This window comes from Hemiscyllium ocellatum, unplaced genomic scaffold, assembly GCF_020745735.1.
Source record: "Hemiscyllium ocellatum isolate sHemOce1 unplaced genomic scaffold, sHemOce1.pat.X.cur. scaffold_816_pat_ctg1, whole genome shotgun sequence".
NCBI classification, from domain to species: Eukaryota; Metazoa; Chordata; class Chondrichthyes; order Orectolobiformes; family Hemiscylliidae; genus Hemiscyllium; species Hemiscyllium ocellatum.
This window is the reverse complement of record NW_026869251.1, coordinates 38,250-178,221: the sequence shown is the minus strand read 5'-3', so window position 1 is coordinate 178,221 and position 139,972 is coordinate 38,250. Positions and strand designations below refer to the sequence as shown.

The 139,972-nt window shown below is 45.2% G+C and overlaps 59 non-coding genes across 59 annotated transcripts; all 59 read right to left on the bottom strand.

Moving 5' to 3' along the window:
* Positions 1-31,029: 31,029 nt before the first annotated feature.
* Positions 31,030-31,102, bottom strand: trnav-aac (transfer RNA valine (anticodon AAC)). The gene has a single exon. It is a non-coding gene; the product is annotated as a tRNA-Val (tRNA).
* A 1,482-nt stretch (positions 31,103-32,584) lies between these two features.
* On the bottom strand, positions 32,585-32,666 carry trnal-cag (transfer RNA leucine (anticodon CAG)). The gene has a single exon. It is a non-coding gene; the product is annotated as a tRNA-Leu (tRNA).
* A 1,655-nt stretch (positions 32,667-34,321) lies between these two features.
* trnav-aac (transfer RNA valine (anticodon AAC)) lies at positions 34,322-34,394 on the bottom strand. Its single transcript has one exon. It is a non-coding gene; the product is annotated as a tRNA-Val (tRNA).
* Positions 34,395-35,876: 1,482 nt separating this feature from the next.
* Positions 35,877-35,958, bottom strand: trnal-cag (transfer RNA leucine (anticodon CAG)). Its single transcript has one exon. It is a non-coding gene; the product is annotated as a tRNA-Leu (tRNA).
* A 1,655-nt stretch (positions 35,959-37,613) lies between these two features.
* Positions 37,614-37,686, bottom strand: trnav-aac (transfer RNA valine (anticodon AAC)). Its single transcript has one exon. It is a non-coding gene; the product is annotated as a tRNA-Val (tRNA).
* Positions 37,687-39,170: 1,484 nt separating this feature from the next.
* On the bottom strand, positions 39,171-39,252 carry trnal-cag (transfer RNA leucine (anticodon CAG)). Its single transcript has one exon. It is a non-coding gene; the product is annotated as a tRNA-Leu (tRNA).
* Positions 39,253-40,907: 1,655 nt separating this feature from the next.
* On the bottom strand, positions 40,908-40,980 carry trnav-aac (transfer RNA valine (anticodon AAC)). Its single transcript has one exon. It is a non-coding gene; the product is annotated as a tRNA-Val (tRNA).
* Positions 40,981-42,463: 1,483 nt separating this feature from the next.
* On the bottom strand, positions 42,464-42,545 carry trnal-cag (transfer RNA leucine (anticodon CAG)). The gene has a single exon. It is a non-coding gene; the product is annotated as a tRNA-Leu (tRNA).
* Positions 42,546-44,200: 1,655 nt separating this feature from the next.
* Positions 44,201-44,273, bottom strand: trnav-aac (transfer RNA valine (anticodon AAC)). Its single transcript has one exon. It is a non-coding gene; the product is annotated as a tRNA-Val (tRNA).
* A 1,484-nt stretch (positions 44,274-45,757) lies between these two features.
* On the bottom strand, positions 45,758-45,839 carry trnal-cag (transfer RNA leucine (anticodon CAG)). Its single transcript has one exon. It is a non-coding gene; the product is annotated as a tRNA-Leu (tRNA).
* A 1,655-nt stretch (positions 45,840-47,494) lies between these two features.
* Positions 47,495-47,567, bottom strand: trnav-aac (transfer RNA valine (anticodon AAC)). The gene has a single exon. It is a non-coding gene; the product is annotated as a tRNA-Val (tRNA).
* Positions 47,568-49,048: 1,481 nt separating this feature from the next.
* Positions 49,049-49,130, bottom strand: trnal-cag (transfer RNA leucine (anticodon CAG)). The gene has a single exon. It is a non-coding gene; the product is annotated as a tRNA-Leu (tRNA).
* A 1,586-nt stretch (positions 49,131-50,716) lies between these two features.
* trnav-aac (transfer RNA valine (anticodon AAC)) lies at positions 50,717-50,789 on the bottom strand. The gene has a single exon. It is a non-coding gene; the product is annotated as a tRNA-Val (tRNA).
* Positions 50,790-52,271: 1,482 nt separating this feature from the next.
* On the bottom strand, positions 52,272-52,353 carry trnal-cag (transfer RNA leucine (anticodon CAG)). Its single transcript has one exon. It is a non-coding gene; the product is annotated as a tRNA-Leu (tRNA).
* A 1,920-nt stretch (positions 52,354-54,273) lies between these two features.
* Positions 54,274-54,355, bottom strand: trnal-cag (transfer RNA leucine (anticodon CAG)). The gene has a single exon. It is a non-coding gene; the product is annotated as a tRNA-Leu (tRNA).
* A 1,655-nt stretch (positions 54,356-56,010) lies between these two features.
* trnav-aac (transfer RNA valine (anticodon AAC)) lies at positions 56,011-56,083 on the bottom strand. Its single transcript has one exon. It is a non-coding gene; the product is annotated as a tRNA-Val (tRNA).
* A 1,484-nt stretch (positions 56,084-57,567) lies between these two features.
* Positions 57,568-57,649, bottom strand: trnal-cag (transfer RNA leucine (anticodon CAG)). Its single transcript has one exon. It is a non-coding gene; the product is annotated as a tRNA-Leu (tRNA).
* A 1,920-nt stretch (positions 57,650-59,569) lies between these two features.
* On the bottom strand, positions 59,570-59,651 carry trnal-cag (transfer RNA leucine (anticodon CAG)). The gene has a single exon. It is a non-coding gene; the product is annotated as a tRNA-Leu (tRNA).
* Positions 59,652-61,306: 1,655 nt separating this feature from the next.
* trnav-aac (transfer RNA valine (anticodon AAC)) lies at positions 61,307-61,379 on the bottom strand. Its single transcript has one exon. It is a non-coding gene; the product is annotated as a tRNA-Val (tRNA).
* A 1,482-nt stretch (positions 61,380-62,861) lies between these two features.
* Positions 62,862-62,943, bottom strand: trnal-cag (transfer RNA leucine (anticodon CAG)). The gene has a single exon. It is a non-coding gene; the product is annotated as a tRNA-Leu (tRNA).
* Positions 62,944-64,598: 1,655 nt separating this feature from the next.
* trnav-aac (transfer RNA valine (anticodon AAC)) lies at positions 64,599-64,671 on the bottom strand. Its single transcript has one exon. It is a non-coding gene; the product is annotated as a tRNA-Val (tRNA).
* A 1,483-nt stretch (positions 64,672-66,154) lies between these two features.
* trnal-cag (transfer RNA leucine (anticodon CAG)) lies at positions 66,155-66,236 on the bottom strand. The gene has a single exon. It is a non-coding gene; the product is annotated as a tRNA-Leu (tRNA).
* Positions 66,237-67,891: 1,655 nt separating this feature from the next.
* On the bottom strand, positions 67,892-67,964 carry trnav-aac (transfer RNA valine (anticodon AAC)). The gene has a single exon. It is a non-coding gene; the product is annotated as a tRNA-Val (tRNA).
* Positions 67,965-69,447: 1,483 nt separating this feature from the next.
* Positions 69,448-69,529, bottom strand: trnal-cag (transfer RNA leucine (anticodon CAG)). Its single transcript has one exon. It is a non-coding gene; the product is annotated as a tRNA-Leu (tRNA).
* Positions 69,530-71,184: 1,655 nt separating this feature from the next.
* Positions 71,185-71,257, bottom strand: trnav-aac (transfer RNA valine (anticodon AAC)). Its single transcript has one exon. It is a non-coding gene; the product is annotated as a tRNA-Val (tRNA).
* A 1,484-nt stretch (positions 71,258-72,741) lies between these two features.
* Positions 72,742-72,823, bottom strand: trnal-cag (transfer RNA leucine (anticodon CAG)). Its single transcript has one exon. It is a non-coding gene; the product is annotated as a tRNA-Leu (tRNA).
* Positions 72,824-74,478: 1,655 nt separating this feature from the next.
* On the bottom strand, positions 74,479-74,551 carry trnav-aac (transfer RNA valine (anticodon AAC)). The gene has a single exon. It is a non-coding gene; the product is annotated as a tRNA-Val (tRNA).
* Positions 74,552-76,035: 1,484 nt separating this feature from the next.
* Positions 76,036-76,117, bottom strand: trnal-cag (transfer RNA leucine (anticodon CAG)). The gene has a single exon. It is a non-coding gene; the product is annotated as a tRNA-Leu (tRNA).
* A 1,655-nt stretch (positions 76,118-77,772) lies between these two features.
* On the bottom strand, positions 77,773-77,845 carry trnav-aac (transfer RNA valine (anticodon AAC)). The gene has a single exon. It is a non-coding gene; the product is annotated as a tRNA-Val (tRNA).
* Positions 77,846-79,329: 1,484 nt separating this feature from the next.
* On the bottom strand, positions 79,330-79,411 carry trnal-cag (transfer RNA leucine (anticodon CAG)). The gene has a single exon. It is a non-coding gene; the product is annotated as a tRNA-Leu (tRNA).
* A 1,654-nt stretch (positions 79,412-81,065) lies between these two features.
* trnav-aac (transfer RNA valine (anticodon AAC)) lies at positions 81,066-81,138 on the bottom strand. The gene has a single exon. It is a non-coding gene; the product is annotated as a tRNA-Val (tRNA).
* Positions 81,139-82,622: 1,484 nt separating this feature from the next.
* On the bottom strand, positions 82,623-82,704 carry trnal-cag (transfer RNA leucine (anticodon CAG)). The gene has a single exon. It is a non-coding gene; the product is annotated as a tRNA-Leu (tRNA).
* A 1,655-nt stretch (positions 82,705-84,359) lies between these two features.
* On the bottom strand, positions 84,360-84,432 carry trnav-aac (transfer RNA valine (anticodon AAC)). Its single transcript has one exon. It is a non-coding gene; the product is annotated as a tRNA-Val (tRNA).
* Positions 84,433-85,916: 1,484 nt separating this feature from the next.
* trnal-cag (transfer RNA leucine (anticodon CAG)) lies at positions 85,917-85,998 on the bottom strand. The gene has a single exon. It is a non-coding gene; the product is annotated as a tRNA-Leu (tRNA).
* A 1,920-nt stretch (positions 85,999-87,918) lies between these two features.
* On the bottom strand, positions 87,919-88,000 carry trnal-cag (transfer RNA leucine (anticodon CAG)). Its single transcript has one exon. It is a non-coding gene; the product is annotated as a tRNA-Leu (tRNA).
* Positions 88,001-89,655: 1,655 nt separating this feature from the next.
* On the bottom strand, positions 89,656-89,728 carry trnav-aac (transfer RNA valine (anticodon AAC)). Its single transcript has one exon. It is a non-coding gene; the product is annotated as a tRNA-Val (tRNA).
* A 1,484-nt stretch (positions 89,729-91,212) lies between these two features.
* On the bottom strand, positions 91,213-91,294 carry trnal-cag (transfer RNA leucine (anticodon CAG)). Its single transcript has one exon. It is a non-coding gene; the product is annotated as a tRNA-Leu (tRNA).
* A 1,655-nt stretch (positions 91,295-92,949) lies between these two features.
* On the bottom strand, positions 92,950-93,022 carry trnav-aac (transfer RNA valine (anticodon AAC)). Its single transcript has one exon. It is a non-coding gene; the product is annotated as a tRNA-Val (tRNA).
* Positions 93,023-94,505: 1,483 nt separating this feature from the next.
* On the bottom strand, positions 94,506-94,587 carry trnal-cag (transfer RNA leucine (anticodon CAG)). The gene has a single exon. It is a non-coding gene; the product is annotated as a tRNA-Leu (tRNA).
* A 1,655-nt stretch (positions 94,588-96,242) lies between these two features.
* On the bottom strand, positions 96,243-96,315 carry trnav-aac (transfer RNA valine (anticodon AAC)). The gene has a single exon. It is a non-coding gene; the product is annotated as a tRNA-Val (tRNA).
* A 1,483-nt stretch (positions 96,316-97,798) lies between these two features.
* On the bottom strand, positions 97,799-97,880 carry trnal-cag (transfer RNA leucine (anticodon CAG)). The gene has a single exon. It is a non-coding gene; the product is annotated as a tRNA-Leu (tRNA).
* Positions 97,881-99,535: 1,655 nt separating this feature from the next.
* On the bottom strand, positions 99,536-99,608 carry trnav-aac (transfer RNA valine (anticodon AAC)). Its single transcript has one exon. It is a non-coding gene; the product is annotated as a tRNA-Val (tRNA).
* A 1,484-nt stretch (positions 99,609-101,092) lies between these two features.
* Positions 101,093-101,174, bottom strand: trnal-cag (transfer RNA leucine (anticodon CAG)). The gene has a single exon. It is a non-coding gene; the product is annotated as a tRNA-Leu (tRNA).
* Positions 101,175-102,829: 1,655 nt separating this feature from the next.
* trnav-aac (transfer RNA valine (anticodon AAC)) lies at positions 102,830-102,902 on the bottom strand. The gene has a single exon. It is a non-coding gene; the product is annotated as a tRNA-Val (tRNA).
* A 1,483-nt stretch (positions 102,903-104,385) lies between these two features.
* On the bottom strand, positions 104,386-104,467 carry trnal-cag (transfer RNA leucine (anticodon CAG)). The gene has a single exon. It is a non-coding gene; the product is annotated as a tRNA-Leu (tRNA).
* A 1,655-nt stretch (positions 104,468-106,122) lies between these two features.
* trnav-aac (transfer RNA valine (anticodon AAC)) lies at positions 106,123-106,195 on the bottom strand. Its single transcript has one exon. It is a non-coding gene; the product is annotated as a tRNA-Val (tRNA).
* A 1,484-nt stretch (positions 106,196-107,679) lies between these two features.
* On the bottom strand, positions 107,680-107,761 carry trnal-cag (transfer RNA leucine (anticodon CAG)). The gene has a single exon. It is a non-coding gene; the product is annotated as a tRNA-Leu (tRNA).
* A 1,655-nt stretch (positions 107,762-109,416) lies between these two features.
* On the bottom strand, positions 109,417-109,489 carry trnav-aac (transfer RNA valine (anticodon AAC)). Its single transcript has one exon. It is a non-coding gene; the product is annotated as a tRNA-Val (tRNA).
* Positions 109,490-110,972: 1,483 nt separating this feature from the next.
* On the bottom strand, positions 110,973-111,054 carry trnal-cag (transfer RNA leucine (anticodon CAG)). The gene has a single exon. It is a non-coding gene; the product is annotated as a tRNA-Leu (tRNA).
* Positions 111,055-112,709: 1,655 nt separating this feature from the next.
* trnav-aac (transfer RNA valine (anticodon AAC)) lies at positions 112,710-112,782 on the bottom strand. The gene has a single exon. It is a non-coding gene; the product is annotated as a tRNA-Val (tRNA).
* Positions 112,783-114,265: 1,483 nt separating this feature from the next.
* trnal-cag (transfer RNA leucine (anticodon CAG)) lies at positions 114,266-114,347 on the bottom strand. Its single transcript has one exon. It is a non-coding gene; the product is annotated as a tRNA-Leu (tRNA).
* A 1,655-nt stretch (positions 114,348-116,002) lies between these two features.
* Positions 116,003-116,075, bottom strand: trnav-aac (transfer RNA valine (anticodon AAC)). Its single transcript has one exon. It is a non-coding gene; the product is annotated as a tRNA-Val (tRNA).
* Positions 116,076-117,558: 1,483 nt separating this feature from the next.
* Positions 117,559-117,640, bottom strand: trnal-cag (transfer RNA leucine (anticodon CAG)). The gene has a single exon. It is a non-coding gene; the product is annotated as a tRNA-Leu (tRNA).
* A 1,654-nt stretch (positions 117,641-119,294) lies between these two features.
* trnav-aac (transfer RNA valine (anticodon AAC)) lies at positions 119,295-119,367 on the bottom strand. Its single transcript has one exon. It is a non-coding gene; the product is annotated as a tRNA-Val (tRNA).
* Positions 119,368-120,851: 1,484 nt separating this feature from the next.
* Positions 120,852-120,933, bottom strand: trnal-cag (transfer RNA leucine (anticodon CAG)). The gene has a single exon. It is a non-coding gene; the product is annotated as a tRNA-Leu (tRNA).
* A 1,655-nt stretch (positions 120,934-122,588) lies between these two features.
* Positions 122,589-122,661, bottom strand: trnav-aac (transfer RNA valine (anticodon AAC)). The gene has a single exon. It is a non-coding gene; the product is annotated as a tRNA-Val (tRNA).
* A 1,484-nt stretch (positions 122,662-124,145) lies between these two features.
* On the bottom strand, positions 124,146-124,227 carry trnal-cag (transfer RNA leucine (anticodon CAG)). The gene has a single exon. It is a non-coding gene; the product is annotated as a tRNA-Leu (tRNA).
* A 1,655-nt stretch (positions 124,228-125,882) lies between these two features.
* On the bottom strand, positions 125,883-125,955 carry trnav-aac (transfer RNA valine (anticodon AAC)). Its single transcript has one exon. It is a non-coding gene; the product is annotated as a tRNA-Val (tRNA).
* A 1,483-nt stretch (positions 125,956-127,438) lies between these two features.
* trnal-cag (transfer RNA leucine (anticodon CAG)) lies at positions 127,439-127,520 on the bottom strand. The gene has a single exon. It is a non-coding gene; the product is annotated as a tRNA-Leu (tRNA).
* Between the last annotated feature and the right edge of the window lie 12,452 nt (positions 127,521-139,972).

The window sequence follows — 139,972 nt, the reverse complement described above, 5'->3', positions numbered from 1 at the left end:
AAGGTCCAATTCTTAACTATTCCATTACCCTGTCCAGTCACATTCAATGATGTGTGGAGAACCACACTCTGAGGTTCCCAGTGTGCTGCCATTCATTGAGTCCTCCCCTGCCTGGTTCCTTCTCCCAACGAGCATCACCTCATATTTATCAGGGTTACATTAAATCTGCCATTGGTCTGACCATCTGACCATTCTATCTGCATCTTCTGGTAACCTAAGGCATTCCTCCTCACTGCTAACCACTCAGCCAATCGTTATGTCAAACATGCACTTACTTATCACACCTTCCCCACTGTCCACCTAGCCCCTCCACATTTTATATATATATATATATATATATATATATATGAATAACACAAACAATAAGGGATACACCTCTGATCCCTGTAGTACACCAGGGGACACTGGTCTCCAGTCACACAAACAGCCTTCTCCCACCGCCCTCTGTCTCCTGCTACTAAGATAGTTTTCGTTGCAACTTGTCAAGTTTTCCTTCATATTGTGAGATTTTACTTTATTTGTCAGTGTCCCAGGTGGAAATTTGTCAAAGACCTTCCTACAAAACTAAACAATCGACCTCCTCAAACTAATTCAATCAAACCCATTAGATGTGATTTCCTTCTGATAAAGTCATGATGATTATCCCTGATCAAACCTTGCGACTCTGATTGGAGTTCGATTTTCTCTTCCCTATTTTCTCCAGTAGTTTCCTTAACAGTGATCTAATACTCGCTCTTCTATAGTTCCCTGGTCTATTTCTCCCACCCTTCCTGTGAAGTGGAATCGTATTAGCAGTGCTCCAGTTCTCTGGTACCTCCCCTATGGTCAGATTCTAATTAAAATATTCAGTCCGCAATGCAATCAACATGTGTATTGCTGCTTCCTCTGAAATACATGTATGAAGTACATCTGGTCTGTCAGATTTATAAATACTCAATCCAGCTTTCTTTTCAAAGAAGATCCCAACACTGATAAGAATGATCTCAGATTTTACTTACACAAGCCCCATGGTCACTTGGTATTTCTGGAAGAATTTCTGGACATTCTTCCATGAAGGTAGACACCAAAGAAACTGTTTCTTTTCCCTGCAATTTCTCTGTTCTCTGCAATAACTTATCCTGAACACACACCAACTGCACCACATTTGATCTTTTTTAAAATTTTTTTCATACATTGATAGATGCTTTTTAGCAGTCTTTATGTTTTTCTTTCGCTTGCACGCTTTTTCTCTTTTTGTTTTTCTTCTCAGTTTCTTGGTCATCCTTTGCTGGGTCCTACATTTCTCTGAATCCACTGGCTTACTGCAACACCTGGCATTTTTCTAAGCTGCCTCCTTTCATCTAGTAGGTAGATGAAGGTGGGGTTGAAAGTGATAGTCGGAGAGGAGGGGGCGCAGATTGATAGGAAGGAAGGTGAACACATAGCACCGATCAAAAGGTCGGTGCTGACTTGGAAGGTTGGAGTGGGATAAACTGGGATTAGGGGAAATGGGGATTTCCACTATGATCCCCCGTGTTGGATGGTCCCAAGGCAGAAGAGGAGGCTTTCTTCCTCCAGGCTTCTGGTGGCTCGGATTTGGCGATGGAGCAGGTATAGGATCCTCATGTCCTTGGCAGATTGGGAAGGGGAGTTAAAGTGCTCAGCTACAAGGCGATGGAGTTGTTCAATGTGGCTGTCCCAGAGATGTTCTCTGAAATGATCTACAAGTTGACCTCCTGCCTCGCCAATGTAGAGAAGACCACATGGGTTTAATAGATGCAGTAGATGAGGCGTTTTGTCTCCCTTTATCACCTATCACTTTCAACCCCACCTTCATCTACCTATCGCAATCCCAGCTACCTCCCCACTGCTGCACCCTCTTCTCATTTATCCCTCAGCCCCCTTGGCCCATAAGCTTCATTCCTGATGAAAGGCTTATGCCCAAAATATCGATTTATCTGCTCTTAGTATGCTGCCTGACTGTGCTTTTCCAGCACCACACTCTTCGACTCTGATCTCCAGCATCTGTAGTCCCCACTTCCACCTCACACCTTCATGGCTTGCAAGACTCAGATTTATTACTTCAAATATAACAAAAACTGTCGTGTACTCAAACAGCATAAAAGAAAACCAATGCGTTGTGGTCACTGTTCCCAAAATGTCCTTTCCGGCAAAATTTTCAATTAGCTCTTCTGATCACTCAACACCAATTCCTAAATAACCTGACTCGAGCTCAGTGCTCAACATAATGTTCATGTAAACCATCTCACACGTGGTCATGAAATCCATTTTCCCAGTATTAGCATTAATTGGGTTAACACAGTTTAGAGATAATTTAAATATATATCATTACTGCAGTACCCACAAATGTGTATATCTCATTTCCTGTTTTATAACATGTCCAGCATTTGTATTGCAGCTTTCACTTTGATATATAACTCCCATCAATGTTTGCTAATCCTTGCTGTTTTTTTAATCCTCACCTTACTAGATTTTGTGGAATCTGAGCGATGTGGGCTCTGGGGAGATTGATAGAGATCATCTCGCCACATCATTTATGATCTTCGCAAACTTTAATTTCTCCAGATCTCCCGTTATGCTGATGGAGTAGAGAAGGACAATGATCTTCCAACAATGCTCTGTATTCCTCCAGAGAGCTGAGACTGCTCTAACCTGGGTGGGAACTTTACAGCAGGCTGGGAAAGTGCTGCTGCTGCACAGGGAGATTACATCTGGAGTAGAGTGTACAGATCTAGCCTCTTCAATGAAGAAACGGTGTTGTTATATTGGAAGCAGCTCAGAGATGGTTCCCTCAACTGATTCCTGCAATGAAGGTGCTGGCGTATAACGAAAGGATGATCAGGTTTATCCAGTAGCCATTGGAGTTTACAAAAATAAAGAAGATCTTATTTGAACATAAATGGCAAAAGGAGTCAATGAGTGAAGTGAATTACACAGATAGTTGAGTAATCCATTCCGTTCTCCAGCCTGTTACACAGGAACAACAGGATGATATTCAGGCCTTCGACCCTGTTACACCAAAACAGGACGAAGCTATTCAGCCCCTGGAGCCTGATATACATTTACAGAAGGAGGCCAATCAGCCACTCGGGCCTATAACAGTAGGCCATGCTGCACCAGTATCCAGTTAAACAGCAACAGGATCAGTCCATTCAGCCTCCTTCAGTCTGTAACATAGGAACTGGAAGAGGCCACACAGTGACTAGAGATTGTTACACTGGGATAACAGGAGGCCATTCAGACTCACCAAGCCTATTGCAAGGGAATTGGATAATGACAGAAACTATCTGAGACTTCTTTCATGAGAAAGGAAGAGGTAATTTAGACATGCGTCTGTTATATGGGATCAGGAGAAGACCAATCACTCCCTCGGTCCCATCTCCGGGATACATGAGGAGACCATTCAGTATTTCCACCTGTTATGAGAATACCCATTAGCCCCTCAAAATGTTACACAGCAACGGGAAGATTCCATAATCTCCCAATCCTCTAAAGCATCAACAAGAGGAGGTCATTCTGGCCTTGGAGACGATAACATGGGAATACCAGAAAGACATCAGCTCATCGATTTTGATGATGAGTCCATTCAGTGACACATGGCTCTTACACAGCAATTGGAGCATATCTCTTAAAGTCTTGTGCCCATTAAACAGGAATTCAAAGAAAATGTAAAGGTTTTCGAAAGGGAAGAACTTATAATAATGGTATACATTAGGGACTAAAGTGTAACAATAAATTATGGTAATTTAAGGCAAATTCTTAGAGTCCATTGTTCAGGACATTTGCAAAGTTAAACCACAATCCATCAGAGTCAACATTGATTACGAAGGCTAAACCGTGTCTGAATTGTTTGCTTGAGCTATTTGAAGATGTCACAAACAAGGTGGGTCGTGGGAATCCTGGAGATGGAACATATCTGGTCTTCCTGAAGGCATCGGATATGTCGCTTCTCCAAAGAGTAAGTGGTAAGATCAGACAACATGGGTCTAGGAGTAATTTATTAGCTTGGGTTGAGGATTGGATAACAAATAAAATTGAGTCAGATGGAATAAATGTGTCATTTTCTTTTGGCAAATGCAATTTGTGGGGTGCCATTGATTTCAGGACTCATGCCTCAACCATTTGCGATTGATGGTATTACTGTACTCGGTTGATGGGATAGAAAATGTGATGCCACATTTTCAGATGACACAAACATTGGTAAGAAATTACTTCGGAATGATGATGCAAGAGATTTAAAACTATATGGATAGGTTGGAAGAATGGGCAACATTTGACAAGGAAAATTAAAGTGAATAAATATGGGGCTATTCAAGTTGGCCAGTATAATAGAGAGACAAATTATTATCTAAATGGGGAGAAACTTCAAAGTGCTTAGGTGCAGAGGGATCTGGGTGTCTGCTTGCATATCACAGAAAACTTGCTTGCGGGTACTGTAAGAAATGAGAACTGCAAGCATAATGCCAGTGTTTACTTATAAAAGGATAGAGTAGAAAGGGAGGGAGTGTTGCTCTAGCTATGCAAGGCATTAGTGAGGCTGCAACTGGAGTACAGTTTGGGTGTGTTGTGGTTCTGCTCGCCGAGCTGGAAGTTTTTGCTGCAAACGTTTCGTTCCCTGGCTAGGGAACATCATCAGTGTGGCGAGCAGATCCACAACAACGGATACCCGAGCTACAAATCTTCAATCAGATTTTAAAGTTTGGGTGTCCTGCAGAATGAGGTATTTCCATTGGAGGCAATTCAGAAGAGCTTCATTAGATTGATTCCATATTGGAAGTGTTTGTCTTATGAAGAGAAATTGAGCAGTTTAGGCCGATACTTTCGAGTTTATAAGAATGTAAGGAGATCTCACTGAGGTCTGTAAAATGCTAAAAGTCATTGAATGCGGAGATGTGGAGCGGATTTTTTTCATGTGTCGCAATCTACAACAAGAGACTAGAGTTTTAGGATGGAGAGATAGCAGGAAAGTGGAACAGAGGCCACGTTGACATCAGCCTCATCGAGGGTTGGATTCCTCACAAATTCTCCTTGTTCTTATTCAACTCTTTGACTGTGTTGCCCAGGAACGGGGGAGGACTGGGTATCATACAGGAAGCAGGCACTCAGGATAAATCAGTCTCAATCAGTTAGACAGAATGCAACCAGTAAGGTCACACAGTGACCAGCGCTGGGTTCTCAACTATTTAGTCTATATCAATGATCAGGAGGATGGAACAGATATACAGATGCTGAGTGTGGTGATGTCGCTGTGGTAAGCAAGAGATCAAATTATCAAGAGAAGGTGGAGAGTCTGCAAATACATTCAGAGAGGTAAAGGCAATAGATAATAGTTTGGCAGGTGGAATTTAACATGATATAACCTGTCATATCATTTACAGGAATAATGGAAGGCAGTATGTTACTGAAATGGAGAGGGATTACGGGACTTAATGATACTGTGTACTGGGGGGTTCAGTCAGATCCGTTCAGACATGAAAGGTTTTGCTACATCCCTGATCGTATGCTCCCAGACACTGCTTGCGACCCTATTGCTCTCTGTGCACATGGAATACTTTGACGTGGTTGATTGGTGGTGGGGATGATGTTTTGAAACGAGCATCGAGGGGACGTCTCTTATCCAAGATATATTTATTTCTTTCTACGTGGAGACCCGATGATGATGGGAATGGCTGACTGCTTCTGAATGAAGAGGCCGTGACTGCTGCCAGGACAGTGGGTATTCACCAACATGATGTACTGTGCATGGACACACTGTAACATTAATAGAGAGAGAGCTCCTTCAGTTCCTCTACCTCTCCCCATTGACATGGGTACTCTGCAGATGCAATGTACACTATCGGGAATCCCACTATACCACTGGATACACCCGGCAGCTCCCTGCTGTGGGAGAAACAATGCTTCTCATCCACCATATATATCCGCCATCACTGAATGGTTAACACTGATGTTGAGATACTGTGAAATGATGGATATGTCACCCAGTCCTGCCTGGAAAGTTCCAAATCATAGAAGCTGAATGAAACTGTGACCCTAACAGTCACTTGCAGCACCGTCCTCCCCCTGGTATGAAGCTACAGGTCGTGTTGAAGGAGGTGACACCGCTCTGTGACCAGCTCCTTGTTCAATCAGGATCCCCTCACACTTTGATCCTAGGTTAGGTGGAGCTTGGGAAGCTGTTCCTGGAAAACCAGGTGTGGATACAGCAGATCCCTTTCCCCAGACACACTCACTCCGTGGTTTCAGAGCTTCCCCTCTCTGCAGCCTCTGCTCCGTTTGTTGATCATATTCCAGACCCAGATGTTGTAACTACTGTCCCCATGCTCCATCCCGAGTTCGGTCACCAAATCCTCAGGTCTCCCTGAATGTCTGAGGCAGCTCACAGCACAACCTCCAGCAAACCAACTCCTCCACCAACTTTTCAATAACAGGAGTCAATCAAAAACCCCTCGGCTACAAGTGTTGTGGACCAGACCAGATCCCAGCAAAATATTTTAAGAAGGCCGCTTAGACCCAAAGCTTTCCGTATTTTGAATATAGTTGGGAAGTGTGCGTTCCAGATATGTTGTCAAACCACTCGACATTAAACAAAACATATTATAATCTATTAAAATCCAATCAAAGAAAAGAACATTTTGGGATAGCTTATGTTGGAACCCTTACACAACAATAGGTACCGTACTTTCTTGGTATACACCGCTTGACACAAAGATATATTCAAATACAGATTCTGACATGCAGTTTTCCAATCCAGGAGAAATCAACATCAACAAGAGATCTCAACTAGAAAAGCAGCTGGGGATCATGTATTGACACTCCCAACCCTTCTGGGATCCCCAACAGCTTCTGAATGCTGCAGCTAAAACCCAAACGAGTAAACCTGGTCTGTGAGAGCTGGCCACTGCCCTTCCATTGTTACCACCATTTAATTAAACCTAAAGGCCTCCTCAGTTATTTACTTAAACAGTGTTGAAACAGCAGTTCTGCACCTCTGCCTTTATAACCTCTCTTCAAAAACAACCTTAAAGAAAATACCTCTTTGCAGTGAGAGTGTACTCACAACTCCTCCTTTAATATAATCATCCATCAATGGACAAAGATGGATTAATTTTAGACCTCCTAATCGTCCTCTATTTGTAGACGGAAATGCATATATAGGTAAAAACAATGACTGCAGATGCTGGAAACCAGATTCTGGATTAGTGGTGCTGGAAGAGCACAGCAGTTCAGGCAGCATCAGAGGAGCAGTAAAGTCGACGTTTCGGGCAAAAACCCTTCATCAGGAATACAGGCAGAGAGCCTGAAGGGTGGAGAGATAAGTGAGAGAGGGGTGGGGGTGGGGAGAAAGTAGCATAGAGTACAATAGGTGAGTGGGGGAGGGGATGAAGGTGATAGGTCGGAAGGAGGGAGGAGTGGATAGGTGGAAAAGAAGATAGGCAGTCAGGACAAGTCAGGGGAAAGTGCTGAACTGGAAGTTTGGAACTGGGGTGAGGTGGGGGAAGGGGAAATGTGGAAATTTTTCAAGTCCACATTGATGCCCTGTGGTTGAGGTGAAAGATGAGGTGTTCTTCCTCCAGGCTTCTGGTGGTGAGGGAGCGACGGTGAAGAAGGCCGAGGACCTCCATGTCCTCGGCAGAGTGCGGGGGGGAGGTGAAATGTTGGGTCACAGGCGGTGTGGTTGATTGGTGCGGGTGTCCCAGAGATGTTCCCCTAAAGTGCTCTGCTAGGAGACGTCCATACTCCCCAATGTAGAGGAGACCGCATGTCGAAGGCTCCTTTAGGGCCTTGGATGGAGGTGAGGGAGGAGGTGTGGGTGCAAGCTTTGCAATTCTTGCAGTGGCAGTGGAAGGTGCCAGGATGGGAGGGTGGGTTGTAGGAGGACGTAGACCTCACCAGTTAGTCACGGAGGGAATGGTCTTTGCCGAAGGCGAAAAGGGGTGGGGAGGGACATATATCCCTGGTGGTGGGGTCCGTTGGGAGATGGCTGAAATGTTGGCGGATAATTTGGTTTATGCGAAGGTTGCTAGGGTGGCAGGTGAGCACCAGGGTCGTTCTGTCCTTGTTACGGTTGGAGGGGTGAGGTCTGGGGGCAGAGATGAGGGATTTGGACGAGATGCAATGGAGGGCATCCTTAACCACGTGGAAGGGAAATTGCGGTCTCCAAAGAAGAAGGCCATCTGGTGTATTCTGTGGTGGAACCGGTCCTCCTGGGAGCAGATAGGGTGGAGACGGAGGAATTGGGAATAATGGATGGCATTTTTGCAAGCGGTAGGGTGGGAGAGGTGTAATCCGGGTAGCTGTGGGAGTCGGTGGGTTTGTAAAAAATGTCGCTGTCAATTCGGTCATCGTTAATGGAGATGGAGAGGTCCAGGAAGGAGATGGAGGTGTCAGAGATGGTCCAGGTAAATTTAACCTCAGGGTGGAATGTGTTGGTGAAGTTGATAAATCGCTCAACCTCCTCGTGGGAGCACGAGGTGCACCAATGCAGTCATCAATGTAGCGGAGGAAGAGGTGCATATATATATTACATTGACACTGAGCATACAAATGTTCCCAACTCGATTCGATTTCAGTCATTTTACTCCGGCCACAGAGTGCCTTTGTCTTTCTTCATCCAAGTCTCCACAACGTGTCAAAACTTAGGTTTTCTCATCCTATCACCTGCATAATTTCAAATTGAATGGCAGCAATAATAAGCTCAATCGAAACAGACAGGTATTCTTCTCCCTAAACTTCTCCAAAAAACTTTAAGGGGTCACTGATTGTCAATCACTGATAAAGATTTGTCATTCGCAACTTAAATGCTGAAATGTTGTAATGCCAACGCCAAGCTGAAGGCCTCCTTCCCCATTGTGGAATAAACGTGTTGGCGTTTCCACTGGACACTCCAACCACAATTTACATAATGGAGCACTTCTTATCTCTTCAATAGTCGCTCTGAATGACATAGCTCCTCATGTCTCAGCACAAAAGAATTACATACTTCTGTACCTCTTAATGCTGTAACCTCTTTACCTGCTACTCCTGGCGTATGCCAGTAAACCTTACTCTCACAGGGATATGTTTTAAGAAGGTCTCGCACATTCTTCTCAATCCCTCACAGAAACCAAGCTTTGATTTCCGAACTCGATCATCATCATCATCAGCCATTACAGTTTCTAAGCTTGACATTGCAACTCTGCTCTTCCACTCAAGTTCTCACAACTACAGGAAGTGAATTGCTGAACTTCTCCAAAATAAGAATCTCTCTAAGAGTGCCATAACTTTGCTCCGTTTTTAATGCTCTTACCACCTTTCAAAATTACTTTGTTAGATTCTTTCAAACTCAATATGCGTTTAACCACGGACGCTATTTTAGATTCCTGAAACACTATCTGTTGGCTTCTGTCACAAGCTCATATGCACTTCAGATGGCTTTCTTTACGTCCTCCTCCTCCTCAGACACCGCGTCTGATAGGAATGCAAATACCTATCAGCTTTGTTTGAATCAAATAAGTCCACATGTTCACTGGGCACTGCATTTGTTTAGCCACTTTCTCAAATGAAATTAAAAAGGCTCCCCCATCATTCTCATCACATTTAGATAATGTCTGGATGTATTTAAATAGATCCCAATCAAGCCTTTGTCTAATATAGAGTCGCTCATCCTCACTAACCTCCTCATCCAGCCTACAGTCTACCTTCATCACCGCCTTCTATGTCCATTTTCCACTCTAATTATTAACCTTTGAAGTTAAATCTCTCTGCTTTTCTTTTTTGTTTTAATATTTCTTCTTCATTTTCTGTTCTTTTATTACTGCACTTCATCATAATTCAAACTGTTTCAATTCCTTCTCATGTTCACGGAGCCTCATTTGAAATTGAATTCTCGCCATTTCCAAAGAGTCTGATGACAGATCCTCCAAGTGTAATTGCTGAGCTATAGCTGTAATTATCTCTAATTTTCACACAGACAAACGCAACCCCAACTGCAGCTTGTCTGCCAGTTCCTACAGCTTTGCCTTCATCACCTTTTGTAAAACCCCCAACTTCACTTCTTCCACACCTAGAAAACTCTCAATGACTGAAAGAATGTTTATACACAAAACACTGTTTAAACTAACCGAATTCAACATCTGGAACAAAAGACCCTAACAGCTACCATACACGACCTTTGAACCCAATAGCCTCCTGGTGCGTACTCTCCAGTATCTGCATGAGCTTATTCTGGATTCGCTGGTTTCCTCCCACAATCCAAAAGTGTGCATGTCAGGTGAATTGGCCATGCTAAATTGTTTGCAGTTTTCAGGGATGTGTGGGTTAGGGGTAAATGAATAATAATAGGGTAGGAATGAGTCTGGGGAGATTACTCCTCGGCGGTTCGGTGTGGATTTGTTGGGTCGAATGGCCTGTTTGCAGACTGCAGGGAATGCAGTTCTAAACCAAATTTGGTATTATCGATGTCGAACCAGACAAAAGTCCCCAGTTTGCTATAGACCAACCAGACTGTCTCAAACTATTTTAAGACGATAGCTTGGATGCCAACCTTTTCTTATTTTAAAGGTAGATGTGAAGTGGATGTTCCTGATGTGATGCTACTAGTCAAACCAATCACCATTAAGTAAAACACAATATATTTAAGCACTCTAATGAAAACCCATACAAAATGAAGAGGATTTTAGAATAACTTAACTATTGGAAACCTTAACCAAATAATGGATACAGTACCTTCTACAAATGAACTGTTCCAATATACTAACATCACCTAAACACACTCCATGGTAAAAAGGAGCATTCAGACATACAGTTCTCCAATCCAGGAGGAAACAGCATCAAGTGAAGCTTGAGAGAGAATAGCAGCTCGGGATAATTTACTAAAGCTTCCAACCCTTCTGGGACACAAGCACCTGGTGACTTACAGCTGTAAGGAAATAACTAGAAAGCCTGGTCTGTGTGAGCTGGCCATTGTTACTACTATTTATTAAAAAACCTAAAAGTCTCGTAAGTTATTTACTTGAGCCATTTTCAGTAGGCAGTTGGCCTTTAAGATCTCTTGTTAAAAAAAAGAAAATAACCTTTTTTAAAAAAAAGTGACAGTATTGTCACACAATTTAGATGCCTGGTCCTTTACTCAATGTTACTGATTGTGTTACTGATCGCAACGTCACCTGAGAGGAACAAATATAGGTACAGACCAAGTCACAAGGATGTGTCTCATAACTTCTGAAACACACCTGTCCGTGGACCATCACATGGGACATACCGGGAAGTGAACAACAGCCTGACACACACCATTTCACTGTTTCTGAGCTTCACAATGTCAGCACTCGATACACTGGGGAGCCAAAACCCAAGGCCAGGGAAAGATACAGAGGGACTGAGAGATTCACATTAAAGACAGAAACAGGCAGTTAATTAACTTGGAGGAGGTTGTGGAAATATGGGGAAAATAGACAGGGCAGTGTGACTAACTGGAGAAGTGAGATCTTCGAGATTAAAATTACAAGAATGAGAACATTGACTACAGGCATTGCCAGATCAGCTGAAATGGTTTGTTAAATGAAATTCTGAATCTGCTTGACAGAACACCACAAACAACATAAACTGGGACAAGATGACAGTCCAGCATCGAGGGCTGTGCAGACCATGCTAGTGTGTTGCTCAGTAAACTGCAGTATCTGCCCAGTATGGAGAGCATTGCAAACTTTACTATCATATGCTAACTATACTCGCAACAGATTACTGCCTACAATGGGAAGGTTTGCTCTATCTGCGCGCGTGTGTGTGTGTGTGTGTGTGTGTTCATCAGAGACTGAGGGAGAGAGTGTGCACGTGCCCGATTGGCGTGGTTGAATGTGAAACTCAATGTTTGAGAAGGAACGCACATGGAGGAAACTATTTTAAATACGCACAACTGGCAGGCTTTTATTTAATCGACAGAGAGAGAGAACGACAGAATTTTCATGGACAGATGAGATAAAGTGTTTGAAAATGTTAAAATAAAGGCATTGCCATAAAAATAGCAATATATATCTGCGTGAACATGAATGACAGTTGGATGGGAGGTTGGTGTGTGTTCGAATCAGATTTGCTTCAACAAGTTTGAAGCCAGGAGCGTCAGCAGCAGATTATTAACTTCATTAAGACTGTATTTTATAACTCAAAGTTCAAACAGGAGATGGAATAAGTCAGTGGGATACATTGTGGAGTGGTGAGTATTTCAAATTAGAAGTGGTCAGGGCATGGTGTCAGGAATCAGCTCATGGTCAAAGGGATCTCCCCCAGTTGTGACTCATCTGCTTCAGCTGCAAGCATTTGCCAGGCATGGGATGGAAACACTGGAGGGAAGTGGAGTTTGTAACCAGAACAGTAGGCAGTGACCTCCATGCTCTTAATATTTAAATAACAAAGGCAAAGATACTGTATAATGCGGTTATCTGCTGAAACTGAGTCGGTCAACACAGAGACCCATAAGTAACATTGCCAGAGCAGAGGGATGCAGTAATTGAACACTTCATTGATGTAGTTAGTAGTGGTCTGTAGAGTAAATATCTGGATTCAGAGTTTCAACAGAAACAATAATAGCGGATAGAAGTGTAGAATATATGAAAGAACAGTAATACAGTCATAACTAATTTATAGATAAAAAAAGGACAATGACACTTACCAGGAACACCAACGATAGCCAGGAAGGGATAATAAAAAAATTGTATAATGCGAAGAGCGTAATAGATCCGCCATCGTAATGACAACCAATAAAATGCAGAAAGATGCCAAACAAAATAGGATAAACTCCTGCCTATTGTTGGACTATTCCAGTCTAATGTTCTCAGATTGTGATCCATTGTTGGCACATTCCGGTGTAATGTTCTCAGATTCTGTTGCATTGTAGGAACATGCCAGTCTAATGTTCTCAGATTCTGTTCCATTGTTGGTACATTCCAATCTAATGTTCTCAGATTCTGATCCCTCCTCTACCTCTCTCTGGATCTGCTGATCCCTGTCAGTGCTGTCGGTGATGGTTCCCGCTCTTGTTGTGGAATAACACATTGAACGGCGCCCAATTATCATTTAAAGATGGAAACCCTCCATTGGGATAATTAGTATCCATCGAGACTGGCATTAATCACAGTCACTGAACAAATAGGATCAGTTAACCAGTTCCATACATCACTTTTCATATCACTATAAAAGGGAACATTTACTGGTTTTGAATGGAATGGATGAGGGTTGCTGAGAGATGGACCATAAATCTTTCAATTTTTATTTCTTTTTCCTTGCATACGAGATTATTAACAGAACACTGCATGGGTCTATATGTGTTCCACTCTGTTTATGAAAGAAAGCAGTTATAAAATAACAGATCGGCTACATAAATAAAAAAAACGTCGGATGGGCAAGTTTCTAGATGTCTTAACCTACAGTATGATACTTATTGACCAGTGTGAGGCTATGCCGGGTTTTAATGCCCTGTTTTCAAATCCTTTCATAACCTTGAGACAGAGCACGGAGACTGCTGCTCAGCAACAGGCCGAAGCAATTCTGTCCCTATGGGCCTCTTACAGAGAGATAAGTGAAGGCCATTCAGCCAATATTAGCCTGTTGCTACTTGGAAAGGTGGACCTCTGGAATATTGGCACATTTTGCCAACAAAATCATTCAAAATAAAAAGAATTTCGCTGCAGCTGTGTGAGGTGTAATTGAGAGGGCACCTGGAGTTCATTGTTTCTGTAACTGAGAAGGGATGGACCTCCATTAGATACAGTTTACTGGCTGCTTATACTCCAGGGGCTGCTGTGTCATTTAATGTCTCGTGGCTGTTATAAATTGATAGGAGGATCCCATGCAGTCTTTCGAGCCTGTTACAAAGGAGCAGGAAGTGTTTATTTAACATTTCAAGTCCGTTACGCATAACTATTACGTTTAAACTAGTTATGGAATAGGAAAGACCTGACGTAAACAATAAAGTTCTAACTTTGAACAAGGCTAATTTTGAAAGTGTTAGTTGAGCCCTGTGAAAGGCTAATTGGAATAATCGATTTGCAGGTAAAGGGATGGTTGGAAAATGCAAGGCCATCATAACTTGGTTTCAGAGAGTCCAGAGCCAACGTGTTCCCATTAGTCAGAGGGGCAAGGATAGTGGGTGCAGGGAGTGCTGGGTGGGTAGACATATTGCTGCTCTGATCAAGGAGGCATATGTCAGGTAAATAGAACTGAAATCAAGTGGATCCCCAGAGGATAAGGGCAGTAAGATTACTTACAGTGTGGAAACAGGCCCTTCGGCCCAACAAGTCCACACCGACCCGCCAAAGCGCAACTTACCCCCTACCCTACATTTACCCTTACCTAACACTAAGGGCAATTTAGCATGGCCAATTCACCTGACCCGCACATTTTTGGACTGTGGGAGGAAACCGGAGCACCCGGAGGAAACCCACGCAGACACGAGGAGAACGTGCAAACTCCACACAGTCAGTCGCCTGAGTCAGGAATTGAACCCAGGTCTCAGGCGCTGTGAGGCAGCAGTGCTAACCACTGCTAAGTATATAGTCAATTGGCAAATCGGGCTAGAAAAATGTGAAAACGAGGTGGCTTTAGAAATAAGGTTAACGAGGTATCGAAGAAAGTCTACAAATCTTTTCATGGCCAAAGATTAACTAGGGAGAGAATAGGGCACCTTAAAGATCAGTAAGGCAACCTATGTGTGGAACCACAAGAGATGGGAGGGATATGAAACGAGTATTTCTCCTCAGTATTTAATGTGGAGGGAGTTACAAGAGCGAGAGAATGAGGAAATATATAGTGATATCTTGTCTATATTACAAGGACGTGTTGGACATTTTCAAACACATAAAGGTGAACAAATCCTTGGGACCTGATCAGTTGTATCTCAGACATTTGTGGGAAGCTAGGAAAGAGATTTCTCTGCATTTTGTTGATATATTTGTATCATTGATTTCCACAGGGGAGGTGCCAAAATCCTGGAGGGCTGCTAACGTAGTGTCATCATTTAAGAAAGGAAGGAAAAACCAGGTAAATATAGATCGATGAGCCTGACGTCAATGGTGACTAAATTGTTGGAGGAGATTTTGAGAGAAAGGATGTTTCCGCATTTGGACAGACAAGGACTGAAGAGGGCTTTGTACATTGGAGATCACGTCTCACTGACTCGGTGGAAGTTTTTGAGGAAGTGATGAAGATGATTGATAAAGACAGGACAGTGGATGTTGTCTTTATGGAACTCAGTAAGAAAACCAAAATGTTCTACACGGTAGACTGGTTAGCAAGGTCAGACTGCCTGGGATCCAGGGAAAGTTCAATATTTAGATCCAACATTTTCTTAAATATTGGAGACAGGGCCTAACACTGGATATTTGTTCAATGAACTTGGAGATCTGTGACCAGTGGTGTGCCACATAGGTCAATAGTGAGTTCACTGCCTTTTTTCACTTATGCAAATCATTTGCATTTGGGTATATGAAGTATGGTCAGTAAGCTTGTAGATAACTCCAAATTTGGTGGTGTAATCGACAGTGAAAAATGATATCTCCGAACAAAGGCAAATTTGATTAGGTGAGCCGAGGGGTGGCGGATGGAGTTAAAGTTAGATAAATATGAGGTGTTGCATTTTGGCAAGACAAATCAGGGCAAGATATGTAGGTAGGGTTCTGTCGAAAGTTGCCACTCAGTGAGGAAACAGGCTATTCGGCCCATCGAGGCCACACCGACCCTCTAAACAGTATCCTACTGGAGAAACCCCTACTCTGTCCCTCTGAGCCTGCATTTCCCATGGCTAATCCACCTCGCCCACACATCCCTGGGTACTTGTGGCAATTTAGCATGGCCAATCTACACTTGCCTGTATATCTTTGTACTGTGGCAGGAAAATGTAGCACGCGGAAGAAACACACACAGACACGGGGAGAATGGGCACTCATTCAAGGATGGAATTAAACCCAGATTGCTGCGCTCTGAGGTAGCAATGCTAGCCAGTGAGCTACTGTGTCACCTGGTGGTGCAGGGTCTCAGTTCCTTGAAAGTGCTGTCACAGGGAGATAGCGCAGTGAAGAAGGCACTTGGTGATCTTCCCTTTATTGGTGCGTGCTTTGAGTCTATGCGTTTGCAAGACATGTTGCATCTGTCCAGGACATTGGTTTGGCCACTTTTGTAATATTGCCTTTAATTCTGATCTCCCTGCTGTCGGAAAGATGTTGCAAAGGGGTGCAGAAGAGATTTAAAAGAATGTTGCAGGTGTTGGAGGGTTAGAGTTACAGGGAAAGTTTGAATACGCTGGGGCTATTTTCAAGTGTTGAGGCTGAGGGGTGACCTTAAAGAATTATATAAAATCATGAGGGGCACAGATAATGTAAACAGTCATCGTCTTTATCCCAGGATAGGCGAGTCAAAAATACAAGACAAAGGTTTAAGGAGCGAGGGGAAAGATTTATAAAGGGAAATGAGGTATACCACTTTCAAAGAGAGACTGCTGTGTTTATGGACTGAGCACCCAAAGGAGGTGGTGGAGCCAGGCACAGTTACACCATTTAAAAGGCATTTGAATTGGTACGTGCATGGGATGGGTTTAGAGGGATATGGGCCAAGTGCTGGCAAGGGGAACGAGATTAATTTAGGATATTTGGTCAGAATGGACGAATGGATCGAAGGGTCTTTTTCCGTGCTGTACATCACTGAGACTCTTTTGCCTCTTGAGTGTCTCACACAGGAACAGGAAGAGGCTATTCAGGTTCTGAATTCTGTCAGTCAGCTTGTTTCCTCAATTACTGACAAAAATACATCATTCAGATTTTGATGGTGTTTTACAGAAACAGGAGAAAGGCTTTTAGTCAAGAGAAGCTGTAAGGAATGAGAAGAGGCCATTCAGGCCCTCAACGCCATTCCACAGGAGCAGCAGGTGAGCACAGACCTATTGGAGCCTGTTAGTCAGTAGCAAGAGGAGGACATCTACTTTCACAAACTTGGGATTAGGAGGCATCACTCGGTTGCTCAAGACTGGGACACAGGAGTCAGTCACTCAACAGCTCGAGATTGGGACACAGGGACAGGAGGGAGTCACTCAACTGCTCGAGACTGGGACACAGGGACAGGAGGGAGTCACTCAACAGCTCGAGATTGGGACACAGGAATAGGAGGCAGTCATTCAACTGTTCGAGGCTGGGAGACAGGAACAGGAGGGAGTCACTCAACTGCTTGATACTGGGACACAGAAACAGGAGGCAGTCATTCTACAGCTCGAGACTGGGACACAGGAACAGGAGGCAGTCACTCAACTGCTCGAGACTGGGATACAGGAACAGGAGGGAGTCACTCAACTGCTCGAGACTGGGACACAGGAACAGGAGGGAGTCACTCAACTTCTCGAGACTGGGACACAGGAACAGGAGGGAGTTACTCAACTGCTCGAGACTGGGACACAGGAACAGGAGGCAGTCACTCAACTTCTCGAGACTGGGACACAGGAACAGCAGGGAGTCATTCAACTGCTCGAATCTGGGGCACAGGAACAGGACGCAGTCACAGGAGCTGTGCAGACAGCACTGGTTTATTCATATATAACCCCAGGCTTTTGCATTGTTCGGTAACACTGTGTTAGATCACAGCCCAGTTTGGGGAAACTTGCAGCCAATGTTGGAAGTGACAAGATGTGCAGCTCTCATCCATTTACAGCTTTATATCTCCACTGCATCTTGACAAGGGGTGCTGTGGGTGTGAAAATCACTGGGAGGGAGAGATGTAAATTGAAACAGTTTCAATACCAATAGTTCCAATTCAGGCACATACCACTCCAGTATTTAAAGATGAAATAACTGAGATAATGTCCAGTGAGGTTTTGTGGATGGTGCAAAGAAGTAAGAGGGCGATGGTGATGTTATAGTGGTCGCACTATAAGCCTTCAAATAATCAAGGGGAAGTAGAGAAACAAATTTGCATGGAGACTGAGGAGACTTGCAGGAGCAATAGGTTTGTCATAATATGTGTTTTAATTATACTAACATAGACTGGGACTTCCAGAGAGTTTAAGGACTAAGATGGAAAGAAATTAGTTAAGTGTGTTCAGGAAAGTTTCCACAAGCAGCATATAGAGGGTCCTACTCGGGAGGGGACAAACCCGACCTACTGTTGGCACATAGGGCAGGATAGGTGACGGAGGTAAAGTGGGAGCATTTACCACTTAAAATAGTTATGGGAGGGATAAGTTTTAAATTGGGGCGAGGTGTATTTTGCTGGAAGTAGACAGGGACTTGCAAACGTTGATTGGAGAAGCTTGTTTCCAGGCAAAAGGATCGCTGGTAAGCGGGAAGCCTTTAAAAGTGAGATAGCTCGAGTTCAAGGTCTATATGTTCCTGTGAGTATGAAGGGAAAGTGAGGCAGGAAGAGAGAACCCTGGATGACAAGAGATAATCAGGCTCTGGCCAGCAAAAAGGAGGGCTCAGTTTCAGGTAGCTGGAATCAATGGAATCTCTGGAGAGACACAAAGGATACAGGAGTTTACTGAGGAAGGAAATCAGGAGGGCGAAAAGGGTGAACACATAGCCTTGGCTGAGAAAATTAGGGTGAATCCAAAGATGTGCTTTCAGTATAGTAAAGAAAAAGAACGACTAGAGAGAAAATAGGACGTCTTAAAATCCAAAGTGGGCATTCATGTGTAAAACCACAACAGATGGGCGAAGTCCTCAATTTCCCCTCTGTGTTTACCACGAAGAAAGACATGAAAATCTTTGACCTTTGGGGTGGGGGTGGGGGTGGGGGTTAATTGTCATATCTTGGTACCGTTAATATCACAGTAGAGGTGTTGTTGGACATATTAGAATGCATAACGTCAGATAAATCTCTTGGTCCTGACCAGATATATCCAAGAGCACTGCTAGAGGCGAGAGAAGACAGGTCAGGGGCCAAGGTCCCGGACGATTGGGCAGGAGCAAATGTTTTGCCCTTATTCAAGAAGGACTGCATAGAAAAACCTGGGAAGTATGCACCAGTAAGCTTCACATCTGTTTTCGGTAAACCACTGGAGAAGGTTCTGAGTGATAAGATGTGCATGCATTTGGAAAGACAGAGTTTGACTTGGAACAGTCAGCATGGCTTTGTGCGTTGCGGATCATGCCTTACAGATTTTGTTTGAGTATTTTGAGGAAGTGACCAGAAAGGTTGACGAGGGCAGGGTGGTGGACATCGTCTGTACGGATTTCAGTCAGGCGTTTGATAAGGTTCCACATGGTAGGCCGCTCTGGAAGGTTAGATTGCATGAACTCCAAGGTGAACTGGCAAATTGGCGACACAGTTGGCTTGGCATTAGGAAGCAAATGGCTATGGTGGAGGTATGCTTGTCGGACTGGAGACCTGTGACAATTGGAGTGCCTCAAGGATCGGTGCTGGGCCCATTGCTGTTTGTTATCTATATCAATGATCTGGACGATGGTGCACAACGTAAGGTTAGTAACTTTGCGGATGACACTAAAATAGGAGGGATCCAATGAGGAACATTACCAGAAATTGCAGCAATACCTTGATCGGCAGCAGAAGTGGGCTGAGAAATAGCATATGGACTGTAACATAGATAAGGGTGACGTCATGCATTTTGGAAAGTCAAATCCAGGTAGGAGTTTAATGATGAATGAGAGGGTCTTAAGGAGTGTAGTGGAACAAAAGGACGTTGGAGATCAGGTGCAAGGTTGTCTGAAATTTGAGTCACAGTGAAGAAGGCCGTTGGCACACTGGCCTACATCAGGGCATTGAGGATAGAAGTTGGGACGTTATGTTGCAATTATACAGGATATTAGTAAGGCTGCAGTTGGAGTATGGTGTTCAGTTTTGTTCACCTTGCTCGAGAAAGGATATTATTGAACAAGGAAGAGTGTAGAAGAAATTTCAGAGATGTTTCCTGAGCTAAAGGGTTTAAGTTATGGGGAGAAATTGGACAGGTTAGAACTTGTTTCTTTACAGCCTAGGAAACCGAAGGAGGTTCTTATTGAAGTGTATATAGTTTGTGAGAAGATTTGTAGCGGGTGTTCATTGTTGTGGTTCTGTTCACCGAGCTGGGAATTGGTGTTGCAGACATTTCAGCGGACAGCTGGAACTGACAACCGGGCGTGGCAGATATAAACTACTTTAAATGCCGGAGGAAACATCACAGAAGTGCTTCACAGGAGGCTCCCAAGCACTGAGGATGTCACCTAGACATGGTCTCTCTAATGAGAGTTCTTTGGTACTCTATTCTATCAATGTTACCATTTATTTTATTTTTTAAAAAGTAATTTTATTGAAAATAGATTTTTAATATTATAGTAACCCATTAACAACACAACTCAAATAACTGAACAAAATTACACGCATGCACATGTACATACAAAACAAGTTAAAAGACTAAATGGACAGAAGAAAAACAAAAATAAACAATAGTCAGGGTAAATATAGGATGGTAGGGGAATGGGTCTGGGTGGGTCGAAGTCGACCTGTTGGGCCCAAGGGCTTGTTTCCACGCTGTAGGGATTCTATTAATTCTAAATAATGAATAAATAGTATAGCTCAGCATAACAAAACGATAGCTCTCATTCTTCAAGAACATTAACTGATACGCATTTTTATGTTCATAATTGTTCCTCGCTTAATATTAGATTCATTAGACAATATAGTCATGGCTATATAAAAGCCCTTCTTAATGTGATAGATAAACCTGCATCGTGGTAATCCAAAAAATGCTGCCATGTCTTATATAAATCTCTGTTTTTTGATGAACCAAACTGGTGAGAAAGTCCAAAGGGATATTCTCCATGAAGAACTTACGACGACCCAACAGACCCGGGGTTTTCAGCCATCCAACACAACAGAACATGTTTCCTAGCACAGAAAGTAAGGATATTTCTTTTTTCCTTATGTGCATCTGCATAAAGAACTCTGAGCAGGCACAGGAAAAGAAAAACCAGATCCATCTCCAATTCAGTCCCCAATATCTACTCTATCAGAGCTACCACAGTGCTCCAATATATATGAAGCCTGCAGCAGGGTAACAAGCAATGAGCAAGAGTGTCTGTAGTCATTCTGCATTTACGACAGGCTGAAGATAATCCAATTTTGCATTTTGAGAGTCAATCTGTGTCAGGTAGATCCTATGAAGAATTTTCAAATGCATGGAATGGGTCCTATTACAGATCAAAATCCTTCGAGCATTTTCACAAATATCCTCCCATCTCTCCGAGGTATTCTGAACCCCCAACACTCTCTCGCAGGCATCACAAAGCTGCACAGTCTCATTTGAGGGGACACACTCCAACTAGTGATAAAGAGTACTGACAGAGAGTGTATTCTAAGCAATAAGCACCCACTTCTCTCTATCTCATCTGTAAGAATCTGTTAAAGCTGTATGTTTTAAAAATAAAATCTCTGATCTGGAAAAAAAAACAGAAGATGTCTTCAGTAGGTAGTCCATACTTACGAGTTATTTGATCAAATGATGTCATTCTTTCTCCCTCAAATAACACGTGGTGGCTCAGTAATTAGCACTGCGGCCTCACAGCACCAGGATCCACAGATATGCAGGTTAGATGAATTGGCTATTGATAAATCACCCATAGTGTTCAGGGCTATGTAGGTTGGAACATTAGTCAGGGTAAATATAGGATGGTAGGGGAATGGGTCTGGGTGGGTCGAAGTCGACTTGTTGGGCCAAGGGCTTCTTTCCACACTGTAGGGATTCAATTAATTCTAAATCACTCAAGCAAGTTACACCCCTGACTTCCCACAGTTTAAACATGGAATCCATTATCCCCGGTTGACAACTCGGTGTTACCAATTGTAGGGGTAAGAAACATGGTTTTGGCTGTATTGCCCTCGATCTGACACATTGTCATTCATGTTTTAACAGGATTGATAATTATTGGGTTATGAGAATACTCCACAATGCCATTTTTTCTAAGAAAAACAGACTAATAAGGGTTCACTTTCTCTGAGAGAGTTCAATATCTAACCGCAGTGACGCTGAGTCCTCAGTGGCTCAGACACTAACATGGGATAATAAAGAGCTTAATTGATAGATTTTAATCTGGGAATCTACTCCACACACTCTGTGAGGTAGTTGCAATTTGGTTAGCTTGATAAAGAGTCGCTTATGGTGCCAAATAAAAGAGCTAAACCAGCCATTAAATCTCCTAACTATCTGTCTGGGAAACATCAAAAGAATAATTCACACAGAGTATAGCAAATAAGGAAGGACATTCATTTTAAGAACAACCATCCGACCTAGCCAGGATATTGGAAGTGCATCCCATCTTTGAAGGTCGTGTTTAATTTGGTCAAACAAATGGACATAGTGCATGCTAAATAAATTATCAAAGACCGATGTAAGGAATATACCGAAATAGGGAAACCACTCCCGTAACCAATTAAAAGGAAACCAGGATTTGCCTTCAACATCAGGTATTTCCCTGAGACCTCCCATAGGGATGGACACAAACTTTGTAAAATTAATCTTATAGCCCGAAAAGATGATAAGAGAATTAATGCATTGCATCACGTGAGCTGCCATAACTGTGGGATTTGACAAAAACATAAGAGCCTCAACTGCGTACAACATAATCTCATGTAACTTCTATCTTACTTCTGGGGCAGGTATGTTGGGGTAAGATTTCCAATTGTGGAGGATGCCACTGAATCTAAGGTTGTAGCAGGGATGGGGAAGAGATCAACCCTCGTGTACCATTTCTGCGGGTTAAAGGAGAAAATAAAATCCCTACTTGTGAGGTAGATCTGCCTCCAGACATCCACCAGCTCGAGTTCTGCCAGAGAACTAATTGCTTGCATTATAATGAGGGTATTGGGGGACCTTTGGACATTCTGTCCACCGTGGGGCCATAAGAGAGTTGAAATCTCCTTCTATGGTAATCTGCCACGATGCAAGATAACTGAATTTGGAAAATGCATCAACTAGGATTTTAAGAGGGCGCGCCGGGGGGCAATAAACATTCAAAATACTGTATTATTTCCCACAGTTCAAGATTCTGGGGATGCTGATCCTTCCGTGAATGTCTAGTACAATCCAATAATTTAAATGGAAGATTCTTCTTCACTAGTATGGATTCTCCCCTATTCCTAGTATTAAAAGATGATAAATAAATCTGATCAAACCTGCCCTGCTGTAACGTCAAATGTTCCTTGCTATCAAGGTGCATCTCCTGCAATAGGACAACATCCACCCTCTCTTTTTGAAGATTAGAAAGTACATTTTTCCTCTTGACTGGCAGATGGCTCCTCTTAATGTTCCAGGTACAACATTTAAGCACATCATTTTCCATAACACACTGTAGCAACATTTCAACTCTAGAGTTTCACATCAAATTACACATCGCTGATCATTAATGGAAAAAAAATACTCATAGAGCCTAAAAACTGTCCAAACTAAAACTAATACAACTAACAAGCTCTCAAAACGTTCCAAAGCTAAACACATAAAAAACCAAAGAACGAAATAAAATCCAAAATGCCAATGACACTCGATTGTGGAATTTACCCCCCACCGCCCACTGGGGACGCTTACATATCTCAAAACTTTATTTTGTGCTCGCTACCAATAAAGAATCCAGGGCAATTAACAACAAAAATCGGCCTTGAACTGCCCTTCAGTCGGCACTTAGTCATCACGACTACATTTGTAACTCCCTCCAGTTGGAGCTGCACCCCAGACACAAGCAAAGAAAGAAAAAAAATGTATTAATACTAATGAAGCAGTTAAAAATGAGTACTCTACCCATTCCCGGCTATAATTTAACACTGGTTAATAACAGAAAAATCCAACAAAATTTCTTTCAGAGAGAAGCATGATTACCTAAATATCCAACTTACTTTAAAATGTCCACAAACGTTTCGCTTTCTCTTGAGAGTCAGACGGGATCACGGATCCATTCAAAGCAATACGGGCACCGCTGGGAAGCGTTAGGAATACTGAATCCCGAGTTCCCTTACTCTTCTCTTGATATCATCAAAAGATTTTCTTTCCTGAGTCACCGCCGCTGAAAAGTCCTAACAGAGCATAATCCTGGAGCCCTCGTGAATTAAACCCATCGGATCTTTCCCCTGGGTTCTAAAGCTTCCATCAATCTTTGTTTGTTCCCAAAACTAAGTAATCGCGCAAGGACAGGATGAAGATGTTGGTCTGAGTCTGACTTCCACGCCATAACCCGATGAACTGTCTCAGTCTTCACCCGTCCCTCCTCAGTTTCGAAGTGAAGGAATCGCTGCAGCCAGTTCTTGAAAAAAACTCACCAGCTGACCACCTTCTGTCCGCTCCAGCAAACCGACAATGTGAATATTCTTCATCCTGTTCTCGAGCTCGTCATCTTGTTCAGTTCGTCATCTTGTTCAGTTAAGGTGCAGACCTGTTTTTCAGTGGCGAGGATCCTCTCCCGAGAGGAATCGATCACGGTCTCTGTCGCTGCAGTTCGGCCCTTGGCATCGTCTGTTCTGTTTCCAAGGCTGTGAAGTTGCTGCTCATGTTTCTGGAGCACGGCTGAGAGCGGCTCTAGCCACGGCTGAACGGTTCTTCAATCATGGCTTCAATCATTTCACGTAACTTGGTGAACTCAGTGACCAAGTTCCGGTGAGTAACTGGGTCCATGGAACGAGTGGAGTGGGTTGCAGCGGCGGTCTCAGGCATGCTCGATGCTGACGGGTGCACCGCTTGTTGGGACTTACTTGATCCTTTCCCCATGTTTTGTCATTTCCCTTTGACAAACCGGGATCAGTAATGATTCAAACACTCTTCTAGTGTTGAATTTTAAGTAAATGGCTGGGATGGGGCGGGATAGAGAAACACTTTGCCCGTGTGTTGATGCAGAGCCCAGCAAAGCAGACCTTCTGGATCGCCGCCATCTTGTATTCCCCCTTAACATTTTATCGATATTATCATTTCATTTTGCATTATATTCCTGCAGGTTCTGAAGCCATGTTATTTGATACCACTGTCTACATTTTCCCCTCACAATGCACATTGCTGCAAATTTGTCGATAATCCTTGACTCTGTTGTTATTTTTGAACCTTCCATCTGTGACTCAAAAAATTCAGTATCTCTGCCTCCAATACTCTGTGGGGAAGAGTGTTGCAAATACTCACAGCACTTTGAGAAAACAATTATAAACATTGTGATCTGAGTGTGAGATTAGTCTTTTGTGTCTCCTTATCTGAGAAAGGATATAATCACATTGGAAGCAGTTCAGAGATATTTGATTGCACTTATTCCTGGGATGAAGGGCTTATATTAGGAAGGCTTTTAAAGGTTACTCTTAGAATGAGAGAGAGAAATAAAACATATGAGACCTTGAGGAGAGAGGATTAGGTATATACCCACTGGGTGTTTGTATAGCCCAAACTTGTTGTCATTGTCATAGAAGCTCTACAGTGTAGAGGCAGGACGTTCCGTCCTTTAAGTCCACACTTACCCACCCAACAGCATCCCCACTTGGACATGCCCCCAATCTTATCCATGTAACACTGCATTTCCCATAACTAACCCACACGTCCTTGGGCACTATGGGCAATCCACTTTAAACTGTACATATTTGGACTGTGGCAGGAAACTGGATCACTGGGTGGAAACGCAGAGAGGCGTGGGGAAAATGTTCAAACTCCACAAGAGGGTCGCCCGAGGTTGGAACTGAACCCATCTGCGTGGTATGTGAGGCAGCAGTGCTATGCACAAATCCACCATACTCCTCCGCTAGTGTTGTTCGTAACTTGTGGCTGTCTAAAGAAATCTGCCTGACTTGTTCTTATCACTGAATCTGACCCAGTCTAAGATCTTTATCATCAGTCATTTCACCAACCTGGTTACATTTAACATTTGTCGTGAGCAGTGGAGGAGTGGGACGAGAAAAGGAAACAGTGACACCCTCCATCCTCAGTCACAACTGGAGTGAAAAAAAATCACAAAGTGGAAATTCATTCAGGTGGGAATTCTCCTTTCCAGAAGTTTGGGAGGGCTGAATCCTTATATTATGTCGAGGTTGGCTTCATCTGATTTTCCATAGACAGGTGAATCAGGGATAATGGTGCATGGAGAGCAAAGTGCAGGTGGGAATGCCATGAGATAAGCCACAATCTGATTTACTGGTGGAGTAGTGTCAAAGGGCCGAATGGCCCACTCGTGTCCCGGAGCCCTACATTCTGATGTTCCATTCAACCCTTCGGACCTGCTACACAGGGGCAGATCGAGCCACTCCGATGGTTAGGTATAGTTTTGGAAATGTACTTGGAGATTCCAGGCTGGGTCAGGAAGTGACACTGACCCCCAATCCCTGTTTCCAAGCTTCCCCTCCACAATTTCTGCTCCAGCTGCAAGTCATGTCCCAGATTCAATGAATACAGTCCCCAAAGGTGCTAAATCATGGTTTGGATCAGTTCGCACGTTAGTGACTCATTCAATCAGCAACAGCAATGAAAGAAATTACACTCTCAAAGGAACCTCTGGACTTGTGATTTCATAACGTCGCTAGTATTAAGGTGCGTCCCGAGATATAAGCCATGTTGGAACTGAAACGGAAGAATGGACAGAGAGGCTACAGAATGACATCGCAACCTTTTGGTTCTCTTTAAATCACTGAGCAGCAGGAAAATGTAAACGGGAGCTCGAGTGGGAAAGTGAGGCAGTTGCAGCTCTGGTGAAACTCCTTCTTTGTGAGTCACTCAGCAACAAGAGACGTGAAGGTGACTCATGCGGGAGAGCTCTTCACATCGAGAACAAAAAGCACTCAAGTGCAGTTAGCACCTCTCCCGGAGTGGGGGAGGGGTGAGTAGTAACTTCTGTTACTATGTTCAGAAACTGCCTTTTAAGTTGACGTGAACAGAAACTGCATTTCTAATAAGCACCATGGAATTTAGCAAAATTTATTGAGTCGCTTGACCAGGTTGGAGAAAACCTTTACCATGCTTTGCGCACTAACTAAATGGAATTGCATCACATTTCACAAAGAAGGCAGATTTGTTCGAGCAATTTCCAAGGCAGGTTTGCAGATGGGAAAGCAAGAAATAAAGCTCCGTTCTTGTCCGTGCAAAAGGCTGCAGTTGAAGAACAAAGCAGTTTCTACCCAGTTTCGAGCTGGGGACCTTTCGCGTGTTGAGGCAAACGTGATGACCGCTACACTACAGAAACAAGCCTCAGCCAAATGCCCTGCGGTTCAGTGGCATCCAGCACTGAAAGTTGAAGACATTCTACGTTTCACTTTTCTTTTTCTAATATCTCGTTGTTATCCAGGGTAATTGACATATTGAAAATATTTTTTTTAAAAAAAAGAGATTTTAAATTGGTGACAAAATATAGATATGGATATCGTCACCAACCTGCCCCCTGTAAAAACGCCATCCCATATTCCCAATTCGTTCTTCTCCGCCGCATCTGCTCCCAGGAGGACCAGTTCCAGTACCGTACAGCCCAGATGGCCTCCTTCTTCAAGGACCGCAGATTCCCCCCAGACGTGATCGACGATGCCCTCCACCGCATCTCCTCCACTTCCCGCTCCTCCGCCCTTGAGCCCCGCCCCTCCAACCGCCACCAAGACAGAACCCCACTGGTTCTCACCTTCCACCCCACCAACTTCCGTATACAACGTATCATCTGCCGTCATTTCCGCCACCTCCAAACGGACCCCACCACCAGGGATATATTTCCCTCCCCTCCCCTATCAGCGTTCCGCAAAGACCACTCTCCTCGTGACTCCCACGTCAGGTCCACACCGCCCCACCAATCCAACCTCCACTCCCGGCACCTTCCCCTGCAACCGCAGGAAATGTAAAACTTGCGCCCACACCTCCTCCCTTACTTCTCTCCAAGGCCCCAAGGGATGCTTCCATATCCGCCACAAATTCACCTGCACCTCCACACACATCATCTATTGCATCCGCTGCACCCGATGTGGCCTCCTCTATATTGGGGAGACGGGCCGCCTAATTGTGGAACGCTTCAGGGAGCACCTCTGGGGCGCCCGGACCAACCAACCCAACCACCCCGTGGCTCAACACTTTAACTCTCCCTCCCACTCCACCGAGGACATGCAGGTCCATGGACTCCTCCATCGGCAGAACATAACAACACGACGGTTGGAGGAAGAGCGCCTCATCTTCCGCCTGGGAACCCTCCAACCACAAGGGATGAACTCAGACTTCTCCAGTTTCCTCATTTCCCCTCCCCCCACCTTGTCTCAGTCGGTTCCCTCAACTCAGCACCGCCCTCCTAACCTGCAATCTTCTTCCTGACCTCTCTGCCCCCACCACACTCCAGCCTATCACCCTCACCTTGACCTCCTTCCATCTATCACATCTCCATCGCCCCTCCCCCAATTCCCTCCTCCCTACCTTTTATCTTAGCCTGCCTGGTACACTCTCCTCATTCCTGATGATGGGCTCTGGCCCGAAACGTCGAATTTCCTGTTCCATGGATGCTGCCTGACCTGCTGCGCTTTAACCAGCAACACATTTTCAGCAAGGATATCGTCAATGTTTGGACTGTAGAGTGAGGTGGAACAGGCTGGGACAACTTTCCCGGCAGCGTTAACGGCTGCGACATGATTTTATGGAAGGGTTGTAAACAGAGAATTTATGAGTTTTAACCAAGCTGGGGTGAGTTGGAAACTCGAGAGCACAGGTTTAAGGTGAGTGGTCTGAAATTGACAAAGGATGTGAGGCACATTTCCCACACACAAGGTTGTGCGTGTATGGAATGAGCTACCAGAGGATGTGGAGGAGGCTATTGCACTCAGAAAATTGCAATGGTAATTGGACGAGTTTCTGGACAGGATGGGTTTAGAGGGATTGGGGTCAAATGCTGGGGAATGGGACTTGTTTAATTTTGGCTATGTGGTGAGCATGGTTGAGATACAGCGAAGTATCTGTTTCCACGCAGGGTACCCCAATAACGTTGTGTTGCCTACACCGGCTTTAAAGGATTACTTTTTAGCGGAGCTTACCGTGGCAGTCTGTGGCACAATCATTTCGTCTGTTCGACTGCTCACCGGAAAGTTAGTACTGTGAAACACTGCTGAAACGAACAATTTCCTTACTTTTGCTCCGACTGACCATACTTCGTGAGATTTTCCCAGACCCTCAGTTAAGGATTTTTGCTGCTGGAAGTTACCTCAGAAACACTGTTAACTCGTAAGTTATAGAGCGAAGATCAAGCAGAAAGCATTTAACACGGAACACAAACAAAACTGGCATACCTAATGCATGTTCAGACACAGCGAAGCACGAATGATACAGTCCAAGGTCATGAGGAATAACTAACAACTGTTGTTAGTCTCACAACTAACAACAGGGCAATTCCAAACTACTCTTTCATACATAGTGCAACCTTAGTGCACCACCCCTTCCCAGACAATGCTGAAAAGAGAGAAAGAAAGAATATAATAAGTATGCGCCATAGCTTCCATTTCCAATCGTGCTACTGCAGAACAACAGATGCAAAGTCACATGAACAGGGTTCCATGGTCCCTCTCCGACTCGCACAGCTGCTGAGATGTGCCCGGCTACAATGTCAATTTCGCAGCAGATAACGAAAGCCCATCAATCCAGACAAAAATCAATGGTTACATGTGTCTACCTTCTCAGACTCTTTTCAACCAGAAATGTATCTTTGACTGCGTGAGAATATATGTTCGGTAATGATTTGGTCAAATCACCATGAGCTGCTTGACATTACTTCAATTTCGATTCTTGCTTTGCTGAATGATTTCACACATTGCTCGAAACAGGACAACTTTCACGTTTACACGGAACATGAAACACACCGGACTACAGGGAAAATGCACAAAGCTGAGCAGGCCGTGTTCCACATTATACCGTGCAGCATCGTTTCAGTCACTGTGTCTGTTTTGCAGAATAGGAGTCCCAAAGAATGTTCTCCATCCTAAAACCGGAGGTAGCATTACAATCCGAGAACGACAGATCACATTGGGAGGATGCTCTGACCTCGGGGCCAGTTCGAGATGCCACTTTCCTTGCCTTTTACCTTAACCGTGCAATTGGCTGCAGGGATGTTCATACCTGGACATGAGCCACATCGATACCAACTGACTTGGAAACCTGTGTGCGAATCGACGAGAAGCGACTCAATAAATTTTGCTAAATTCCATGGTGCTTATTAGAAATGCAGTTTCTGTTCACGTCAATTTAAAAGGCAGTTTCTGAACATAGTAACAGAAGGTCCTACTCACCCCACCCCCACTGCGGAAGAGGTGCTAACTGCCCTTGAGTGCTTTTTGTTCTCAATGTGAAGAGCTCTCCCGCATGAGTCACCTTCACGTCTCTTGTTGCTGAGTGACTCACAAAGAAGGAGATTCACCAGAGCTGCAACTGCCTCACTTTCCCACTCGCCCTCCCGTTTACATTTTCCTGCTCGTCAGTGATTTAAAGAAAACCAAAAGGTTGCGATGTCATTCTGTAGCCTCTCTGTCAATTCCTCCGTTACAGTTCCAACTTGGCTTAGATCTCGGGGCTCACCTTAATACTAGCGACGCTATGAAATCACAAGTCCAGAGGTTCCTCTGAGAGTGTAATTTCTTTCATTGCTGTTGCTGATTGAATGAGTCACTATAACGTGCGAACTGATCCAAACCATGATTCAGCACCTCTGCTGGCAATTCTCGCACGTTGAATAACGACATACAGCTTCCAAATGAGGCCTTGCAGAGACGACTTTGGGGTACATTTGTCAGACAGACCAGTTGAGGAATCCGTGGCGTACTGTGACACCAGCTCATCAGCTTCTTCGCTGTCTTTGAACCGGCCCGCCTGCGCAAGGAATGCAAATGCGGTACTGCTTTTTGTGGAAGATTCAGAACGCGGTAACTACACTCTGAAACAGAATGGCATATGATCAAACCCAGCTTGGAGAAAACCTTTACAATGCTTTGCAAACTAATTTAATGCAATTGCATTACATTTCACAAAGAGAGCAGATTTGTTCGAGCGATTTCGAAGGCAGGTTTGCAGATGGGAAAGCAAGCAAGAAAGCTGCGTTGTTGTCCGTGTAAAAGGCTGCAATTGAAGAACAAAGCAGTTTCTGCCCAGTTTCGAACTGGGGACCTTTCGCGTGTTAGGCGAATGTGATGACCACTACACTACAGAAACAAGCCTGCGCCGGCCGTGCTGCGGCTCTGTGGCATCCAGCACTGAAAGTTGAAGCCATTCTCCGTTTCACCTTTCTTTTTCCAACAGCTCGTTGTTATCCAGGGTAATTGACATCTTGAAAAAGTTAAAAAAAGAAACAGACGTGAAATTGGTGACAAAATATAGACAAGGATGTGGTCAATGTTCGGACTGTAGAGTGAGGTGGAATAGGCTGGGACAACTTTCCCGGCAGCATAACGGCTGCGACATGATTTTATGGAAGGGTTTTGAACTGAGTATTTACGTGTTTTACCCAAGCTGGGGTGAGTTGGAAACTCGGGAGCATAGGTTTAAGGTGAGTGCTCTGAAATTGACAAAGGACCTGAGGCACATTTCCCACACACAAGGTTGTGCGTGTATGGAATGAGCTACCAGAGGAAGTGGAGGAGGCTATTGCACTCAGAAAATTGCAATGGTAATCGGATCAGTTTCTGGATAGGATGGGTTTAGAGGGATGGAGGCCAAATGCTGTGGAACGGGACTTGTTTAATTTTGGATATGTGGTGAGCATGGATGAGATACACCGAAGTATCTGTTTCCACGCGGTGTACCCCAATAACGTTGTGTTTGAAAGGATTACTTTTTAGCGGAGCTTGCCGTCGCAGTCTGTAGCACAATCATTTAGACTGTTCGACTGCTCACGGGAAAGGTAGTATTGTGAAACACTGCAGAAACGAACGACTCCCTTACTTTTGCTGTGACTGACCATACTTCGTGAAATTTTTCCAGATCCTCAGTTGAGGATTTTTGCTGCTGGAAGTTACCTCAGAACCCCTGTTAACTCGTAATGTATTGAGCGAATCGCAAACAGAAAGCATTTAACACGGAACACAAACAAAACTGGCATACCTAATGCATGTTCAGACACAGCGAAGCATGAATGCTAAATGTGAGACAGTCCGAGGGCATGAGGCATAAAGTAACCTCACAACTAACAACTGGGCAATTCCAAACTACTCTTTCAAACATACTGCAGCCTTAGTGCACCACCACTTCCCGGACAATGCTGAAAAGAGAGAAAGAAAGAATATAATAAGTATGGGCCATAAAAAAAGTGAATTTCACCAATCACAGTCTCGATTAGATTACCTTTCCCTTCCGGTGTCTCCAAGACGGAAATGAAGGAAATGGGAGAAATTCAATAACACATTCAGTGGAAAGAATTTCCCATTCGCCAGAAAGCCAAATAACGATGAATCGATTCAGCGCAGGACTTTGTTTCACAACAGCGATGAAATAACAGTCTCCATTCGGTTCCAGTAAAAACTCAACTTGCATGGAACGTAAAGCAAGCGTTGAGCTGTTTGCGATTTTCGGCAGGGGAGGCGAGCACCATCATGACAGCAGAGAGACTTCACAATATTCACCACAGTTAATTCCCCTGGAATATCAACACAGCGGGGATTTTAACAACGCTGCAGCGGTGGAGTTGACCAGCTGAAATGGCAGTGGTGGGATTCGAACCCACGCCCCTTTCAGGACTAGAACCTGGATCCAGCGCCTTAGACCGCTCGGCCACACTACCAGACAGCGAGGCAGCGCATTTACTTGCATTTCGAATTGTGCTCCTGCATAACCACACATGCTAAGTCAAATGAAAAGGGTTCCATGATCCCTCTCCGACTCGCACAGCTGCTGGGATGTGCCCAGCTACAATGACAATTTCGCAGCAGATCATGAAAGCCCATCAATCCAGACAAAAATCAATGGTAAGCTGAGTCTATCTTCTCAGACTCTTTTCAACCAGAAATGTATCTTTGACTGCGTGAGAATATATGTTCGGTTATGATTTGGTCAAATCACCATGAGCTGCTTGACATTACTTCAATTTCGATTCTTGCTTTGCTGAATGATTTCACCCATTGCTCGAAACAGGACAACTTTCACGTTTACACGGAACATGAAACACACCGGACTGCAGGGAAAATGCACAAAGCTGAGCAGGCCGTGTTCCACATTATACCGTGCAGCATCGTTTCAGTCACTGTGTCTGTTTTGCAGAATAAGAGTCCCAAAGAATGTTCTCCATCCTAAAACCGGAAGTAGCATTACAATCCGAGAACGACAGATCACATTGGGAGGATGCTCTGACCTCGGGGCCAGTTCGAGATGCCACTTTCCTTGCCTTTTACCTTAACCGTGCAATTGGCTGCAGGGATGTTCATACCTGGACATGAGCCACATGGATACCAACTGAGTTGGAAACCTGTGTGCGAATCGACGAGAAGCGACTCAATAAATTTTGCTAAATTCCATGGTGCTTATTAGAAATGCAGTTTCTGTTCACGTCAATTTAAAAGGCAGTTTCTGAACATAGTAACAGAAGGTCCTACTCACCCCACCCCCACTGCGGAAGAGGTGCTAACTGCCCTTGAGTGCTTTTTGTTCTCGATGTGAAGAGCTCTCCCGCATGAGTCACCTTCACGTCTCTTGTTGCTGAGTGACTCACAAAGAAGGAGATTCACCAGAGCTGCAACTGCCTCACTTTCCCACTCGCCCTCCCGTTTACATTTTCCTGCTCGTCAGTGATTTAAAGAAAACCAAAAGGTTGCGATGTCATTCTGTAGCCTCTCTGTCAATTCCTCCGTTTCAGTTCCAACTTGGCTTAGATCTCGGGGCTCACCTTAATACTAGCGACGCTATGAAATCACAAGTCCAGAGGTTCCTCTGAGAGTGTAATTTCTTTCATTGCTGTTGCTGATTGAATGAGTCACTATAACGTGCGAACTGATCCAAACCATGATTCAGCACCTCTGCTGGCAATTCTCGCACGTTGAATAACGACATACAGCTTCCAAATGAGGCCTTGCAGAGACGACTTTGGGGTACATTTGTCAGACAGACCAGTTGAGGAATCCGTGGCGTACTGTGACACCAGCTCATCAGCTTCTTCGCTGTCTTTGAACCGGCCCGCCTGCGCAAGGAATGCAAATGCGGTACTGCTTTTTGTGGAAGATTCAGAACGCGGTAACTACACTCTGAAACAGAATGGCATATGATCAGACCCAGCTTGGAGAAAACCTTTACAATGCTTTGCAAACTAATTTAATGGAATTGCATTACATTTCACAAAGAGAGCAGATTTGTTCGAGCGATTTCGAAGGCAGGTTTGCAGATGGGAAAGCAAGCAAGAAAGCTGCGTTGTTGTCCGTGTAAAAGGCTGCAATTGAAGAACAAAGCAGTTTCTGCCCAGTTTCGAACTGGGGACCTTTCGCGTGTTAGGCGAATGTGATGACCACTACACTACAGAAACAAGCCTGCGCCGGCCGCGCTGCGGCTCTGTGGCATCCAGCACTGAAAGTTGAAGCCATTCTCCGTTTCACCTTTCTTTTTCCAACAGCTCGTTGTTATCCAGGGTAATTGACATCTTGAAAAAGTTAAAAAAAAGAAACAGACGTGAAATTGGTGACAAAATATAGACAAGGATGTGGTCAATGTTCGGACTGTAGAGTGAGGTGGAATAGGCTGGGACAACTTTCCCGGCAGCATAACGGCTGCGACATGATTTTATGGAAGGGTTTTGAACTGAGTATTTACGTGTTTTACCCAAGCTGGGGTGAGTTGGAAACTCGGGAGCATAGGTTTAAGGTGAGTGCTCTGAAATTGACAAAGGACCTGAGGCACATTTCCCACACACAAGGTTGTGCGTGTATGGAATGAGCTACCAGAGGAAGTGGAGGAGGCTATTGCACTCAGAAAATTGCAATGGTAATCGGATCAGTTTCTGGATAGGATGGGTTTAGAGGGATGGAGGCCAAATGCTGTGGAACGGGACTTGTTTAATTTTGGATATGTGGTGAGCATGGATGAGATACACCGAAGTATCTGTTTCCACGCGGTGTACCCCAATAACGTTGTGTTTGAAAGGATTACTTTTTAGCGGAGCTTGCCGTCGCAGTCTGTAGCACAATCATTTAGACTGTTCGACTGCTCACGGGAAAGGTAGTATTGTGAAACACTGCAGAAACGAACGACTCCCTTACTTTTGCTGTGACTGACCATACTTCGTGAAATTTTTCCAGATCCTCAGTTGAGGATTTTTGCTGCTGGAAGTTACCTCAGAACCCCTGTTAACTCGTAATGTATTGAGCGAATCGCAAACAGAAAGCATTTAACACGGAACACAAACAAAACTGGCATACCTAATGCATGTTCAGACACAGCGAAGCATGAATGCTAAATGTGAGACAGTCCGAGGGCATGAGGCATAAAGTAACCTCACAACTAACAACTGGGCAATTCCAAACTACTCTTTCAAACATACTGCAGCCTTAGTGCACCACCACTTCCCGGACAATGCTGAAAAGAGAGAAAGAAAGAATATAATAAGTATGGGCCATAAAAAAGTGAATTTCACCAATCACAGTCTCGATTAGATTACCTTTCCCTTCCGGTGTCTCCAAGACGGAAATGAAGGAAATGGGAGAAATTCAATAACACATTCAGTGGAAAGAATTTCCCATTCGCCAGAAAGCCAAATAACGATGAATCGATTCAGCGCAGGACTTTGTTTCACAACAGCGATGAAATAACAGTCTCCATTCGGTTCCAGTAAAAACTCAACTTGCATGGAACGTAAAGCAAGCGTTGAGCTGTTTGCGATTTTCGGCAGGGGAGGCGAGCACCATCACGACAGCAGAGAGACTTCACAATATTCACCACAGTTAATTCCCCTGGAATATCAACACAGCGGGGATTTTAACAACGCTGCAGCGGTGGAGTTGATCAGCTGAAATGGCAGTGGTGGGATTCGAACCCACGCCCCTTTCAGGACTGGAACCTGGATCCAGCGCCTTAGACCGCTCGGCCACACTACCAGACAGTGAGGCAGCGCATTTACTTGCATTTCGAATTGTGCTCCTGCATAACCACACATGCTAAGTCAAATGAAAAGGGTTCCATGATCCCTCTCCGACTCGCACAGCTGCTGGGATGTGCCCAGCTACAATGACAATTTCGCAGCAGATCATGAAAGCCCATCAATCCAGACAAAAATCAATGGTAAGCTGAGTCTATCTTCTCAGACTCTTTTCAACCAGAAATGTATCTTTGACTGCGTGAGAATATATGTTCGGTTATGATTTGGTCAAATCACCATGAGCTGCTTGACATTACTTCAATTTCGATTCTTGCTTTGCTGAATGATTTCACCCATTGCTCGAAACAGGACAACTTTCACGTTTACACGGAACATGAAACACACCGGACTGCAGGGAAAATGCACAAAGCTGAGCAGGCCGTGTTCCACATTATACCGTGCAGCATCGTTTCAGTCACTGTGTCTGTTTTGCAGAATAAGAGTCCCAAAGAATGTTCTCCATCCTAAAACCGGAAGTAGCATTGCAATCCGAGAACGACAGATCACATTGGGAGGATGCTCTGACCTCGGGGCCAGTTCGAGATGCCACTTTCCTTGCCTTTTACCTTAACCGTGCAATTGGCTGCAGGGATGTTCATACCTGGACATGAGCCACATGGATACCAACTGAGTTGGAAACCTGTGTGCGAATCGACGAGAAGCGACTCAATAAATTTTGCTAAATTCCATGGTGCTTATTAGAAATGCAGTTTCTGTTCACGTCAATTTAAAAGGCAGTTTCTGAACATAGTAACAGAAGGTCCTACTCACCCCACCCCCACTGCGGAAGAGGTGCTAACTGCCCTTGAGTGCTTTTTGTTCTCGATGTGAAGAGCTCTCCCGCATGAGTCACCTTCACGTCTCTTGTTGCTGAGTGACTCACAAAGAAGGAGATTCACCAGAGCTGCAACTGCCTCACTTTCCCACTCGCCCTCCCGTTTACATTTTCCTGCTCGTCAGTGATTTAAAGAAAACCAAAAGGTTGCGATGTCATTCTGTAGCCTCTCTGTCAATTCCTCCGTTTCAGTTCCAACTTGGCTTAGATCTCGGGGCTCACCTTAATACTAGCGACGCTATGAAATCACAAGTCCAGAGGTTCCTCTGAGAGTGTAATTTCTTTCATTGCTGTTGCTGATTGAATGAGTCACTATAACGTGCGAACTGATCCAAACCATGATTCAGCACCTCTACTGCCAATTCTCGCACGTTGAATAACGACAGACAGCTTCCAAATGAGGCCTTGCAGAGACGACTTTGGGGTACATTTGTCAGACAGACCAGTTGAGGAATCCGTGGCGTACTGTGACACCAGCTCATCAGCTTCTTCGCTGTCTTTGAACCAGCCCGCCTGCGCAAGGAATGCAAATGCGGTACTGCTTTTTGTGGAAGATTCAGAACGCGGTAACTACACTCTGAAACAGAATGGCATATGATCAGACCCAGCTTGGAGAAAACCTTTACAATGCTTTGCAAACTAATTTAATGGAATTGCATTACATTTCACAAAGAGAGCAGATTTGTTCGAGCGATTTCGAAGGCAGGTTTGCAGATGGGAAAGCAAGCAAGAAAGCTGCGTTCTTGTCCGTGTAAAAGGCTGCAATTGAAGAACAAAGCAGTTTCTGCCCAGTTTCGAACTGGGGACCTTTCGCGTGTTAGGCGAATGTGATGACCACTACACTACAGAAACAAGCCTGCGCCGGCCGCGCTGCGGCTCTGTGGCATCCAGCACTGAAAGTTGAAGCCATTCTCCGTTTCACCTTTCTTTTTCCAACAGCTCGTTGTTATCCAGGGTAATTGACATCTTGAAAAAGTTAAAAAAAAAGAAACAGACGTGAAATTGGTGACAAAATATAGACAAGGATGTGGTCAATGTTCGGACTGTAGAGTGAGGTGGAATAGGCTGGGACAACTTTCCCGGCAGCATAACGGCTGCGACATGATTTTATGGAAGGGTTTTGAACTGAGTATTTACGTGTTTTACCCAAGCTGGGGTGAGTTGGAAACTCGGGAGCATAGGTTTAAGGTGAGTGCTCTGAAATTGACAAAGGACCTGAGGCACATTTCCCACACACAAGGTTGTGCGTGTATGGAATGAGCTACCAGAGGAAGTGGAGGAGGCTATTGCACTCAGAAAATTGCAATGGTAATCGGATCAGTTTCTGGATAGGATGGGTTTAGAGGGATGGAGGCCAAATGCTGTGGAACGGGACTTGTTTAATTTTGGATATGTGGTGAGCATGGATGAGATACACCGAAGTATCTGTTTCCACGCGGTGTACCCCAATAACGTTGTGTTTGAAAGGATTACTTTTTAGCGGAGCTTGCCGTCGCAGTCTGTAGCACAATCATTTAGACTGTTCGACTGCTCACGGGAAAGGTAGTATTGTGAAACACTGCAGAAACGAACGACTCCCTTACTTTTGCTGTGACTGACCATACTTCGTGAAATTTTTCCAGATCCTCAGTTGAGGATTTTTGCTGCTGGAAGTTACCTCAGAACCCCTGTTAACTCGTAATGTATTGAGCGAATCGCAAACAGAAAGCATTTAACACGGAACACAAACAAAACTGGCATACCTAATGCATGTTCAGACACAGCGAAGCATGAATGCTAAATGTGAGACAGTCCGAGGGCATGAGGCATAAAGTAACCTCACAACTAACAACTGGGCAATTCCAAACTACTCTTTCAAACATACTGCAGCCTTAGTGCACCACCACTTCCCGGACAATGCTGAAAAGAGAGAAAGAAAGAATATAATAAGTATGGGCCATAAAAAAAGTGAATTTCACCAATCACAGTCTCGATTAGATTACCTTTCCCTTCCGGTGTCTCCAAGACGGAAATGAAGGAAATGGGAGAAATTCAATAACACATTCAGTGGAAAGAATTTCCCATTCGCCAGAAAGCCAAATAACGATGAATCGATTCAGCGCAGGACTTTGTTTCACAACAGCGATGAAATAACAGTCTCCATTCGGTTCCAGTAAAAACTCAACTTGCATGGAACGTAAAGCAAGCGTTGAGCTGTTTGCGATTTTCGGCAGGGGAGGCGAGCACCATCACGACAGCAGAGAGACTTCACAATATTCACCACAGTTAATTCCCCTGGAATATCAACGCAGCGGGGATTTTAACAACGCTGCAGCGGTGGAGTTGACCAGCTGAAATGGCAGTGGTGGGATTCGAACCCACGCCCCTTTCAGGACTGGAACCTGGATCCAGCGCCTTAGACCGCTCGGCCACACTACCAGACAGCGAGGCAGCGCATTTACTTGCATTTCGAATTGTGCTCCTGCATAACCACACATGCTAAGTCAAATGAAAAGGGTTCCATGATCCCTCTCCGACTCGCACAGCTGCTGGGATGTGCCCAGCTACAATGACAATTTCGCAGCAGATCATGAAAGCCCATCAATCCAGACAAAAATCAATGGTAAGCTGAGTCTATCTTCTCAGACTCTTTTCAACCAGAAATGTATCTTTGACTGCGTGAGAATATATGTTCGGTTATGATTTGGTCAAATCACCATGAGCTGCTTGACATTACTTCAATTTCGATTCTTGCTTTGCTGAATGATTTCACCCATTGCTCGAAACAGGACAACTTTCACGTTTACACGGAACATGAAACACACCGGACTGCAGGGAAAATGCACAAAGCTGAGCAGGCCGTGTTCCACATTATACCGTGCAGCATCGTTTCAGTCACTGTGTCTGTTTTGCAGAATAAGAGTCCCAAAGAATGTTCTCCATCCTAAAACCGGAAGTAGCATTGCAATCCGAGAACGACAGATCACATTGGGAGGATGCTCTGACCTCGGGGCCAGTTCGAGATGCCACTTTCCTTGCCTTTTACCTTAACCGTGCAATTGGCTGCAGGGATGTTCATACCTGGACATGAGCCACATGGATACCAACTGAGTTGGAAACCTGTGTGCGAATCGACGAGAAGCGACTCAATAAATTTTGCTAAATTCCATGGTGCTTATTAGAAATGCAGTTTCTGTTCACGTCAATTTAAAAGGCAGTTTCTGAACATAGTAACAGAAGGTCCTACTCACCCCACCCCCACTGCGGAAGAGGTGCTAACTGCCCTTGAGTGCTTTTTGTTCTCGATGTGAAGAGCTCTCCCGCATGAGTCACCTTCACGTCTCTTGTTGCTGAGTGACTCACAAAGAAGGAGATTCACCAGAGCTGCAACTGCCTCACTTTCCCACTCGCCCTCCCGTTTACATTTTCCTGCTCGTCAGTGATTTAAAGAAAACCAAAAGGTTGCGATGTCATTCTGTAGCCTCTCTGTCAATTCCTCCGTTTCAGTTCCAACTTGGCTTAGATCTCGGGGCTCACCTTAATACTAGCGACGCTATGAAATCACAAGTCCAGAGGTTCCTCTGAGAGTGTAATTTCTTTCATTGCTGTTGCTGATTGAATGAGTCACTATAACGTGCGAACTGATCCAAACCATGATTCAGCACCTCTACTGCCAATTCTCGCACGTTGAATAACGACAGACAGCTTCCAAATGAGGCCTTGCAGAGACGACTTTGGGGTACATTTGTCAGACAGACCAGTTGAGGAATCCGTGGCGTACTGTGACACCAGCTCATCAGCTTCTTCGCTGTCTTTGAACCAGCCCGCCTGCGCAAGGAATGCAAATGCGGTACTGCTTTTTGTGGAAGATTCAGAACGCGGTAACTACACTCTGAAACAGAATGGCATATGATCAGACCCAGCTTGGAGAAAACCTTTACAATGCTTTGCAAACTAATTTAATGGAATTGCATTACATTTCACAAAGAGAGCAGATTTGTTCGAGCGATTTCGAAGGCAGGTTTGCAGATGGGAAAGCAAGCAAGAAAGCTGCGTTCTTGTCCGTGTAAAAGGCTGCAATTGAAGAACAAAGCAGTTTCTGCCCAGTTTCGAACTGGGGACCTTTCGCGTGTTAGGCGAATGTGATGACCACTACACTACAGAAACAAGCCTGCGCCGGCCGCGCTGCGGCTCTGTGGCATCCAGCACTGAAAGTTGAAGCCATTCTCCGTTTCACCTTTCTTTTTCCAACAGCTCGTTGTTATCCAGGGTAATTGACATCTTGAAAAAGTTAAAAAAAAGAAACAGACGTGAAATTGGTGACAAAATATAGACAAGGATGTGGTCAATGTTCGGACTGTAGAGTGAGGTGGAATAGGCTGGGACAACTTTCCCGGCAGCATAACGGCTGCGACATGATTTTATGGAAGGGTTTTGAACTGAGTATTTACGTGTTTTACCCAAGCTGGGGTGAGTTGGAAACTCGGGAGCATAGGTTTAAGGTGAGTGCTCTGAAATTGACAAAGGACCTGAGGCACATTTCCCACACACAAGGTTGTGCGTGTATGGAATGAGCTACCAGAGGAAGTGGAGGAGGCTATTGCACTCAGAAAATTGCAATGGTAATCGGATCAGTTTCTGGATAGGATGGGTTTAGAGGGATGGAGGCCAAATGCTGTGGAACGGGACTTGTTTAATTTTGGATATGTGGTGAGCATGGATGAGATACACCGAAGTATCTGTTTCCACGCGGTGTACCCCAATAACGTTGTGTTTGAAAGGATTACTTTTTAGCGGAGCTTGCCGTCGCAGTCTGTAGCACAATCATTTAGACTGTTCGACTGCTCACGGGAAAGGTAGTATTGTGAAACACTGCAGAAACGAACGACTCCCTTACTTTTGCTGTGACTGACCATACTTCGTGAAATTTTTCCAGATCCTCAGTTGAGGATTTTTGCTGCTGGAAGTTACCTCAGAACCCCTGTTAACTCGTAATGTATTGAGCGAATCGCAAACAGAAAGCATTTAACACGGAACACAAACAAAACTGGCATACCTAATGCATGTTCAGACACAGCGAAGCATGAATGCTAAATGTGAGACAGTCCGAGGGCATGAGGCATAAAGTAACCTCACAACTAACAACTGGGCAATTCCAAACTACTCTTTCAAACATACTGCAGCCTTAGTGCACCACCACTTCCCGGACAATGCTGAAAAGAGAGAAAGAAAGAATATAATAAGTATGGGCCATAAAAAAAGTGAATTTCACCAATCACAGTCTCGATTAGATTACCTTTCCCTTCCGGTGTCTCCAAGACGGAAATGAAGGAAATGGGAGAAATTCAATAACACATTCAGTGGAAAGAATTTCCCATTCGCCAGAAAGCCAAATAACGATGAATCGATTCAGCGCAGGACTTTGTTTCACAACAGCGATGAAATAACAGTCTCCATTCGGTTCCAGTAAAAACTCAACTTGCATGGAACGTAAAGCAAGCGTTGAGCTGTTTGCGATTTTCGGCAGGGGAGGCGAGCACCATCACGACAGCAGAGAGACTTCACAATATTCACCACAGTTAATTCCCCTGGAATATCAACACAGCGGGGATTTTAACAACGCTGCAGCGGTGGAGTTGACCAGCTGAAATGGCAGTGGTGGGATTCGAACCCACGCCCCTTTCAGGACTGGAACCTGGATCCAGCGCCTTAGACCGCTCGGCCACACTACCAGACAGCGAGGCAGCGCATTTACTTGCATTTCGAATTGTGCTCCTGCATAACCACACATGCTAAGTCAAATGAAAAGGGTTCCATGATCCCTCTCCGACTCGCACAGCTGCTGGGATGTGCCCAGCTACAATGACAATTTCGCAGCAGATCATGAAAGCCCATCAATCCAGACAAAAATCAATGGTAAGCTGAGTCTATCTTCTCAGACTCTTTTCAACCAGAAATGTATCTTTGACTGCGTGAGAATATATGTTCGGTTATGATTTGGTCAAATCACCATGAGCTGCTTGACATTACTTCAATTTCGATTCTTGCTTTGCTGAATGATTTCACCCATTGCTCGAAACAGGACAACTTTCACGTTTACACGGAACATGAAACACACCGGACTGCAGGGAAAATGCACAAAGCTGAGCAGGCCGTGTTCCACATTATACCGTGCAGCATCGTTTCAGTCACTGTGTCTGTTTTGCAGAATAAGAGTCCCAAAGAATGTTCTCCATCCTAAAACCGGAAGTAGCATTGCAATCCGAGAACGACAGATCACATTGGGAGGATGCTCTGACCTCGGGGCCAGTTCGAGATGCCACTTTCCTTGCCTTTTACCTTAACCGTGCAATTGGCTGCAGGGATGTTCATACCTGGACATGAGCCACATGGATACCAACTGAGTTGGAAACCTGTGTGCGAATCGACGAGAAGCGACTCAATAAATTTTGCTAAATTCCATGGTGCTTATTAGAAATGCAGTTTCTGTTCACGTCAATTTAAAAGGCAGTTTCTGAACATAGTAACAGAAGGTCCTACTCACCCCACCCCCACTGCGGAAGAGGTGCTAACTGCCCTTGAGTGCTTTTTGTTCTCGATGTGAAGAGCTCTCCCGCATGAGTCACCTTCACGTCTCTTGTTGCTGAGTGACTCACAAAGAAGGAGATTCACCAGAGCTGCAACTGCCTCACTTTCCCACTCGCCCTCCCGTTTACATTTTCCTGCTCGTCAGTGATTTAAAGAAAACCAAAAGGTTGCGATGTCATTCTGTAGCCTCTCTGTCAATTCCTCCGTTTCAGTTCCAACTTGGCTTAGATCTCGGGGCTCACCTTAATACTAGCGACGCTATGAAATCACAAGTCCAGAGGTTCCTCTGAGAGTGTAATTTCTTTCATTGCTGTTGCTGATTGAATGAGTCACTATAACGTGCGAACTGATCCAAACCATGATTCAGCACCTCTGCTGCCAATTCTCGCACGTTGAATAACGACAGACAGCTTCCAAATGAGGCCTTGCAGAGACGACTTTGGGGTACATTTGTCAGACAGACCAGTTGAGGAATCCGTGGCGTACTGTGACACCAGCTCATCAGCTTCTTCGCTGTCTTTGAACCAGCCCGCCTGCGCAAGGAATGCAAATGCGGTACTGCTTTTTGTGGAAGATTCAGAACGCGGTAACTACACTCTGAAACAGAATGGCATATGATCAGACCCAGCTTGGAGAAAACCTTTACAATGCTTTGCAAACTAATTTAATGGAATTGCATTACATTTCACAAAGAGAGCAGATTTGTTCGAGCGATTTCGAAGGCAGGTTTGCAGATGGGAAAGCAAGCAAGAAAGCTGCGTTCTTGTCCGTGTAAAAGGCTGCAATTGAAGAACAAAGCAGTTTCTGCCCAGTTTCGAACTGGGGACCTTTCGCGTGTTAGGCGAATGTGATGACCACTACACTACAGAAACAAGCCTGCGCCGGCCGCGCTGCGGCTCTGTGGCATCCAGCACTGAAAGTTGAAGCCATTCTCCGTTTCACCTTTCTTTTTCCAACAGCTCGTTGTTATCCAGGGTAATTGACATCTTGAAAAAGTTAAAAAAAAAGAAACAGACGTGAAATTGGTGACAAAATATAGACAAGGATGTGGTCAATGTTCGGACTGTAGAGTGAGGTGGAATAGGCTGGGACAACTTTCCCGGCAGCATAACGGCTGCGACATGATTTTATGGAAGGGTTTTGAACTGAGTATTTACGTGTTTTACCCAAGCTGGGGTGAGTTGGAAACTCGGGAGCATAGGTTTAAGGTGAGTGCTCTGAAATTGACAAAGGACCTGAGGCACATTTCCCACACACAAGGTTGTGCGTGTATGGAATGAGCTACCAGAGGAAGTGGAGGAGGCTATTGCACTCAGAAAATTGCAATGGTAATCGGATCAGTTTCTGGATAGGATGGGTTTAGAGGGATGGAGGCCAAATGCTGTGGAACGGGACTTGTTTAATTTTGGATATGTGGTGAGCATGGATGAGATACACCGAAGTATCTGTTTCCACGCGGTGTACCCCAATAACGTTGTGTTTGAAAGGATTACTTTTTAGCGGAGCTTGCCGTCGCAGTCTGTAGCACAATCATTTAGACTGTTCGACTGCTCACGGGAAAGGTAGTATTGTGAAACACTGCAGAAACGAACGACTCCCTTACTTTTGCTGTGACTGACCATACTTCGTGAAATTTTTCCAGATCCTCAGTTGAGGATTTTTGCTGCTGGAAGTTACCTCAGAACCCCTGTTAACTCGTAATGTATTGAGCGAATCGCAAACAGAAAGCATTTAACACGGAACACAAACAAAACTGGCATACCTAATGCATGTTCAGACACAGCGAAGCATGAATGCTAAATGTGAGACAGTCCGAGGGCATGAGGCATAAAGTAACCTCACAACTAACAACTGGGCAATTCCAAACTACTCTTTCAAACATACTGCAGCCTTAGTGCACCACCACTTCCCGGACAATGCTGAAAAGAGAGAAAGAAAGAATATAATAAGTATGGGCCATAAAAAAAGTGAATTTCACCAATCACAGTCTCGATTAGATTACCTTTCCCTTCCGGTGTCTCCAAGACGGAAATGAAGGAAATGGGAGAAATTCAATAACACATTCAGTGGAAAGAATTTCCCATTCGCCAGAAAGCCAAATAACGATGAATCGATTCAGCGCAGGACTTTGTTTCACAACAGCGATGAAATAACAGTCTCCATTCGGTTCCAGTAAAAACTCAACTTGCATGGAACGTAAAGCAAGCGTTGAGCTGTTTGCGATTTTCGGCAGGGGAGGCGAGCACCACCATGACAGCAGAGAGACTTCACAATATTCACCACAGTTAATTCCCCTGGAATATCAACGCAGCGGGGATTTTAACAACGCTGCAGCGGTGGAGTTGACCAGCTGAAATGGCAGTGGTGGGATTCGAACCCACGCCCCTTTCAGGACTGGAACCTGGATCCAGCGCCTTAGACCGCTCGGCCACACTACCAGACAGCGCGGCAGCGCATTTACTTGCATTTCGAATTGTGCTCCTGCATAACCACACATGCTAAGTCAAATGAAAAGGGTTCCATGATCCCTCTCCGACTCGCACAGCTGCTGGGATGTGCCCAGCTACAATGACAATTTCGCAGCAGATCATGAAAGCCCATCAATCCAGACAAAAATCAATGGTAAGCTGAGTCTATCTTCTCAGACTCTTTTCAACCAGAAATGTATCTTTGACTGCGTGAGAATATATGTTCGGTTATGATTTGGTCAAATCACCATGAGCTGCTTGACATTACTTCAATTTCGATTCTTGCTTTGCTGAATGATTTCACCCATTGCTCGAAACAGGACAACTTTCACGTTTACACGGAACATGAAACACACCGGACTGCAGGGAAAATGCACAAAGCTGAGCAGGCCGTGTTCCACATTATACCGTGCAGCATCGTTTCAGTCACTGTGTCTGTTTTGCAGAATAAGAGTCCCAAAGAATGTTCTCCATCCTAAAACCGGAAGTAGCATTACAATCCGAGAACGACAGATCACATTGGGAGGATGCTCTGACCTCGGGGCCAGTTCGAGATGCCACTTTCCTTGCCTTTTACCTTAACCGTGCAATTGGCTGCAGGGATGTTCATACCTGGACATGAGCCACATGGATACCAACTGAGTTGGAAACCTGTGTGCGAATCGACGAGAAGCGACTCAATAAATTTTGCTAAATTCCATGGTGCTTATTAGAAATGCAGTTTCTGTTCACGTCAATTTAAAAGGCAGTTTCTGAACATAGTAACAGAAGGTCCTACTCACCCCACCCCCACTGCGGAAGAGGTGCTAACTGCCCTTGAGTGCTTTTTGTTCTCGATGTGAAGAGCTCTCCCGCATGAGTCACCTTCACGTCTCTTGTTGCTGAGTGACTCACAAAGAAGGAGATTCACCAGAGCTGCAACTGCCTCACTTTCCCACTCGCCCTCCCGTTTACATTTTCCTGCTCGTCAGTGATTTAAAGAAAACCAAAAGGTTGCGATGTCATTCTGTAGCCTCTCTGTCAATTCCTCCGTTTCAGTTCCAACTTGGCTTAGATCTCGGGGCTCACCTTAATACTAGCGACGCTATGAAATCACAAGTCCAGAGGTTCCTCTGAGAGTGTAATTTCTTTCATTGCTGTTGCTGATTGAATGAGTCACTATAACGTGCGAACTGATCCAAACCATGATTCAGCACCTCTACTGCCAATTCTCGCACGTTGAATAACGACAGACAGCTTCCAAATGAGGCCTTGCAGAGACGACTTTGGGGTACATTTGTCAGACAGACCAGTTGAGGAATCCGTGGCGTACTGTGACACCAGCTCATCAGCTTCTTCGCTGTCTTTGAACCAGCCCGCCTGCGCAAGGAATGCAAATGCGGTACTGCTTTTTGTGGAAGATTCAGAACGCGGTAACTACACTCTGAAACAGAATGGCATATGATCAGACCCAGCTTGGAGAAAACCTTTACAATGCTTTGCAAACTAATTTAATGGAATTGCATTACATTTCACAAAGAGAGCAGATTTGTTCGAGCGATTTCGAAGGCAGGTTTGCAGATGGGAAAGCAAGCAAGAAAGCTGCGTTCTTGTCCGTGTAAAAGGCTGCAATTGAAGAACAAAGCAGTTTCTGCCCAGTTTCGAACTGGGGACCTTTCGCGTGTTAGGCGAATGTGATGACCACTACACTACAGAAACAAGCCTGCGCCGGCCGCGCTGCGGCTCTGTGGCATCCAGCACTGAAAGTTGAAGCCATTCTCCGTTTCACCTTTCTTTTTCCAACAGCTCGTTGTTATCCAGGGTAATTGACATCTTGAAAAAGTTAAAAAAAAAAACAGACGTGAAATTGGTGACAAAATATAGACAAGGATGTGGTCAATGTTCGGACTGTAGAGTGAGGTGGAATAGGCTGGGACAACTTTCCCGGCAGCATAACGGCTGCGACATGATTTTATGGAAGGGTTTTGAACTGAGTATTTACGTGTTTTACCCAAGCTGGGGTGAGTTGGAAACTCGGGAGCATAGGTTTAAGGTGAGTGCTCTGAAATTGACAAAGGACCTGAGGCACATTTCCCACACACAAGGTTGTGCGTGTATGGAATGAGCTACCAGAGGAAGTGGAGGAGGCTATTGCACTCAGAAAATTGCAATGGTAATCGGATCAGTTTCTGGATAGGATGGGTTTAGAGGGATGGAGGCCAAATGCTGTGGAACGGGACTTGTTTAATTTTGGATATGTGGTGAGCATGGATGAGATACACCGAAGTATCTGTTTCCACGCGGTGTACCCCAATAACGTTGTGTTTGAAAGGATTACTTTTTAGCGGAGCTTGCCGTCGCAGTCTGTAGCACAATCATTTAGACTGTTCGACTGCTCACGGGAAAGGTAGTATTGTGAAACACTGCAGAAACGAACGACTCCCTTACTTTTGCTGTGACTGACCATACTTCGTGAAATTTTTCCAGATCCTCAGTTGAGGATTTTTGCTGCTGGAAGTTACCTCAGAACCCCTGTTAACTCGTAATGTATTGAGCGAATCGCAAACAGAAAGCATTTAACACGGAACACAAACAAAACTGGCATACCTAATGCATGTTCAGACACAGCGAAGCATGAATGCTAAATGTGAGACAGTCCGAGGGCATGAGGCATAAAGTAACCTCACAACTAACAACTGGGCAATTCCAAACTACTCTTTCAAACATACTGCAGCCTTAGTGCACCACCACTTCCCGGACAATGCTGAAAAGAGAGAAAGAAAGAATATAATAAGTATGGGCCATAAAAAAGTGAATTTCACCAATCACAGTCTCGATTAGATTACCTTTCCCTTCCGGTGTCTCCAAGACGGAAATGAAGGAAATGGGAGAAATTCAATAACACATTCAGTGGAAAGAATTTCCCATTCGCCAGAAAGCCAAATAACGATGAATCGATTCAGCGCAGGACTTTGTTTCACAACAGCGATGAAATAACAGTCTCCATTCGGTTCCAGTAAAAACTCAACTTGCATGGAACGTAAAGCAAGCGTTGAGCTGTTTGCGATTTTCGGCAGGGGAGGCGAGCACCATCATGACAGCAGAGAGACTTCACAATATTCACCACAGTTAATTCCCCTGGAATATCAACGCAGCGGGGATTTTAACAACGCTGCAGCGGTGGAGTTGACCAGCTGAAATGGCAGTGGTGGGATTCGAACCCACGCCCCTTTCAGGACTGGAACCTGGATCCAGCGCCTTAGACCGCTCGGCCACACTACCAGACAGCGAGGCAGCGCATTTACTTGCATTTCGAATTGTGCTCCTGCATAACCACACATGCTAAGTCAAATGAAAAGGGTTCCATGATCCCTCTCCGACTCGCACAGCTGCTGGGATGTGCCCAGCTACAATGACAATTTCGCAGCAGATCATGAAAGCCCATCAATCCAGACAAAAATCAATGGTAAGCTGAGTCTATCTTCTCAGACTCTTTTCAACCAGAAATGTATCTTTGACTGCGTGAGAATATATGTTCGGTTATGATTTGGTCAAATCACCATGAGCTGCTTGACATTACTTCAATTTCGATTCTTGCTTTGCTGAATGATTTCACCCATTGCTCGAAACAGGACAACTTTCACATTATACCGTGCAGCATCGTTTCAGTCACTGTGTCTGTTTTGCAGAATAAGAGTCCCAAAGAATGTTCTCCATCCTAAAACCGGAGGTAGCATTACAATCCGAGAACGACAGATCACATTGGGAGGATGCTCTGACCTCGGGGCCAGTTCGAGATGCCACTTTCCTTGCCTTTTACCTTAACCGTGCAATTGGCTGCAGGGATGTTCATACCTGGACATGAGCCACATGGATACCAACTGAGTTGGAAACCTGTGTGCGAATCGACGAGAAGCGACTCAATAAATTTTGCTAAATTCCATGGTGCTTATTAGAAATGCAGTTTCTGTTCACGTCAATTTAAAAGGCAGTTTCTGAACATAGTAACAGAAGGTCCTACTCACCCCACCCCCACTGCGGAAGAGGTGCTAACTGCCCTTGAGTGCTTTTTGTTCTCGATGTGAAGAGCTCTCCCGCATGAGTCACCTTCACGTCTCTTGTTGCTGAGTGACTCACAAAGAAGGAGATTCACCAGAGCTGCAACTGCCTCACTTTCCCACTCGCCCTCCCGTTTACATTTTCCTGCTCGTCAGTGATTTAAAGAAAACCAAAAGGTTGCGATGTCATTCTGTAGCCTCTCTGTCAATTCCTCCGTTTCAGTTCCAACTTGGCTTAGATCTCGGGGCTCACCTTAATACTAGCGACGCTATGAAATCACAAGTCCAGAGGTTCCTCTGAGAGTGTAATTTCTTTCATTGCTGTTGCTGATTGAATGAGTCACTATAACGTGCGAACTGATCCAAACCATGATTCAGCACCTCTACTGCCAATTCTCGCACGTTGAATAACGACAGACAGCTTCCAAATGAGGCCTTGCAGAGACGACTTTGGGGTACATTTGTCAGACAGACCAGTTGAGGAATCCGTGGCGCACTGTGACACCAGCTCATCAGCTTCTTCGCTGTCTTTGAACCAGCCCGCCTGCGCAAGGAATGCAAATGCGGTACTGCTTTTTGTGGAAGATTCAGAACGCGGTAACTACACTCTGAAACAGAATGGCATATGATCAGACCCAGCTTGGAGAAAACCTTTACAATGCTTTGCAAACTAATTTAATGGAATTGCATTACATTTCACAAAGAGAGCAGATTTGTTCGAGCGATTTCGAAGGCAGGTTTGCAGATGGGAAAGCAAGCAAGAAAGCTGCGTTCTTGTCCGTGTAAAAGGCTGCAATTGAAGAACAAAGCAGTTTCTGCCCAGTTTCGAACTGGGGACCTTTCGCGTGTTAGGCGAATGTGATGACCACTACACTACAGAAACAAGCCTGCGCCGGCCGCGCTGCGGCTCTGTGGCATCCAGCACTGAAAGTTGAAGCCATTCTCCGTTTCACCTTTCTTTTTCCAACAGCTCGTTGTTATCCAGGGTAATTGACATCTTGAAAAAGTTAAAAAAAAGAAACAGACGTGAAATTGGTGACAAAATATAGACAAGGATGTGGTCAATGTTCGGACTGTAGAGTGAGGTGGAATAGGCTGGGACAACTTTCCCGGCAGCATAACGGCTGCGACATGATTTTATGGAAGGGTTTTGAACTGAGTATTTACGTGTTTTACCCAAGCTGGGGTGAGTTGGAAACTCGGGAGCATAGGTTTAAGGTGAGTGCTCTGAAATTGACAAAGGACCTGAGGCACATTTCCCACACACAAGGTTGTGCGTGTATGGAATGAGCTACCAGAGGAAGTGGAGGAGGCTATTGCACTCAGAAAATTGCAATGGTAATCGGATCAGTTTCTGGATAGGATGGGTTTAGAGGGATGGAGGCCAAATGCTGTGGAACGGGACTTGTTTAATTTTGGATATGTGGTGAGCATGGATGAGATACACCGAAGTATCTGTTTCCACGCGGTGTACCCCAATAACGTTGTGTTTGAAAGGATTACTTTTTAGCGGAGCTTGCCGTCGCAGTCTGTAGCACAATCATTTAGACTGTTCGACTGCTCACGGGAAAGGTAGTATTGTGAAACACTGCAGAAACGAACGACTCCCTTACTTTTGCTGTGACTGACCATACTTCGTGAAATTTTTCCAGATCCTCAGTTGAGGATTTTTGCTGCTGGAAGTTACCTCAGAACCCCTGTTAACTCGTAATGTATTGAGCGAATCGCAAACAGAAAGCATTTAACACGGAACACAAACAAAACTGGCATACCTAATGCATGTTCAGACACAGCGAAGCATGAATGCTAAATGTGAGACAGTCCGAGGGCATGAGGCATAAAGTAACCTCACAACTAACAACTGGGCAATTCCAAACTACTCTTTCAAACATACTGCAGCCTTAGTGCACCACCACTTCCCGGACAATGCTGAAAAGAGAGAAAGAAAGAATATAATAAGTATGGGCCATAAAAAAGTGAATTTCACCAATCACAGTCTCGATTAGATTACCTTTCCCTTCCGGTGTCTCCAAGACGGAAATGAAGGAAATGGGAGAAATTCAATAACACATTCAGTGGAAAGAATTTCCCATTCGCCAGAAAGCCAAATAACGATGAATCGATTCAGCGCAGGACTTTGTTTCACAACAGCGATGAAATAACAGTCTCCATTCGGTTCCAGTAAAAACTCAACTTGCATGGAACGTAAAGCAAGCGTTGAGCTGTTTGCGATTTTCGGCAGGGGAGGCGAGCACCATCATGACAGCAGAGAGACTTCACAATATTCACCACAGTTAATTCCCCTGGAATATCAACGCAGCGGGGATTTTAACAACGCTGCAGCGGTGGAGTTGACCAGCTGAAATGGCAGTGGTGGGATTCGAACCCACGCCCCTTTCAGGACTGGAACCTGGATCCAGCGCCTTAGACCGCTCGGCCACACTACCAGACAGCGCGGCAGCGCATTTACTTGCATTTCGAATTGTGCTCCTGCATAACCACACATGCTAAGTCAAATGAAAAGGGTTCCATGATCCCTCTCCGACTCGCACAGCTGCTGGGATGTGCCCAGCTACAATGACAATTTCGCAGCAGATCATGAAAGCCCATCAATCCAGACAAAAATCAATGGTAAGCTGAGTCTATCTTCTCAGACTCTTTTCAACCAGAAATGTATCTTTGACTGCGTGAGAATATATGTTCGGTTATGATTTGGTCAAATCACCATGAGCTGCTTGACATTACTTCAATTTCGATTCTTGCTTTGCTGAATGATTTCACCCATTGCTCGAAACAGGACAACTTTCACGTTTACACGGAACATGAAACACACCGGACTGCAGGGAAAATGCACAAAGCTGAGCAGGCCGTGTTCCACATTATACCGTGCAGCATCGTTTCAGTCACTGTGTCTGTTTTGCAGAATAAGAGTCCCAAAGAATGTTCTCCATCCTAAAACCGGAAGTAGCATTACAATCCGAGAACGACAGATCACATTGGGAGGATGCTCTGACCTCGGGGCCAGTTCGAGATGCCACTTTCCTTGCCTTTTACCTTAACCGTGCAATTGGCTGCAGGGATGTTCATACCTGGACATGAGCCACATGGATACCAACTGAGTTGGAAACCTGTGTGCGAATCGACGAGAAGCGACTCAATAAATTTTGCTAAATTCCATGGTGCTTATTAGAAATGCAGTTTCTGTTCACGTCAATTTAAAAGGCAGTTTCTGAACATAGTAACAGAAGGTCCTACTCACCCCACCCCCACTGCGGAAGAGGTGCTAACTGCCCTTGAGTGCTTTTTGTTCTCGATGTGAAGAGCTCTCCCGCATGAGTCACCTTCACGTCTCTTGTTGCTGAGTGACTCACAAAGAAGGAGATTCACCAGAGCTGCAACTGCCTCACTTTCCCACTCGCCCTCCCGTTTACATTTTCCTGCTCGTCAGTGATTTAAAGAAAACCAAAAGGTTGCGATGTCATTCTGTAGCCTCTCTGTCAATTCCTCCGTTTCAGTTCCAACTTGGCTTAGATCTCGGGGCTCACCTTAATACTAGCGACGCTATGAAATCACAAGTCCAGAGGTTCCTCTGAGAGTGTAATTTCTTTCATTGCTGTTGCTGATTGAATGAGTCACTATAACGTGCGAACTGATCCAAACCATGATTCAGCACCTCTACTGCCAATTCTCGCACGTTGAATAACGACAGTAATGTATTGAGCGAATCGCAAACAGAAAGCATTTAACACGGAACACAAACAAAACTGGCATACCTAATGCATGTTCAGACACAGCGAAGCATGAATGCTAAATGTGAGACAGTCCGAGGGCATGAGGAATAAAGTAACCTCACAACTAACAACTGGGCAATTCCAAACTACTCTTTCAAACATACTGCAGCCTTAGTGCACCACCACTTCCCGGACAATGCTGAAAAGAGAGAAAGAAAGAATATAATAAGTATGGGCCATAAAAAAAGTGAATTTCACCAATCACAGTCTCGATTAGATTACCTTTCCCTTCCGGTGTCTCCAAGACGGAAATGAAGGAAATGGGAGAAATTCAATAACACATTCAGTGGAAAGAATTTCCCATTCGCCAGAAAGCCAAATAACGATGAATCGATTCAGCGCAGGACTTTGTTTCACAACAGCGATGAAATAACAGTCTCCATTCGGTTCCAGTAAAAACTCAACTTGCATGGAACGTAAAGCAAGTGTTGAGCTGTTTGCGATTTTCGGCAGGGGAGGCGAGCACCATCATGACAGCAGAGAGACTTCACAATATTCACCACAGTTAATTCCCCTGGAATATCAACACAGCGGGGATTTTAACAACGCTGCAGCGGTGGAGTTGATCAGCTGAAATGGCAGTGGTGGGATTCGAACCCACGCCCCTTTCAGGACTGGAACCTGGATCCAGCGCCTTAGACCGCTCGGCCACACTACCAGACAGCGAGGCAGCGCATTTACTTGCATTTCGAATTGTGCTCCTGCATAACCACACATGCTAAGTCAAATGAAAAGGGTTCCATGATCCCTCTCCGACTCGCACAGCTGCTGGGATGTGCCCAGCTACAATGACAATTTCGCAGCAGATCATGAAAGCCCATCAATCCAGACAAAAATCAATGGTAAGCTGAGTCTATCTTCTCAGACTCTTTTCAACCAGAAATGTATCTTTGACTGCGTGAGAATATATGTTCGGTTATGATTTGGTCAAATCACCATGAGCTGCTTGACATTACTTCAATTTCGATTCTTGCTTTGCTGAATGATTTCACCCATTGCTCGAAACAGGACAACTTTCACGTTTACACGGAACATGAAACACACCGGACTGCAGGGAAAATGCACAAAGCTGAGCAGGCCGTGTTCCACATTATACCGTGCAGCATCGTTTCAGTCACTGTGTCTGTTTTGCAGAATAAGAGTCCCAAAGAATGTTCTCCATCCTAAAACCGGAAGTAGCATTACAATCCGAGAACGACAGATCACATTGGGAGGATGCTCTGACCTCGGGGCCAGTTCGAGATGCCACTTTCCTTGCCTTTTACCTTAACCGTGCAATTGGCTGCAGGGATGTTCATACCTGGACATGAGCCACATGGATACCAACTGAGTTGGAAACCTGTGTGCGAATCGACGAGAAGCGACTCAATAAATTTTGCTAAATTCCATGGTGCTTATTAGAAATGCAGTTTCTGTTCACGTCAATTTAAAAGGCAGTTTCTGAACATAGTAACAGAAGGTCCTACTCACCCCACCCCCACTGCGGAAGAGGTGCTAACTGCCCTTGAGTGCTTTTTGTTCTCGATGTGAAGAGCTCTCCCGCATGAGTCACCTTCACGTCTCTTGTTGCTGAGTGACTCACAAAGAAGGAGATTCACCAGAGCTGCAACTGCCTCACTTTCCCACTCGCCCTCCCGTTTACATTTTCCTGCTCGTCAGTGATTTAAAGAAAACCAAAAGGTTGCGATGTCATTCTGTAGCCTCTCTGTCAATTCCTCCGTTTCAGTTCCAACTTGGCTTAGATCTCGGGGCTCACCTTAATACTAGCGACGCTATGAAATCACAAGTCCAGAGGTTCCTCTGAGAGTGTAATTTCTTTCATTGCTGTTGCTGATTGAATGAGTCACTATAACGTGCGAACTGATCCAAACCATGATTCAGCACCTCTACTGCCAATTCTCGCACGTTGAATAACGACAGACAGCTTCCAAATGAGGCCTTGCAGAGACGACTTTGGGGTACATTTGTCAGACAGACCAGTTGAGGAATCCGTGGCGTACTGTGACACCAGCTCATCAGCTTCTTCGCTGTCTTTGAACCAGCCCGCCTGCGCAAGGAATGCAAATGCGGTACTGCTTTTTGTGGAAGATTCAGAACGCGGTAACTACACTCTGAAACAGAATGGCATATGATCAGACCCAGCTTGGAGAAAACCTTTACAATGCTTTGCAAACTAATTTAATGCAATTGCATTACATTTCACAAAGAGAGCAGATTTGTTCGAGCGATTTCGAAGGCAGGTTTGCAGATGGGAAAGCAAGCAAGAAAGCTGCGTTGTTGTCCGTGTAAAAGGCTGCAATTGAAGAACAAAGCAGTTTCTGCCCAGTTTCGAACTGGGGACCTTTCGCGTGTTAGGCGAATGTGATGACCACTACACTACAGAAACAAGCCTGCGCCGGCCGTGCTGCGGCTCTGTGGCATCCAGCACTGAAAGTTGAAGCCATTCTCCGTTTCACCTTTCTTTTTCCAAGAGCTCGTTGTTATCCAGGGTAATTGACATCTTGAAAAAGTTAAAAAAAAAGAAACAGACGTGAAATTGGTGACAAAATATAGACAAGGATGTGGTCAATGTTCGGACTGTAGAGTGAGGTGGAATAGGCTGGGACAACTTTCCCGGCAGCATAACGGCTGCGACATGATTTTATGGAAGGGTTTTGAACTGAGTATTTACGTGCTTTACCCAAGCTGGGGTGAGTTGGAAACTCGGGAGCATAGGTTTAAGGTGAGTGCTCTGAAATTGACAAAGGACCTGAGGCACATTTCCCACACACAAGGTTGTGCGTGTATGGAATGAGCTACCAGAGGAAGTGGAGGAGGCTATTGCACTCAGAAAATTGCAATGGTAATCGGATCAGTTTCTGGATAGGATGGGTTTAGAGGGATGGAGGCCAAATGCTGTGGAACGGGACTTGTTTAATTTTGGATATGTGGTGAGCATGGATGAGATACACCGAAGTATCTGTTTCCACGCGGTGTACCCCAATAACGTTGTGTTTGAAAGGATTACTTTTTAGCGGAGCTTGCCGTCGCAGTCTGTAGCACAATCATTTAGACTGTTCGACTGCTCACGGGAAAGGTAGTATTGTGAAACACTGCAGAAACGAACGACTCCCTTACTTTTGCTGTGACTGACCATACTTCGTGAAATTTTTCCAGATCCTCAGTTGAGGATTTTTGCTGCTGGAAGTTACCTCAGAACCCCTGTTAACTCGTAATGTATTGAGCGAATCGCAAACAGAAAGCATTTAACACGGAACACAAACAAAACTGGCATACCTAATGCATGTTCAGACACAGCGAAGCATGAATGCTAAATGTGAGACAGTCCGAGGGCATGAGGCATAAAGTAACCTCACAACTAACAACTGGGCAATTCCAAACTACTCTTTCAAACATACTGCAGCCTTAGTGCACCACCACTTCCCGGACAATGCTGAAAAGAGAGAAAGAAAGAATATAATAAGTATGGGCCATAAAAAAAGTGAATTTCACCAATCACAGTCTCGATTAGATTACCTTTCCCTTCCGGTGTCTCCAAGACGGAAATGAAGGAAATGGGAGAAATTCAATAACACATTCAGTGGAAAGAATTTCCCATTCGCCAGAAAGCCAAATAACGATGAATCGATTCAGCGCAGGACTTTGTTTCACAACAGCGATGAAATAACAGTCTCCATTCGGTTCCAGTAAAAACTCAACTTGCATGGAACGTAAAGCAAGTGTTGAGCTGTTTGCGATTTTCGGCAGGGGAGGCGAGCACCATCATGACAGCAGAGAGACTTCACAATATTCACCACAGTTAATTCCCCTGGAATATCAACACAGCGGGGATTTTAACAACGCTGCAGCGGTGGAGTTGATCAGCTGAAATGGCAGTGGTGGGATTCGAACCCACGCCCCTTTCAGGACTGGAACCTGGATCCAGCGCCTTAGACCGCTCGGCCACACTACCAGACAGCGAGGCAGCGCATTTACTTGCATTTCGAATTGTGCTCCTGCATAACCACACATGCTAAGTCAAATGAAAAGGGTTCCATGATCCCTCTCCGACTCGCACAGCTGCTGGGATGTGCCCAGCTACAATGACAATTTCGCAGCAGATCATGAAAGCCCATCAATCCAGACAAAAATCAATGGTAAGCTGAGTCTATCTTCTCAGACTCTTTTCAACCAGAAATGTATCTTTGACTGCGTGAGAATATATGTTCGGTTATGATTTGGTCAAATCACCATGAGCTGCTTGACATTACTTCAATTTCGATTCTTGCTTTGCTGAATGATTTCACCCATTGCTCGAAACAGGACAACTTTCACGTTTACACGGAACATGAAACACACCGGACTGCAGGGAAAATGCACAAAGCTGAGCAGGCCGTGTTCCACATTATACCGTGCAGCATCGTTTCAGTCACTGTGTCTGTTTTGCAGAATAAGAGTCCCAAAGAATGTTCTCCATCCTAAAACCGGAAGTAGCATTACAATCCGAGAACGACAGATCACATTGGGAGGATGCTCTGACCTCGGGGCCAGTTCGAGATGCCACTTTCCTTGCCTTTTACCTTAACCGTGCAATTGGCTGCAGGGATGTTCATACCTGGACATGAGCCACATGGATACCAACTGAGTTGGAAACCTGTGTGCGAATCGACGAGAAGCGACTCAATAAATTTTGCTAAATTCCATGGTGCTTATTAGAAATGCAGTTTCTGTTCACGTCAATTTAAAAGGCAGTTTCTGAACATAGTAACAGAAGGTCCTACTCACCCCACCCCCACTGCGGAAGAGGTGCTAACTGCCCTTGAGTGCTTTTTGTTCTCGATGTGAAGAGCTCTCCCGCATGAGTCACCTTCACGTCTCTTGTTGCTGAGTGACTCACAAAGAAGGAGATTCACCAGAGCTGCAACTGCCTCACTTTCCCACTCGCCCTCCCGTTTACATTTTCCTGCTCGTCAGTGATTTAAAGAAAACCAAAAGGTTGCGATGTCATTCTGTAGCCTCTCTGTCAATTCCTCCGTTTCAGTTCCAACTTGGCTTAGATCTCGGGGCTCACCTTAATACTAGCGACGCTATGAAATCACAAGTCCAGAGGTTCCTCTGAGAGTGTAATTTCTTTCATTGCTGTTGCTGATTGAATGAGTCACTATAACGTGCGAACTGATCCAAACCATGATTCAGCACCTCTACTGCCAATTCTCGCACGTTGAATAACGACAGTAATGTATTGAGCGAATCGCAAACAGAAAGCATTTAACACGGAACACAAACAAAACTGGCATACCTAATGCATGTTCAGACACAGCGAAGCATGAATGCTAAATGTGAGACAGTCCGAGGGCATGAGGCATAAAGTAACCTCACAACTAACAACTGGGCAATTCCAAACTACTCTTTCAAACATACTGCAGCCTTAGTGCACCACCACTTCCCGGACAATGCTGAAAAGAGAGAAAGAAAGAATATAATAAGTATGGGCCATAAAAAAAGTGAATTTCACCAATCACAGTCTCGATTAGATTACCTTTCCCTTCCGGTGTCTCCAAGACGGAAATGAAGGAAATGGGAGAAATTCAATAACACATTCAGTGGAAAGAATTTCCCATTCGCCAGAAAGCCAAATAACGATGAATCGATTCAGCGCAGGACTTTGTTTCACAACAGCGATGAAATAACAGTCTCCATTCGGTTCCAGTAAAAACTCAACTTGCATGGAACGTAAAGCAAGTGTTGAGCTGTTTGCGATTTTCGGCAGGGGAGGCGAGCACCATCATGACAGCAGAGAGACTTCACAATATTCACCACAGTTAATTCCCCTGGAATATCAACACAGCGGGGATTTTAACAACGCTGCAGCGGTGGAGTTGATCAGCTGAAATGGCAGTGGTGGGATTCGAACCCACGCCCCTTTCAGGACTAGAACCTGGATCCAGCGCCTTAGACCGCTCGGCCACACTACCAGACAGCGAGGCAGCGCATTTACTTGCATTTCGAATTGTGCTCCTGCATAACCACACATGCTAAGTCAAATGAAAAGGGTTCCATGATCCCTCTCCGACTCGCACAGCTGCTGGGATGTGCCCAGCTACAATGACAATTTCGCAGCAGATCATGAAAGCCCATCAATCCAGACAAAAATCAATGGTAAGCTGAGTCTATCTTCTCAGACTCTTTTCAACCAGAAATGTATCTTTGACTGCGTGAGAATATATGTTCGGTTATGATTTGGTCAAATCACCATGAGCTGCTTGACATTACTTCAATTTCGATTCTTGCTTTGCTGAATGATTTCACCCATTGCTCGAAACAGGACAACTTTCACGTTTACACGGAACATGAAACACACCGGACTGCAGGGAAAATGCACAAAGCTGAGCAGGCCGTGTTCCACATTATACCGTGCAGCATCGTTTCAGTCACTGTGTCTGTTTTGCAGAATAAGAGTCCCAAAGAATGTTCTCCATCCTAAAACCGGAGGTAGCATTACAATCCGAGAACGACAGATCACATTGGGAGGATGCTCTGACCTCGGGGCCAGTTCGAGATGCCACTTTCCTTGCCTTTTACCTTAACCGTGCAATTGGCTGCAGGGATGTTCATACCTGGACATGAGCCACATGGATACCAACTGAGTTGGAAACCTGTGTGCGAATCGACGAGAAGCGACTCAATAAATTTTGCTAAATTCCATGGTGCTTATTAGAAATGCAGTTTCTGTTCACGTCAATTTAAAAGGCAGTTTCTGAACATAGTAACAGAAGGTCCTACTCACCCCACCCCCACTGCGGAAGAGGTGCTAACTGCCCTTGAGTGCTTTTTGTTCTCGATGTGAAGAGCTCTCCCGCATGAGTCACCTTCACGTCTCTTGTTGCTGAGTGACTCACAAAGAAGGAGATTCACCAGAGCTGCAACTGCCTCACTTTCCCACTCGCCCTCCCGTTTACATTTTCCTGCTCGTCAGTGATTTAAAGAAAACCAAAAGGTTGCGATGTCATTCTGTAGCCTCTCTGTCAATTCCTCCGTTTCAGTTCCAACTTGGCTTAGATCTCGGGGCTCACCTTAATACTAGCGACGCTATGAAATCACAAGTCCAGAGGTTCCTCTGAGAGTGTAATTTCTTTCATTGCTGTTGCTGATTGAATGAGTCACTATAACGTGCGAACTGATCCAAACCATGATTCAGCACCTCTACTGCCAATTCTCGCACGTTGAATAACGACAGACAGCTTCCAAATGAGGCCTTGCAGAGACGACTTTGGGGTACATTTGTCAGACAGACCAGTTGAGGAATCCGTGGCGTACTGTGACACCAGCTCATCAGCTTCTTCGCTGTCTTTGAACCAGCCCGCCTGCGCAAGGAATGCAAATGCGGTACTGCTTTTTGTGGAAGATTCAGAACGCGGTAACTACACTCTGAAACAGAATGGCATATGATCAGACCCAGCTTGGAGAAAACCTTTACAATGCTTTGCAAACTAATTTAATGGAATTGCATTACATTTCACAAAGAGAGCAGATTTGTTCGAGCGATTTCGAAGGCAGGTTTGCAGATGGGAAAGCAAGCAAGAAAGCTGCGTTCTTGTCCGTGTAAAAGGCTGCAATTGAAGAACAAAGCAGTTTCTGCCCAGTTTCGAACTGGGGACCTTTCGCGTGTTAGGCGAATGTGATGACCACTACACTACAGAAACAAGCCTGCGCCGGCCGCGCTGCGGCTCTGTGGCATCCAGCACTGAAAGTTGAAGCCATTCTCCGTTTCACCTTTCTTTTTCCAACAGCTCGTTGTTATCCAGGGTAATTGACATCTTGAAAAAGTTAAAAAAAAGAAACAGACGTGAAATTGGTGACAAAATATAGACAAGGATGTGGTCAATGTTCGGACTGTAGAGTGAGGTGGAATAGGCTGGGACAACTTTCCCGGCAGCATAACGGCTGCGACATGATTTTATGGAAGGGTTTTGAACTGAGTATTTACGTGTTTTACCCAAGCTGGGGTGAGTTGGAAACTCGGGAGCATAGGTTTAAGGTGAGTGCTCTGAAATTGACAAAGGACCTGAGGCACATTTCCCACACACAAGGTTGTGCGTGTATGGAATGAGCTACCAGAGGAAGTGGAGGAGGCTATTGCACTCAGAAAATTGCAATGGTAATCGGATCAGTTTCTGGATAGGATGGGTTTAGAGGGATGGAGGCCAAATGCTGTGGAACGGGACTTGTTTAATTTTGGATATGTGGTGAGCATGGATGAGATACACCGAAGTATCTGTTTCCACGCGGTGTACCCCAATAACGTTGTGTTTGAAAGGATTACTTTTTAGCGGAGCTTGCCGTCGCAGTCTGTAGCACAATCATTTAGACTGTTCGACTGCTCACGGGAAAGGTAGTATTGTGAAACACTGCAGAAACGAACGACTCCCTTACTTTTGCTGTGACTGACCATACTTCGTGAAATTTTTCCAGATCCTCAGTTGAGGATTTTTGCTGCTGGAAGTTACCTCAGAACCCCTGTTAACTCGTAATGTATTGAGCGAATCGCAAACAGAAAGCATTTAACACGGAACACAAACAAAACTGGCATACCTAATGCATGTTCAGACACAGCGAAGCATGAATGCTAAATGTGAGACAGTCCGAGGGCATGAGGCATAAAGTAACCTCACAACTAACAACTGGGCAATTCCAAACTACTCTTTCAAACATACTGCAGCCTTAGTGCACCACCACTTCCGGACAATGCTGAAAAGAGAGAAAGAAAGAATATAATAAGTATGGGCCATAAAAAAAGTGAATTTCACCAATCACAGTCTCGATTAGATTACCTTTCCCTTCCGGTGTCTCCAAGACGGAAATGAAGGAAATGGGAGAAATTCAATAACACATTCAGTGGAAAGAATTTCCCATTCGCCAGAAAGCCAAATAACGATGAATCGATTCAGCGCAGGACTTTGTTTCACAACAGCGATGAAATAACAGTCTCCATTCGGTTCCAGTAAAAACTCAACTTGCATGGAACGTAAAGCAAGCGTTGAGCTGTTTGCGATTTTCGGCAGGGGAGGCGAGCACCATCACGACAGCAGAGAGACTTCACAATATTCACCACAGTTAATTCCCCTGGAATATCAACACAGCGGGGATTTTAACAACGCTGCAGCGGTGGAGTTGACCAGCTGAAATGGCAGTGGTGGGATTCGAACCCACGCCCCTTTCAGGACTGGAACCTGGATCCAGCGCCTTAGACCGCTCGGCCACACTACCAGACAGCGCGGCAGCGCATTTACTTGCATTTCGAATTGTGCTCCTGCATAACCACACATGCTAAGTCAAATGAAAAGGGTTCCATGATCCCTCTCCGACTCGCACAGCTGCTGGGATGTGCCCAGCTACAATGACAATTTCGCAGCAGATCATGAAAGCCCATCAATCCAGACAAAAATCAATGGTAAGCTGAGTCTATCTTCTCAGACTCTTTTCAACCAGAAATGTATCTTTGACTGCGTGAGAATATATGTTCGGTTATGATTTGGTCAAATCACCATGAGCTGCTTGACATTACTTCAATTTCGATTCTTGCTTTGCTGAATGATTTCACCCATTGCTCGAAACAGGACAACTTTCACGTTTACACGGAACATGAAACACACCGGACTGCAGGGAAAATGCACAAAGCTGAGCAGGCCGTGTTCCACATTATACCGTGCAGCATCGTTTCAGTCACTGTGTCTGTTTTGCAGAATAAGAGTCCCAAAGAATGTTCTCCATCCTAAAACCGGAAGTAGCATTGCAATCCGAGAACGACAGATCACATTGGGAGGATGCTCTGACCTCGGGGCCAGTTCGAGATGCCACTTTCCTTGCCTTTTACCTTAACCGTGCAATTGGCTGCAGGGATGTTCATACCTGGACATGAGCCACATGGATACCAACTGAGTTGGAAACCTGTGTGCGAATCGACGAGAAGCGACTCAATAAATTTTGCTAAATTCCATGGTGCTTATTAGAAATGCAGTTTCTGTTCACGTCAATTTAAAAGGCAGTTTCTGAACATAGTAACAGAAGGTCCTACTCACCCCACCCCCACTGCGGAAGAGGTGCTAACTGCCCTTGAGTGCTTTTTGTTCTCGATGTGAAGAGCTCTCCCGCATGAGTCACCTTCACGTCTCTTGTTGCTGAGTGACTCACAAAGAAGGAGATTCACCAGAGCTGCAACTGCCTCACTTTCCCACTCGCCCTCCCGTTTACATTTTCCTGCTCGTCAGTGATTTAAAGAAAACCAAAAGGTTGCGATGTCATTCTGTAGCCTCTCTGTCAATTCCTCCGTTTCAGTTCCAACTTGGCTTAGATCTCGGGGCTCACCTTAATACTAGCGACGCTATGAAATCACAAGTCCAGAGGTTCCTCTGAGAGTGTAATTTCTTTCATTGCTGTTGCTGATTGAATGAGTCACTATAACGTGCGAACTGATCCAAACCATGATTCAGCACCTCTACTGCCAATTCTCGCACGTTGAATAACGACAGACAGCTTCCAAATGAGGCCTTGCAGAGACGACTTTGGGGTACATTTGTCAGACAGACCAGTTGAGGAATCCGTGGCGTACTGTGACACCAGCTCATCAGCTTCTTCGCTGTCTTTGAACCAGCCCGCCTGCGCAAGGAATGCAAATGCGGTACTGCTTTTTGTGGAAGATTCAGAACGCGGTAACTACACTCTGAAACAGAATGGCATATGATCAGACCCAGCTTGGAGAAAACCTTTACAATGCTTTGCAAACTAATTTAATGGAATTGCATTACATTTCACAAAGAGAGCAGATTTGTTCGAGCGATTTCGAAGGCAGGTTTGCAGATGGGAAAGCAAGCAAGAAAGCTGCGTTCTTGTCCGTGTAAAAGGCTGCAATTGAAGAACAAAGCAGTTTCTGCCCAGTTTCGAACTGGGGACCTTTCGCGTGTTAGGCGAATGTGATGACCACTACACTACAGAAACAAGCCTGCGCCGGCCGCGCTGCGGCTCTGTGGCATCCAGCACTGAAAGTTGAAGCCATTCTCCGTTTCACCTTTCTTTTTCCAACAGCTCGTTGTTATCCAGGGTAATTGACATCTTGAAAAAGTTAAAAAAAAAGAAACAGACGTGAAATTGGTGACAAAATATAGACAAGGATGTGGTCAATGTTCGGACTGTAGAGTGAGGTGGAATAGGCTGGGACAACTTTCCCGGCAGCATAACGGCTGCGACATGATTTTATGGAAGGGTTTTGAACTGAGTATTTACGTGTTTTACCCAAGCTGGGGTGAGTTGGAAACTCGGGAGCATAGGTTTAAGGTGAGTGCTCTGAAATTGACAAAGGACCTGAGGCACATTTCCCACACACAAGGTTGTGCGTGTATGGAATGAGCTACCAGAGGAAGTGGAGGAGGCTATTGCACTCAGAAAATTGCAATGGTAATCGGATCAGTTTCTGGATAGGATGGGTTTAGAGGGATGGAGGCCAAATGCTGTGGAACGGGACTTGTTTAATTTTGGATATGTGGTGAGCATGGATGAGATACACCGAAGTATCTGTTTCCACGCGGTGTACCCCAATAACGTTGTGTTTGAAAGGATTACTTTTTAGCGGAGCTTGCCGTCGCAGTCTGTAGCACAATCATTTAGACTGTTCGACTGCTCACGGGAAAGGTAGTATTGTGAAACACTGCAGAAACGAACGACTCCCTTACTTTTGCTGTGACTGACCATACTTCGTGAAATTTTTCCAGATCCTCAGTTGAGGATTTTTGCTGCTGGAAGTTACCTCAGAACCCCTGTTAACTCGTAATGTATTGAGCGAATCGCAAACAGAAAGCATTTAACACGGAACACAAACAAAACTGGCATACCTAATGCATGTTCAGACACAGCGAAGCATGAATGCTAAATGTGAGACAGTCCGAGGGCATGAGGCATAAAGTAACCTCACAACTAACAACTGGGCAATTCCAAACTACTCTTTCAAACATACTGCAGCCTTAGTGCACCACCACTTCCCGGACAATGCTGAAAAGAGAGAAAGAAAGAATATAATAAGTATGGGCCATAAAAAAGTGAATTTCACCAATCACAGTCTCGATTAGATTACCTTTCCCTTCCGGTGTCTCCAAGACGGAAATGAAGGAAATGGGAGAAATTCAATAACACATTCAGTGGAAAGAATTTCCCATTCGCCAGAAAGCCAAATAACGATGAATCGATTCAGCGCAGGACTTTGTTTCACAACAGCGATGAAATAACAGTCTCCATTCGGTTCCAGTAAAAACTCAACTTGCATGGAACGTAAAGCAAGCGTTGAGCTGTTTGCGATTTTCGGCAGGGGAGGCGAGCACCATCACGACAGCAGAGAGACTTCACAATATTCACCACAGTTAATTCCCCTGGAATATCAACGCAGCGGGGATTTTAACAACGCTGCAGCGGTGGAGTTGACCAGCTGAAATGGCAGTGGTGGGATTCGAACCCACGCCCCTTTCAGGACTGGAACCTGGATCCAGCGCCTTAGACCGCTCGGCCACACTACCAGACAGCGCGGCAGCGCATTTACTTGCATTTCGAATTGTGCTCCTGCATAACCACACATGCTAAGTCAAATGAAAAGGGTTCCATGATCCCTCTCCGACTCGCACAGCTGCTGGGATGTGCCCAGCTACAATGACAATTTCGCAGCAGATCATGAAAGCCCATCAATCCAGACAAAAATCAATGGTAAGCTGAGTCTATCTTCTCAGACTCTTTTCAACCAGAAATGTATCTTTGACTGCGTGAGAATATATGTTCGGTTATGATTTGGTCAAATCACCATGAGCTGCTTGACATTACTTCAATTTCGATTCTTGCTTTGCTGAATGATTTCACCCATTGCTCGAAACAGGACAACTTTCACGTTTACACGGAACATGAAACACACCGGACTGCAGGGAAAATGCACAAAGCTGAGCAGGCCGTGTTCCACATTATACCGTGCAGCATCGTTTCAGTCACTGTGTCTGTTTTGCAGAATAAGAGTCCCAAAGAATGTTCTCCATCCTAAAACCGGAAGTAGCATTGCAATCCGAGAACGACAGATCACATTGGGAGGATGCTCTGACCTCGGGGCCAGTTCGAGATGCCACTTTCCTTGCCTTTTACCTTAACCGTGCAATTGGCTGCAGGGATGTTCATACCTGGACATGAGCCACATGGATACCAACTGAGTTGGAAACCTGTGTGCGAATCGACGAGAAGCGACTCAATAAATTTTGCTAAATTCCATGGTGCTTATTAGAAATGCAGTTTCTGTTCACGTCAATTTAAAAGGCAGTTTCTGAACATAGTAACAGAAGGTCCTACTCACCCCACCCCCACTGCGGAAGAGGTGCTAACTGCCCTTGAGTGCTTTTTGTTCTCGATGTGAAGAGCTCTCCCGCATGAGTCACCTTCACGTCTCTTGTTGCTGAGTGACTCACAAAGAAGGAGATTCACCAGAGCTGCAACTGCCTCACTTTCCCACTCGCCCTCCCGTTTACATTTTCCTGCTCGTCAGTGATTTAAAGAAAACCAAAAGGTTGCGATGTCATTCTGTAGCCTCTCTGTCAATTCCTCCGTTTCAGTTCCAACTTGGCTTAGATCTCGGGGCTCACCTTAATACTAGCGACGCTATGAAATCACAAGTCCAGAGGTTCCTCTGAGAGTGTAATTTCTTTCATTGCTGTTGCTGATTGAATGAGTCACTATAACGTGCGAACTGATCCAAACCATGATTCAGCACCTCTACTGCCAATTCTCGCACGTTGAATAACGACAGACAGCTTCCAAATGAGGCCTTGCAGAGACGACTTTGGGGTACATTTGTCAGACAGACCAGTTGAGGAATCCGTGGCGTACTGTGACACCAGCTCATCAGCTTCTTCGCTGTCTTTGAACCAGCCCGCCTGCGCAAGGAATGCAAATGCGGTACTGCTTTTTGTGGAAGATTCAGAACGCGGTAACTACACTCTGAAACAGAATGGCATATGATCAGACCCAGCTTGGAGAAAACCTTTACAATGCTTTGCAAACTAATTTAATGGAATTGCATTACATTTCACAAAGAGAGCAGATTTGTTCGAGCGATTTCGAAGGCAGGTTTGCAGATGGGAAAGCAAGCAAGAAAGCTGCGTTCTTGTCCGTGTAAAAGGCTGCAATTGAAGAACAAAGCAGTTTCTGCCCAGTTTCGAACTGGGGACCTTTCGCGTGTTAGGCGAATGTGATGACCACTACACTACAGAAACAAGCCTGCGCCGGCCGCGCTGCGGCTCTGTGGCATCCAGCACTGAAAGTTGAAGCCATTCTCCGTTTCACCTTTCTTTTTCCAACAGCTCGTTGTTATCCAGGGTAATTGACATCTTGAAAAAGTTAAAAAAAAGAAACAGACGTGAAATTGGTGACAAAATATAGACAAGGATGTGGTCAATGTTCGGACTGTAGAGTGAGGTGGAATAGGCTGGGACAACTTTCCCGGCAGCATAACGGCTGCGACATGATTTTATGGAAGGGTTTTGAACTGAGTATTTACGTGTTTTACCCAAGCTGGGGTGAGTTGGAAACTCGGGAGCATAGGTTTAAGGTGAGTGCTCTGAAATTGACAAAGGACCTGAGGCACATTTCCCACACACAAGGTTGTGCGTGTATGGAATGAGCTACCAGAGGAAGTGGAGGAGGCTATTGCACTCAGAAAATTGCAATGGTAATCGGATCAGTTTCTGGATAGGATGGGTTTAGAGGGATGGAGGCCAAATGCTGTGGAACGGGACTTGTTTAATTTTGGATATGTGGTGAGCATGGATGAGATACACCGAAGTATCTGTTTCCACGCGGTGTACCCCAATAACGTTGTGTTTGAAAGGATTACTTTTTAGCGGAGCTTGCCGTCGCAGTCTGTAGCACAATCATTTAGACTGTTCGACTGCTCACGGGAAAGGTAGTATTGTGAAACACTGCAGAAACGAACGACTCCCTTACTTTTGCTGTGACTGACCATACTTCGTGAAATTTTTCCAGATCCTCAGTTGAGGATTTTTGCTGCTGGAAGTTACCTCAGAACCCCTGTTAACTCGTAATGTATTGAGCGAATCGCAAACAGAAAGCATTTAACACGGAACACAAACAAAACTGGCATACCTAATGCATGTTCAGACACAGCGAAGCATGAATGCTAAATGTGAGACAGTCCGAGGGCATGAGGCATAAAGTAACCTCACAACTAACAACTGGGCAATTCCAAACTACTCTTTCAAACATACTGCAGCCTTAGTGCACCACCACTTCCCGGACAATGCTGAAAAGAGAGAAAGAAAGAATATAATAAGTATGGGCCATAAAAAAAGTGAATTTCACCAATCACAGTCTCGATTAGATTACCTTTCCCTTCCGGTGTCTCCAAGACGGAAATGAAGGAAATGGGAGAAATTCAATAACACATTCAGTGGAAAGAATTTCCCATTCGCCAGAAAGCCAAATAACGATGAATCGATTCAGCGCAGGACTTTGTTTCACAACAGCGATGAAATAACAGTCTCCATTCGGTTCCAGTAAAAACTCAACTTGCATGGAACGTAAAGCAAGTGTTGAGCTGTTTGCGATTTTCGGCAGGGGAGGCGAGCACCATCACGACAGCAGAGAGACTTCACAATATTCACCACAGTTAATTCCCCTGGAATATCAACACAGCGGGGATTTTAACAACGCTGCAGCGGTGGAGTTGATCAGCTGAAATGGCAGTGGTGGGATTCGAACCCACGCCCCTTTCAGGACTGGAACCTGGATCCAGCGCCTTAGACCGCTCGGCCACACTACCAGACAGCGAGGCAGCGCATTTACTTGCATTTCGAATTGTGCTCCTGCATAACCACACATGCTAAGTCAAATGAAAAGGGTTCCATGATCCCTCTCCGACTCGCACAGCTGCTGGGATGTGCCCAGCTACAATGACAATTTCGCAGCAGATCATGAAAGCCCATCAATCCAGACAAAAATCAATGGTAAGCTGAGTCTATCTTCTCAGACTCTTTTCAACCAGAAATGTATCTTTGACTGCGTGAGAATATATGTTCGGTTATGATTTGGTCAAATCACCATGAGCTGCTTGACATTACTTCAATTTCGATTCTTGCTTTGCTGAATGATTTCACCCATTGCTCGAAACAGGACAACTTTCACGTTTACACGGAACATGAAACACACCGGACTGCAGGGAAAATGCACAAAGCTGAGCAGGCCGTGTTCCACATTATACCGTGCAGCATCGTTTCAGTCACTGTGTCTGTTTTGCAGAATAAGAGTCCCAAAGAATGTTCTCCATCCTAAAACCGGAGGTAGCATTACAATCCGAGAACGACAGATCACATTGGGAGGATGCTCTGACCTCGGGGCCAGTTCGAGATGCCACTTTCCTTGCCTTTTACCTTAACCGTGCAATTGGCTGCAGGGATGTTCATACCTGGACATGAGCCACATGGATACCAACTGAGTTGGAAACCTGTGTGCGAATCGACGAGAAGCGACTCAATAAATTTTGCTAAATTCCATGGTGCTTATTAGAAATGCAGTTTCTGTTCACGTCAATTTAAAAGGCAGTTTCTGAACATAGTAACAGAAGGTCCTACTCACCCCACCCCCACTGCGGAAGAGGTGCTAACTGCCCTTGAGTGCTTTTTGTTCTCGATGTGAAGAGCTCTCCCGCATGAGTCACCTTCACGTCTCTTGTTGCTGAGTGACTCACAAAGAAGGAGATTCACCAGAGCTGCAACTGCCTCACTTTCCCACTCGCCCTCCCGTTTACATTTTCCTGCTCGTCAGTGATTTAAAGAAAACCAAAAGGTTGCGATGTCATTCTGTAGCCTCTCTGTCAATTCCTCCGTTTCAGTTCCAACTTGGCTTAGATCTCGGGGCTCACCTTAATACTAGCGACGCTATGAAATCACAAGTCCAGAGGTTCCTCTGAGAGTGTAATTTCTTTCATTGCTGTTGCTGATTGAATGAGTCACTATAACGTGCGAACTGATCCAAACCATGATTCAGCACCTCTACTGCCAATTCTCGCACGTTGAATAACGACAGACAGCTTCCAAATGAGGCCTTGCAGAGACGACTTTGGGGTACATTTGTCAGACAGACCAGTTGAGGAATCCGTGGCGTACTGTGACACCAGCTCATCAGCTTCTTCGCTGTCTTTGAACCAGCCCGCCTGCGCAAGGAATGCAAATGCGGTACTGCTTTTTGTGGAAGATTCAGAACGCGGTAACTACACTCTGAAACAGAATGGCATATGATCAGACCCAGCTTGGAGAAAACCTTTACAATGCTTTGCAAACTAATTTAATGCAATTGCATTACATTTCACAAAGAGAGCAGATTTGTTCGAGCGATTTCGAAGGCAGGTTTGCAGATGGGAAAGCAAGCAAGAAAGCTGCGTTGTTGTCCGTGTAAAAGGCTGCAATTGAAGAACAAAGCAGTTTCTGCCCAGTTTCGAACTGGGGACCTTTCGCGTGTTAGGCGAATGTGATGACCACTACACTACAGAAACAAGCCTGCGCCGGCCGTGCTGCGGCTCTGTGGCATCCAGCACTGAAAGTTGAAGCCATTCTCCGTTTCACCTTTCTTTTTCCAACAGCTCGTTGTTATCCAGGGTAATTGACATCTTGAAAAAGTTAAAAAAAAAGAAACAGACGTGAAATTGGTGACAAAATATAGACAAGGATGTGGTCAATGTTCGGACTGTAGAGTGAGGTGGAATAGGCTGGGACAACTTTCCCGGCAGCATAACGGCTGCGACATGATTTTATGGAAGGGTTTTGAACTGAGTATTTACGTGTTTTACCCAAGCTGGGGTGAGTTGGAAACTCGGGAGCATAGGTTTAAGGTGAGTGCTCTGAAATTGACAAAGGACCTGAGGCACATTTCCCACACACAAGGTTGTGCGTGTATGGAATGAGCTACCAGAGGAAGTGGAGGAGGCTATTGCACTCAGAAAATTGCAATGGTAATCGGATCAGTTTCTGGATAGGATGGGTTTAGAGGGATGGAGGCCAAATGCTGTGGAACGGGACTTGTTTAATTTTGGATATGTGGTGAGCATGGATGAGATACACCGAAGTATCTGTTTCCACGCGGTGTACCCCAATAACGTTGTGTTTGAAAGGATTACTTTTTAGCGGAGCTTGCCGTCGCAGTCTGTAGCACAATCATTTAGACTGTTCGACTGCTCACGGGAAAGGTAGTATTGTGAAACACTGCAGAAACGAACGACTCCCTTACTTTTGCTGTGACTGACCATACTTCGTGAAATTTTTCCAGATCCTCAGTTGAGGATTTTTGCTGCTGGAAGTTACCTCAGAACCCCTGTTAACTCGTAATGTATTGAGCGAATCGCAAACAGAAAGCATTTAACACGGAACACAAACAAAACTGGCATACCTAATGCATGTTCAGACACAGCGAAGCATGAATGCTAAATGTGAGACAGTCCGAGGGCATGAGGCATAAAGTAACCTCACAACTAACAACTGGGCAATTCCAAACTACTCTTTCAAACATACTGCAGCCTTAGTGCACCACCACTTCCCGGACAATGCTGAAAAGAGAGAAAGAAAGAATATAATAAGTATGGGCCATAAAAAAAGTGAATTTCACCAATCACAGTCTCGATTAGATTACCTTTCCCTTCCGGTGTCTCCAAGACGGAAATGAAGGAAATGGGAGAAATTCAATAACACATTCAGTGGAAAGAATTTCCCATTCGCCAGAAAGCCAAATAACGATGAATCGATTCAGCGCAGGACTTTGTTTCACAACAGCGATGAAATAACAGTCTCCATTCGGTTCCAGTAAAAACTCAACTTGCATGGAACGTAAAGCAAGCGTTGAGCTGTTTGCGATTTTCGGCAGGGGAGGCGAGCACCATCACGACAGCAGAGAGACTTCACAATATTCACCACAGTTAATTCCCCTGGAATATCAACACAGCGGGGATTTTAACAACGCTGCAGCGGTGGAGTTGATCAGCTGAAATGGCAGTGGTGGGATTCGAACCCACGCCCCTTTCAGGACTGGAACCTGGATCCAGCGCCTTAGACCGCTCGGCCACACTACCAGACAGCGAGGCAGCGCATTTACTTGCATTTCGAATTGTGCTCCTGCATAACCACACATGCTAAGTCAAATGAAAAGGGTTCCATGATCCCTCTCCGACTCGCACAGCTGCTGGGATGTGCCCAGCTACAATGACAATTTCGCAGCAGATCATGAAAGCCCATCAATCCAGACAAAAATCAATGGTAAGCTGAGTCTATCTTCTCAGACTCTTTTCAACCAGAAATGTATCTTTGACTGCGTGAGAATATATGTTCGGTTATGATTTGGTCAAATCACCATGAGCTGCTTGACATTACTTCAATTTCGATTCTTGCTTTGCTGAATGATTTCACCCATTGCTCGAAACAGGACAACTTTCACGTTTACACGGAACATGAAACACACCGGACTGCAGGGAAAATGCACAAAGCTGAGCAGGCCGTGTTCCACATTATACCGTGCAGCATCGTTTCAGTCACTGTGTCTGTTTTGCAGAATAAGAGTCCCAAAGAATGTTCTCCATCCTAAAACCGGAAGTAGCATTACAATCCGAGAACGACAGATCACATTGGGAGGATGCTCTGACCTCGGGGCCAGTTCGAGATGCCACTTTCCTTGCCTTTTACCTTAACCGTGCAATTGGCTGCAGGGATGTTCATACCTGGACATGAGCCACATGGATACCAACTGAGTTGGAAACCTGTGTGCGAATCGACGAGAAGCGACTCAATAAATTTTGCTAAATTCCATGGTGCTTATTAGAAATGCAGTTTCTGTTCACGTCAATTTAAAAGGCAGTTTCTGAACATAGTAACAGAAGGTCCTACTCACCCCACCCCCACTGCGGAAGAGGTGCTAACTGCCCTTGAGTGCTTTTTGTTCTCGATGTGAAGAGCTCTCCCGCATGAGTCACCTTCACGTCTCTTGTTGCTGAGTGACTCACAAAGAAGGAGATTCACCAGAGCTGCAACTGCCTCACTTTCCCACTCGCCCTCCCGTTTACATTTTCCTGCTCGTCAGTGATTTAAAGAAAACCAAAAGGTTGCGATGTCATTCTGTAGCCTCTCTGTCAATTCCTCCGTTTCAGTTCCAACTTGGCTTAGATCTCGGGGCTCACCTTAATACTAGCGACGCTATGAAATCACAAGTCCAGAGGTTCCTCTGAGAGTGTAATTTCTTTCATTGCTGTTGCTGATTGAATGAGTCACTATAACGTGCGAACTGATCCAAACCATGATTCAGCACCTCTACTGCCAATTCTCGCACGTTGAATAACGACAGACAGCTTCCAAATGAGGCCTTGCAGAGACGACTTTGGGGTACATTTGTCAGACAGACCAGTTGAGGAATCCGTGGCGTACTGTGACACCAGCTCATCAGCTTCTTCGCTGTCTTTGAACCAGCCCGCCTGCGCAAGGAATGCAAATGCGGTACTGCTTTTTGTGGAAGATTCAGAACGCGGTAACTACACTCTGAAACAGAATGGCATATGATCAGACCCAGCTTGGAGAAAACCTTTACAATGCTTTGCAAACTAATTTAATGCAATTGCATTACATTTCACAAAGAGAGCAGATTTGTTCGAGCGATTTCGAAGGCAGGTTTGCAGATGGGAAAGCAAGCAAGAAAGCTGCGTTCTTGTCCGTGTAAAAGGCTGCAATTGAAGAACAAAGCAGTTTCTGCCCAGTTTCGAACTGGGGACCTTTCGCGTGTTAGGCGAATGTGATGACCACTACACTACAGAAACAAGCCTGCGCCGGCCGCGCTGCGGCTCTGTGGCATCCAGCACTGAAAGTTGAAGCCATTCTCCGTTTCACCTTTCTTTTTCCAACAGCTCGTTGTTATCCAGGGTAATTGACATCTTGAAAAAGTTAAAAAAAAAGAAACAGACGTGAAATTGGTGACAAAATATAGACAAGGATGTGGTCAATGTTCGGACTGTAGAGTGAGGTGGAATAGGCTGGGACAACTTTCCCGGCAGCATAACGGCTGCGACATGATTTTATGGAAGGGTTTTGAACTGAGTATTTACGTGCTTTACCCAAGCTGGGGTGAGTTGGAAACTCGGGAGCATAGGTTTAAGGTGAGTGCTCTGAAATTGACAAAGGACCTGAGGCACATTTCCCACACACAAGGTTGTGCGTGTATGGAATGAGCTACCAGAGGAAGTGGAGGAGGCTATTGCACTCAGAAAATTGCAATGGTAATCGGATCAGTTTCTGGATAGGATGGGTTTAGAGGGATGGAGGCCAAATGCTGTGGAACGGGACTTGTTTAATTTTGGATATGTGGTGAGCATGGATGAGATACACCGAAGTATCTGTTTCCACGCGGTGTACCCCAATAACGTTGTGTTTGAAAGGATTACTTTTTAGCGGAGCTTGCCGTCGCAGTCTGTAGCACAATCATTTAGACTGTTCGACTGCTCACGGGAAAGGTAGTATTGTGAAACACTGCAGAAACGAACGACTCCCTTACTTTTGCTGTGACTGACCATACTTCGTGAAATTTTTCCAGATCCTCAGTTGAGGATTTTTGCTGCTGGAAGTTACCTCAGAACCCCTGTTAACTCGTAATGTATTGAGCGAATCGCAAACAGAAAGCATTTAACACGGAACACAAACAAAACTGGCATACCTAATGCATGTTCAGACACAGCGAAGCATGAATGCTAAATGTGAGACAGTCCGAGGGCATGAGGCATAAAGTAACCTCACAACTAACAACTGGGCAATTCCAAACTACTCTTTCAAACATACTGCAGCCTTAGTGCACCACCACTTCCCGGACAATGCTGAAAAGAGAGAAAGAAAGAATATAATAAGTATGGGCCATAAAAAAAGTGAATTTCACCAATCACAGTCTCGATTAGATTACCTTTCCCTTCCGGTGTCTCCAAGACGGAAATGAAGGAAATGGGAGAAATTCAATAACACATTCAGTGGAAAGAATTTCCCATTCGCCAGAAAGCCAAATAACGATGAATCGATTCAGCGCAGGACTTTGTTTCACAACAGCGATGAAATAACAGTCTCCATTCGGTTCCAGTAAAAACTCAACTTGCATGGAACGTAAAGCAAGCGTTGAGCTGTTTGCGATTTTCGGCAGGGGAGGCGAGCACCATCACGACAGCAGAGAGACTTCACAATATTCACCACAGTTAATTCCCCTGGAATATCAACACAGCGGGGATTTTAACAACGCTGCAGCGGTGGAGTTGACCAGCTGAAATGGCAGTGGTGGGATTCGAACCCACGCCCCTTTCAGGACTGGAACCTGGATCCAGCGCCTTAGACCGCTCGGCCACACTACCAGACAGCGAGGCAGCGCATTTACTTGCATTTCGAATTGTGCTCCTGCATAACCACACATGCTAAGTCAAATGAAAAGGGTTCCATGATCCCTCTCCGACTCGCACAGCTGCTGGGATGTGCCCAGCTACAATGACAATTTCGCAGCAGATCATGAAAGCCCATCAATCCAGACAAAAATCAATGGTAAGCTGAGTCTATCTTCTCAGACTCTTTTCAACCAGAAATGTATCTTTGACTGCGTGAGAATATATGTTCGGTTATGATTTGGTCAAATCACCATGAGCTGCTTGACATTACTTCAATTTCGATTCTTGCTTTGCTGAATGATTTCACCCATTGCTCGAAACAGGACAACTTTCACGTTTACACGGAACATGAAACACACCGGACTGCAGGGAAAATGCACAAAGCTGAGCAGGCCGTGTTCCACATTATACCGTGCAGCATCGTTTCAGTCACTGTGTCTGTTTTGCAGAATAAGAGTCCCAAAGAATGTTCTCCATCCTAAAACCGGAAGTAGCATTACAATCCGAGAACGACAGATCACATTGGGAGGATGCTCTGACCTCGGGGCCAGTTCGAGATGCCACTTTCCTTGCCTTTTACCTTAACCGTGCAATTGGCTGCAGGGATGTTCATACCTGGACATGAGCCACATGGATACCAACTGAGTTGGAAACCTGTGTGCGAATCGACGAGAAGCGACTCAATAAATTTTGCTAAATTCCATGGTGCTTATTAGAAATGCAGTTTCTGTTCACGTCAATTTAAAAGGCAGTTTCTGAACATAGTAACAGAAGGTCCTACTCACCCCACCCCCACTGCGGAAGAGGTGCTAACTGCCCTTGAGTGCTTTTTGTTCTCGATGTGAAGAGCTCTCCCGCATGAGTCACCTTCACGTCTCTTGTTGCTGAGTGACTCACAAAGAAGGAGATTCACCAGAGCTGCAACTGCCTCACTTTCCCACTCGCCCTCCCGTTTACATTTTCCTGCTCGTCAGTGATTTAAAGAAAACCAAAAGGTTGCGATGTCATTCTGTAGCCTCTCTGTCAATTCCTCCGTTTCAGTTCCAACTTGGCTTAGATCTCGGGGCTCACCTTAATACTAGCGACGCTATGAAATCACAAGTCCAGAGGTTCCTCTGAGAGTGTAATTTCTTTCATTGCTGTTGCTGATTGAATGAGTCACTATAACGTGCGAACTGATCCAAACCATGATTCAGCACCTCTACTGCCAATTCTCGCACGTTGAATAACGACAGACAGCTTCCAAATGAGGCCTTGCAGAGACGACTTTGGGGTACATTTGTCAGACAGACCAGTTGAGGAATCCGTGGCGTACTGTGACACCAGCTCATCAGCTTCTTCGCTGTCTTTGAACCAGCCCGCCTGCGCAAGGAATGCAAATGCGGTACTGCTTTTTGTGGAAGATTCAGAACGCGGTAACTACACTCTGAAACAGAATGGCATATGATCAGACCCAGCTTGGAGAAAACCTTTACAATGCTTTGCAAACTAATTTAATGCAATTGCATTACATTTCACAAAGAGAGCAGATTTGTTCGAGCGATTTCGAAGGCAGGTTTGCAGATGGGAAAGCAAGCAAGAAAGCTGCGTTCTTGTCCGTGTAAAAGGCTGCAATTGAAGAACAAAGCAGTTTCTGCCCAGTTTCGAACTGGGGACCTTTCGCGTGTTAGGCGAATGTGATGACCACTACACTACAGAAACAAGCCTGCGCCGGCCGTGCTGCGGCTCTGTGGCATCCAGCACTGAAAGTTGAAGCCATTCTCCGTTTCACCTTTCTTTTTCCAACAGCTCGTTGTTATCCAGGGTAATTGACATCTTGAAAAAGTTAAAAAAAAAGAAACAGACGTGAAATTGGTGACAAAATATAGACAAGGATGTGGTCAATGTTCGGACTGTAGAGTGAGGTGGAATAGGCTGGGACAACTTTCCCGGCAGCATAACGGCTGCGACATGATTTTATGGAAGGGTTTTGAACTGAGTATTTACGTGTTTTACCCAAGCTGGGGTGAGTTGGAAACTCGGGAGCATAGGTTTAAGGTGAGTGCTCTGAAATTGACAAAGGACCTGAGGCACATTTCCCACACACAAGGTTGTGCGTGTATGGAATGAGCTACCAGAGGAAGTGGAGGAGGCTATTGCACTCAGAAAATTGCAATGGTAATCGGATCAGTTTCTGGATAGGATGGGTTTAGAGGGATGGAGGCCAAATGCTGTGGAACGGGACTTGTTTAATTTTGGATATGTGGTGAGCATGGATGAGATACACCGAAGTATCTGTTTCCACGCGGTGTACCCCAATAACGTTGTGTTTGAAAGGATTACTTTTTAGCGGAGCTTGCCGTCGCAGTCTGTAGCACAATCATTTAGACTGTTCGACTGCTCACGGGAAAGGTAGTATTGTGAAACACTGCAGAAACGAACGACTCCCTTACTTTTGCTGTGACTGACCATACTTCGTGAAATTTTTCCAGATCCTCAGTTGAGGATTTTTGCTGCTGGAAGTTACCTCAGAACCCCTGTTAACTCGTAATGTATTGAGCGAATCGCAAACAGAAAGCATTTAACACGGAACACAAACAAAACTGGCATACCTAATGCATGTTCAGACACAGCGAAGCATGAATGCTAAATGTGAGACAGTCCGAGGGCATGAGGCATAAAGTAACCTCACAACTAACAACTGGGCAATTCCAAACTACTCTTTCAAACATACTGCAGCCTTAGTGCACCACCACTTCCCGGACAATGCTGAAAAGAGAGAAAGAAAGAATATAATAAGTATGGGCCATAAAAAAAGTGAATTTCACCAATCACAGTCTCGATTAGATTACCTTTCCCTTCCGGTGTCTCCAAGACGGAAATGAAGGAAATGGGAGAAATTCAATAACACATTCAGTGGAAAGAATTTCCCATTCGCCAGAAAGCCAAATAACGATGAATCGATTCAGCGCAGGACTTTGTTTCACAACAGCGATGAAATAACAGTCTCCATTCGGTTCCAGTAAAAACTCAACTTGCATGGAACGTAAAGCAAGCGTTGAGCTGTTTGCGATTTTCGGCAGGGGAGGCGAGCACCATCACGACAGCAGAGAGACTTCACAATATTCACCACAGTTAATTCCCCTGGAATATCAACACAGCGGGGATTTTAACAACGCTGCAGCGGTGGAGTTGACCAGCTGAAATGGCAGTGGTGGGATTCGAACCCACGCCCCTTTCAGGACTGGAACCTGGATCCAGCGCCTTAGACCGCTCGGCCACACTACCAGACAGCGAGGCAGCGCATTTACTTGCATTTCGAATTGTGCTCCTGCATAACCACACATGCTAAGTCAAATGAAAAGGGTTCCATGATCCCTCTCCGACTCGCACAGCTGCTGGGATGTGCCCAGCTACAATGACAATTTCGCAGCAGATCATGAAAGCCCATCAATCCAGACAAAAATCAATGGTAAGCTGAGTCTATCTTCTCAGACTCTTTTCAACCAGAAATGTATCTTTGACTGCGTGAGAATATATGTTCGGTTATGATTTGGTCAAATCACCATGAGCTGCTTGACATTACTTCAATTTCGATTCTTGCTTTGCTGAATGATTTCACCCATTGCTCGAAACAGGACAACTTTCACGTTTACACGGAACATGAAACACACCGGACTGCAGGGAAAATGCACAAAGCTGAGCAGGCCGTGTTCCACATTATACCGTGCAGCATCGTTTCAGTCACTGTGTCTGTTTTGCAGAATAAGAGTCCCAAAGAATGTTCTCCATCCTAAAACCGGAGTAGCATTACAATCCGAGAACGACAGATCACATTGGGAGGATGCTCTGACCTCGGGGCCAGTTCGAGATGCCACTTTCCTTGCCTTTTACCTTAACCGTGCAATTGGCTGCAGGGATGTTCATACCTGGACATGAGCCACATGGATACCAACTGAGTTGGAAACCTGTGTGCGAATCGACGAGAAGCGACTCAATAAATTTTGCTAAATTCCATGGTGCTTATTAGAAATGCAGTTTCTGTTCACGTCAATTTAAAAGGCAGTTTCTGAACATAGTAACAGAAGGTCCTACTCACCCCACCCCCACTGCGGAAGAGGTGCTAACTGCCCTTGAGTGCTTTTTGTTCTCGATGTGAAGAGCTCTCCCGCATGAGTCACCTTCACGTCTCTTGTTGCTGAGTGACTCACAAAGAAGGAGATTCACCAGAGCTGCAACTGCCTCACTTTCCCACTCGCCCTCCCGTTTACATTTTCCTGCTCGTCAGTGATTTAAAGAAAACCAAAAGGTTGCGATGTCATTCTGTAGCCTCTCTGTCAATTCCTCCGTTTCAGTTCCAACTTGGCTTAGATCTCGGGGCTCACCTTAATACTAGCGACGCTATGAAATCACAAGTCCAGAGGTTCCTCTGAGAGTGTAATTTCTTTCATTGCTGTTGCTGATTGAATGAGTCACTATAACGTGCGAACTGATCCAAACCATGATTCAGCACCTCTGCTGCCAATTCTCGCACGTTGAATAACGACAGACAGCTTCCAAATGAGGCCTTGCAGAGACGACTTTGGGGTACATTTGTCAGACAGACCAGTTGAGGAATCCGTGGCGTACTGTGACACCAGCTCATCAGCTTCTTCGCTGTCTTTGAACCAGCCCGCCTGCGCAAGGAATGCAAATGCGGTACTGCTTTTTGTGGAAGATTCAGAACGCGGTAACTACACTCTGAAACAGAATGGCATATGATCAGACCCAGCTTGGAGAAAACCTTTACAATGCTTTGCAAACTAATTTAATGGAATTGCATTACATTTCACAAAGAGAGCAGATTTGTTCGAGCGATTTCGAAGGCAGGTTTGCAGATGGGAAAGCAAGCAAGAAAGCTGCGTTCTTGTCCGTGTAAAAGGCTGCAATTGAAGAACAAAGCAGTTTCTGCCCAGTTTCGAACTGGGGACCTTTCGCGTGTTAGGCGAATGTGATGACCACTACACTACAGAAACAAGCCTGCGCCGGCCGCGCTGCGGCTCTGTGGCATCCAGCACTGAAAGTTGAAGCCATTCTCCGTTTCACCTTTCTTTTTCCAAGAGCTCGTTGTTATCCAGGGTAATTGACATCTTGAAAAAGTTAAAAAAAAAGAAACAGACGTGAAATTGGTGACAAAATATAGACAAGGATGTGGTCAATGTTCGGACTGTAGAGTGAGGTGGAATAGGCTGGGACAACTTTCCCGGCAGCATAACGGCTGCGACATGATTTTATGGAAGGGTTTTGAACTGAGTATTTACGTGTTTTACCCAAGCTGGGGTGAGTTGGAAACTCGGGAGCATAGGTTTAAGGTGAGTGCTCTGAAATTGACAAAGGACCTGAGGCACATTTCCCACACACAAGGTTGTGCGTGTATGGAATGAGCTACCAGAGGAAGTGGAGGAGGCTATTGCACTCAGAAAATTGCAATGGTAATCGGATCAGTTTCTGGATAGGATGGGTTTAGAGGGATGGAGGCCAAATGCTGTGGAACGGGACTTGTTTAATTTTGGATATGTGGTGAGCATGGATGAGATACACCGAAGTATCTGTTTCCACGCGGTGTACCCCAATAACGTTGTGTTTGAAAGGATTACTTTTTAGCGGAGCTTGCCGTCGCAGTCTGTAGCACAATCATTTAGACTGTTCGACTGCTCACGGGAAAGGTAGTATTGTGAAACACTGCAGAAACGAACGACTCCCTTACTTTTGCTGTGACTGACCATACTTCGTGAAATTTTTCCAGATCCTCAGTTGAGGATTTTTGCTGCTGGAAGTTACCTCAGAACCCCTGTTAACTCGTAATGTATTGAGCGAATCGCAAACAGAAAGCATTTAACACGGAACACAAACAAAACTGGCATACCTAATGCATGTTCAGACACAGCGAAGCATGAATGCTAAATGTGAGACAGTCCGAGGGCATGAGGCATAAAGTAACCTCACAACTAACAACTGGGCAATTCCAAACTACTCTTTCAAACATACTGCAGCCTTAGTGCACCACCACTTCCCGGACAATGCTGAAAAGAGAGAAAGAAAGAATATAATAAGTATGGGCCATAAAAAAAGTGAATTTCACCAATCACAGTCTCGATTAGATTACCTTTCCCTTCCGGTGTCTCCAAGACGGAAATGAAGGAAATGGGAGAAATTCAATAACACATTCAGTGGAAAGAATTTCCCATTCGCCAGAAAGCCAAATAACGATGAATCGATTCAGCGCAGGACTTTGTTTCACAACAGCGATGAAATAACAGTCTCCATTCGGTTCCAGTAAAAACTCAACTTGCATGGAACGTAAAGCAAGCGTTGAGCTGTTTGCGATTTTCGGCAGGGGAGGCGAGCACCATCACGACAGCAGAGAGACTTCACAATATTCACCACAGTTAATTCCCCTGGAATATCAACGCAGCGGGGATTTTAACAACGCTGCAGCGGTGGAGTTGACCAGCTGAAATGGCAGTGGTGGGATTCGAACCCACGCCCCTTTCAGGACTGGAACCTGGATCCAGCGCCTTAGACCGCTCGGCCACACTACCAGACAGCGAGGCAGCGCATTTACTTGCATTTCGAATTGTGCTCCTGCATAACCACACATGCTAAGTCAAATGAAAAGGGTTCCATGATCCCTCTCCGACTCGCACAGCTGCTGGGATGTGCCCAGCTACAATGACAATTTCGCAGCAGATCATGAAAGCCCATCAATCCAGACAAAAATCAATGGTAAGCTGAGTCTATCTTCTCAGACTCTTTTCAACCAGAAATGTATCTTTGACTGCGTGAGAATATATGTTCGGTTATGATTTGGTCAAATCACCATGAGCTGCTTGACATTACTTCAATTTCGATTCTTGCTTTGCTGAATGATTTCACCCATTGCTCGAAACAGGACAACTTTCACGTTTACACGGAACATGAAACACACCGGACTGCAGGGAAAATGCACAAAGCTGAGCAGGCCGTGTTCCACATTATACCGTGCAGCATCGTTTCAGTCACTGTGTCTGTTTTGCAGAATAAGAGTCCCAAAGAATGTTCTCCATCCTAAAACCGGAAGTAGCATTACAATCCGAGAACGACAGATCACATTGGGAGGATGCTCTGACCTCGGGGCCAGTTCGAGATGCCACTTTCCTTGCCTTTTACCTTAACCGTGCAATTGGCTGCAGGGATGTTCATACCTGGACATGAGCCACATGGATACCAACTGAGTTGGAAACCTGTGTGCGAATCGACGAGAAGCGACTCAATAAATTTTGCTAAATTCCATGGTGCTTATTAGAAATGCAGTTTCTGTTCACGTCAATTTAAAAGGCAGTTTCTGAACATAGTAACAGAAGGTCCTACTCACCCCACCCCCACTGCGGAAGAGGTGCTAACTGCCCTTGAGTGCTTTTTGTTCTCGATGTGAAGAGCTCTCCCGCATGAGTCACCTTCACGTCTCTTGTTGCTGAGTGACTCACAAAGAAGGAGATTCACCAGAGCTGCAACTGCCTCACTTTCCCACTCGCCCTCCCGTTTACATTTTCCTGCTCGTCAGTGATTTAAAGAAAACCAAAAGGTTGCGATGTCATTCTGTAGCCTCTCTGTCAATTCCTCCGTTTCAGTTCCAACTTGGCTTAGATCTCGGGGCTCACCTTAATACTAGCGACGCTATGAAATCACAAGTCCAGAGGTTCCTCTGAGAGTGTAATTTCTTTCATTGCTGTTGCTGATTGAATGAGTCACTATAACGTGCGAACTGATCCAAACCATGATTCAGCACCTCTACTGCCAATTCTCGCACGTTGAATAACGACAGACAGCTTCCAAATGAGGCCTTGCAGAGACGACTTTGGGGTACATTTGTCAGACAGACCAGTTGAGGAATCCGTGGCGTACTGTGACACCAGCTCATCAGCTTCTTCGCTGTCTTTGAACCAGCCCGCCTGCGCAAGGAATGCAAATGCGGTACTGCTTTTTGTGGAAGATTCAGAACGCGGTAACTACACTCTGAAACAGAATGGCATATGATCAGACCCAGCTTGGAGAAAACCTTTACAATGCTTTGCAAACTAATTTAATGGAATTGCATTACATTTCACAAAGAGAGCAGATTTGTTCGAGCGATTTCGAAGGCAGGTTTGCAGATGGGAAAGCAAGCAAGAAAGCTGCGTTCTTGTCCGTGTAAAAGGCTGCAATTGAAGAACAAAGCAGTTTCTGCCCAGTTTCGAACTGGGGACCTTTCGCGTGTTAGGCGAATGTGATGACCACTACACTACAGAAACAAGCCTGCGCCGGCCGTGCTGCGGCTCTGTGGCATCCAGCACTGAAAGTTGAAGCCATTCTCCGTTTCACCTTTCTTTTTCCAAGAGCTCGTTGTTATCCAGGGTAATTGACATCTTGAAAAAGTTAAAAAAAAAGAAACAGACGTGAAATTGGTGACAAAATATAGACAAGGATGTGGTCAATGTTCGGACTGTAGAGTGAGGTGGAATAGGCTGGGACAACTTTCCCGGCAGCATAACGGCTGCGACATGATTTTATGGAAGGGTTTTGAACTGAGTATTTACGTGTTTTACCCAAGCTGGGGTGAGTTGGAAACTCGGGAGCATAGGTTTAAGGTGAGTGCTCTGAAATTGACAAAGGACCTGAGGCACATTTCCCACACACAAGGTTGTGCGTGTATGGAATGAGCTACCAGAGGAAGTGGAGGAGGCTATTGCACTCAGAAAATTGCAATGGTAATCGGATCAGTTTCTGGATAGGATGGGTTTAGAGGGATGGAGGCCAAATGCTGTGGAACGGGACTTGTTTAATTTTGGATATGTGGTGAGCATGGATGAGATACACCGAAGTATCTGTTTCCACGCGGTGTACCCCAATAACGTTGTGTTTGAAAGGATTACTTTTTAGCGGAGCTTGCCGTCGCAGTCTGTAGCACAATCATTTAGACTGTTCGACTGCTCACGGGAAAGGTAGTATTGTGAAACACTGCAGAAACGAACGACTCCCTTACTTTTGCTGTGACTGACCATACTTCGTGAAATTTTTCCAGATCCTCAGTTGAGGATTTTTGCTGCTGGAAGTTACCTCAGAACCCCTGTTAACTCGTAATGTATTGAGCGAATCGCAAACAGAAAGCATTTAACACGGAACACAAACAAAACTGGCATACCTAATGCATGTTCAGACACAGCGAAGCATGAATGCTAAATGTGAGACAGTCCGAGGGCATGAGGCATAAAGTAACCTCACAACTAACAACTGGGCAATTCCAAACTACTCTTTCAAACATACTGCAGCCTTAGTGCACCACCACTTCCCGGACAATGCTGAAAAGAGAGAAAGAAAGAATATAATAAGTATGGGCCATAAAAAAAGTGAATTTCACCAATCACAGTCTCGATTAGATTACCTTTCCCTTCCGGTGTCTCCAAGACGGAAATGAAGGAAATGGGAGAAATTCAATAACACATTCAGTGGAAAGAATTTCCCATTCGCCAGAAAGCCAAATAACGATGAATCGATTCAGCGCAGGACTTTGTTTCACAACAGCGATGAAATAACAGTCTCCATTCGGTTCCAGTAAAAACTCAACTTGCATGGAACGTAAAGCAAGCGTTGAGCTGTTTGCGATTTTCGGCAGGGGAGGCGAGCACCATCATGACAGCAGAGAGACTTCACAATATTCACCACAGTTAATTCCCCTGGAATATCAACACAGCGGGGATTTTAACAACGCTGCAGCGGTGGAGTTGATCAGCTGAAATGGCAGTGGTGGGATTCGAACCCACGCCCCTTTCAGGACTGGAACCTGGATCCAGCGCCTTAGACCGCTCGGCCACACTACCAGACAGCGAGGCAGCGCATTTACTTGCATTTCGAATTGTGCTCCTGCATAACCACACATGCTAAGTCAAATGAAAAGGGTTCCATGATCCCTCTCCGACTCGCACAGCTGCTGGGATGTGCCCAGCTACAATGACAATTTCGCAGCAGATCATGAAAGCCCATCAATCCAGACAAAAATCAATGGTAAGCTGAGTCTATCTTCTCAGACTCTTTTCAACCAGAAATGTATCTTTGACTGCGTGAGAATATATGTTCGGTTATGATTTGGTCAAATCACCATGAGCTGCTTGACATTACTTCAATTTCGATTCTTGCTTTGCTGAATGATTTCACCCATTGCTCGAAACAGGACAACTTTCACGTTTACACGGAACATGAAACACACCGGACTGCAGGGAAAATGCACAAAGCTGAGCAGGCCGTGTTCCACATTATACCGTGCAGCATCGTTTCAGTCACTGTGTCTGTTTTGCAGAATAAGAGTCCCAAAGAATGTTCTCCATCCTAAAACCGGAAGTAGCATTACAATCCGAGAACGACAGATCACATTGGGAGGATGCTCTGACCTCGGGGCCAGTTCGAGATGCCACTTTCCTTGCCTTTTACCTTAACCGTGCAATTGGCTGCAGGGATGTTCATACCTGGACATGAGCCACATGGATACCAACTGAGTTGGAAACCTGTGTGCGAATCGACGAGAAGCGACTCAATAAATTTTGCTAAATTCCATGGTGCTTATTAGAAATGCAGTTTCTGTTCACGTCAATTTAAAAGGCAGTTTCTGAACATAGTAACAGAAGGTCCTACTCACCCCACCCCCACTGCGGAAGAGGTGCTAACTGCCCTTGAGTGCTTTTTGTTCTCGATGTGAAGAGCTCTCCCGCATGAGTCACCTTCACGTCTCTTGTTGCTGAGTGACTCACAAAGAAGGAGATTCACCAGAGCTGCAACTGCCTCACTTTCCCACTCGCCCTCCCGTTTACATTTTCCTGCTCGTCAGTGATTTAAAGAAAACCAAAAGGTTGCGATGTCATTCTGTAGCCTCTCTGTCAATTCCTCCGTTTCAGTTCCAACTTGGCTTAGATCTCGGGGCTCACCTTAATACTAGCGACGCTATGAAATCACAAGTCCAGAGGTTCCTCTGAGAGTGTAATTTCTTTCATTGCTGTTGCTGATTGAATGAGTCACTATAACGTGCGAACTGATCCAAACCATGATTCAGCACCTCTACTGCCAATTCTCGCACGTTGAATAACGACAGTAATGTATTGAGCGAATCGCAAACAGAAAGCATTTAACACGGAACACAAACAAAACTGGCATACCTAATGCATGTTCAGACACAGCGAAGCATGAATGCTAAATGTGAGACAGTCCGAGGGCATGAGGCATAAAGTAACCTCACAACTAACAACTGGGCAATTCCAAACTACTCTTTCAAACATACTGCAGCCTTAGTGCACCACCACTTCCCGGACAATGCTGAAAAGAGAGAAAGAAAGAATATAATAAGTATGGGCCATAAAAAAAGTGAATTTCACCAATCACAGTCTCGATTAGATTACCTTTCCCTTCCGGTGTCTCCAAGACGGAAATGAAGGAAATGGGAGAAATTCAATAACACATTCAGTGGAAAGAATTTCCCATTCGCCAGAAAGCCAAATAACGATGAATCGATTCAGCGCAGGACTTTGTTTCACAACAGCGATGAAATAACAGTCTCCATTCGGTTCCAGTAAAAACTCAACTTGCATGGAACGTAAAGCAAGTGTTGAGCTGTTTGCGATTTTCGGCAGGGGAGGCGAGCACCATCATGACAGCAGAGAGACTTCACAATATTCACCACAGTTAATTCCCCTGGAATATCAACACAGCGGGGATTTTAACAACGCTGCAGCGGTGGAGTTGATCAGCTGAAATGGCAGTGGTGGGATTCGAACCCACGCCCCTTTCAGGACTGGAACCTGGATCCAGCGCCTTAGACCGCTCGGCCACACTACCAGACAGCGAGGCAGCGCATTTACTTGCATTTCGAATTGTGCTCCTGCATAACCACACATGCTAAGTCAAATGAAAAGGGTTCCATGATCCCTCTCCGACTCGCACAGCTGCTGGGATGTGCCCAGCTACAATGACAATTTCGCAGCAGATCATGAAAGCCCATCAATCCAGACAAAAATCAATGGTAAGCTGAGTCTATCTTCTCAGACTCTTTTCAACCAGAAATGTATCTTTGACTGCGTGAGAATATATGTTCGGTTATGATTTGGTCAAATCACCATGAGCTGCTTGACATTACTTCAATTTCGATTCTTGCTTTGCTGAATGATTTCACCCATTGCTCGAAACAGGACAACTTTCACGTTTACACGGAACATGAAACACACCGGACTGCAGGGAAAATGCACAAAGCTGAGCAGGCCGTGTTCCACATTATACCGTGCAGCATCGTTTCAGTCACTGTGTCTGTTTTGCAGAATAAGAGTCCCAAAGAATGTTCTCCATCCTAAAACCGGAAGTAGCATTACAATCCGAGAACGACAGATCACATTGGGAGGATGCTCTGACCTCGGGGCCAGTTCGAGATGCCACTTTCCTTGCCTTTTACCTTAACCGTGCAATTGGCTGCAGGGATGTTCATACCTGGACATGAGCCACATGGATACCAACTGAGTTGGAAACCTGTGTGCGAATCGACGAGAAGCGACTCAATAAATTTTGCTAAATTCCATGGTGCTTATTAGAAATGCAGTTTCTGTTCACGTCAATTTAAAAGGCAGTTTCTGAACATAGTAACAGAAGGTCCTACTCACCCCACCCCCACTGCGGAAGAGGTGCTAACTGCCCTTGAGTGCTTTTTGTTCTCGATGTGAAGAGCTCTCCCGCATGAGTCACCTTCACGTCTCTTGTTGCTGAGTGACTCACAAAGAAGGAGATTCACCAGAGCTGCAACTGCCTCACTTTCCCACTCGCCCTCCCGTTTACATTTTCCTGCTCGTCAGTGATTTAAAGAAAACCAAAAGGTTGCGATGTCATTCTGTAGCCTCTCTGTCAATTCCTCCGTTTCAGTTCCAACTTGGCTTAGATCTCGGGGCTCACCTTAATACTAGCGACGCTATGAAATCACAAGTCCAGAGGTTCCTCTGAGAGTGTAATTTCTTTCATTGCTGTTGCTGATTGAATGAGTCACTATAACGTGCGAACTGATCCAAACCATGATTCAGCACCTCTACTGCCAATTCTCGCACGTTGAATAACGACAGACAGCTTCCAAATGAGGCCTTGCAGAGACGACTTTGGGGTACATTTGTCAGACAGACCAGTTGAGGAATCCGTGGCGTACTGTGACACCAGCTCATCAGCTTCTTCGCTGTCTTTGAACCAGCCCGCCTGCGCAAGGAATGCAAATGCGGTACTGCTTTTTGTGGAAGATTCAGAACGCGGTAACTACACTCTGAAACAGAATGGCATATGATCAGACCCAGCTTGGAGAAAACCTTTACAATGCTTTGCAAACTAATTTAATGGAATTGCATTACATTTCACAAAGAGAGCAGATTTGTTCGAGCGATTTCGAAGGCAGGTTTGCAGATGGGAAAGCAAGCAAGAAAGCTGCGTTCTTGTCCGTGTAAAAGGCTGCAATTGAAGAACAAAGCAGTTTCTGCCCAGTTTCGAACTGGGGACCTTTCGCGTGTTAGGCGAATGTGATGACCACTACACTACAGAAACAAGCCTGCGCCGGCCGTGCTGCGGCTCTGTGGCATCCAGCACTGAAAGTTGAAGCCATTCTCCGTTTCACCTTTCTTTTTCCAACAGCTCGTTGTTATCCAGGGTAATTGACATCTTGAAAAAGTTAAAAAAAAAGAAACAGACGTGAAATTGGTGACAAAATATAGACAAGGATGTGGTCAATGTTCGGACTGTAGAGTGAGGTGGAATAGGCTGGGACAACTTTCCCGGCAGCATAACGGCTGCGACATGATTTTATGGAAGGGTTTTGAACTGAGTATTTACGTGTTTTACCCAAGCTGGGGTGAGTTGGAAACTCGGGAGCATAGGTTTAAGGTGAGTGCTCTGAAATTGACAAAGGACCTGAGGCACATTTCCCACACACAAGGTTGTGCGTGTATGGAATGAGCTACCAGAGGAAGTGGAGGAGGCTATTGCACTCAGAAAATTGCAATGGTAATCGGATCAGTTTCTGGATAGGATGGGTTTAGAGGGATGGAGGCCAAATGCTGTGGAACGGGACTTGTTTAATTTTGGATATGTGGTGAGCATGGATGAGATACACCGAAGTATCTGTTTCCACGCGGTGTACCCCAATAACGTTGTGTTTGAAAGGATTACTTTTTAGCGGAGCTTGCCGTCGCAGTCTGTAGCACAATCATTTAGACTGTTCGACTGCTCACGGGAAAGGTAGTATTGTGAAACACTGCAGAAACGAACGACTCCCTTACTTTTGCTGTGACTGACCATACTTCGTGAAATTTTTCCAGATCCTCAGTTGAGGATTTTTGCTGCTGGAAGTTACCTCAGAACCCCTGTTAACTCGTAATGTATTGAGCGAATCGCAAACAGAAAGCATTTAACACGGAACACAAACAAAACTGGCATACCTAATGCATGTTCAGACACAGCGAAGCATGAATGCTAAATGTGAGACAGTCCGAGGGCATGAGGCATAAAGTAACCTCACAACTAACAACTGGGCAATTCCAAACTACTCTTTCAAACATACTGCAGCCTTAGTGCACCACCACTTCCCGGACAATGCTGAAAAGAGAGAAAGAAAGAATATAATAAGTATGGGCCATAAAAAAAGTGAATTTCACCAATCACAGTCTCGATTAGATTACCTTTCCCTTCCGGTGTCTCCAAGACGGAAATGAAGGAAATGGGAGAAATTCAATAACACATTCAGTGGAAAGAATTTCCCATTCGCCAGAAAGCCAAATAACGATGAATCGATTCAGCGCAGGACTTTGTTTCACAACAGCGATGAAATAACAGTCTCCATTCGGTTCCAGTAAAAACTCAACTTGCATGGAACGTAAAGCAAGCGTTGAGCTGTTTGCGATTTTCGGCAGGGGAGGCGAGCACCATCATGACAGCAGAGAGACTTCACAATATTCACCACAGTTAATTCCCCTGGAATATCAACGCAGCGGGGATTTTAACAACGCTGCAGCGGTGGAGTTGACCAGCTGAAATGGCAGTGGTGGGATTCGAACCCACGCCCCTTTCAGGACTGGAACCTGGATCCAGCGCCTTAGACCGCTCGGCCACACTACCAGACAGCGAGGCAGCGCATTTACTTGCATTTCGAATTGTGCTCCTGCATAACCACACATGCTAAGTCAAATGAAAAGGGTTCCATGATCCCTCTCCGACTCGCACAGCTGCTGGGATGTGCCCAGCTACAATGACAATTTCGCAGCAGATCATGAAAGCCCATCAATCCAGACAAAAATCAATGGTAAGCTGAGTCTATCTTCTCAGACTCTTTTCAACCAGAAATGTATCTTTGACTGCGTGAGAATATATGTTCGGTTATGATTTGGTCAAATCACCATGAGCTGCTTGACATTACTTCAATTTCGATTCTTGCTTTGCTGAATGATTTCACCCATTGCTCGAAACAGGACAACTTTCACGTTTACACGGAACATGAAACACACCGGACTGCAGGGAAAATGCACAAAGCTGAGCAGGCCGTGTTCCACATTATACCGTGCAGCATCGTTTCAGTCACTGTGTCTGTTTTGCAGAATAAGAGTCCCAAAGAATGTTCTCCATCCTAAAACCGGAGGTAGCATTACAATCCGAGAACGACAGATCACATTGGGAGGATGCTCTGACCTCGGGGCCAGTTCGAGATGCCACTTTCCTTGCCTTTTACCTTAACCGTGCAATTGGCTGCAGGGATGTTCATACCTGGACATGAGCCACATGGATACCAACTGAGTTGGAAACCTGTGTGCGAATCGACGAGAAGCGACTCAATAAATTTTGCTAAATTCCATGGTGCTTATTAGAAATGCAGTTTCTGTTCACGTCAATTTAAAAGGCAGTTTCTGAACATAGTAACAGAAGGTCCTACTCACCCCACCCCCACTGCGGAAGAGGTGCTAACTGCCCTTGAGTGCTTTTTGTTCTCGATGTGAAGAGCTCTCCCGCATGAGTCACCTTCACGTCTCTTGTTGCTGAGTGACTCACAAAGAAGGAGATTCACCAGAGCTGCAACTGCCTCACTTTCCCACTCGCCCTCCCGTTTACATTTTCCTGCTCGTCAGTGATTTAAAGAAAACCAAAAGGTTGCGATGTCATTCTGTAGCCTCTCTGTCAATTCCTCCGTTTCAGTTCCAACTTGGCTTAGATCTCGGGGCTCACCTTAATACTAGCGACGCTATGAAATCACAAGTCCAGAGGTTCCTCTGAGAGTGTAATTTCTTTCATTGCTGTTGCTGATTGAATGAGTCACTATAACGTGCGAACTGATCCAAACCATGATTCAGCACCTCTGCTGCCAATTCTCGCACGTTGAATAACGACAGACAGCTTCCAAATGAGGCCTTGCAGAGACGACTTTGGGGTACATTTGTCAGACAGACCAGTTGAGGAATCCGTGGCGTACTGTGACACCAGCTCATCAGCTTCTTCGCTGTCTTTGAACCAGCCCGCCTGCGCAAGGAATGCAAATGCGGTACTGCTTTTTGTGGAAGATTCAGAACGCGGTAACTACACTCTGAAACAGAATGGCATATGATCAGACCCAGCTTGGAGAAAACCTTTACAATGCTTTGCAAACTAATTTAATGGAATTGCATTACATTTCACAAAGAGAGCAGATTTGTTCGAGCGATTTCGAAGGCAGGTTTGCAGATGGGAAAGCAAGCAAGAAAGCTGCGTTCTTGTCCGTGTAAAAGGCTGCAATTGAAGAACAAAGCAGTTTCTGCCCAGTTTCGAACTGGGGACCTTTCGCGTGTTAGGCGAATGTGATGACCACTACACTACAGAAACAAGCCTGCGCCGGCCGCGCTGCGGCTCTGTGGCATCCAGCACTGAAAGTTGAAGCCATTCTCCGTTTCACCTTTCTTTTTCCAACAGCTCGTTGTTATCCAGGGTAATTGACATCTTGAAAAAGTTAAAAAAAAGAAACAGACGTGAAATTGGTGACAAAATATAGACAAGGATGTGGTCAATGTTCGGACTGTAGAGTGAGGTGGAATAGGCTGGGACAACTTTCCCGGCAGCATAACGGCTGCGACATGATTTTATGGAAGGGTTTTGAACTGAGTATTTACGTGTTTTACCCAAGCTGGGGTGAGTTGGAAACTCGGGAGCATAGGTTTAAGGTGAGTGCTCTGAAATTGACAAAGGACCTGAGGCACATTTCCCACACACAAGGTTGTGCGTGTATGGAATGAGCTACCAGAGGAAGTGGAGGAGGCTATTGCACTCAGAAAATTGCAATGGTAATCGGATCAGTTTCTGGATAGGATGGGTTTAGAGGGATGGAGGCCAAATGCTGTGGAACGGGACTTGTTTAATTTTGGATATGTGGTGAGCATGGATGAGATACACCGAAGTATCTGTTTCCACGCGGTGTACCCCAATAACGTTGTGTTTGAAAGGATTACTTTTTAGCGGAGCTTGCCGTCGCAGTCTGTAGCACAATCATTTAGACTGTTCGACTGCTCACGGGAAAGGTAGTATTGTGAAACACTGCAGAAACGAACGACTCCCTTACTTTTGCTGTGACTGACCATACTTCGTGAAATTTTTCCAGATCCTCAGTTGAGGATTTTTGCTGCTGGAAGTTACCTCAGAACCCCTGTTAACTCGTAATGTATTGAGCGAATCGCAAACAGAAAGCATTTAACACGGAACACAAACAAAACTGGCATACCTAATGCATGTTCAGACACAGCGAAGCATGAATGCTAAATGTGAGACAGTCCGAGGGCATGAGGCATAAAGTAACCTCACAACTAACAACTGGGCAATTCCAAACTACTCTTTCAAACATACTGCAGCCTTAGTGCACCACCACTTCCCGGACAATGCTGAAAAGAGAGAAAGAAAGAATATAATAAGTATGGGCCATAAAAAAAGTGAATTTCACCAATCACAGTCTCGATTAGATTACCTTTCCCTTCCGGTGTCTCCAAGACGGAAATGAAGGAAATGGGAGAAATTCAATAACACATTCAGTGGAAAGAATTTCCCATTCGCCAGAAAGCCAAATAACGATGAATCGATTCAGCGCAGGACTTTGTTTCACAACAGCGATGAAATAACAGTCTCCATTCGGTTCCAGTAAAAACTCAACTTGCATGGAACGTAAAGCAAGCGTTGAGCTGTTTGCGATTTTCGGCAGGGGAGGCGAGCACCATCATGACAGCAGAGAGACTTCACAATATTCACCACAGTTAATTCCCCTGGAATATCAACGCAGCGGGGATTTTAACAACGCTGCAGCGGTGGAGTTGACCAGCTGAAATGGCAGTGGTGGGATTCGAACCCACGCCCCTTTCAGGACTGGAACCTGGATCCAGCGCCTTAGACCGCTCGGCCACACTACCAGACAGCGCGGCAGCGCATTTACTTGCATTTCGAATTGTGCTCCTGCATAACCACACATGCTAAGTCAAATGAAAAGGGTTCCATGATCCCTCTCCGACTCGCACAGCTGCTGGGATGTGCCCAGCTACAATGACAATTTCGCAGCAGATCATGAAAGCCCATCAATCCAGACAAAAATCAATGGTAAGCTGAGTCTATCTTCTCAGACTCTTTTCAACCAGAAATGTATCTTTGACTGCGTGAGAATATATGTTCGGTTATGATTTGGTCAAATCACCATGAGCTGCTTGACATTACTTCAATTTCGATTCTTGCTTTGCTGAATGATTTCACCCATTGCTCGAAACAGGACAACTTTCACGTTTACACGGAACATGAAACACACCGGACTGCAGGGAAAATGCACAAAGCTGAGCAGGCCGTGTTCCACATTATACCGTGCAGCATCGTTTCAGTCACTGTGTCTGTTTTGCAGAATAAGAGTCCCAAAGAATGTTCTCCATCCTAAAACCGGAGGTAGCATTACAATCCGAGAACGACAGATCACATTGGGAGGATGCTCTGACCTCGGGGCCAGTTCGAGATGCCACTTTCCTTGCCTTTTACCTTAACCGTGCAATTGGCTGCAGGGATGTTCATACCTGGACATGAGCCACATGGATACCAACTGAGTTGGAAACCTGTGTGCGAATCGACGAGAAGCGACTCAATAAATTTTGCTAAATTCCATGGTGCTTATTAGAAATGCAGTTTCTGTTCACGTCAATTTAAAAGGCAGTTTCTGAACATAGTAACAGAAGGTCCTACTCACCCCACCCCCACTGCGGAAGAGGTGCTAACTGCCCTTGAGTGCTTTTTGTTCTCGATGTGAAGAGCTCTCCCGCATGAGTCACCTTCACGTCTCTTGTTGCTGAGTGACTCACAAAGAAGGAGATTCACCAGAGCTGCAACTGCCTCACTTTCCCACTCGCCCTCCCGTTTACATTTTCCTGCTCGTCAGTGATTTAAAGAAAACCAAAAGGTTGCGATGTCATTCTGTAGCCTCTCTGTCAATTCCTCCGTTTCAGTTCCAACTTGGCTTAGATCTCGGGGCTCACCTTAATACTAGCGACGCTATGAAATCACAAGTCCAGAGGTTCCTCTGAGAGTGTAATTTCTTTCATTGCTGTTGCTGATTGAATGAGTCACTATAACGTGCGAACTGATCCAAACCATGATTCAGCACCTCTACTGCCAATTCTCGCACGTTGAATAACGACAGACAGCTTCCAAATGAGGCCTTGCAGAGACGACTTTGGGGTACATTTGTCAGACAGACCAGTTGAGGAATCCGTGGTGTACTGTGACACCAGCTCATCAGCTTCTTCGCTGTCTTTGAACCAGCCCGCCTGCGCAAGGAATGCAAATGCGGTACTGCTTTTTGTGGAAGATTCAGAACGCGGTAACTACACTCTGAAACAGAATGGCATATGATCAGACCCAGCTTGGAGAAAACCTTTACAATGCTTTGCAAACTAATTTAATGGAATTGCATTACATTTCACAAAGAGAGCAGATTTGTTCGAGCGATTTCGAAGGCAGGTTTGCAGATGGGAAAGCAAGCAAGAAAGCTGCGTTCTTGTCCGTGTAAAAGGCTGCAATTGAAGAACAAAGCAGTTTCTGCCCAGTTTCGAACTGGGGACCTTTCGCGTGTTAGGCGAATGTGATGACCACTACACTACAGAAACAAGCCTGCGCCGGCCGCGCTGCGGCTCTGTGGCATCCAGCACTGAAAGTTGAAGCCATTCTCCGTTTCACCTTTCTTTTTCCAACAGCTCGTTGTTATCCAGGGTAATTGACATCTTGAAAAAGTTAAAAAAAAGAAACAGACGTGAAATTGGTGACAAAATATAGACAAGGATGTGGTCAATGTTCGGACTGTAGAGTGAGGTGGAATAGGCTGGGACAACTTTCCCGGCAGCATAACGGCTGCGACATGATTTTATGGAAGGGTTTTGAACTGAGTATTTACGTGTTTTACCCAAGCTGGGGTGAGTTGGAAACTCGGGAGCATAGGTTTAAGGTGAGTGCTCTGAAATTGACAAAGGACCTGAGGCACATTTCCCACACACAAGGTTGTGCGTGTATGGAATGAGCTACCAGAGGAAGTGGAGGAGGCTATTGCACTCAGAAAATTGCAATGGTAATCGGATCAGTTTCTGGATAGGATGGGTTTAGAGGGATGGAGGCCAAATGCTGTGGAACGGGACTTGTTTAATTTTGGATATGTGGTGAGCATGGATGAGATACACCGAAGTATCTGTTTCCACGCGGTGTACCCCAATAACGTTGTGTTTGAAAGGATTACTTTTTAGCGGAGCTTGCCGTCGCAGTCTGTAGCACAATCATTTAGACTGTTCGACTGCTCACGGGAAAGGTAGTATTGTGAAACACTGCAGAAACGAACGACTCCCTTACTTTTGCTGTGACTGACCATACTTCGTGAAATTTTTCCAGATCCTCAGTTGAGGATTTTTGCTGCTGGAAGTTACCTCAGAACCCCTGTTAACTCGTAATGTATTGAGCGAATCGCAAACAGAAAGCATTTAACACGGAACACAAACAAAACTGGCATACCTAATGCATGTTCAGACACAGCGAAGCATGAATGCTAAATGTGAGACAGTCCGAGGGCATGAGGCATAAAGTAACCTCACAACTAACAACTGGGCAATTCCAAACTACTCTTTCAAACATACTGCAGCCTTAGTGCACCACCACTTCCCGGACAATGCTGAAAAGAGAGAAAGAAAGAATATAATAAGTATGGGCCATAAAAAAAGTGAATTTCACCAATCACAGTCTCGATTAGATTACCTTTCCCTTCCGGTGTCTCCAAGACGGAAATGAAGGAAATGGGAGAAATTCAATAACACATTCAGTGGAAAGAATTTCCCATTCGCCAGAAAGCCAAATAACGATGAATCGATTCAGCGCAGGACTTTGTTTCACAACAGCGATGAAATAACAGTCTCCATTCGGTTCCAGTAAAAACTCAACTTGCATGGAACGTAAAGCAAGCGTTGAGCTGTTTGCGATTTTCGGCAGGGGAGGCGAGCACCATCACGACAGCAGAGAGACTTCACAATATTCACCACAGTTAATTCCCCTGGAATATCAACGCAGCGGGGATTTTAACAACGCTGCAGCGGTGGAGTTGACCAGCTGAAATGGCAGTGGTGGGATTCGAACCCACGCCCCTTTCAGGACTGGAACCTGGATCCAGCGCCTTAGACCGCTCGGCCACACTACCAGACAGCGCGGCAGCGCATTTACTTGCATTTCGAATTGTGCTCCTGCATAACCACACATGCTAAGTCAAATGAAAAGGGTTCCATGATCCCTCTCCGACTCGCACAGCTGCTGGGATGTGCCCAGCTACAATGACAATTTCGCAGCAGATCATGAAAGCCCATCAATCCAGACAAAAATCAATGGTAAGCTGAGTCTATCTTCTCAGACTCTTTTCAACCAGAAATGTATCTTTGACTGCGTGAGAATATATGTTCGGTTATGATTTGGTCAAATCACCATGAGCTGCTTGACATTACTTCAATTTCGATTCTTGCTTTGCTGAATGATTTCACCCATTGCTCGAAACAGGACAACTTTCACGTTTACACGGAACATGAAACACACCGGACTGCAGGGAAAATGCACAAAGCTGAGCAGGCCGTGTTCCACATTATACCGTGCAGCATCGTTTCAGTCACTGTGTCTGTTTTGCAGAATAAGAGTCCCAAAGAATGTTCTCCATCCTAAAACCGGAGGTAGCATTACAATCCGAGAACGACAGATCACATTGGGAGGATGCTCTGACCTCGGGGCCAGTTCGAGATGCCACTTTCCTTGCCTTTTACCTTAACCGTGCAATTGGCTGCAGGGATGTTCATACCTGGACATGAGCCACATGGATACCAACTGAGTTGGAAACCTGTGTGCGAATCGACGAGAAGCGACTCAATAAATTTTGCTAAATTCCATGGTGCTTATTAGAAATGCAGTTTCTGTTCACGTCAATTTAAAAGGCAGTTTCTGAACATAGTAACAGAAGGTCCTACTCACCCCACCCCCACTGCGGAAGAGGTGCTAACTGCCCTTGAGTGCTTTTTGTTCTCGATGTGAAGAGCTCTCCCGCATGAGTCACCTTCACGTCTCTTGTTGCTGAGTGACTCACAAAGAAGGAGATTCACCAGAGCTGCAACTGCCTCACTTTCCCACTCGCCCTCCCGTTTACATTTTCCTGCTCGTCAGTGATTTAAAGAAAACCAAAAGGTTGCGATGTCATTCTGTAGCCTCTCTGTCAATTCCTCCGTTTCAGTTCCAACTTGGCTTAGATCTCGGGGCTCACCTTAATACTAGCGACGCTATGAAATCACAAGTCCAGAGGTTCCTCTGAGAGTGTAATTTCTTTCATTGCTGTTGCTGATTGAATGAGTCACTATAACGTGCGAACTGATCCAAACCATGATTCAGCACCTCTACTGCCAATTCTCGCACGTTGAATAACGACAGACAGCTTCCAAATGAGGCCTTGCAGAGACGACTTTGGGGTACATTTGTCAGACAGACCAGTTGAGGAATCCGTGGTGTACTGTGACACCAGCTCATCAGCTTCTTCGCTGTCTTTGAACCAGCCCGCCTGCGCAAGGAATGCAAATGCGGTACTGCTTTTTGTGGAAGATTCAGAACGCGGTAACTACACTCTGAAACAGAATGGCATATGATCAGACCCAGCTTGGAGAAAACCTTTACAATGCTTTGCAAACTAATTTAATGGAATTGCATTACATTTCACAAAGAGAGCAGATTTGTTCGAGCGATTTCGAAGGCAGGTTTGCAGATGGGAAAGCAAGCAAGAAAGCTGCGTTCTTGTCCGTGTAAAAGGCTGCAATTGAAGAACAAAGCAGTTTCTGCCCAGTTTCGAACTGGGGACCTTTCGCGTGTTAGGCGAATGTGATGACCACTACACTACAGAAACAAGCCTGCGCCGGCCGTGCTGCGGCTCTGTGGCATCCAGCACTGAAAGTTGAAGCCATTCTCCGTTTCACCTTTCTTTTTCCAACAGCTCGTTGTTATCCAGGGTAATTGACATCTTGAAAAAGTTAAAAAAAAAGAAACAGACGTGAAATTGGTGACAAAATATAGACAAGGATGTGGTCAATGTTCGGACTGTAGAGTGAGGTGGAATAGGCTGGGACAACTTTCCCGGCAGCATAACGGCTGCGACATGATTTTATGGAAGGGTTTTGAACTGAGTATTTACGTGTTTTACCCAAGCTGGGGTGAGTTGGAAACTCGGGAGCATAGGTTTAAGGTGAGTGCTCTGAAATTGACAAAGGACCTGAGGCACATTTCCCACACACAAGGTTGTGCGTGTATGGAATGAGCTACCAGAGGAAGTGGAGGAGGCTATTGCACTCAGAAAATTGCAATGGTAATCGGATCAGTTTCTGGATAGGATGGGTTTAGAGGGATGGAGGCCAAATGCTGTGGAACGGGACTTGTTTAATTTTGGATATGTGGTGAGCATGGATGAGATACACCGAAGTATCTGTTTCCACGCGGTGTACCCCAATAACGTTGTGTTTGAAAGGATTACTTTTTAGCGGAGCTTGCCGTCGCAGTCTGTAGCACAATCATTTAGACTGTTCGACTGCTCACGGGAAAGGTAGTATTGTGAAACACTGCAGAAACGAACGACTCCCTTACTTTTGCTGTGACTGACCATACTTCGTGAAATTTTTCCAGATCCTCAGTTGAGGATTTTTGCTGCTGGAAGTTACCTCAGAACCCCTGTTAACTCGTAATGTATTGAGCGAATCGCAAACAGAAAGCATTTAACACGGAACACAAACAAAACTGGCATACCTAATGCATGTTCAGACACAGCGAAGCATGAATGCTAAATGTGAGACAGTCCGAGGGCATGAGGCATAAAGTAACCTCACAACTAACAACTGGGCAATTCCAAACTACTCTTTCAAACATACTGCAGCCTTAGTGCACCACCACTTCCCGGACAATGCTGAAAAGAGAGAAAGAAAGAATATAATAAGTATGGGCCATAAAAAAAGTGAATTTCACCAATCACAGTCTCGATTAGATTACCTTTCCCTTCCGGTGTCTCCAAGACGGAAATGAAGGAAATGGGAGAAATTCAATAACACATTCAGTGGAAAGAATTTCCCATTCGCCAGAAAGCCAAATAACGATGAATCGATTCAGCGCAGGACTTTGTTTCACAACAGCGATGAAATAACAGTCTCCATTCGGTTCCAGTAAAAACTCAACTTGCATGGAACGTAAAGCAAGCGTTGAGCTGTTTGCGATTTTCGGCAGGGGAGGCGAGCACCATCACGACAGCAGAGAGACTTCACAATATTCACCACAGTTAATTCCCCTGGAATATCAACGCAGCGGGGATTTTAACAACGCTGCAGCGGTGGAGTTGACCAGCTGAAATGGCAGTGGTGGGATTCGAACCCACGCCCCTTTCAGGACTGGAACCTGGATCCAGCGCCTTAGACCGCTCGGCCACACTACCAGACAGCGCGGCAGCGCATTTACTTGCATTTCGAATTGTGCTCCTGCATAACCACACATGCTAAGTCAAATGAAAAGGGTTCCATGATCCCTCTCCGACTCGCACAGCTGCTGGGATGTGCCCAGCTACAATGACAATTTCGCAGCAGATCATGAAAGCCCATCAATCCAGACAAAAATCAATGGTAAGCTGAGTCTATCTTCTCAGACTCTTTTCAACCAGAAATGTATCTTTGACTGCGTGAGAATATATGTTCGGTTATGATTTGGTCAAATCACCATGAGCTGCTTGACATTACTTCAATTTCGATTCTTGCTTTGCTGAATGATTTCACCCATTGCTCGAAACAGGACAACTTTCACGTTTACACGGAACATGAAACACACCGGACTGCAGGGAAAATGCACAAAGCTGAGCAGGCCGTGTTCCACATTATACCGTGCAGCATCGTTTCAGTCACTGTGTCTGTTTTGCAGAATAAGAGTCCCAAAGAATGTTCTCCATCCTAAAACCGGAGGTAGCATTACAATCCGAGAACGACAGATCACATTGGGAGGATGCTCTGACCTCGGGGCCAGTTCGAGATGCCACTTTCCTTGCCTTTTACCTTAACCGTGCAATTGGCTGCAGGGATGTTCATACCTGGACATGAGCCACATGGATACCAACTGAGTTGGAAACCTGTGTGCGAATCGACGAGAAGCGACTCAATAAATTTTGCTAAATTCCATGGTGCTTATTAGAAATGCAGTTTCTGTTCACGTCAATTTAAAAGGCAGTTTCTGAACATAGTAACAGAAGGTCCTACTCACCCCACCCCCACTGCGGAAGAGGTGCTAACTGCCCTTGAGTGCTTTTTGTTCTCGATGTGAAGAGCTCTCCCGCATGAGTCACCTTCACGTCTCTTGTTGCTGAGTGACTCACAAAGAAGGAGATTCACCAGAGCTGCAACTGCCTCACTTTCCCACTCGCCCTCCCGTTTACATTTTCCTGCTCGTCAGTGATTTAAAGAAAACCAAAAGGTTGCGATGTCATTCTGTAGCCTCTCTGTCAATTCCTCCGTTTCAGTTCCAACTTGGCTTAGATCTCGGGGCTCACCTTAATACTAGCGACGCTATGAAATCACAAGTCCAGAGGTTCCTCTGAGAGTGTAATTTCTTTCATTGCTGTTGCTGATTGAATGAGTCACTATAACGTGCGAACTGATCCAAACCATGATTCAGCACCTCTACTGCCAATTCTCGCACGTTGAATAACGACAGACAGCTTCCAAATGAGGCCTTGCAGAGACGACTTTGGGGTACATTTGTCAGACAGACCAGTTGAGGAATCCGTGGCGCACTGTGACACCAGCTCATCAGCTTCTTCGCTGTCTTTGAACCAGCCCGCCTGCGCAAGGAATGCAAATGCGGTACTGCTTTTTGTGGAAGATTCAGAACGCGGTAACTACACTCTGAAACAGAATGGCATATGATCAGACCCAGCTTGGAGAAAACCTTTACAATGCTTTGCAAACTAATTTAATGGAATTGCATTACATTTCACAAAGAGAGCAGATTTGTTCGAGCGATTTCGAAGGCAGGTTTGCAGATGGGAAAGCAAGCAAGAAAGCTGCGTTCTTGTCCGTGTAAAAGGCTGCAATTGAAGAACAAAGCAGTTTCTGCCCAGTTTCGAACTGGGGACCTTTCGCGTGTTAGGCGAATGTGATGACCACTACACTACAGAAACAAGCCTGCGCCGGCCGCGCTGCGGCTCTGTGGCATCCAGCACTGAAAGTTGAAGCCATTCTCCGTTTCACCTTTCTTTTTCCAACAGCTCGTTGTTATCCAGGGTAATTGACATCTTGAAAAAGTTAAAAAAAAGAAACAGACGTGAAATTGGTGACAAAATATAGACAAGGATGTGGTCAATGTTCGGACTGTAGAGTGAGGTGGAATAGGCTGGGACAACTTTCCCGGCAGCATAACGGCTGCGACATGATTTTATGGAAGGGTTTTGAACTGAGTATTTACGTGTTTTACCCAAGCTGGGGTGAGTTGGAAACTCGGGAGCATAGGTTTAAGGTGAGTGCTCTGAAATTGACAAAGGACCTGAGGCACATTTCCCACACACAAGGTTGTGCGTGTATGGAATGAGCTACCAGAGGAAGTGGAGGAGGCTATTGCACTCAGAAAATTGCAATGGTAATCGGATCAGTTTCTGGATAGGATGGGTTTAGAGGGATGGAGGCCAAATGCTGTGGAACGGGACTTGTTTAATTTTGGATATGTGGTGAGCATGGATGAGATACACCGAAGTATCTGTTTCCACGCGGTGTACCCCAATAACGTTGTGTTTGAAAGGATTACTTTTTAGCGGAGCTTGCCGTCGCAGTCTGTAGCACAATCATTTAGACTGTTCGACTGCTCACGGGAAAGGTAGTATTGTGAAACACTGCAGAAACGAACGACTCCCTTACTTTTGCTGTGACTGACCATACTTCGTGAAATTTTTCCAGATCCTCAGTTGAGGATTTTTGCTGCTGGAAGTTACCTCAGAACCCCTGTTAACTCGTAATGTATTGAGCGAATCGCAAACAGAAAGCATTTAACACGGAACACAAACAAAACTGGCATACCTAATGCATGTTCAGACACAGCGAAGCATGAATGCTAAATGTGAGACAGTCCGAGGGCATGAGGCATAAAGTAACCTCACAACTAACAACTGGGCAATTCCAAACTACTCTTTCAAACATACTGCAGCCTTAGTGCACCACCACTTCCCGGACAATGCTGAAAAGAGAGAAAGAAAGAATATAATAAGTATGGGCCATAAAAAAAGTGAATTTCACCAATCACAGTCTCGATTAGATTACCTTTCCCTTCCGGTGTCTCCAAGACGGAAATGAAGGAAATGGGAGAAATTCAATAACACATTCAGTGGAAAGAATTTCCCATTCGCCAGAAAGCCAAATAACGATGAATCGATTCAGCGCAGGACTTTGTTTCACAACAGCGATGAAATAACAGTCTCCATTCGGTTCCAGTAAAAACTCAACTTGCATGGAACGTAAAGCAAGCGTTGAGCTGTTTGCGATTTTCGGCAGGGGAGGCGAGCACCATCACGACAGCAGAGAGACTTCACAATATTCACCACAGTTAATTCCCCTGGAATATCAACGCAGCGGGGATTTTAACAACGCTGCAGCGGTGGAGTTGACCAGCTGAAATGGCAGTGGTGGGATTCGAACCCACGCCCCTTTCAGGACTGGAACCTGGATCCAGCGCCTTAGACCGCTCGGCCACACTACCAGACAGCGCGGCAGCGCATTTACTTGCATTTCGAATTGTGCTCCTGCATAACCACACATGCTAAGTCAAATGAAAAGGGTTCCATGATCCCTCTCCGACTCGCACAGCTGCTGGGATGTGCCCAGCTACAATGACAATTTCGCAGCAGATCATGAAAGCCCATCAATCCAGACAAAAATCAATGGTAAGCTGAGTCTATCTTCTCAGACTCTTTTCAACCAGAAATGTATCTTTGACTGCGTGAGAATATATGTTCGGTTATGATTTGGTCAAATCACCATGAGCTGCTTGACATTACTTCAATTTCGATTCTTGCTTTGCTGAATGATTTCACCCATTGCTCGAAACAGGACAACTTTCACGTTTACACGGAACATGAAACACACCGGACTGCAGGGAAAATGCACAAAGCTGAGCAGGCCGTGTTCCACATTATACCGTGCAGCATCGTTTCAGTCACTGTGTCTGTTTTGCAGAATAAGAGTCCCAAAGAATGTTCTCCATCCTAAAACCGGAGGTAGCATTACAATCCGAGAACGACAGATCACATTGGGAGGATGCTCTGACCTCGGGGCCAGTTCGAGATGCCACTTTCCTTGCCTTTTACCTTAACCGTGCAATTGGCTGCAGGGATGTTCATACCTGGACATGAGCCACATGGATACCAACTGAGTTGGAAACCTGTGTGCGAATCGACGAGAAGCGACTCAATAAATTTTGCTAAATTCCATGGTGCTTATTAGAAATGCAGTTTCTGTTCACGTCAATTTAAAAGGCAGTTTCTGAACATAGTAACAGAAGGTCCTACTCACCCCACCCCCACTGCGGAAGAGGTGCTAACTGCCCTTGAGTGCTTTTTGTTCTCGATGTGAAGAGCTCTCCCGCATGAGTCACCTTCACGTCTCTTGTTGCTGAGTGACTCACAAAGAAGGAGATTCACCAGAGCTGCAACTGCCTCACTTTCCCACTCGCCCTCCCGTTTACATTTTCCTGCTCGTCAGTGATTTAAAGAAAACCAAAAGGTTGCGATGTCATTCTGTAGCCTCTCTGTCAATTCCTCCGTTTCAGTTCCAACTTGGCTTAGATCTCGGGGCTCACCTTAATACTAGCGACGCTATGAAATCACAAGTCCAGAGGTTCCTCTGAGAGTGTAATTTCTTTCATTGCTGTTGCTGATTGAATGAGTCACTATAACGTGCGAACTGATCCAAACCATGATTCAGCACCTCTGCTGCCAATTCTCGCACGTTGAATAACGACAGACAGCTTCCAAATGAGGCCTTGCAGAGACGACTTTGGGGTACATTTGTCAGACAGACCAGTTGAGGAATCCGTGGCGCACTGTGACACCAGCTCATCAGCTTCTTCGCTGTCTTTGAACCAGCCCGCCTGCGCAAGGAATGCAAATGCGGTACTGCTTTTTGTGGAAGATTCAGAACGCGGTAACTACACTCTGAAACAGAATGGCATATGATCAGACCCAGCTTGGAGAAAACCTTTACAATGCTTTGCAAACTAATTTAATGGAATTGCATTACATTTCACAAAGAGAGCAGATTTGTTCGAGCGATTTCGAAGGCAGGTTTGCAGATGGGAAAGCAAGCAAGAAAGCTGCGTTCTTGTCCGTGTAAAAGGCTGCAATTGAAGAACAAAGCAGTTTCTGCCCAGTTTCGAACTGGGGACCTTTCGCGTGTTAGGCGAATGTGATGACCACTACACTACAGAAACAAGCCTGCGCCGGCCGCGCTGCGGCTCTGTGGCATCCAGCACTGAAAGTTGAAGCCATTCTCCGTTTCACCTTTCTTTTTCCAACAGCTCGTTGTTATCCAGGGTAATTGACATCTTGAAAAAGTTAAAAAAAAAGAAACAGACGTGAAATTGGTGACAAAATATAGACAAGGATGTGGTCAATGTTCGGACTGTAGAGTGAGGTGGAATAGGCTGGGACAACTTTCCCGGCAGCATAACGGCTGCGACATGATTTTATGGAAGGGTTTTGAACTGAGTATTTACGTGTTTTACCCAAGCTGGGGTGAGTTGGAAACTCGGGAGCATAGGTTTAAGGTGAGTGCTCTGAAATTGACAAAGGACCTGAGGCACATTTCCCACACACAAGGTTGTGCGTGTATGGAATGAGCTACCAGAGGAAGTGGAGGAGGCTATTGCACTCAGAAAATTGCAATGGTAATCGGATCAGTTTCTGGATAGGATGGGTTTAGAGGGATGGAGGCCAAATGCTGTGGAACGGGACTTGTTTAATTTTGGATATGTGGTGAGCATGGATGAGATACACCGAAGTATCTGTTTCCACGCGGTGTACCCCAATAACGTTGTGTTTGAAAGGATTACTTTTTAGCGGAGCTTGCCGTCGCAGTCTGTAGCACAATCATTTAGACTGTTCGACTGCTCACGGGAAAGGTAGTATTGTGAAACACTGCAGAAACGAACGACTCCCTTACTTTTGCTGTGACTGACCATACTTCGTGAAATTTTTCCAGATCCTCAGTTGAGGATTTTTGCTGCTGGAAGTTACCTCAGAACCCCTGTTAACTCGTAATGTATTGAGCGAATCGCAAACAGAAAGCATTTAACACGGAACACAAACAAAACTGGCATACCTAATGCATGTTCAGACACAGCGAAGCATGAATGCTAAATGTGAGACAGTCCGAGGGCATGAGGCATAAAGTAACCTCACAACTAACAACTGGGCAATTCCAAACTACTCTTTCAAACATACTGCAGCCTTAGTGCACCACCACTTCCCGGACAATGCTGAAAAGAGAGAAAGAAAGAATATAATAAGTATGGGCCATAAAAAAAGTGAATTTCACCAATCACAGTCTCGATTAGATTACCTTTCCCTTCCGGTGTCTCCAAGACGGAAATGAAGGAAATGGGAGAAATTCAATAACACATTCAGTGGAAAGAATTTCCCATTCGCCAGAAAGCCAAATAACGATGAATCGATTCAGCGCAGGACTTTGTTTCACAACAGCGATGAAATAACAGTCTCCATTCGGTTCCAGTAAAAACTCAACTTGCATGGAACGTAAAGCAAGCGTTGAGCTGTTTGCGATTTTCGGCAGGGGAGGCGAGCACCATCACGACAGCAGAGAGACTTCACAATATTCACCACAGTTAATTCCCCTGGAATATCAACGCAGCGGGGATTTTAACAACGCTGCAGCGGTGGAGTTGACCAGCTGAAATGGCAGTGGTGGGATTCGAACCCACGCCCCTTTCAGGACTGGAACCTGGATCCAGCGCCTTAGACCGCTCGGCCACACTACCAGACAGCGCGGCAGCGCATTTACTTGCATTTCGAATTGTGCTCCTGCATAACCACACATGCTAAGTCAAATGAAAAGGGTTCCATGATCCCTCTCCGACTCGCACAGCTGCTGGGATGTGCCCAGCTACAATGACAATTTCGCAGCAGATCATGAAAGCCCATCAATCCAGACAAAAATCAATGGTAAGCTGAGTCTATCTTCTCAGACTCTTTTCAACCAGAAATGTATCTTTGACTGCGTGAGAATATATGTTCGGTTATGATTTGGTCAAATCACCATGAGCTGCTTGACATTACTTCAATTTCGATTCTTGCTTTGCTGAATGATTTCACCCATTGCTCGAAACAGGACAACTTTCACGTTTACACGGAACATGAAACACACCGGACTGCAGGGAAAATGCACAAAGCTGAGCAGGCCGTGTTCCACATTATACCGTGCAGCATCGTTTCAGTCACTGTGTCTGTTTTGCAGAATAAGAGTCCCAAAGAATGTTCTCCATCCTAAAACCGGAGGTAGCATTACAATCCGAGAACGACAGATCACATTGGGAGGATGCTCTGACCTCGGGGCCAGTTCGAGATGCCACTTTCCTTGCCTTTTACCTTAACCGTGCAATTGGCTGCAGGGATGTTCATACCTGGACATGAGCCACATGGATACCAACTGAGTTGGAAACCTGTGTGCGAATCGACGAGAAGCGACTCAATAAATTTTGCTAAATTCCATGGTGCTTATTAGAAATGCAGTTTCTGTTCACGTCAATTTAAAAGGCAGTTTCTGAACATAGTAACAGAAGGTCCTACTCACCCCACCCCCACTGCGGAAGAGGTGCTAACTGCCCTTGAGTGCTTTTTGTTCTCGATGTGAAGAGCTCTCCCGCATGAGTCACCTTCACGTCTCTTGTTGCTGAGTGACTCACAAAGAAGGAGATTCACCAGAGCTGCAACTGCCTCACTTTCCCACTCGCCCTCCCGTTTACATTTTCCTGCTCGTCAGTGATTTAAAGAAAACCAAAAGGTTGCGATGTCATTCTGTAGCCTCTCTGTCAATTCCTCCGTTTCAGTTCCAACTTGGCTTAGATCTCGGGGCTCACCTTAATACTAGCGACGCTATGAAATCACAAGTCCAGAGGTTCCTCTGAGAGTGTAATTTCTTTCATTGCTGTTGCTGATTGAATGAGTCACTATAACGTGCGAACTGATCCAAACCATGATTCAGCACCTCTACTGCCAATTCTCGCACGTTGAATAACGACAGACAGCTTCCAAATGAGGCCTTGCAGAGACGACTTTGGGGTACATTTGTCAGACAGACCAGTTGAGGAATCCGTGGCGCACTGTGACACCAGCTCATCAGCTTCTTCGCTGTCTTTGAACCAGCCCGCCTGCGCAAGGAATGCAAATGCGGTACTGCTTTTTGTGGAAGATTCAGAACGCGGTAACTACACTCTGAAACAGAATGGCATATGATCAGACCCAGCTTGGAGAAAACCTTTACAATGCTTTGCAAACTAATTTAATGGAATTGCATTACATTTCACAAAGAGAGCAGATTTGTTCGAGCGATTTCGAAGGCAGGTTTGCAGATGGGAAAGCAAGCAAGAAAGCTGCGTTCTTGTCCGTGTAAAAGGCTGCAATTGAAGAACAAAGCAGTTTCTGCCCAGTTTCGAACTGGGGACCTTTCGCGTGTTAGGCGAATGTGATGACCACTACACTACAGAAACAAGCCTGCGCCGGCCGCGCTGCGGCTCTGTGGCATCCAGCACTGAAAGTTGAAGCCATTCTCCGTTTCACCTTTCTTTTTCCAACAGCTCGTTGTTATCCAGGGTAATTGACATCTTGAAAAAGTTAAAAAAAAGAAACAGACGTGAAATTGGTGACAAAATATAGACAAGGATGTGGTCAATGTTCGGACTGTAGAGTGAGGTGGAATAGGCTGGGACAACTTTCCCGGCAGCATAACGGCTGCGACATGATTTTATGGAAGGGTTTTGAACTGAGTATTTACGTGTTTTACCCAAGCTGGGGTGAGTTGGAAACTCGGGAGCATAGGTTTAAGGTGAGTGCTCTGAAATTGACAAAGGACCTGAGGCACATTTCCCACACACAAGGTTGTGCGTGTATGGAATGAGCTACCAGAGGAAGTGGAGGAGGCTATTGCACTCAGAAAATTGCAATGGTAATCGGATCAGTTTCTGGATAGGATGGGTTTAGAGGGATGGAGGCCAAATGCTGTGGAACGGGACTTGTTTAATTTTGGATATGTGGTGAGCATGGATGAGATACACCGAAGTATCTGTTTCCACGCGGTGTACCCCAATAACGTTGTGTTTGAAAGGATTACTTTTTAGCGGAGCTTGCCGTCGCAGTCTGTAGCACAATCATTTAGACTGTTCGACTGCTCACGGGAAAGGTAGTATTGTGAAACACTGCAGAAACGAACGACTCCCTTACTTTTGCTGTGACTGACCATACTTCGTGAAATTTTTCCAGATCCTCAGTTGAGGATTTTTGCTGCTGGAAGTTACCTCAGAACCCCTGTTAACTCGTAATGTATTGAGCGAATCGCAAACAGAAAGCATTTAACACGGAACACAAACAAAACTGGCATACCTAATGCATGTTCAGACACAGCGAAGCATGAATGCTAAATGTGAGACAGTCCGAGGGCATGAGGCATAAAGTAACCTCACAACTAACAACTGGGCAATTCCAAACTACTCTTTCAAACATACTGCAGCCTTAGTGCACCACCACTTCCCGGACAATGCTGAAAAGAGAGAAAGAAAGAATATAATAAGTATGGGCCATAAAAAAAGTGAATTTCACCAATCACAGTCTCGATTAGATTACCTTTCCCTTCCGGTGTCTCCAAGACGGAAATGAAGGAAATGGGAGAAATTCAATAACACATTCAGTGGAAAGAATTTCCCATTCGCCAGAAAGCCAAATAACGATGAATCGATTCAGCGCAGGACTTTGTTTCACAACAGCGATGAAATAACAGTCTCCATTCGGTTCCAGTAAAAACTCAACTTGCATGGAACGTAAAGCAAGCGTTGAGCTGTTTGCGATTTTCGGCAGGGGAGGCGAGCACCATCATGACAGCAGAGAGACTTCACAATATTCACCACATTTAATTCCCCTGGAATATCAACGCAGCGGGGATTTTAACAACGCTGCAGCGGTGGAGTTGACCAGCTGAAATGGCAGTGGTGGGATTCGAACCCACGCCCCTTTCAGGACTGGAACCTGGATCCAGCGCCTTAGACCGCTCGGCCACACTACCAGACAGCGCGGCAGCGCATTTACTTGCATTTCGAATTGTGCTCCTGCATAACCACACATGCTAAGTCAAATGAAAAGGGTTCCATGATCCCTCTCCGACTCGCACAGCTGCTGGGATGTGCCCAGCTACAATGACAATTTCGCAGCAGATCATGAAAGCCCATCAATCCAGACAAAAATCAATGGTAAGCTGAGTCTATCTTCTCAGACTCTTTTCAACCAGAAATGTATCTTTGACTGCGTGAGAATATATGTTCGGTTATGATTTGGTCAAATCACCATGAGCTGCTTGACATTACTTCAATTTCGATTCTTGCTTTGCTGAATGATTTCACCCATTGCTCGAAACAGGACAACTTTCACGTTTACACGGAACATGAAACACACCGGACTGCAGGGAAAATGCACAAAGCTGAGCAGGCCGTGTTCCACATTATACCGTGCAGCATCGTTTCAGTCACTGTGTCTGTTTTGCAGAATAAGAGTCCCAAAGAATGTTCTCCATCCTAAAACCGGAGGTAGCATTACAATCCGAGAACGACAGATCACATTGGGAGGATGCTCTGACCTCGGGGCCAGTTCGAGATGCCACTTTCCTTGCCTTTTACCTTAACCGTGCAATTGGCTGCAGGGATGTTCATACCTGGACATGAGCCACATGGATACCAACTGAGTTGGAAACCTGTGTGCGAATCGACGAGAAGCGACTCAATAAATTTTGCTAAATTCCATGGTGCTTATTAGAAATGCAGTTTCTGTTCACGTCAATTTAAAAGGCAGTTTCTGAACATAGTAACAGAAGGTCCTACTCACCCCACCCCCACTGCGGAAGAGGTGCTAACTGCCCTTGAGTGCTTTTTGTTCTCGATGTGAAGAGCTCTCCCGCATGAGTCACCTTCACGTCTCTTGTTGCTGAGTGACTCACAAAGAAGGAGATTCACCAGAGCTGCAACTGCCTCACTTTCCCACTCGCCCTCCCGTTTACATTTTCCTGCTCGTCAGTGATTTAAAGAAAACCAAAAGGTTGCGATGTCATTCTGTAGCCTCTCTGTCAATTCCTCCGTTTCAGTTCCAACTTGGCTTAGATCTCGGGGCTCACCTTAATACTAGCGACGCTATGAAATCACAAGTCCAGAGGTTCCTCTGAGAGTGTAATTTCTTTCATTGCTGTTGCTGATTGAATGAGTCACTATAACGTGCGAACTGATCCAAACCATGATTCAGCACCTCTACTGCCAATTCTCGCACGTTGAATAACGACAGACAGCTTCCAAATGAGGCCTTGCAGAGACGACTTTGGGGTACATTTGTCAGACAGACCAGTTGAGGAATCCGTGGCGCACTGTGACACCAGCTCATCAGCTTCTTCGCTGTCTTTGAACCAGCCCGCCTGCGCAAGGAATGCAAATGCGGTACTGCTTTTTGTGGAAGATTCAGAACGCGGTAACTACACTCTGAAACAGAATGGCATATGATCAGACCCAGCTTGGAGAAAACCTTTACAATGCTTTGCAAACTAATTTAATGGAATTGCATTACATTTCACAAAGAGAGCAGATTTGTTCGAGCGATTTCGAAGGCAGGTTTGCAGATGGGAAAGCAAGCAAGAAAGCTGCGTTCTTGTCCGTGTAAAAGGCTGCAATTGAAGAACAAAGCAGTTTCTGCCCAGTTTCGAACTGGGGACCTTTCGCGTGTTAGGCGAATGTGATGACCACTACACTACAGAAACAAGCCTGCGCCGGCCGTGCTGCGGCTCTGTGGCATCCAGCACTGAAAGTTGAAGCCATTCTCCGTTTCACCTTTCTTTTTCCAACAGCTCGTTGTTATCCAGGGTAATTGACATCTTGAAAAAGTTAAAAAAAAGAAACAGACGTGAAATTGGTGACAAAATATAGACAAGGATGTGGTCAATGTTCGGACTGTAGAGTGAGGTGGAATAGGCTGGGACAACTTTCCCGGCAGCATAACGGCTGCGACATGATTTTATGGAAGGGTTTTGAACTGAGTATTTACGTGTTTTACCCAAGCTGGGGTGAGTTGGAAACTCGGGAGCATAGGTTTAAGGTGAGTGCTCTGAAATTGACAAAGGACCTGAGGCACATTTCCCACACACAAGGTTGTGCGTGTATGGAATGAGCTACCAGAGGAAGTGGAGGAGGCTATTGCACTCAGAAAATTGCAATGGTAATCGGATCAGTTTCTGGATAGGATGGGTTTAGAGGGATGGAGGCCAAATGCTGTGGAACGGGACTTGTTTAATTTTGGATATGTGGTGAGCATGGATGAGATACACCGAAGTATCTGTTTCCACGCGGTGTACCCCAATAACGTTGTGTTTGAAAGGATTACTTTTTAGCGGAGCTTGCCGTCGCAGTCTGTAGCACAATCATTTAGACTGTTCGACTGCTCACGGGAAAGGTAGTATTGTGAAACACTGCAGAAACGAACGACTCCCTTACTTTTGCTGTGACTGACCATACTTCGTGAAATTTTTCCAGATCCTCAGTTGAGGATTTTTGCTGCTGGAAGTTACCTCAGAACCCCTGTTAACTCGTAATGTATTGAGCGAATCGCAAACAGAAAGCATTTAACACGGAACACAAACAAAACTGGCATACCTAATGCATGTTCAGACACAGCGAAGCATGAATGCTAAATGTGAGACAGTCCGAGGGCATGAGGCATAAAGTAACCTCACAACTAACAACTGGGCAATTCCAAACTACTCTTTCAAACATACTGCAGCCTTAGTGCACCACCACTTCCCGGACAATGCTGAAAAGAGAGAAAGAAAGAATATAATAAGTATGGGCCATAAAAAAAGTGAATTTCACCAATCACAGTCTCGATTAGATTACCTTTCCCTTCCGGTGTCTCCAAGACGGAAATGAAGGAAATGGGAGAAATTCAATAACACATTCAGTGGAAAGAATTTCCCATTCGCCAGAAAGCCAAATAACGATGAATCGATTCAGCGCAGGACTTTGTTTCACAACAGCGATGAAATAACAGTCTCCATTCGGTTCCAGTAAAAACTCAACTTGCATGGAACGTAAAGCAAGCGTTGAGCTGTTTGCGATTTTCGGCAGGGGAGGCGAGCACCATCATGACAGCAGAGAGACTTCACAATATTCACCACAGTTAATTCCCCTGGAATATCAACGCAGCGGGGATTTTAACAACGCTGCAGCGGTGGAGTTGACCAGCTGAAATGGCAGTGGTGGGATTCGAACCCACGCCCCTTTCAGGACTGGAACCTGGATCCAGCGCCTTAGACCGCTCGGCCACACTACCAGACAGCGCGGCAGCGCATTTACTTGCATTTCGAATTGTGCTCCTGCATAACCACACATGCTAAGTCAAATGAAAAGGGTTCCATGATCCCTCTCCGACTCGCACAGCTGCTGGGATGTGCCCAGCTACAATGACAATTTCGCAGCAGATCATGAAAGCCCATCAATCCAGACAAAAATCAATGGTAAGCTGAGTCTATCTTCTCAGACTCTTTTCAACCAGAAATGTATCTTTGACTGCGTGAGAATATATGTTCGGTTATGATTTGGTCAAATCACCATGAGCTGCTTGACATTACTTCAATTTCGATTCTTGCTTTGCTGAATGATTTCACCCATTGCTCGAAACAGGACAACTTTCACGTTTACACGGAACATGAAACACACCGGACTGCAGGGAAAATGCACAAAGCTGAGCAGGCCGTGTTCCACATTATACCGTGCAGCATCGTTTCAGTCACTGTGTCTGTTTTGCAGAATAAGAGTCCCAAAGAATGTTCTCCATCCTAAAACCGGAGGTAGCATTACAATCCGAGAACGACAGATCACATTGGGAGGATGCTCTGACCTCGGGGCCAGTTCGAGATGCCACTTTCCTTGCCTTTTACCTTAACCGTGCAATTGGCTGCAGGGATGTTCATACCTGGACATGAGCCACATGGATACCAACTGAGTTGGAAACCTGTGTGCGAATCGACGAGAAGCGACTCAATAAATTTTGCTAAATTCCATGGTGCTTATTAGAAATGCAGTTTCTGTTCACGTCAATTTAAAAGGCAGTTTCTGAACATAGTAACAGAAGGTCCTACTCACCCCACCCCCACTGCGGAAGAGGTGCTAACTGCCCTTGAGTGCTTTTTGTTCTCGATGTGAAGAGCTCTCCCGCATGAGTCACCTTCACGTCTCTTGTTGCTGAGTGACTCACAAAGAAGGAGATTCACCAGAGCTGCAACTGCCTCACTTTCCCACTCGCCCTCCCGTTTACATTTTCCTGCTCGTCAGTGATTTAAAGAAAACCAAAAGGTTGCGATGTCATTCTGTAGCCTCTCTGTCAATTCCTCCGTTTCAGTTCCAACTTGGCTTAGATCTCGGGGCTCACCTTAATACTAGCGACGCTATGAAATCACAAGTCCAGAGGTTCCTCTGAGAGTGTAATTTCTTTCATTGCTGTTGCTGATTGAATGAGTCACTATAACGTGCGAACTGATCCAAACCATGATTCAGCACCTCTACTGCCAATTCTCGCACGTTGAATAACGACAGACAGCTTCCAAATGAGGCCTTGCAGAGACGACTTTGGGGTACATTTGTCAGACAGACCAGTTGAGGAATCCGTGGCGCACTGTGACACCAGCTCATCAGCTTCTTCGCTGTCTTTGAACCAGCCCGCCTGCGCAAGGAATGCAAATGCGGTACTGCTTTTTGTGGAAGATTCAGAACGCGGTAACTACACTCTGAAACAGAATGGCATATGATCAGACCCAGCTTGGAGAAAACCTTTACAATGCTTTGCAAACTAATTTAATGGAATTGCATTACATTTCACAAAGAGAGCAGATTTGTTCGAGCGATTTCGAAGGCAGGTTTGCAGATGGGAAAGCAAGCAAGAAAGCTGCGTTCTTGTCCGTGTAAAAGGCTGCAATTGAAGAACAAAGCAGTTTCTGCCCAGTTTCGAACTGGGGACCTTTCGCGTGTTAGGCGAATGTGATGACCACTACACTACAGAAACAAGCCTGCGCCGGCCGCGCTGCGGCTCTGTGGCATCCAGCACTGAAAGTTGAAGCCATTCTCCGTTTCACCTTTCTTTTTCCAACAGCTCGTTGTTATCCAGGGTAATTGACATCTTGAAAAAGTTAAAAAAAAGAAACAGACGTGAAATTGGTGACAAAATATAGACAAGGATGTGGTCAATGTTCGGACTGTAGAGTGAGGTGGAATAGGCTGGGACAACTTTCCCGGCAGCATAACGGCTGCGACATGATTTTATGGAAGGGTTTTGAACTGAGTATTTACGTGTTTTACCCAAGCTGGGGTGAGTTGGAAACTCGGGAGCATAGGTTTAAGGTGAGTGCTCTGAAATTGACAAAGGACCTGAGGCACATTTCCCACACACAAGGTTGTGCGTGTATGGAATGAGCTACCAGAGGAAGTGGAGGAGGCTATTGCACTCAGAAAATTGCAATGGTAATCGGATCAGTTTCTGGATAGGATGGGTTTAGAGGGATGGAGGCCAAATGCTGTGGAACGGGACTTGTTTAATTTTGGATATGTGGTGAGCATGGATGAGATACACCGAAGTATCTGTTTCCACGCGGTGTACCCCAATAACGTTGTGTTTGAAAGGATTACTTTTTAGCGGAGCTTGCCGTCGCAGTCTGTAGCACAATCATTTAGACTGTTCGACTGCTCACGGGAAAGGTAGTATTGTGAAACACTGCAGAAACGAACGACTCCCTTACTTTTGCTGTGACTGACCATACTTCGTGAAATTTTTCCAGATCCTCAGTTGAGGATTTTTGCTGCTGGAAGTTACCTCAGAACCCCTGTTAACTCGTAATGTATTGAGCGAATCGCAAACAGAAAGCATTTAACACGGAACACAAACAAAACTGGCATACCTAATGCATGTTCAGACACAGCGAAGCATGAATGCTAAATGTGAGACAGTCCGAGGGCATGAGGCATAAAGTAACCTCACAACTAACAACTGGGCAATTCCAAACTACTCTTTCAAACATACTGCAGCCTTAGTGCACCACCACTTCCCGGACAATGCTGAAAAGAGAGAAAGAAAGAATATAATAAGTATGGGCCATAAAAAAAGTGAATTTCACCAATCACAGTCTCGATTAGATTACCTTTCCCTTCCGGTGTCTCCAAGACGGAAATGAAGGAAATGGGAGAAATTCAATAACACATTCAGTGGAAAGAATTTCCCATTCGCCAGAAAGCCAAATAACGATGAATCGATTCAGCGCAGGACTTTGTTTCACAACAGCGATGAAATAACAGTCTCCATTCGGTTCCAGTAAAAACTCAACTTGCATGGAACGTAAAGCAAGCGTTGAGCTGTTTGCGATTTTCGGCAGGGGAGGCGAGCACCATCATGACAGCAGAGAGACTTCACAATATTCACCACAGTTAATTCCCCTGGAATATCAACGCAGCGGGGATTTTAACAACGCTGCAGCGGTGGAGTTGACCAGCTGAAATGGCAGTGGTGGGATTCGAACCCACGCCCCTTTCAGGACTGGAACCTGGATCCAGCGCCTTAGACCGCTCGGCCACACTACCAGACAGCGCGGCAGCGCATTTACTTGCATTTCGAATTGTGCTCCTGCATAACCACACATGCTAAGTCAAATGAAAAGGGTTCCATGATCCCTCTCCGACTCGCACAGCTGCTGGGATGTGCCCAGCTACAATGACAATTTCGCAGCAGATCATGAAAGCCCATCAATCCAGACAAAAATCAATGGTAAGCTGAGTCTATCTTCTCAGACTCTTTTCAACCAGAAATGTATCTTTGACTGCGTGAGAATATATGTTCGGTTATGATTTGGTCAAATCACCATGAGCTGCTTGACATTACTTCAATTTCGATTCTTGCTTTGCTGAATGATTTCACCCATTGCTCGAAACAGGACAACTTTCACGTTTACACGGAACATGAAACACACCGGACTGCAGGGAAAATGCACAAAGCTGAGCAGGCCGTGTTCCACATTATACCGTGCAGCATCGTTTCAGTCACTGTGTCTGTTTTGCAGAATAAGAGTCCCAAAGAATGTTCTCCATCCTAAAACCGGAGTAGCATTACAATCCGAGAACGACAGATCACATTGGGAGGATGCTCTGACCTCGGGGCCAGTTCGAGATGCCACTTTCCTTGCCTTTTACCTTAACCGTGCAATTGGCTGCAGGGATGTTCATACCTGGACATGAGCCACATGGATACCAACTGAGTTGGAAACCTGTGTGCGAATCGACGAGAAGCGACTCAATAAATTTTGCTAAATTCCATGGTGCTTATTAGAAATGCAGTTTCTGTTCACGTCAATTTAAAAGGCAGTTTCTGAACATAGTAACAGAAGGTCCTACTCACCCCACCCCCACTGCGGAAGAGGTGCTAACTGCCCTTGAGTGCTTTTTGTTCTCGATGTGAAGAGCTCTCCCGCATGAGTCACCTTCACGTCTCTTGTTGCTGAGTGACTCACAAAGAAGGAGATTCACCAGAGCTGCAACTGCCTCACTTTCCCACTCGCCCTCCCGTTTACATTTTCCTGCTCGTCAGTGATTTAAAGAAAACCAAAAGGTTGCGATGTCATTCTGTAGCCTCTCTGTCAATTCCTCCGTTTCAGTTCCAACTTGGCTTAGATCTCGGGGCTCACCTTAATACTAGCGACGCTATGAAATCACAAGTCCAGAGGTTCCTCTGAGAGTGTAATTTCTTTCATTGCTGTTGCTGATTGAATGAGTCACTATAACGTGCGAACTGATCCAAACCATGATTCAGCACCTCTACTGCCAATTCTCGCACGTTGAATAACGACAGACAGCTTCCAAATGAGGCCTTGCAGAGACGACTTTGGGGTACATTTGTCAGACAGACCAGTTGAGGAATCCGTGGTGCACTGTGACACCAGCTCATCAGCTTCTTCGCTGTCTTTGAACCGGCCCGCCTGCGCAAGGAATGCAAATGCGGTACTGCTTTTTGTGGAAGATTCAGAACGCGGTAACTACACTCTGAAACAGAATGGCATATGATCAGACCCAGCTTGGAGAAAACCTTTACAATGCTTTGCAAACTAATTTAATGGAATTGCATTACATTTCACAAAGAGAGCAGATTTGTTCGAGCGATTTCGAAGGCAGGTTTGCAGATGGGAAAGCAAGCAAGAAAGCTGCGTTCTTGTCCGTGTAAAAGGCTGCAATTGAAGAACAAAGCAGTTTCTGCCCAGTTTCGAACTGGGGACCTTTCGCGTGTTAGGCGAATGTGATGACCACTACACTACAGAAACAAGCCTGCGCCGGCCGTGCTGCGGCTCTGTGGCATCCAGCACTGAAAGTTGAAGCCATTCTCCGTTTCACCTTTCTTTTTCCAACAGCTCGTTGTTATCCAGGGTAATTGACATCTTGAAAAAGTTAAAAAAAAAGAAACAGACGTGAAATTGGTGACAAAATATAGACAAGGATGTGGTCAATGTTCGGACTGTAGAGTGAGGTGGAATAGGCTGGGACAACTTTCCCGGCAGCATAACGGCTGCGACATGATTTTATGGAAGGGTTTTGAACTGAGTATTTACGTGTTTTACCCAAGCTGGGGTGAGTTGGAAACTCGGGAGCATAGGTTTAAGGTGAGTGCTCTGAAATTGACAAAGGACCTGAGGCACATTTCCCACACACAAGGTTGTGCGTGTATGGAATGAGCTACCAGAGGAAGTGGAGGAGGCTATTGCACTCAGAAAATTGCAATGGTAATCGGATCAGTTTCTGGATAGGATGGGTTTAGAGGGATGGAGGCCAAATGCTGTGGAACGGGACTTGTTTAATTTTGGATATGTGGTGAGCATGGATGAGATACACCGAAGTATCTGTTTCCACGCGGTGTACCCCAATAACGTTGTGTTTGAAAGGATTACTTTTTAGCGGAGCTTGCCGTCGCAGTCTGTAGCACAATCATTTAGACTGTTCGACTGCTCACGGGAAAGGTAGTATTGTGAAACACTGCAGAAACGAACGACTCCCTTACTTTTGCTGTGACTGACCATACTTCGTGAAATTTTTCCAGATCCTCAGTTGAGGATTTTTGCTGCTGGAAGTTACCTCAGAACCCCTGTTAACTCGTAATGTATTGAGCGAATCGCAAACAGAAAGCATTTAACACGGAACACAAACAAAACTGGCATACCTAATGCATGTTCAGACACAGCGAAGCATGAATGCTAAATGTGAGACAGTCCGAGGGCATGAGGCATAAAGTAACCTCACAACTAACAACTGGGCAATTCCAAACTACTCTTTCAAACATACTGCAGCCTTAGTGCACCACCACTTCCCGGACAATGCTGAAAAGAGAGAAAGAAAGAATATAATAAGTATGGGCCATAAAAAAAGTGAATTTCACCAATCACAGTCTCGATTAGATTACCTTTCCCTTCCGGTGTCTCCAAGACGGAAATGAAGGAAATGGGAGAAATTCAATAACACATTCAGTGGAAAGAATTTCCCATTCGCCAGAAAGCCAAATAACGATGAATCGATTCAGCGCAGGACTTTGTTTCACAACAGCGATGAAATAACAGTCTCCATTCGGTTCCAGTAAAAACTCAACTTGCCTGGAACGTAAAGCAAGCGTTGAGCTGTTTGCGATTTTCGGCAGGGGAGGCGAGCACCATCATGACAGCAGAGAGACTTCACAATATTCACCACAGTTAATTCCCCTGGAATATCAACGCAGCGGGGATTTTAACAACGCTGCAGCGGTGGAGTTGACCAGCTGAAATGGCAGTGGTGGGATTCGAACCCACGCCCCTTTCAGGACTGGAACCTGGATCCAGCGCCTTAGACCGCTCGGCCACACTACCAGACAGCGCGGCAGCGCATTTACTTGCATTTCGAATTGTGCTCCTGCATAACCACACATGCTAAGTCAAATGAAAAGGGTTCCATGATCCCTCTCCGACTCGCACAGCTGCTGGGATGTGCCCAGCTACAATGACAATTTCGCAGCAGATCATGAAAGCCCATCAATCCAGACAAAAATCAATGGTAAGCTGAGTCTATCTTCTCAGACTCTTTTCAACCAGAAATGTATCTTTGACTGCGTGAGAATATATGTTCGGTTATGATTTGGTCAAATCACCATGAGCTGCTTGACATTACTTCAATTTCGATTCTTGCTTTGCTGAATGATTTCACCCATTGCTCGAAACAGGACAACTTTCACGTTTACACGGAACATGAAACACACCGGACTGCAGGGAAAATGCACAAAGCTGAGCAGGCCGTGTTCCACATTATACCGTGCAGCATCGTTTCAGTCACTGTGTCTGTTTTGCAGAATAAGAGTCCCAAAGAATGTTCTCCATCCTAAAACCGGAGGTAGCATTACAATCCGAGAACGACAGATCACATTGGGAGGATGCTCTGACCTCGGGGCCAGTTCGAGATGCCACTTTCCTTGCCTTTTACCTTAACCGTGCAATTGGCTGCAGGGATGTTCATACCTGGACATGAGCCACATGGATACCAACTGAGTTGGAAACCTGTGTGCGAATCGACGAGAAGCGACTCAATAAATTTTGCTAAATTCCATGGTGCTTATTAGAAATGCAGTTTCTGTTCACGTCAATTTAAAAGGCAGTTTCTGAACATAGTAACAGAAGGTCCTACTCACCCCACCCCCACTGCGGAAGAGGTGCTAACTGCCCTTGAGTGCTTTTTGTTCTCGATGTGAAGAGCTCTCCCGCATGAGTCACCTTCACGTCTCTTGTTGCTGAGTGACTCACAAAGAAGGAGATTCACCAGAGCTGCAACTGCCTCACTTTCCCACTCGCCCTCCCGTTTACATTTTCCTGCTCGTCAGTGATTTAAAGAAAACCAAAAGGTTGCGATGTCATTCTGTAGCCTCTCTGTCAATTCCTCCGTTTCAGTTCCAACTTGGCTTAGATCTCGGGGCTCACCTTAATACTAGCGACGCTATGAAATCACAAGTCCAGAGGTTCCTCTGAGAGTGTAATTTCTTTCATTGCTGTTGCTGATTGAATGAGTCACTATAACGTGCGAACTGATCCAAACCATGATTCAGCACCTCTACTGCCAATTCTCGCACGTTGAATAACGACAGACAGCTTCCAAATGAGGCCTTGCAGAGACGACTTTGGGGTACATTTGTCAGACAGACCAGTTGAGGAATCCGTGGTGCACTGTGACACCAGCTCATCAGCTTCTTCGCTGTCTTTGAACCAGCCCGCCTGCGCAAGGAATGCAAATGCGGTACTGCTTTTTGTGGAAGATTCAGAACGCGGTAACTACACTCTGAAACAGAATGGCATATGATCAGACCCAGCTTGGAGAAAACCTTTACAATGCTTTGCAAACTAATTTAATGGAATTGCATTACATTTCACAAAGAGAGCAGATTTGTTCGAGCGATTTCGAAGGCAGGTTTGCAGATGGGAAAGCAAGCAAGAAAGCTGCGTTCTTGTCCGTGTAAAAGGCTGCAATTGAAGAACAAAGCAGTTTCTGCCCAGTTTCGAACTGGGGACCTTTCGCGTGTTAGGCGAATGTGATGACCACTACACTACAGAAACAAGCCTGCGCCGGCCGTGCTGCGGCTCTGTGGCATCCAGCACTGAAAGTTGAAGCCATTCTCCGTTTCACCTTTCTTTTTCCAACAGCTCGTTGTTATCCAGGGTAATTGACATCTTGAAAAAGTTAAAAAAAAAGAAACAGACGTGAAATTGGTGACAAAATATAGACAAGGATGTGGTCAATGTTCGGACTGTAGAGTGAGGTGGAATAGGCTGGGACAACTTTCCCGGCAGCATAACGGCTGCGACATGATTTTATGGAAGGGTTTTGAACTGAGTATTTACGTGTTTTACCCAAGCTGGGGTGAGTTGGAAACTCGGGAGCATAGGTTTAAGGTGAGTGCTCTGAAATTGACAAAGGACCTGAGGCACATTTCCCACACACAAGGTTGTGCGTGTATGGAATGAGCTACCAGAGGAAGTGGAGGAGGCTATTGCACTCAGAAAATTGCAATGGTAATCGGATCAGTTTCTGGATAGGATGGGTTTAGAGGGATGGAGGCCAAATGCTGTGGAACGGGACTTGTTTAATTTTGGATATGTGGTGAGCATGGATGAGATACACCGAAGTATCTGTTTCCACGCGGTGTACCCCAATAACGTTGTGTTTGAAAGGATTACTTTTTAGCGGAGCTTGCCGTCGCAGTCTGTAGCACAATCATTTAGACTGTTCGACTGCTCACGGGAAAGGTAGTATTGTGAAACACTGCAGAAACGAACGACTCCCTTACTTTTGCTGTGACTGACCATACTTCGTGAAATTTTTCCAGATCCTCAGTTGAGGATTTTTGCTGCTGGAAGTTACCTCAGAACCCCTGTTAACTCGTAATGTATTGAGCGAATCGCAAACAGAAAGCATTTAACACGGAACACAAACAAAACTGGCATACCTAATGCATGTTCAGACACAGCGAAGCATGAATGCTAAATGTGAGACAGTCCGAGGGCATGAGGCATAAAGTAACCTCACAACTCACAACTGGGCAATTCCAAACTACTCTTTCAAACATACTGCAGTCTTAGTGCACCACCACTTCCCGGACAATGCTGAAAAGAGAGAAAGAAAGAATATAATAAGTATGGGCCATAAAAAAAGTGAATTTCACCAATCACAGTCTCGATTAGATTACCTTTCCCTTCCGGTGTCTCCAAGACGGAAATGAAGGAAATGGGAGAAATTCAATAACACATTCAGTGGAAAGAATTTCCCATTCGCCAGAAAGCCAAATAACGATGAATCGATTCAGCGCAGGACTTTGTTTCACAACAGCGATGAAATAACAGTCTCCATTCGGTTCCAGTAAAAACTCAACTTGCCTGGAACGTAAAGCAAGCGTTGAGCTGTTTGCGATTTTCGGCAGGGGAGGCGAGCACCATCATGACAGCAGAGAGACTTCACAATATTCACCACAGTTAATTCCCCTGGAATATCAACGCAGCGGGGATTTTAACAACGCTGCAGCGGTGGAGTTGACCAGCTGAAATGGCAGTGGTGGGATTCGAACCCACGCCCCTTTCAGGACTGGAACCTGGATCCAGCGCCTTAGACCGCTCGGCCACACTACCAGACAGCGCGGCAGCGCATTTACTTGCATTTCGAATTGTGCTCCTGCATAACCACACATGCTAAGTCAAATGAAAAGGGTTCCATGATCCCTCTCCGACTCGCACAGCTGCTGGGATGTGCCCAGCTACAATGACAATTTCGCAGCAGATCATGAAAGCCCATCAATCCAGACAAAAATCAATGGTAAGCTGAGTCTATCTTCTCAGACTCTTTTCAACCAGAAATGTATCTTTGACTGCGTGAGAATATATGTTCGGTTATGATTTGGTCAAATCACCATGAGCTGCTTGACATTACTTCAATTTCGATTCTTGCTTTGCTGAATGATTTCACCCATTGCTCGAAACAGGACAACTTTCACGTTTACACGGAACATGAAACACACCGGACTGCAGGGAAAATGCACAAAGCTGAGCAGGCCGTGTTCCACATTATACCGTGCAGCATCGTTTCAGTCACTGTGTCTGTTTTGCAGAATAAGAGTCCCAAAGAATGTTCTCCATCCTAAAACCGGAGGTAGCATTACAATCCGAGAACGACAGATCACATTGGGAGGATGCTCTGACCTCGGGGCCAGTTCGAGATGCCACTTTCCTTGCCTTTTACCTTAACCGTGCAATTGGCTGCAGGGATGTTCATACCTGGACATGAGCCACATGGATACCAACTGAGTTGGAAACCTGTGTGCGAATCGACGAGAAGCGACTCAATAAATTTTGCTAAATTCCATGGTGCTTATTAGAAATGCAGTTTCTGTTCACGTCAATTTAAAAGGCAGTTTCTGAACATAGTAACAGAAGGTCCTACTCACCCCACCCCCACTGCGGAAGAGGTGCTAACTGCCCTTGAGTGCTTTTTGTTCTCGATGTGAAGAGCTCTCCCGCATGAGTCACCTTCACGTCTCTTGTTGCTGAGTGACTCACAAAGAAGGAGATTCACCAGAGCTGCAACTGCCTCACTTTCCCACTCGCCCTCCCGTTTACATTTTCCTGCTCGTCAGTGATTTAAAGAAAACCAAAAGGTTGCGATGTCATTCTGTAGCCTCTCTGTCAATTCCTCCGTTTCAGTTCCAACTTGGCTTAGATCTCGGGGCTCACCTTAATACTAGCGACGCTATGAAATCACAAGTCCAGAGGTTCCTCTGAGAGTGTAATTTCTTTCATTGCTGTTGCTGATTGAATGAGTCACTATAACGTGCGAACTGATCCAAACCATGATTCAGCACCTCTACTGCCAATTCTCGCACGTTGAATAACGACAGACAGCTTCCAAATGAGGCCTTGCAGAGACGACTTTGGGGTACATTTGTCAGACAGACCAGTTGAGGAATCCGTGGCGCACTGTGACACCAGCTCATCAGCTTCTTCGCTGTCTTTGAACCAGCCCGCCTGCGCAAGGAATGCAAATGCGGTACTGCTTTTTGTGGAAGATTCAGAACGCGGTAACTACACTCTGAAACAGAATGGCATATGATCAGACCCAGCTTGGAGAAAACCTTTACAATGCTTTGCAAACTAATTTAATGGAATTGCATTACATTTCACAAAGAGAGCAGATTTGTTCGAGCGATTTCGAAGGCAGGTTTGCAGATGGGAAAGCAAGCAAGAAAGCTGCGTTCTTGTCCGTGTAAAAGGCTGCAATTGAAGAACAAAGCAGTTTCTGCCCAGTTTCGAACTGGGGACCTTTCGCGTGTTAGGCGAATGTGATGACCACTACACTACAGAAACAAGCCTGCGCCGGCCGTGCTGCGGCTCTGTGGCATCCAGCACTGAAAGTTGAAGCCATTCTCCGTTTCACCTTTCTTTTTCCAACAGCTCGTTGTTATCCAGGGTAATTGACATCTTGAAAAAGTTAAAAAAAAGAAACAGACGTGAAATTGGTGACAAAATATAGACAAGGATGTGGTCAATGTTCGGACTGTAGAGTGAGGTGGAATAGGCTGGGACAACTTTCCCGGCAGCATAACGGCTGCGACATGATTTTATGGAAGGGTTTTGAACTGAGTATTTACGTGCTTTACCCAAGCTGGGGTGAGTTGGAAACTCGGGAGCATAGGTTTAAGGTGAGTGCTCTGAAATTGACAAAGGACCTGAGGCACATTTCCCACACACAAGGTTGTGCGTGTATGGAATGAGCTACCAGAGGAAGTGGAGGAGGCTATTGCACTCAGAAAATTGCAATGGTAATCGGATCAGTTTCTGGATAGGATGGGTTTAGAGGGATGGAGGCCAAATGCTGTGGAACGGGACTTGTTTAATTTTGGATATGTGGTGAGCATGGATGAGATACACCGAAGTATCTGTTTCCACGCGGTGTACCCCAATAACGTTGTGTTTGAAAGGATTACTTTTTAGCGGAGCTTGCCGTCGCAGTCTGTAGCACAATCATTTAGACTGTTCGACTGCTCACGGGAAAGGTAGTATTGTGAAACACTGCAGAAACGAACGACTCCCTTACTTTTGCTGTGACTGACCATACTTCGTGAAATTTTTCCAGATCCTCAGTTGAGGATTTTTGCTGCTGGAAGTTACCTCAGAACCCCTGTTAACTCGTAATGTATTGAGCGAATCGCAAACAGAAAGCATTTAACACGGAACACAAACAAAACTGGCATACCTAATGCATGTTCAGACACAGCGAAGCATGAATGCTAAATGTGAGACAGTCCGAGGGCATGAGGCATAAAGTAACCTCACAACTAACAACTGGGCAATTCCAAACTACTCTTTCAAACATACTGCAGCCTTAGTGCACCACCACTTCCCGGACAATGCTGAAAAGAGAGAAAGAAAGAATATAATAAGTATGGGCCATAAAAAAAGTGAATTTCACCAATCACAGTCTCGATTAGATTACCTTTCCCTTCCGGTGTCTCCAAGACGGAAATGAAGGAAATGGGAGAAATTCAATAACACATTCAGTGGAAAGAATTTCCCATTCGCCAGAAAGCCAAATAACGATGAATCGATTCAGCGCAGGACTTTGTTTCACAACAGCGATGAAATAACAGTCTCCATTCGGTTCCAGTAAAAACTCAACTTGCATGGAACGTAAAGCAAGCGTTGAGCTGTTTGCGATTTTCGGCAGGGGAGGCGAGCACCATCATGACAGCAGAGAGACTTCACAATATTCACCACAGTTAATTCCCCTGGAATATCAACACAGCGGGGATTTTAACAACGCTGCAGCGGTGGAGTTGATCAGCTGAAATGGCAGTGGTGGGATTCGAACCCACGCCCCTTTCAGGACTGGAACCTGGATCCAGCGCCTTAGACCGCTCGGCCACACTACCAGACAGCGCGGCAGCGCATTTACTTGCATTTCGAATTGTGCTCCTGCATAACCACACATGCTAAGTCAAATGAAAAGGGTTCCATGATCCCTCTCCGACTCGCACAGCTGCTGGGATGTGCCCAGCTACAATGACAATTTCGCAGCAGATCATGAAAGCCCATCAATCCAGACAAAAATCAATGGTAAGCTGAGTCTATCTTCTCAGACTCTTTTCAACCAGAAATGTATCTTTGACTGCGTGAGAATATATGTTCGGTTATGATTTGGTCAAATCACCATGAGCTGCTTGACATTACTTCAATTTCGATTCTTGCTTTGCTGAATGATTTCACCCATTGCTCGAAACAGGACAACTTTCACGTTTACACGGAACATGAAACACACCGGACTGCAGGGAAAATGCACAAAGCTGAGCAGGCCGTGTTCCACATTATACCGTGCAGCATCGTTTCAGTCACTGTGTCTGTTTTGCAGAATAAGAGTCCCAAAGAATGTTCTCCATCCTAAAACCGGAGGTAGCATTACAATCCGAGAACGACAGATCACATTGGGAGGATGCTCTGACCTCGGGGCCAGTTCGAGATGCCACTTTCCTTGCCTTTTACCTTAACCGTGCAATTGGCTGCAGGGATGTTCATACCTGGACATGAGCCACATGGATACCAACTGAGTTGGAAACCTGTGTGCGAATCGACGAGAAGCGACTCAATAAATTTTGCTAAATTCCATGGTGCTTATTAGAAATGCAGTTTCTGTTCACGTCAATTTAAAAGGCAGTTTCTGAACATAGTAACAGAAGGTCCTACTCACCCCACCCCCACTGCGGAAGAGGTGCTAACAGCCCTTGAGTGCTTTTTGTTCTCGATGTGAAGAGCTCTCCCGCATGAGTCACCTTCACGTCTCTTGTTGCTGAGTGACTCACAAAGAAGGAGATTCACCAGAGCTGCAACTGCCTCACTTTCCCACTCGCCCTCCCGTTTACATTTTCCTGCTCGTCAGTGATTTAAAGAAAACCAAAAGGTTGCGATGTCATTCTGTAGCCTCTCTGTCAATTCCTCCGTTTCAGTTCCAACTTGGCTTAGATCTCGGGGCTCACCTTAATACTAGCGACGCTATGAAATCACAAGTCCAGAGGTTCCTCTGAGAGTGTAATTTCTTTCATTGCTGTTGCTGATTGAATGAGTCACTATAACGTGCGAACTGATCCAAACCATGATTCAGCACCTCTGCTGCCAATTCTCGCATCTTGAATAACGACAGACAGCTTCCAAATGAGGCCTTGCAGAAACGAAGAGGAGTTGAAGAGGAGGCGTCCCGGCATTACATTGAGCTGTTAAATAGGAACAGGCAGGGTCCAGTAAGACCCCTAAACCTGTTCTATAGAACCAGGAGGAGACCATTCACCCCTCGAGACACTTACATAGGAATAGGAGGGTGTCACGGATGCTCCATCCTGGAAAACGAATGGAGCAGAGAATGTACTCATAGACGGCTCACAATGTTCCTCGTGGCTCCATTGCTTGTGGAACAAATGATACTTTAACGTGTTTTGCCGGCAGTGAAGAAGGAAGCCGAATGTTTTGTGCCAAGCCTCGAGGAGGCATCTCCCATCTCCAAGAAGACAGACCCATGTTCTCCGTGGGGGTCAGAAGCTGGTGGGGATAGTTAACTGTTTTAGAATGAAGGTATTGTGACTCCTGTCGGGATGGTGGATAACGTGAAGTTCTATGTATGATTACACACCAAATGTACTGTATTAATGTTGGAAGAGTTTAGTTAAAGAATGGCCCTCTCTCTCAATCGAAATGGTGAGTGGCGTGGATTGAGAGGAACGTTTTCAGAGTCTTTTAAGCCATCGAGAATCATGTAAACCACGTTAAAAAAATATGGAATTTATCACCGTATTAATTCTGTTTGGAATATAATGAGTAACTGCCCATCACCTTAAGGTTCTTTACAATCTCATTCTTCAAAGCGCTACAGATTAATCCTTACGCACAGGCGATGGTACAATCATTCCAACAATGAGTCTGGTGAAACTCCTTTACACTCTTTCTGCCAAGAGGATTATTCTTTATAAAGGAGAGAAAATCTGTGCACAATACCCCAAATACTATCTCAACAACACTCTAGGGTTGATCACAATAATTCTGTTCCCTTACTTAGCTGTCTTAACTTTTTTTCCTGTGGTTTGAAAAACAACTCCTTCTCACTACACTGCGAATGATGTGGAATTTTGAAGTTTCTTACATCTTTGCGTCAGTCATCACCAGAGGTGTCGATGGAGATGTATATCACGTTCAGAGAGAGAGACTCAATCAGAAAGAATTCACTTGAAACAGGGAATGGTCACCTACCTGAATGGAAATTACTTGCAGGAACATGGAAATCAGGCAGAGGAAGGAAGCTATCTTTCCTGTTGTTCTGCTCTCATGGGATGTGTGCAGCCCTGGTCAGGCCAGCATTTTATGCTGATCTTGAACTGAGTGGCTGATTCAGCTGATGCAAAGGATAATAAAGAGTAAACCACATTGATGTGGATTTGCAGTCACACAGAGACCTGACCATGGAAGGATAACACATTGCCTTCTCTACAGGACATGAGACAAACAGATAGGCTTCTGTTTATAACAAGTGGTGATGATTTCATTTGCATTCCATCAACTTCCTTCATGAGACACCAAAAGATTATTATTGTGTGCCGCTTGATTATGAGTCAATGGCTTGACCAGCATGCACTGTCTGCTCATCTGACAGATTCTGTGGAGAGGACAAAGTAACAATCTCAAGTGTAAATATGTTGTGCTGTAAGCAGAATTGGAAGGGACTTGAAATGTTTATATCTGAATTTACCAAAGGCACAAATGATGAATGATTCAGCAGTTGCATTAAGGCTGAGAAGGTGACTTAAATATCCCTGATAGTGGTCCTGGGCAGGATTGGTGAGTGGGGACAATATGTAGAAATGTAAATATTAATGGAGAAAAAAGATAATGGAGTTTAGCAACATTCTGGTTTCTCCTCGCGTATTGTTGAGTAAGTTGTGAATAGTAATTTGCTAGCTATAATCAGTAAGGAATAAAATTTTTGACTATATCTGAAAATGATGACTTCCAAATTTTAAAATGTGATTATGAACAGCAATTCAGTTAAACTCAGCTTAATGGACAGATGGAATGACTTACCAGGAACACCAACTATAGCGAGGATGGGATAGTAACCACCTTGAATAATCCAAAGGATATCTTGTATCCGTGATGCTAATGATATCCAAGGTTGAGAAAGGAAGTAAAGACCCAAGTATAAACTCCTGTCTGTTGTAATATTCCAGTCTAAGGTTCTCACATTCTGATCCATTAATTGAACGTCCCAGTCTAATGTTCTCAGATTCTGATCTCTCCTCCTCCATCTCTCGAGGTACTGATCCCTGTTAGTCCAGTCGTTGATGCTCCCGCCCATACTGGGATTACACATTGAAGCGAGTCCTTAATTAATAGAAGAGGCAAACCCTCCAGTGACACATCTCGGATCCATGGAGAATGACATCAATCACAGTCACTGAACAAATAGCTCCAGCCAACGACTTTCAATTCAATATTGTTTTATTCAAATTCAGAACAATGATTTAAACTGTCATTTTCTGGATGGGCTATGTAAGGGTGGTAGATCTTGAGGCTGGTAGATCAATTGAGTTTAACCATTCAATCTGTCTTGGATGCAGGTGAAATGCCATAAGTTTATCAGAACTGAAACGTGCTTCTCTGTTTATAAATGGAAACATACATCCTGGAACTACTGACCAAGCATTATAATTTCAATAAAACATTGAGACAATTTAGATAGTTCATGATCTGAGGGGAATGTGTGTCTGAGAAACGTGAGGTTATAACAGACAAATGGCATGAAACTTTTAACAGAGAATTGAACGTGACAAATGCAATTCAGATTGTTATTCCAGTTTCGGAGAGAGGCAGATGAGGCCTGTGCTATTGATGTTATTGAAGTTCGTGAACTGTGATGAAGTGTCATTTACTGGACTTCAATGACAGTGTGATTATGGAATTGTGGAGGAGACAGAACATAAAGAGATGTGGGGGACATGGCAGTTCAGACATGACGGACGGACAATAATATTCCCCAGTTATCAGTATTGGAATGTTACCCTTTATAACTCATATGCAGAACAGATTCAAGGATACATTTAAAGTGAGGAACGAAGAATAAAATCTGTTTATTGAAAACAAAATCCAGCACAAAATAATTTTCTGTCCATACAAAACTATGGAAAGTACAAAGAGATAAGATACACTTATGATATTGAGCGAGATAAATTGAAGTGTGTATTACAAAACCACGGAAGTGGTGTGCAATCTTTCTCGCTCATTATTGGCCCACAGCTGAGATGCTGATTTCCCCTCTGTCAGTGATCCACCTCATTGAGGTTCTCTGGCGCAGTATGAGCAGGATTCTCAGTTCCTGCTGCTGTTCGCCCAGTCTATTTAAATTAAACCACCTTCTAATTGCAAAAACAAAAATCGCTTGGCCTTTTGCACTCTGTTTAACTGTCAGCAACTCAGCTCTGTGATATTATTGAAGATCAACGCTCTGGGACCACAGCCAGTATTCGCCCAATGCTCACAGGGTATGGCACAAGATAAAGGCTTTGCAATCTGTGAGAATTTCTAAATAAAACTTACATTTTCTGTCTGTTCCTGTCTATCTCTCCTCATGCTGTCTTCTGATCTATGCTACTCACCCTCGTTTAACATCCCTCCAATCACTCCCTGTTTCCAAATTGTACAGCTTGATGTTCGACTGGGACAAAACAACTATTATAGGACAAGCCAAACAGAGAACAACCAGGGAATTCTTAGAGGCGTGGCACTCATCAACAGATTCTATTATCAAACACATCAACCTGGACCCAATATACCAGCCAATTCAGCGGACAGCTGGAACTGACAACCGGAAGTGGCAGAGACAAACCACTACAAATGTCGGAGGAAATATCACAGAAGCGCTTCACAGGAGGTTCCCAAGCACTGAGGATGACCCTAGACAAGGGACTAAACGTTTGCAACACAAATTCCCATTTCGGCGAACAGAACCATAACAACAAGCACCCGAGCTACAAAGCTTTTCACAAATGTTGTGGCCACTTTGGAGAAATGGATAGAGCAGGGACAGGACTGATCGTTTGAGGGTCCGGGGTTTAGATGCTTCATTCAGAACAAGGAAGGTATTAGAAGTGGTGGGAGGGAGATGGCGCTGTTAATCAAAGACAATATTACGTTGGCAGAAAGGATGTTTGATAAGAACTCGTCTACTGAGTTAGTATGGGAAGAGGTTAGAAACAAAAACGGAGAGGTCAACCTGTTGACAGTTCTCTATAGCCCTCTGAAAAGTTCCAGAGATTTCAACTAAGGATTACAAAGATGATGTTGGATAAGAGCGAATATAACAGAGTATTTGTTACGGAAGACTTTACCTTTCCAAATATTGACTGGAAATGCTAGAGTTCAATTACTTTATATGGGTCAGTTTTAGTCCAATGTGTGCAGAATGGTTTCCTGACACAGTATGTACATAGGCCAACATGGTACAAGGCCAAATTGGATTTGGTACTGGGTAATTAACCAGACCAGGTGTTAGATTTGGAGGTAGGTGAACACTTGGCTGATAGTGGCCACAATTCAGTTATGTTTACCTTAGCGATAGTAAGGGACAGGTCTATACCGCAGGGCAAGAGTTATAGCTGGGGGAAAGGCAATTATGATGCAATTAGGAAAGGTTTTAGGATGCATAGCATGAGGAAGGAAACTGCAGGAGATGGGCACAATTGAAATGTGGAGTTTTTTCAAACAACAGCTACTGTGTGTCCTTGATAAGTTTATACCTGTCAGGAAAGGAGGAAGTGGTCACGTGAGGCTGCTGTGGTTTACTGAAGAAGTTGAATCTCTTGTCAAGAGGAAGAAGGAGGCTTATGTAAAGATGAAACGTGAGGGTCAGTTCGGATGCTTGAGAGTTACAAGTTATCTCGGAAGGACTTACAGAAAGAGCTAAGAATAGCCAAGAGAGAGCGTGAGAAGTCTTTGGCAAGTACGATCCAGGAAAACCCTCAAGCATTGTATCAGTATGTCACGAATAAAGTAATGACCAAATTAAGATTAGGGCCAATCAAGAACAGTAGTGTGAAGTTGTGTGTGTAGTCCAAGGAGATACGACAGCACTAAATAAATACTTGTATCAGTATTCACAATGGAAAAACAATGCTATCAAGGCCTATATGGAGTGAAGGCTATTAGACTAGATGAGATTGAAGTTCTTAAGGTGAAGATGTTAGCAATTCTAGAGAGTGTGAAAATAGATAAGTCCCCTTGGCCAGATGGGATTAATTCTCGGATTCTCTGAGAAGTTAGGGAGGAGGTTACACAAACATTGGTTCGGATCTTTACATCGCCATTGTCTGCAGGAATAGTGCCAGAAGACTGGACGATAGCAAATGTTGTCCCTTAGTTCAAGAAATTGAGAAGAGACAACCCTGGTAATTATATACCAGGCTTACTTTGGGTAAAGTGTTGGAAAGGATTATAAGAGATAGGACGTATTATCATCTAGAAAGGAATCATTTGATTATGAATAGTCAACAAGGTTTTGTGAAGGTTATGTCATGTTTCACAAGTCTTACTGAGTTCATTGAGAAGTTAACCAAACATGAGGGTAAAGTGGGGTATAAGGATTTCAGTCAAAAATTTGATAAGTCCACCATGCTAGGCTATTGCAGACAATATGGAGAGTGCGGTGTTGGAAAATCAGAACAGATGAGGCAGCGTCCAAGGAGTAGGAGAGTCGATGTTTCATTTGTAAACGCTTCATCAGGAATCAGTGTTCAGGTCTCTAGTATCTGCAATCTTCACTTTCTCCTAGCTCCTCGGATTCTGCCTGACCTGCTGTGCTTTTCCAGCACCACACTTTCGACTTTGATATCAAATATCTGTAGTCCTTACTTTCTCCCAGAAAATACGTAGACGTGGAATTGAGGGTGATTTAGTGGTTTGGATCAGACATTGGCTAGCTGAAAGAAGACAGAGGGTGGTAGTTTATAGGGAATGTTCATCCTCGAGTTCAGTAGCCAGAGGTACACTGTAAAAATCTGTTTTGGGGCGATTGTTGTTTGTCTTTTTGAAAATGTCCTTAATAAGAGAATGGAAAGATGAGTTAGTAAATTACGTTTTGCATTAAGGTCGGTGGAGCTGTGGGCAGTGCTGAAGGATGTTGCAGGTACTGAGCTGTAATGTTCTATGTTCATGCACTGACAATGAGCTGAATAGCTTCCTTCTGTGAAGTATCAATTCTGAGGTACTCTGACCACATTAAAAGCTTTAGATGCACGGAGAGACAAGCTTGTCCAGTAAAGGATACACACTGCACAAACATGCATCATCTCTCCCTGTTCTCTAATATACAGCGGCCTCAATATATCTGCCCAAACAAAATAGATTAATTCCAATTCAAGCAGTCAGGAGGCCGTTCACCAGAGGGGATTGCCATCAGAAGATTTAATTAATAACAAGATTTCAGAATAACACAAAAACAAAATAACATCACAGCGCATAATAATCGGCAGCAGAGTAAAACTTACAGTTGCAAATAGTTTCACGTTCAATATTATGTTCAGTTCTGGTCACCTTGCTATAGGAAGGACGGTATTAAACTGGAACGTTACAAGGATGTTGCCAGGACTCAAGGCTCTGAGTCATAGAGAGAGGTTGGGTAAGCTGGGACATTTCTCTTTAGAGTGCAGCTGCCAGGGGGTGCACGAAGTGCTTCGAGAGGCTAGTCATGGCCCACATTAGCTCCAGTCTCCCAGCCTGCCTCGATCCCCTACAGCGGAATGTGTCCATAGCGGGTGTCAAATCCTTGGAACATCTGGACAACAAGGACACCCACGTCATATTCCTCCTCATTGACTATAGATTCTCCTTCAACACCATTATTACCTTCAGACTGATCACAAAACTCCCTTAGTCTCAGCTCCGCCCTCTGAAATTGGATCCTCAGCTTTCTGACCCACAGGACACATACACCCAAGACTGTATTGCCAAAGTTTGAACGAATGCCATCTACATGTTCACTGATGACACCATCATAGTAGGACAGATATGTAATGATGGCAAGTCAAAATACAGAATGGAAAAAGAGGACTTGGTGACGTGCTGCACTGAGACCAACCTCTCTCAACATCGGCAGAACCAACCAACTGATCAATGACTTCAGAATGAAAGGAGGAGAACATGCCACCATCTACATCAATGGAACTGAATTTGAAATGGTGGACAACATTAAGTCCCTCGGAGTGAAGATAACTTACAGTCTGTCCTGGACTTCCCACGTAGATGTGACAGTCGAGATGGTACAACAACCCCTCTTCGTTCTCCAGCAGCTCAGGACATTTGGCATGCCAAGAACGATCCTAACCAATTTCTACAAATGCACCACTGAGAGCAAACCATCCAGGAGCGTAATGGCCTGGTGTGGCAACAGCCCAACCCAGGACAGTAAGAGAAATGACAGAAGGTTGTGTGCGCAGCCCATAGCATGAAGGAAACCAATCTCCTTTCCATTGACTCCATTTACACGGAATTTACATCTGTTTTTAACATAAGAAGATAATGGTTTCCCTAATCCTCAGCTCAGATCTGAAGAGGGTCTCTGCTGCCAGTTACATAGAGCTGTGCGTTGGTGGCTACCTCCTGGTTTTAACCTGGTGAAGGGTGGCTTTTGGCAGTCACATCAGAGGGTTTATCGTTTCCTGTTTGGGAGGTTCCACCCTCTTTTCTCCCCGCAGTGCTCTGTTTCTTCTTCTGGTGATGACCCTCCTCGAGCCCATCTTTGATTAGCTTAGATTACTTACAATGTGGAAACAGGCCCTTCATCCCAACACGTCCACACCAACCTGCCGAAGCGCAACCCACCCAGACCCTTCCCCCTACATTTTAACCCTTTATCTAACACTACGGGCAATTTAGCATGGCCAATTCACTGAACCTGCATATTCTTGGATTGTGGGACAAAACTGGAGCACCCGGTGGAAACCCACGCAGACACGGGGAGAACGTGCAAACTCCACACACAAAGTCGCCTGAGGTGGGAATTGAACCCGGGTCTCTGGCGCTGGCAGGAGGTAGTTCTAACCACTGTGCCACCATGCGGCCCATCTTCACCATCCGAAGAGCTGCCTGTAACCTCACCGTGAAGCTGTCATTTCCCCCTTTGGTAGGAGGTTTTGGTGACTGGGCACGTTTTCGCCCTCCTGTTTTTTATTCGAATCCACTCCTCTGCCTCCTTGGCTCCCTCCTCCTCTATTGCCTCCATCTGCTCTGTAGGAGCTGGGATCAGCTACTGTAACTACCTGCTGGCTGCTGGCTGTTCCGCTCCAGGCTGTCCTTCCTTCCGGGTGCCACCAGACACTGTTCCCTTGCTGGTTTGTGTTGCCTTGCTTATCTTTTGCCATCCACCTCTGGCCATCTGTGCTGAGGTGGCGGATGCTCGTCTTGGGTAGGCCTTGTACACGTGGTCCGCCTCGCCACACAGATTACAGTTCTTGGTCTCTTTGCATTCCTTGGTCAGGTGACCCTCCTGTTTGCAGTTCCGACAGTGACCTTACAGTCAGCCGCAATGTGACCTGACCTCCGCAGGTTTAGCACACTTTCGGCTGGGCTGCGTATGTCAGGTACCCTCTACCCCCTCCGATTGCAAAGTTGGAGGCTGGATGGATGATGATCCAATGGCATTGACACTCAGGATTAACCTGACCTACCACTTGCTGGTCCAGATCCTGAAAGGGTCGACCACATCAGTGCTTTCTGCCTCAACCTGGACGTATCTTCTCAGGAAGGTGAGGACACCAGCTGCTGGGACGTGGGGGCTGTACATATGAATCGTAACTCCCCTGCTCTGTGCAGGACGCACACCCAACAGGATCGCTGGCAAGGTGGTGAACAGAGGCTCCCCTTCCTTCTCCTTGAAGACCTTCAGGAGCTGCTCGCAGTGCTTCCCACTCCGGAAGGTCACATCAAATTAGCCTTCTCCCAGGAACATTCTGCATGCAGCACACTTCGGCTTTTTTTATTTCAAAAGTATACTTTATTCATAAAATAATTTGATGATCTGTACAGTTGGTCATGCCATACATACGTAAACATTTAGATACAGAGATCAGAATTTATCAGTTTTATATACAGGCCTATGTCCAAATATTTAGCTGCAGCATCAGCAGGGCCCAAATGAATGCGTGGGCCCCGTGTTCTTCTTAGGCAGGCAGATATTACACGGTGGTCTTTCCCCACCGCGCCTTGATGGCAGCTGCCCCAAGCTTCAGTGCGTCCCTCAACACGTAGTCCTGGACCTTGGAATGTGCCAGTCTGCAACACTCAGTCGGGGTCAACTCCTTCAGCTGGAAGATCAACAGGTTTCGGACCAGAGAGTCGATGATCCTCCAGGCACAGTTGATGTTTGTCTCGGTGTGCATCCCGGGGAACAGACCGTAGAGCACAGAATCCCGTGTCACGGCGCTGCTCGGGACAAGCACCACTGCATTCCTCTCCTTCTGCGTAGGCACATTCTAGAAGGTGTGTGACAGTCTCGCCCCGCCACCCGACTCCCACAGCCACTTCGAGGGCAACGTGTGGTACGGCTGAGAGTCAGGGCGTGCATAAAGGATCTCACAGACAGAGCCTTTCTCACCACCAACCAAGCCATGTCTTGGTGCTTGTTGGAAAGTTTGGTGATGAAGCATTCTGCCAAATGGCTTTGACAGTCTGCTCAGGGAACCGCTCAATAGGATCGGCCCTCTCCTTTTCCCGAAAGGTCTCAAGGTTACTACGTGCTGACCACTTCCTGATGGACTTTTGGTCAAAGGTGATTTTCTTCATAAACTTCTCCACGAAGGACAGGTGATACGGAAGGTCCAACTACTCGGAACGATCCACGGCAGCGAGGCCAGGTCCATCCTTCGCAACACCGGGACAGGTAGAACCTCAGTGTGCAGTGACACTTGGTGTTTGTGTACCGGGGATCCCTGCACAGCTTGATGCAGCCAAACGCAAAGGTGGCCATCAGGGTGAGGGTGGCATTGGGTGTATTTTTTCCCACATTACCCAGATCTTTGTACAGCGGGTCCCTTCGGAACCGGTCCATCTTTGACCTCCATATAAATTGGAAGTGACTGCAGCTGCACAGGTTCTAGGAATAGGTCAGACTTGTGTCACATATAACAGCAATGACACTGCCTCACACCTGATGACCAGTTTTTTTCCCGCGATGGAGAGCGACCGTAGCTTCCATCTACCCAGTTTCTGCCACACTTTGCTAATACGCTCCTCCCTAGACTTGGCACACGCCCCAGCCTCCTCGAACCAAATACCCAGCACCTTCTGGTGGTCGGTCCTGACGGTGAAGTGGATCGAGGATTGGTCGGCCCAGTTCCTGAAGAGCATAGCCTCGCTCTTACCTCGATTTACCTTGGCCCCTGAGGCCCATTCGAACTGGTCACATATGCACATGAGTTTGCGCACGGACAGCAGATCCGAGCAGAAAACGGCGACGTCATCCATCTACACGGAGGCCTTAAACTGCATAGCCCTGCTGCCAGGAATAGTCACCCCTCTCAGGCTCACATCCTTCCTGATGGACTCAGCAAATGGCTCTATGCAGCACACAAACAAGGCAGGAGAGAGAGGTCAGCCCTGCCTGACTCCAGATCTGACTGGGAAGCTCTCTGATTCCCACCCATTGATTGAGACTGCACTGATAATGTTGGTGTAGAGCAGTCTGATCCAATGCAGATTCCCTCCCCAAAGCACATTTTGGAGAGAGCATCGCTCATATACCTGTGTGATATCCTGTCTAGGGCTTTCTCCTGGTCCAGGCTGACCAGGCAGGTGTCCAATTCTCTGTTCTGCACGTAGGCGATCTTATCCCTGTGGAGTACGAGACTGTTGTGATTCTGTTCGCCGAGCTGGAAGTTTTTATTGTAAACGTTTCGTCCCCTGGCTAGGAGACATCTTCAGTGCTGTGGAGCCTCCTGTGAAGCGCTTCTTTGATGTTTCTTCTGGTATTTATAGTGGTCTGTCCTTGCCGCTTCCGGGTGTCAGTTTCAGCTGTCCGCTGTAGTGGTTTGTATATGGGGTCCAGGTCGATGTGTCTGGTGATGGAGTTTGTGGATGAATGCCATGCTTCTAGGAGTTCCCTGGCTGTTCTCTGTCTGGCTTGCCCTATGATAGTAGTGTTTTCTGCTTCCTCTCTATCACTTTGTCCCTACTGACAGCAAAGTGCGAGAGTAAAAAATCCCTGAGTTATCTTTACCAAACATGGAGGATTCCTGTCGAGGATTCATGGGAATCTCTCAACTGCTTGAAGGAAAGGAAATTCTGCCAAATCCAACTGTTC